Source organism: Cherax quadricarinatus, chromosome 87 (assembly GCF_038502225.1).
Source record: "Cherax quadricarinatus isolate ZL_2023a chromosome 87, ASM3850222v1, whole genome shotgun sequence".
Lineage (NCBI taxonomy): Eukaryota > Metazoa > Arthropoda > Malacostraca > Decapoda > Parastacidae > Cherax > Cherax quadricarinatus.
In genome coordinates, this window is record NC_091378.1 from 13,934,275 (window position 1) to 14,078,453 (window position 144,179).

Genomic DNA, 144,179 nt, shown 5'->3' on the forward strand with positions numbered 1-144,179 from the left:
GTTACTGCATTTTCCTTACAGTATTTGTCCAGCCAGCAATTGACACCAATTGCCCTGGACAACCATTTGTTTCCAACTCCTCTCTTTGGCAAAATACCACATATGACAGGGTTCCCACCCTTCTTCCTAATTATCTCTATTGCTGACCTATACCTGCTAATCAGGTCCTCACTCCTACGTCTGCCAACATCGTTGCCTCCCACACTGAGGCAGATAATAGGATTGCTCCTATTACCTTTCATGATGTTGTCCAGATGGCTAACAATATCCCCCATCCCATCCCCAGGAAGACATACCCTCTGCCTCCTCTTCCTGTCCCTAAGACAAAAGGCCCTATCCATAAACTTAACCTGACTGTCTCCAACTAAAACAATGTTCTTACCTTCACTTGTGGAATTCGTAGTGACGTTCTCTATCGTCTTCATTGGGGTTTCAAGGGATGTCTCATTCATGTCTGTCAATGCTTCCTTGGTGCACGTTGTGACATTCCCAGTAGACAACCCACATTCGTCAGGTAGCACCAAAAATGGGTTGGAAGTTTCCACAGTAGTCTTCTGGTTCTTCGTTGTTTCTGCCTCTCCAACAGTCTTCTTGAACCTCAGCTTGGTTCCATGTTGCCCGGCCACTGACCAGGTTCCCCTCTTAACCTGAGGACTCACAACAGGATTACTATGAATCCTCTTGTTCTCCTCCGTTAATCACCGTATTTCCAGCTTAGCAACCCTAAGCTCCTCTTTTAGCTGCTGGTAGAGTTGCTTAAGAGAGGACATCTTGGTTCAGATTCAAAGAGAGCACACAGACAAGTCTTCAAAGAGCTAAGTATAGGTCATAATCCATCCCACTAACATAATATTTTCCGTACTCAATTTTCAATGCTACCCAAGCAATAAGCTTTGATAATTCTATTTACTCACATGCAAGTCCCACTCAAATCCAACCCCTCTCGCTCATATATTTATCCAACCCAAATTTTAAACTACCCAAGGCTTTAGCACGTGAGTAAATTGAATTATCAAAGCTTATTGCTTGGATAGTATTTAAAATTAGGGTGGGCAAATATTCTGCTGGTGGGATGGATTATGAAGAACCTGCCTAGTATGGGCCAACAGGCCTAATGCAGTGTTCTTCCTTTCTTATGTTCATATGTTCTTATAACCATACTAGGCAGACTGGTCGTGTTGAGAGTAGAAGTGGAGAAGATTGTGTTGGTTGGTGGGTTATCGATAGACTTTGCAACGAAGTTCATGGTCAGCTTTGCAGAGAAGAACATCAAGGAAAGGAAGAGTGTTGTCAACTTCTTCTAGTGTGAACTGGATAGAGGGCTCGACCTGGTTGAGCTTGTGTTGGAGACCTTGAATGTTGAAGCATCTGGGAGTTATGATGAGAATGTTGTCAACATGTGACAACAGAAGACAGAATACAGAATAGTGGAAAACAGAAGACAGAATAGTGGAAAATCGCTTGGCCTCCAGATGTTCCATGTGTAGGTTCGCCAGGACGGCACTAAATGGCAAACCCATGGGTAGCTGAGCGATTTTGCACTATTATTCCCTCTTCTGTCACCTAGCTCCGATATGTTGATGACGTTCTCATCGTAACTCCCAGATGCTTCAACGTTCAAGCTCTCCAACACAAGCTCAACCAGGTCAAACCCTCTGTCCAGTTCACACTAGAAATAGTCGACAACACTCTTCCTTTCCTTATGTTCTTCTCTGCAAAGCCGACCATGAACTTTGTTTTAAAGTTTATCGAAAACCTACCAACCAACACGATCTTCTCCACTTCTACTCTCACCATGACGCCAAAACTAAACGTGGTGTAATTAGAGGCTTTTTCCTGCATGCACACAGAATCTGCAGCAGTTGGTTCTTCAAGGAAGAATGCTCTCTTACTGAACAAGTATTTTCTAAACTTCACTAACCCTGTCACTTCATTAGAGACTGCAGATGACAGGCATTAAACATCTTTAACACACCCAGAGAAAACACTGCCGAGAAGAGATAATAGTCCTCCCCACCAACTCCATTGCCAAACACATTTCCAACATCTTTTCCAACACCTCATTCCAAGTATCTACCTCCACATCCACCACCACCAAAGACATTACCAGTAATAGACAGGACAAGCTTCAATCCTCTGCAGGGGTATACACAATCCCTTGTAATGACTGCAGCAAATTATACGTCAGCGAAACATCCAGAGACCTCCAAACACGTATTTCAGAACATCAGTACGCAGGCAGATCTGACAATCCAAGGAATGCCTGTTGGTAGGTAAGACACACAGGGAACAGTTAGGCAGCTTTATTCCAAAACGTTTCGCCTACACAGTAGGCTTCTTCAGTTGAATACAGAAAGTTGGCAGGAACAGTAGAGATGTGAAGATGATGTAATCAGTCCTTCACCCTTGAAGTTGTAGACTTAAGGTTGTCAGTCCCTCAGCCTGGAGAAGTTCAGTTCCATAGTCTGGAACTATCTGATGATAGTGTTAGATAGTGATAGTGTTAGAACCCATTTTATGCTGACAAGGCATCTCAGGCCAGTCATGCCAAATTTGAGGGCAGGAAAAATAAAACGTATACAGTTTCGGCAGCATCGACTTTCATGAAATTTGACTTTCGGCAAATTTTTTCAGCAAAATTTGGCCTTGAGTTTCGTGATTAGACTCATGATTCGGCGACCGTCCGGTACCCGTCTGCCCATCACCATGCACACAAAGCCAGTCTCCCACACCATTCATGCTCAGTGTGCCATTATTTACCAACACGTGACCATCACCCTGCGGGTTCATACATAATAATCCATTGTCTTTTGTGATTGCAACTGCTAAATAAGTCACCATGGGCCCAAGGAAAGCTAGTGCAAGCCCTTTGGTAAAGAAAGCGAAGAACACGATCCAGAGGGATTTTGAAGGGTTTGAGACAGACCCTGACCCTGCCGACCCTCTGCCTGCTGTGGAAGGTGTTGTGGCATTGGGCAAGTCCATGGGGTTGGAGGTGAGTGACGGGGATGTGGAAGAGTTGGTGGAGGACCACAGGGAAGAGCTAACCACTGATGAACTGCAAGAGCTTCAACTGGAACAGCATCAGACCACAGCTGAGGAACTTGCTTCAGAGGAGGAGGAAAAGAGAGTGAAGGAGGTGCCTTCTTCGGTGATTAAGGACATGTGTTCAAAGTGGAATGAGTTGCAAAGTTTTGTTGAAAAGTATCACCCTGACCAAGCTGAAACAAGCCATATCTCCAACATGTTCAGTGACAAAACCTTCTCCCACTTCAGGTAAATCATAAAGAAATGCCAGAAACAGACCTCTCTGGATAGATATTTTGTGCGACAGGGGTCCAGTGACTCTCAAGTTGTTCCCAGTGGCATTAAAAGAAGAAGGGAAGTAACCCCAGAAAAGGACTTGCTACCTGAAGTCCTAATGGAAGGAGATTCTCCTTCCAAACAATAGTGTACACCTTGCTCCTATCCCCTCCTCCTGTCTTCCATCCACCCAGAAGTCTTCAGTAAAGGTAATTGTAATGTTATTATTTTTTATTTGCATGCACTTGATTTCTGATTGTTTTCAGTATGTAAATCTTTATTTAATGTGAAAAAAAAAATTATTTTAAGATTTTTGGGTGTCTGGAACGGATTAATTTTATTTCCATTATTTCTTATGGAGAAAATGTTTCGAGTTTCGTGAATTTTGACTTTCGGCAGGCTCTCTGGAATGGATTAATCACGAAACTCGGGGTCCACTGTATATACGTTTGGGGCACTAGTGGTAGAAACATATACAGTGGACCCCCGACATTCGATGGCATTGACATTCGATAAATCCGACATTCGATGCATTTTAACGCAAAAATTTCACCTAGACATTCGATGGAAAACCCGACATTCGATACGATTTGTACAAGACGTGTCCACGTGTGGCCTGAACTGTCCCGTGTGTGCCAGTGTTTACAAGACAGCCAGTGTGCGTGCATCTAAGGATACATTCGGTACATTCCATATTATCCATATTATCACTGTTTTTGGTGCTTGTTTCTGCAAAATAAGTAACCATGGGCCCCAAGAAAGCTTCTAGTGCCAACCCTTCAAGAAAAAAGGTGCTAATGACTACTGAAATGAAGAAAGAGATAATTGCAAAGTACGAAAGTGGAGTGCGTGGGTCGGAGTGCATGATGATTTGGTAAAGAAATTGCCTGCAACTAGGGTGATGTGAGTGAATTTAAGGCCAGCAAAGGTTGGTTTGAAAGATTTAAGAATCATAGTGGCATACATAGTGTGGTAAGGCTGCCAGTTCAAATCCTAATGGAAGGGGATTCCCCTTTTAAACACTAACACCATCCACACTCTTCCCTCCTCCCATCCCATCAATCATCACCAGATCTGTATTAAAGGTAAGTGTCAATTATTCTATTGTTATTAATCTATTGTTATTGTTGTTATTGTAATTATTCTATTGCATTAAACTTAATATTTCATGTGGTAAAATTTTTTTTTCATACTTTTGGATGTCTTGCACGGATTAATTTGATTTCCATTATTTCTTATGGGGAAAATTAATTCGACTTTCGATATTTTCGACATTTGATGGCTCTCAGGAACGGATTAATATTGAATGTCGGGGGTCCACTTTATATATGTTTGGACCGTTTACGGGTTAACCAAGTCTTTAAATGGGCCAAAGAAAATATGCAATTCAATGAAAAATTTCAATTACTCCGCTATGATAAATTTGAGGAAATAAAAACTGGATCACTGTATATCACTGAGTCATTTGTATGCTCGGAACTACTAAATGCCTCAAATGATGTAGTTGAAGTTTTGGCAGTAAAGATCAAGAACCAAAACCTGGTCATTGTGGTTGTTTACAAGCCTCTGGAAGCAACTTCCCAACAGTTCCAGGAGCAGCTTTTAAAAATTGATCACTGTCTGGAAAATTTTTCAGTTCCTGCCCCAAACGTCTTGGTCCTGGGCGATTTCAACCTAAGGCACCTAAAATGGAGGAATGTAGCAAATAATGTTGTAGAAGAGATAATACCAGGAGGCAGCTCAGATGAAAACTCGCAAACACACGTGCTTTTTAATCTCTGCACCAAATTCACCTTAATAGGGCGTACAAGAGTGGAGAATACACTGGACCTCATCTTCACTAACAATGATCATCTGATATGAAATATTACCATATCAAAATCAATATACTCAGATCATAACATAATAGAGATTCAGACATGTATGCACAGGGCCACAGACCGACAAAATGTGATCAGTGAGGAGGCAGCCTTCACCAAATTCAACCTCAATAAACTGGGAAGATAGCCTAAGCAACATGGATCCAAACCTGTCTAGACCAAATTAACTCTTTGGTACTGGAGATATGCTCAAGGCATATTCCTTTAACCCGTAAACAGTCCAAACGTATGTATAAGTTCACTATCCCAGTGCCCTGAATATTTTGAAAAATAAAATAATTGTTTTTTAATGAAAATAAAGAGCACATTTTTCTAAGTGTTATAGGATAAAAACAAAATTAGGGTCAGTACTTACAGAGATATGAGGCCGAGAAGTTGGCACTGGATGCTCACATGACAGCAACATCGAGTCCTGCCTCTTGCAGAAGTGTTGCCAATATACCTTTTTTTCTATTCTTCATATTTTATATTTATTTATTTATTTATTTTTATTTATTTATAATTTGAGCACACTTACAGAGGTACAAAAAAAATACAGATAAGAGCAGCATGCCAAAGCCACTTATACTATGCATAGCATTACGGGCTGGCTTAAAATTAACTTAAGATTAACTAAGCAATGATGAAATCAGTGAAAAACATTAATGTAAACTGATTACTATAAAGCACAAGTGAGTATTACAAAGACAGGTCATATGGTTGCATGCATTGTTGTAAATTCAGTAGAATGGAGTATTCTGTTAGGTAGTGAATTTAAAAAATAATAAAGTTAGATTGGGTTTTAGGTTTAACATTTATGTGATATAATTGTGAGAAACATTTAAGATATACAATTTATAAGGTTCAGTTATTCAGTATTTATTTGGTTTTGGGTGAGTAAGTGATCTTTGAGAAGAGACTTGAATTTATAAACAGGTAGTGTTTCTTTTATATTTACAGGTAATGAATTCCAGATTTTAGGGCCTTTTATGTGCATTATGTGCATTTATAGTAGTTCTTGTCATTTCATAACCAATCTTTGTTCTGACACTAGTACAGTGGACCCTCAACCAGCGATATTAATCCGTTCCTGAGAGCTCATCGTTAATCAAAATAATCGTTAGTCAAGTTAATTTTCCCCATAAGAAATAATGGAAATCAAATTAATCCGTGCAAGACACCCCAAAGTACTGGAAAAAAAAAAATTTTACCACATGAAATATTAATTTTAATACACACAAACTGAAGTAGACATGCACAGTAACATGACACTTACCTTTATTGAAGATCTGGTGATGATTGATGGGATGGGAGGAGGGGAGACCGTTGATCTTGTTAGTGTTTAGAAGGGGAATCCCTTTCCATTAGCACTTGAGGCAGCAAGTCTTTTTCTGGGGTTACTTCCCTTGTTCTTTTAATGCCACTAGGACCAGCTTCAGAGTCACTGGACTTCTGTCGCACAACATATCTGTCCATAGAGGCCTGTACCTCTCGTTCCTTTATCCTAAAGTGTTTCACAACATTGTCAGTGTAATAGTCACCAGCACGGCTTGCAATAGCTGTGTGAGGGTGATTTTCATCAAAAAAGGTTTGCACTTTAAGCCACTTTGCACACATTTCCTTAATCTTTGAAGTAGGCAACTTCTTCAATTTCTCTCTCCCCTCCTCTGAAGCAGTTTCCTCAGGTGTGGCCTCTTACTGTTGAAGATGATCTAGCAGCTCATCAGTGGTTTGTTCTTCATTGTCCTCCTCCACCAACTCTTCCACATCCTCCCCACTAACCTCACCAATATGAGCACTAGTTCCAGGCATTTTTTCCTGTTCACCTGGGTGTTAGTCAACTGTTGTGGGTCGCATCCTGGGGGACAAGATTAAGGACCACAATGGAAATAAGTTAGACAGTCCTCGATGATGCACTGACTTTCTTGGGTTATCCTGGGTGGCTAACCCTCTGGGGTTAATCGTTTCTCGGTAATTGTTTCACGTTAAGCCACACCAACAACACTCTCTCCACATCTTCGAGTAATACAGCTGATGGTGGTACAGCAACAACAACAGCTGACTGTGGTGCAGCAGCAGCTGCACCTTTGGCAAGAACAGCTTCCTTGATTCCCGTTTTCTTACCCACAATAGTAGCGATGGTTGATTGGGGTTTATTATACAACCTGACCAGCTCAGAGACATGCACTCCACTTTCATACTTAGCAATGATCTCTTTCTTCATCTCCATAGTAATTCTCACCCTTTTTGCTGTAGGATTGGCACTAGAAGCTTTCTTGGGGCCCATGGCGACTTATTTTGCAGGTGCAATCACTACAAAGGCTGTGATAATATGAAATGTTCCAGTTGTTGTATGTTTGGAAGCGACCGCGGTGGCTGGCTGGCTTGTAAACACTGACACCCAAGGGACAAGTGAGGCGCGCTCAGGCCAAAGTGGACGCGTATGGTACGGAACGAATAGCGCTGGTCGGGTTTTTAAGCGCTAGTTGAGGCAAAATTTTTGCGTTTAAATGTATCGCTAGTTAGATTTATCGTTAATCGATGCCATTGCTGGTTAAGGGTCCACTGTATTAGGTACTGAAATTGTACTCAAATTGTCACAAACACACTGACAGGTGGACATTTACACCTGCCTTGGTCATTTACTATTGTCTTGGAATATATACAAAGTACGTATTTATATGTCCCAGCAATGTTTTAGATATTAAGGAGGAAGAGGAGGGGGAGGAGGAGGACGAGGACGAGGAGGACGAGGACGAGGAGAAGCAGGAGGACGAGGAGGAGGACGAGGAGGAGGAGGAGGAGGATGAGGAGGAGGAGGAGGGCGAGGAGGAGGAGGATGCGGAGGAGGAGGATGAGGAGGAGGAGGAGGAGGAGGAGGAGGAGGAGGAGGAGGAGGAGGAGGAGGAGGAGGAGGAGGAGGAGGATGAGGAGGAGGAGGAGGATGAGGACGAGGAGGAGGAGGACGAGGAGGAGGAGGAGGAGGAGGAGGAGGAGGAGGAGGAGGAGGAGGAGGAGGAGGAGGAGGAGGAGGAGGAGGAGGAGGAGGAGGAGGAGGAGGAGGAGGAGGAGGAGGAGGAGGAGGAGGAGGAGGAGGAGGAGAAGGAGGAGGAGGAGAAGTAGGAGGAGGAGGAGGAGGAGGAGGAGGAGGAGGAGGAGGAGGAGGAGGAGGAGGAGGAGGAGGAGGAGGAGGAGGAGGAGTAGGAGGAGGAGGAGGAGGAGGAGTAGGAGTAGGAGAAGGAGGAGGAGGAGGAGGAGGAGGAGGAGGAGGAGGAGGAGGAGGAGGAGGAGGAGGAGGAGGAGGAGGAGGAAGAGGAGGAGGAAGAGGAGGAGGAGGAGGAGGAGGAGGAAGAAGAAGAAGAAGACTGCATCACGTCTACTCATATCTTCAAGCAGAGTATAGCACTTTGTCTGGATATTTTGGGTTATCCTAGGTAATTTACACTATGTATACTTGTATTTATGTGTACCTGTGAGACAGAGATAGGCAGAGACAGATAGAAAGAGATAGACAGAGACAGACAGAGATAGAAACAGAGAGACAGACAGACAGACACAGACAAACAAATGGAGCCAAGCTGCCAGCAGCTGGCCTGCCAGGTGGCCAGCCAACCAATCAGCCAGTCAGTCAGCCAGCCTGCTGAACAAGTATTACATTCCAGAATTGTTTCTCTTTACTTAGGGCATAGGTTATAAAACATTCTGAAAGGGTGTTGCACAAATGTTGCACATGGGTTATTATTGAGGTTTTTTGATATTTCCTCGACCACTTATGGCCACATCCACCTCAAAGCCACTAAACTTGGAGTCAACATCACTTTCCTCTTAAAATGAGAGAGTTAATACTACATGAAATCAGTGAATCCCAAGTGATTGCTGCGCTGTTTGCTCTAGCTGGTGCTCATTAGAACTGGTGCCCCCACAAGGTACTAAAGTGGTTCCAGATTTTTTTAATACAGTGCACATTGAGTGGTATGACCCATTCTATGGTGACAAGGCATCTCAGGCCAATTGTGCCATATTGAAGGCAGGAAAAATAAAACGTTTATATACGTTTGGGGCACTAGCGGTAGGAACACATATGTATCTACATTTGGACCGTTTATGGGTTATGGAAAAAGAGAAGATGCAAACTAGAAAGAGAAAAGTGCTCCCTATACAGGCGAAGGCTAAGAATAACAGAGCGGCTAAAAGAGGCCAATATATCTGTAATACGTAGGGAGACACTGGTCAGAGAAATAGCAAACATCAAACTCAAGCTAAAGGAATCTTACAGGAGTCAAGAAACGTGAGAAGAACTAAAAGCCATAAATGAAATTGAAAGAAACCCAAAATATTTCTTTTCTGACGCCAAATCAAAATCGAGAACATCCAGTATTGGGCCCCTACTTAAGCAAGATGGGTCCTACACAGATGACAGCAAAAAAATGAGTGAGCTACTCAAGTCCTAATATGACTTGGATTTTAGCAAACCATTAACCAGACTGAGAGTCGAAGACCTAAATGAATTTTTTATGAGAGACAGAATTTGGTAGAATCGAATCAATCTGATATTATCCTGATGCCAAATGACTTCGAAAAGGCAATACATGACATACCCATGCACTCTACCCCAAGCCCAGGCTCGTGGAATTTCGTGTTCATCAAAAACTGCAAGAAGTCCCTATCATGTACTTTTAACATCCTATAGAGAGGGAGCATGGACACAGGGGGTTGTTCCTTAACTGACCAAAACAACAGACATAGCTCCACTCCACAAAGGTGGCAGTAAAGCAATAGCAAAGAACTACAGACCAACAGTGCTAATGTCCCATATCACAAAAATTTTTGAAAGGGTTCTAAGAAGCAAGATCGCCACCCATTTAGATACCCATCAGTTACACAACCCAGGGCAAAATGGGTTTAGAGCAGGTTGCTCCTGTCTATGCCAACTACTGGACCACTATAGCAAAGTCCTGGATGCTCTAGAAGACAAATAAAATTCAGATGTAATATACACAGACTTTGCAAAAGCCTTTGAGAAGTGTGACCATGGTGTAATAGAACAAAATGCGTGATAAAGGAATAACAGGAAAAGTTGGTAGATGGATCTATAATTTCCTAACAAACAGAACACAAAGAGTTGTAGTAAACAGAGTAAAGTCTGAGGCGGCTACGGTGAAAAGCTCTGTTCCATGAGGCACAGTACTCGCTCCTATCCTGTTCCTCATCCTCATATCTGACACAGTCAGGGATGTAAGCCACAACACCATCTTTCTTTGCAGATGACACCCGAATTTGCATGACAGTGTCCTCCATTGAGGACACCAAAAGACTCCAGGTGGAGATCAACCAAATCTTCATATTGGCCGCAGAAAACAATGTGAAGTTCAGTGATGAGAAATTTCAATTACTCTAATATGGAAAATATAAGGAAATTAAAACTACATTGGAGTATAAAACAAATTCCTATCACACAATAGAGTGGAAAAACTAATGTAAAAGACCTGGGAGTGATCATGTCAGAGGCTCTCACCTTCAAAGACCATAACATTGACAGGATGAAAAATGAGAACTTGTGCATGCAAGGTATAAAATACCGAAAACATGAAAGTTAAGACACATGTGTCTTAACTTTCATATTTTTTTTATTTTTTTATTAACACACTGGCCAATTCCCACCAAGGCAGGGTGGCCTGAAAAAGAAAAACTTTCACCATCATTCACTCCATCACTGTCTTGCCAGAAGGGTGCTTTACACTACAGTTTAAACTGCAACATTAACACCCCTCCTTCAGAGTGCAGGCACTGTACTTCATGTTGTCAGTATTTTATACCTCTCTTGCACAACTTGTCAGACACTGCAACTTCATGGAATCTTGGTTCAGAGGACATCTACAAGACCTTCTTTACGGCTACTACAACTAGCCCATCCCTTTGGGTAGGATCTACTTCCACTGGGGAATCCTGCCTACCAGTGACTATGCCCTCGTCTGCTACACGTCCCTATCCTCTGACGCCTATATAACCGCCAGTCTCCTTGCCTTTGCTCCAGATTCTCCACCACCTCAGTGCTCTCAACACCAACTCCAAGGCTGAGGGACTGATTACCTTATCTTTTGTATATAGTTCTACTGTCTTCTAAGTATGTCCTAGAATCTGTATTGATAAAGCCACTGGATGGCGAAACGTCTATAATAAAGATATCCAGATGTTGCACATGTGTCTTAACTTTCAAAAATGAGAAATTCAAAATTAGGGATGCCAAACCCATGATGACACTCTTCAGGTTGCTTGTTCTATCTAGGCTGGAATATTGCTGCACACTATCAGCACCTTTCAAGGCAGGTAAAATTGCTGACCTAGAAAGTGTACAGAGAACCTTCACGGCACGTATAACTGCGATAAAACACCTCAATTACTGGGAACGCTTGAAGTTCCTCAACCTGTACTCCCTAGAACACAGGCGGGAGAGATACATGATTATATACACTTGAAAAATCCAAGAGGGATTAGTACCAAAGTTGCACATGAAAATCACTCCCTATGAGAGCAAAAGACTCGGCAGACGATGCAACATCCCCCCAATGAAAAAGCAGAGGTGCCACCAACACAATAAGTGTCAGGGGCCCAAAATGTGATCCCCCTTATGTTTGCTGGAAGGCAATTACCAATAGCCCCCTGGCTGTCTTCAAGAAGGCACTGGACAGGCATCTATAGTCAGTACCTGACCAGCCGGGCTGTGGTTCGTATGTCAGGTTGCGTGCGGCCAACAGTAACAGCCTGGTTGACCAGGCCCTGATCCACCATGAGGCCTGGTCACAGACTGGGCCATGGGGGCTTTGATTCCTAAAACCCTCTCCAGGTATAAAACAAATTCCAACCACACAGTAGTGAAAAACCAATGTGAAGGACCTGGGAGTAATAATGTCAGAGAATCTCACTTTCAAAGATCATCTAAGATCACAACAAGTACTTGGAAAATGAGAGGATGGTTAATGGGAATCTTCAGAACTAGGGATGCCAAGCCAATTATTCTTTCTAAACTGCTTATTCTCTCTAGTCTGGAGTGCTGCTGTGCACTAATGGCCCCTTTCAAGGCAGGAAAAATTGCAGACCTGCAGAAAATAGAGAACTTTTACTGCACAAAAAAGTACAATAAAGTGTCTAAATTACTAGGAATGGTTGAAGTTCCTTAACCCATACTTCTTGGAATACAGATGATAATATACACTTGGAAAATCTTAAGAGGGATTAGTCCCAAATCTGAACATGGATATCACTCCCTACGAAAGCAAAGACTCGGCAGGTGGTGTAACATTCCCTCGATGAAAAGCAGGGGTGCCATGAGTACACTATGAGGCAACACAATAAGTGTCAGGGGCCCAAGACTGTTCAGCTGCCTCCCAGCATACATAAGATTACCAATAGACCCCTGGCTGTCTTCCAGAGGGAGCTGGACAGGCATCTAAAGTCAGTGCCTGACCAGTTGGGCTGTGGTTCATATGTCACTTTGCATGCAGCCAGCAGTAACAATTTGGTTGATCAGGTCCTGATACATTGCGAAGCCTGGTCATGGACTTGGCTGATGGGGGTGTTGACTTCTGAAACACCCTTTAGGTATATGCCTGGTAAGGGAAGAAATTGTCTAGTCAGTCATTTTTGAGAAGAGTGAGAGGGAACCGGGTTAGTGTCATCTGTCACAGGTCGGTTGTTTGGATGGAGGACCAGAGGCGGGTCATCCTGAGATGTGTGGACAATCCAAAAATTGATGCACTGTAGAGGAGGAAGACAGAATCATAGTCAATAATGTGCAGAGGTCAGAAATATCAAAAGAGTTAGTCAGAACCTTGGTACCAGAGGTGGGCAACAAAGTGTTATTTGAGAGAGGTACCGGGTTCTTGGAGAGGTCCGAAGAAGGGTCCAAAGATGTGCCAATTTCTTGGGATTATGCTGCTGGGGAAGGAAGGGCTATGGGAGGAGGGATTTCATGGGTATGTGTCTCCATGCTTTTTCATAAAAAACAAGGAGTGTGTGGTGGGATAGGTCTTAAGAGAAATGAAAGGGATTGCATATCCCCCCCTCCACACCTAAGAGAACTCTTGGCATAATAGGTACTACAGATGCTGCATGGAACCTGTGCCCTACCCTACCCTTCATGCCAGTAAATTGGCAATCCAGGATAACCTTACACCTATTGAGCCATCTCAGCAAACAAAAGAGAAGGTGGTCAGAAGTCCACTGCATGGCATACCCCCTTCAGCTGCCATCTCCTGGAACTGACAGACAGCCTCCAGAGATACACCCATCACAAGAACACTAAGAACTCCAAATCTGTCCTCTGAAACTCCAGAGAGTGGATCAGCATATTCCCAGGTGATCCAGATTTCAAAGCAAACACCACGACCACTGAGGGCCTCAACAGAATGGGACAGAATGGGACAGATAGCGACACTCTTCCTTCGACAAAGGATCTATAATTTCCGAGGCAAGATCCCCAAAGGCCGATCATAGTAAAGGAATGAGAAGGGTGGGATGGGAAGAATGGGATGGGGAATTCAGGATTATCATTATAACCATAACTAAGCACTAAACACATAAGGGACATACAGCACTACCTAAAGGCGCTAAAAGTTTTTAATATACTTGATCAGAGACAAGCAAGGGTGAAGAGTATAATAGAGGTAAAGTTAGTAAGGGCGGTGAGGAGTTTGTGTAATAAATCTGAGGGAGTCTGTGTCAAAAGTAGGGCTGTCAGTGAGGAGGGAAGATAAAGTAAGGGCGCTAGAGTGGTGATGACAGCAACGGTAAATTCTGCTTGCCTGCAGGTAGACAGGACAGTCTAATAGAACATGGCAAACTGAAATTGAAACTTGACAATTCTCACAATGGCATTGAGTGTTTGGAAATGTCTTATCTGGCCCTTTGTGAGATGCACACACCGGCCGATATTGACACAAGCACCCCAAGACTCCAAGCAGTTCAGTCTCACAAGTGGCTCTAAGGGAGCATTTCCATGTGTAAATTAAATAGCTTGCAGGAAAATCTCATCTGCATGCACAAACAAGGACTGACTTACTTGGATGTGGAGAATATGCTACTAGAAATCCCCTAACTCTACCCAAGCAGTCTAGATTCCTCTGATCTCTCTCTCTTTAAGATACAACATGCAGTGAAGGACTTATTCTTGCAAGTATTCAGATGGTATTAGTATCCCCAGCCTGTACCTTAAGGGTCCCTGAATTCAGTGGGTATTCCCTAATCGATATTTATGCAGTGAGGCACTAATACATACTTAAGGGGAGTTATATTGTAATCTAACTCACTTTGTGGTTCGGTAATTCCTGCCTAACCCTTAGTTCAGATTCGAAATTTCCCTGAATATCATTGGCTAACTAACAGGGCCCGAGTAGTGACTAATATACACAGTATTTCGGAAAGCCTCTATGATCCTTTGGTCACCAGGCAGTATTCTGAATACATGTGGAGGCTCAGAGCTGTAGCCTCTAATACCATGTTACCACCACCAGTGTCTTGTTCAAGAAGGACCTCCTACTATCATAATAGGTTTGCCGGTCTTGTCCTGGCAACACCTAGCAGCTGTGAGGTGCTAGGTGTTGCAATTTATCTAGTATCTTTACTTAATACAACCTAATATTAACCTATATTAAGGTCTTAGGCTACATTATTAATTCTAAAATTGGTTACTACCACTTTACCTACCTAAGACCTCCTTAACCCTTTCAGGGTCCAGAGGCCAAATTTCAAAGGGTGCATCAGTGTCCAAGAATTTTCAAAAAATAATTATGTTATTTTTTCTTATGAAATGGTAGAGAATCTTTTTCTGAAGGTAATAAAACAAAAAGTATGAAATTTGATGGAAAATTGATGAAATTATGCTCTCGTGAATTTTCATGTGTCAGTGATTTTTAAGCATCGGCGATTTGGGCCATTTTAGGCCAAATTCTTAGCTATTTCACTAATATTACTTCTATTCTATCGATTGAGCACAAGAATTCGCCAAGTCAACTGTTTCAACTACAAAATAAAGTGATTGGAAATTGGTAATTTGGCCAATTTAATGCAAAGTTCAAAATGCTCCAATTTCAAAGTAGGGTCCAGAATAAACAATGCAGGCATTCCTGGCACTAAACTAACATTTTCTCTATTCATTAGTTATGTTTTCAGGCTTTACTAATGAATTCCATTTTGATATTTTATTCACATAATGAATTTTTATTCAAACCAAAAAATAAAAGATTTACTGTTATGCAATATTGTAATAATTGTATAAATAATATCAGCACATTTGTGAACATATATTAGACCCACTAGCAGGCGTGTATTAGACATGTGATGTCATTTGTTTACTCTTGAACATCGGCAAAAATTTAACATTTCCGCTACTTTGAGCTCAGTTTCAAGCCATTTCCAGTACTAAAACCAATCAAAATCATCTCTATTTTTGTAATATGTCTTCCATTCTATAAAATGAGACCAAGAAATTGCAAATACAACTATAAAAAAAAATATGAAAAAACACTGCAAAGTCGCTGTTTTAATCGAAAATTACGGTCTCAGTTTTTTTTTCTCTCATTACGCACTATGTGCTGCAGGATTTGTTTTATGTGGTGCACACATACAACATAGATGTATTCTCTCATATCAAGGCCAAAATTTACCGCTCACAGCTTATCAGAGTGAGCTGAGCTCATGATGTAGATCTACGGTTTGGACCCTCAACGTAAAGCCGTAGATCTACAGCACGGACCCTCAAGGGGTTAAGGTGTGAATCTACCAATTTAATGTATGTAAACTTACTGTCTCTGCTACTTGTGTTTTGTTTGGGAGGGTGATGAGAGCTCCTGTGGCTTATTTACAAATGAACCCGGTCTGTGGAATATCTTGGACTCAATAAATTTTCACAGGTTGCCTCTCCATGAGATACCCATGAGTGAGATGTGTATGCTGATGCAAAGATGGGAAAGTGTAGTCTCCCAACCATGACATCAATAAGAAGACCAGAATCCTAAGCATGGCTTAATAACATATAATTTGTTACGAATAAACTCAGACCAACATTTTTGCTTACGGTTGTGAAGGTGGCTAGCGATTACAGCAAAATAGTCTTAGAATGGAATACCCGTATGTGAAATGTGGATGTCATGCACCACTGACTACACAGTGGTGCATGACCTCCACATTTCACATAGTTGATAGAGAAGCAGCCCTTATGAAAGCTAAATTGATGAGTGTTAAGACTACTGTGTGTGTCTAAATACCACACTAAACATCTATTTACTAGACGTTCCAGCAACTCGTAAACTGAACTAGCAAGAGCAATGGGTCAATGGTGGGAGGGATCATGGCATGAAGTACCTGGTTTAAGAAAAGGCAAAACAACGGCAGTTTTCCATGGATGGCGAAAAACCCCTTGGGACCAAACATGATTAAAAAGTCATAAGAGGACTATGAGGGTTGACGGATGTAAATGCTGAAGCATACTAATATGAATGTCATCAGGTCCAGCTGCCGATGATCAGCAAGTGGAAAGTTGACTCAAGTTCTGGAAAAGTAAAAGGCACATTATGAGACTCTTCTCTGCTAGAAGAAAAATCTAAAGGCAGTAACTCTCTTATACACTTGGAAGAAAGAAATGAGTGGAACAGATGGAGCTGGAGAGTACCTGCTACTCAATTTCTGTACTTTTTCCAAATTGCACTCTATAGAGGAAGAGGAAGTAACAATAGAATCCTAATTCCGCCAAAAACTGCATTTTGCTTCATGGATTGTATGTCGGGCAGCTGCTCTCACCTGCTTAAAATCAAGGAGCCACTCTGTGATTCTACTGTAATGAAAATGGTCCCATGCAACATTATTTCAAACACTGCATGAGCACAAGTAGAAGACTACCAAGGCATGCATTTCTGGGAGTGCCTATTCAAAGTTTGAGGGACTGTGTTTGAAGCTGCGGTTAAAACAGAGAAGAAAAATAGTTGTAATAGCTCATCAGAGGAGGAGAAATAAGGTTCCTCACTAAAAACAGTTTGATGCAAGTAAAGGGGCCCCATTTTCACTTTCAAACTGCCAACACGGGCTATGAGGAATGTGAGAATATGAATGGGAAGTAAGGAAGATAGAAAAATGATTGATGTCATGTAACTCTGGGAGCAGAGATCAGGTAAAGCTGAGCGCAGTTGAAGAGGAGTACATTGACAAATCTATGCAAGATAGAGTGCGAGGGTGAAAATGAGTGAGTGTACCTGTATTTATAACTTGGAGGGTAAGAGAAGTGAGAAAAGTCTCTAACTGATCTTCTTGAGAGTCACAGTGAGACCTAAGAAGAGGAGAGGTGGAGGTAAAGAAGAAACCAGATATTCAGTATCAGGAATAGACAAAGGTTGAGGAGAAAGATACAAAGAGCAGATTGTATACCATTTGTTCAAGTAGATGCGGGCTGGAGTAATGCAGAGAAGTGTGAACAAAGATCTGAGAATGTGGTATACCATCATGCACAAAAAGTGCACTTTCATTAAAAGTCCCATTGAAAAAAGGCTCCGATGAATGCAATAAGATACAGGAAGGCCCCGCTTTACGGCGTTTCACTTTACGGCGTTCCGCTAATACGGACATTTCAAATTATGACCAAAACTCACTATACGGCTCCCCCCACCTGACTTTCTAATACGGTCACCGTGCCCCACCCTGTTTGTTTACATTCTCCATGAGCTCAGTAAGCACTAAGTCTCTCCATTTTGTCTGGAAACTCCAAAATTTCAAATGTTTTTAAAAGTTATTTCATATTTTATATATACTCTGATAATTATACTTATGTATACCTGTACCTAAATAAACTTACATACATCGAGTCATTTAAATGTCGTATATTACGTTAATATACACATTTTCATTAATCCATCCATGATATTTTTTTCAAAATTATATAATAAACAAGATGCATAACATATAAATAAGATAAATACACCCCACAGTAGAATAAATAAACAAATGTGAGATGTGAGCAGACGACTTGCACAAGTGGTGATAATAACAATACTGAGTCTCATTAAATGTCGTATATTACGGTAATATACACATTTTCATTAATCCATCCATGATATTTTTTTCAAAATTATATAATAAACACGATGCATAACATATAAATAAGATAAATACACCCCACAGTAGAATAAATAAACAAATGTGAGATGTGAGCAGACGACTTGCACAAGTGGTGATAATAACAATACTGAGTCTCATTAAATGTTGTATATTACGGTAATATACACATTTTCATTAATCCAGCCATGATATTTTTTTCAAAATTATATAATAAACACGATGCATAACATATAAATAAGATAAATACACCCCACAGTAGAATAAATAAACATAAATGTGAGCTGTGGAAGCAGACGACTTCCACAAGTGACGCCATAATAACAATAGTCACGGAGTCTCATTAAATGTCGTATATTACGGTAATATACACATTTTCATTAATCCAGCCATGATATTTTTTTCAAAATTATATAATAAACACGATACATAACATAAAAAGATGATAAATACACCCCACAATAGAATAAATAAACATAAATATAAGATGTGGGAGCCTGGTTTGTTTACATAACTCTGCTTCTGTTACCTCATGTACTCATTCTTTCTCTCTCTCATTTATTCGTTTTATCTCATTTACTTACTCCTGACCCTACATTAAGACTACAAATATTTTAAGGTAAGTAATGAGTGAACTGTATATACATTTTATCGCTCTGGGATGCTTAAATATCATAGAACAGTATGTGTGGGTGGGGTGGCCTGGTAAGATAGCCTGGCTACAATACATACCACACTTGATTTCTTACAATAAATACTACTTGTCTCACCCTAGATTAAGACTATAAATATTTTAAGGTAAGTAATGAGTGCACTATGTGTGTATTGTACCTTTTTATTGTTTTTTGATGCCTGGTTCTATTGCTAACTTAATATATGTTAGTGTAAACTTGTTATCTAGTGTTTGTATGCATTTATAAGTGGAAAAAAAGGGTGTTCCACTTTACGGCGATTTCCGCTTTACGGCGGTAGCCTGGAACCTAACCCGCCGTATAAGTGGGGCCTTCCTGTATAGCCCAAGACAGGATGGATAACAGTGGAGTGCAGTTCTATTTTTTTTTGTAAACAGACAAACAGGGAAAAAACTGGGAGAGCAACACCTGAAGCTCACCCCAATTACCCCTGAGGCTTCAAATGTTCCACTGTAAGAAAGACAGTTATCAAATAGAAGTATACTGGTAACATTAAAGAGTACAGTGGGGCCTCGGTTATTGGCCGTAATTCGTTCCAGAAGGTCGGCTGATAACCGAAATGGCCGAAAACTGAATATTTCCCATAAGAATTAATGGAAATACGTACAATTAATCCGTTCCAGACAAAAATATTCACACAAAAAAAAAATTTTTTTTTAACAATTATGTAAGTTTTACATACCTTTATTGAATGCTAATGCTGGCTTCTGGAAGATAGGGAAGAGGTAAGAGGGAGAAGTTAGTGTTTGGAAGGGGAATCCCCCTCCATAAAGACTTTAGGTAGCAAAGCCTTCTCTGGGGTTACTTCCCTTCTTTGTCTTTTAATGCTACTAGGACCAGCTTGAGAGTCACTGGACCCCAGTCTCACAACAAATCTGTCCATAGAGGTCTGTTTCTGGCATCTCTTTAAGATTTTCCTGAAGTGGGACAGGGTTTTGTCACTGAAAATGTTGCAGATATGGCTTGTTTCAGCTTGGTCAGGGTGGTGTTTCTCTACAAAAGCTTGCACCCTAGTCCACATTGCACACCTCTTTAATATGTCATTTACTGCTACAGTACATTCATTACTAACCTTAAAATATTTGTAGTCTTAATGTAGGGCAAGAGGTGAGTAGTATTTATTTGTAGGAAGTCAGTGTTGGTAGCAGTAGATGTAGGTACAGTACATGTATGTAGCCCCCCCCCCCCCCCAGGCTACACTACACAGCTATATTACAATACACAGCCATATTATTACACTACGCAACCATATTATTACCATGTTCACTGAGTTTAATCGTTTCTAACAACTACCTATAGATGCCATCATAAACAAAGAGAGAAGTGATGAATAATTCATTCCAAGAATTGTAAACAAATGCATATGAAAGGCGGTTACTGCACCAGTCGCCAGATTCACAGTTTTCTTTAACGCTGCATCAGAGAAAACATAATGTTTACTCTCCATCCCACTCTCCACTCGATAACATATAAACATTGCATGTTCATATGCTACATGATATGTAACGTGTTTCTTATATAATTTTGAAGACAATATCATAAATGGATTAATGAAAATGTCTATATTAACGTAAAATAAGACATTTAATGTGGCAAAGAGTGATTATTAAATATATATCACATATAATAAACATTGCATGTTTATATGCTATGTAACATGTTTCTTACATAATTTTAAGGAAAATATCATAGCTGGATTAATGAAAATGTCTATATTAACGTAAAATAAAACGTTTAATGTGGCAAAGAGTGATTATTAAATACGTATACATTGCATATAATAAACATTGCAGGTTTATATGCTATGTAACGTGTTTCTTACATAATTTTGAAGAAGATATAATAGATGGATTAATGAAAATGTCTATATTAACATAAAATAAAACATTTAATGTACCAGTGATTATTATTAAATATACATCGCATATAAATATTGTACGTTTTCATATACACCTACCATCTGACTTACGACCGAGTTCAGTTCTGAGAAACCGGTCGTAAGTCGAAATGGTCGTAAGTCGAACTTTACTACTGAATATCAACAAAACATTTTTGTAATGACTATTTTATTGTTTATTTTGGTATTTCATGTTTTACTATACTTTTTAGTATTTGTTAGTACTGTATTTTATACTGTAAGGTTTAGGATAAACACTGTGTACAACACAAATAGTTGTTTATTTCCCAGAAATTTGGCATAAAAAACACGGTCGTAAGTCGAGTGGTCGTAAGTCGAGCAGGTCGTAAGTCGGATGGTAGGTGTACTATGTAATGTGTTTCTTTCGGCCCATGGTTGCTTATTTTGCAGTTGTACTCAATCAATAACCCCACAAAAAACAATGGATTATAGCAAAATGTTTGGATGAACGAGCAGAAGCTTCCTCACTCACTCAGAGACAAAGCCAAACTGACTCGCAAGCGGCCCCAGCCAGCGGATGGATGCCTCCCAAATGGCCGATAACTGGGCGCCGAAAAACTGGCCATATTATTACACTACACAGCCATATAATTCCCATGTTCACCGAGTTTAATTGTTTCTAACAACTACCTTTAGATGCCATCATAAATAAAAGGAGAAGTAATGAATAATTCACGCCAAGAATTGTAAACAAATGTATATGAAGGGCAGTTACTGCACCAGTCACAAGATTCACAGTTTTCTCTAATGCTGCATCAGAGAAAACAAAATGTTTACTTTCCATCCCACTCTCCACTTGTGAGGAATGAAGGATTGGAATGGTGAGAAGAAAGGCAGTGTGAAGAAGGCTGCATAATGTGAGAATGTTAAGTGGAGGGAACGAATCGCTGTCCATTACTGGCTTTGTCTCAATAAATGCAGAGATAATCACAGATAACTCCAATGACCATTATCCTACCTTTCTCACATGATATGTAACGTGTTTCTTATATAATTTTGAAGACAATATCATAAATGGATTAATGAAAATGTCTATATTAATATAAAATAAGACATTTAATGTGGCAAAGAGTGATTATTAAATATACATCACATATAATAAACATTGCATGTTTATATGCTATGTAAAGTGTTTCTTACATAATTTTGAAGAAGATATAATAGATGGATTAATGAAAATGTCTATATTAATGTAAAATAAGACATTTAATGTACCAGTGATTATTATTAAATATACATCGCATATAAACATTGTGTTTTCATATACAGTGGACCCCCGGTTTGTGATATTAATCCGTTCCTGAGAGCTCATCGTAAACCAAAATTATTGAAAAGCGAATCAATTTTCCCCATAAGAAATAATGGAAATCAAATGAATCCGTGAAAGACACCCAAAAGTATGAACAAAAAAATTTTACCACATGAAATATTAAGTTTATGCACACAAACTGAAGAAGACATGCACAGTTTGTAGTACTCTACTAACAATAGAATACATGACACTTACCTTTAATGAAGATCTGGTGATGATTGATGGGATGGGAGGAGGGGAGAATGTCGAACTTATTGTTTAGAAGGGGAATCCCCTTCCATTAGGACTTGAGATAGCAAGTCTTTTTCCGGGGTTACTTCCCTTCTTCTTTTAATGTCACTAGGACCAGCTTGAGAGTCACTGGACCTCTGTCGCACAACAAATCTGTCCATAGAGCTCTGTACCTCCCGTTCCTTTATGATTTGTCTAAAATGGGCCACAACATTGTCATTGTAATAGTCACCAGCACGGCTTGCAATAGCTGTGTTAAGGTGATTTTCATCCATAAAGGTTTGCAGTTCAACCCACTGTGCACACATTTCCTTAATTTTTGAAGTAGGCACAATGGATTCCACAACTGGCATAGGCTTCTCAGGGTTAGCCCCAAACCCTTTAAAATCTTTCTTAATTTCCATACTAATTCTCACCCTTTTTACTACAGGGTTGGCACTAGATGCTTTCTTGGGGCCCATGGTGACTTATTTTGCAGAAACAAGCACCAAAAACACTGTGATAATATGGAATGTACCGAATGTATCCTTAGAAGCGAGCACATTGGCTGGCTTGTAAACACTGGCACACACGGGGCAGTTCAGGCCACACGTGGACACATCTTGACGAATCGCGTATGGCGGGTTTTTTAATGGGAACCGAGGCAAAATTTTTGCGTTAAAATGTATCAAATACCGGATTTATCGGATACCGATGCCATCACAAACCAGGGGTCCACTGTACTATGTAACGTGTTTCTTTGGGCCCATGGTTGCTTATTTTGCAGTTGTACCCGATCAATAACCACAAAAAACAATGGATTATAGCAAAATGTTTGGATGAATAAGCAGAAGCTTCCTCACTTGCCCAGAGACAAAGCCAAACTGACTCACAAGTGGCCCCAGCCGACGGATGGATGCCTCCCAAATGGCCGATAAGCAAATTAATGGCCGATAACCAGGCGCCGAAAAAGCAGCCGATAACCAAGTTGGCCGATAACCGAACCGGCCGATAACCGCTGGTCCACTGTACATAACGAGTCATCTGTTAATAACTTCATTACAGCAATAAGTAACATCGACTGGCAAAATGAGCTAGCAACCAATCCTGATATTAATGAATGTGTTAATATATTTAAAAAAATAAATCCAATATACCTCTATGACATGCATTGCCTATAAAAACAAAGCAGATCACAGCAAAGAGTCTTAACAGCCCCTGGCTTACAAACAGCATCCTCAAATCTACTGAAAAAAAAAAAAAAACATTATATGAAAAGCTGTACAGAATGGGACTAATAACTAGGGACCAGACCAAACATTACTCGTCAGTACTAACCAACCTAATAAGAAGGTCAAAAAAAACTTATGAAAACCAGATTACATAATATAAAAGGTGATATGAAAAAAACCTGGAAAACCTTATCTAAAATTCTAGGATCTAAAAAGATATTCCAAAACAGAATGATCAACCTAATGAAACCAGATGAGCCTCTCCTCCAACCAACTGATGCTGCCAACAAACTTAATGTCTTCTTCTTGACTGTAGGAAAAAAACCTAGCAAGCAGAATCCCAAACTCAAACATTCAACCAAAAGACTACAGTGGAACCTCAAATTTCAAACTTAATCCATTCCAGGAGCTAGTTCTAAATTTGAAAAGTTTGAAAAGTGAAGCAATATTTCCCATAAGAAATAATGGAAATACAATTAGTAATCCATTCCAGACACCCAAAAATATTCACAAAAAAATACATTTTATAGAGATTAATTATAGTTTTACATAAACACAACAAATATAGTGTACAATTATGTATTAACCCTTTCAGGTTTTGACGTACGTAGTACTTGTACGGCTCACGCACCAGGGTTATTGTCGTACTAGTATGCCTAAATTCTAGCGCCGTCAAATCTAGCAAGAGAAAGCTGGTAGGCCTACATATGAAAGAATGGGTCTATGTGGTCATTGTGCACAGTATAAAAAAATCCTGCAGCACACAGTGTGTAATGAGAAAAAAAAACTTTGACCGTGTTTTTGGTTTAAAACAGCAACTTTGCACTGTATTTTCGTATAGTATTTATGGTTGCATTCTCGTTTTCCAGGTATCATTTTATAGAATGGAAGACATAATACAGACATTGAGATGATTTTGATTGGTTTCACAATGAAAAGTACCTTGAAATTGAGCTCAAAGTAGCAGAAATGTTCGATTTCTGCCAAAGTTCAAAAGGAAACAAATCATGCCACGCGTCCAATACACATCAACTGGTGAGTCTAATATTCTTTCACAGATGCGCTGATATTATTTATACCATTTCAACACTAATGCAGTAGTCTGCAAAACAGTAAATCTTATATTTTTTGTGAAAATAAAAATTCAAAGTGGAAAGCAAAAGAAATGTAAGAGAGGCCTGGGGACGTGACTAATGAACAGAAGAAATGTTATTTTAGTGCCAGGAATGTCTGTCTTGTTTATTCTGGACCCTATTTGGAAATTGGCATCTTTTGGAATTTGTGTGAAACTGGCAAAATTGCCAATTTCTGACCACTTTATTGGATAGTTGAAATTGATAAATTCAATTGAAAAAAATGGAGTTCTAGGAAAATAGTTATGATTTTTGTCAACTAGTACACTGGAATTGGCCGAAAATAGGGCTCAAAGTGGATGAAATCGCCGATGCGTAAACATCGTGAGAGCATAATTCCGTAAGTTTTCCATCAAATTTCATACTTTTGGTGTCATTATGATTGGGAAAAGATTCTCTATCTTTTCATAAGAAAAAATAATTTTTTCCGAAAAATTTTCGACCCTGAGAACAAGTTTAGGAGAGGGCCTCTCAACCCTGAAAGGGTTAATAAATTTAAATAAACATATAAAATAACATTTTTACTTACCTTTATTGAAGATTGGTGATGGCATCTGGAAGATAGGGAGGAGGAGAGAGGGAGTTGGGGTTAGTGTTTGGAAGGGGAATACCCCTCCATAAGGACTTTAGGTATCAAAGCCCTCTCTGGGGTTACTTCCCTTCTTTGTCTTTTAATGCCACTAGGACCAGCTTCAAAGTCACTGGACCCCTGTCTCACAAAATAACTGTCCACAGTCCTCTGTTTCTGGCGCCTCTTTAAGATTTCCCTAAAATGGGACATGGTTTTGTCACTGAACTTTTCACAAATAATCATCTCTGAAGCACTATCACCTGCCATCTCTTTATCCTCGATCCACACCAGCAACAACTTCTCAACCTGATCAATTGTCTGTGGTCTTTTTTTGGTTAGCATATTAGCACCTTTTGCAACATCAGCTTCCTTGATTTATTCTTTCTTTGTCAGGATAGAAGCAATGGGCGACTTGTTTTTCCCATACATCCTGGCAAGCTCAACAAGTTTCACACCACTCTCATACTTCTGTATTATTTCCTTCTTCACATCTATGGTGTTTCTCACTTTCTTTACCACAGGGGTACCACTAGCAAGTTTCTTTGGGCCCATGGTAGCTTATTTCACAGTCCCACAAGCACTAAACACAATGAATTAATCGTAAAATGTTAGAATGAGAGAGCAGGTTAGTGTTCACTCAAGCATCAACAAAGCTAGACTGGCTCAAGGCGCCTGCGTGGGAACGCGGACAGAGTGGGCTGGCGGACAGATCCGGTACCCGGCGGTTCAAAAATAGGGGCGAGTTCGATAATAGAGACAAAGTTGGTTCGAAAAAAGCGGTCGATTTTCGAAGAGTTCGATAAGTGATAGGTTCGAAATTTGAGGTACCACTGTACCTCATTGGCAACTACCCAAATACTCTATTTTTAACACAAATGAACTCTACTGAAATCTCCCTCATCTTTAAAACACTAAAGAACAAGGCAGGAGACCTAAAGAACAAGGCAGGAGACCTAAATAACTTACCATCACTTATGTACAGTGGACCCTTGAATATCGTAAGCTTCGCTCTTCGTAATTTTCACCAATCGTAAAGTTTTTTTGGTCAAAATATTGCCTCGCAGATCATCATTTGCCTCACCAATCGTCGGTTGTCCGGAACACGTACGAGCATCAACACGCTCATAAAGACTACTCAGTGTCAGTGTGGCATTGTTTATCAGCAAGTGACCATTGCCCCACGTGTTCATACTCTACATTTCATAATATTCCACTATTTTTTGTGCTTGCAACTACTAAATAAGCCACCATGAGCCCAAAGATAGCTCCTAGTGCCAGCCCTTTGGTAAAGAATGTGAGAAACATGATAGAATTCAAGAAAAAGATTGTAGAAAAATATGAAAGTGGTGTGGTGGAGGGTGATAGTGATGGTGGTAGTGGTTGTGATGGTGGTAGAGGGTGGTTGTGATGGTGATAGAAGGTAGTAGTGGTTGTGATGGTGATAGAGGGTGGTAGTGGTTGTGATGGTGGTAGAGGGTGGTAGTGGTTGTGATGGTGGTAGAGGGTGGTAGTGATGGTGGTAGTGGTTGTGATGGTGGAAGAGTGGTAGTGGTTGTGATGGTGGTAGAGGGTGGTAGTGATGGTGGTAGTGGTAGTGATGGTGGTAGTGGTTGTGATGGTGGTAGTGGTTGTGATGGTGGTAGAGGGTGGTAGTGATGGTGGTAGAGGGTGGTTGTGGTTGTGATGTTGGTAGTGGTGGTGGTAGAGGGTGGAAAGGGATTCCCCCTTTTTTTTTTTTATTTGGACATGATACATAGTTGTATAAAGAAATATAGTAATTGGGTGTACATGCCAAGCACCCCTTGTATGCAGAGCATTATGGGCAGCTTAAAATTAACTTAAGATTAACTAAGCAATGATATATTCAGTGGTAAAAATTACAGTAAACAAATTACAACATGAAGTACAAATGAGTATTTAAAATAAGAAGCATTAAAGTTGTACAAATTTGTAGCATAACAATGTACAGTGGTCCCTCGTTTTTCATCAGTAATCCATTCCTGGAAGTGTGACGATTATCGAAATGGACGATCTTCGAATCAATTTTCCCCATAAGAAATAATGTAAATCCAATTAATTTGTTCCAGACACCCAGAAATATCAACAACAATTTTTTTTTTACCTAAAAGATAGATTTACATGCGCAAAAGAATGAATATTCAACATGACAGTTACCTTTATTGAAGGCTGTTGTTGATGAATGGAAGACAGGGAGGAGGAGAGAGGGAAGAGAGGTTATTGTTTGGAAGGGGAATCCCCCTCCATAAGGACTCTAGGTCACTTCAGGGGTCACTTCCCTAGCATAAATATAGATTTACATGCAGAAAAAAATGCCAAATAAATGTAAAGCACTAATAAAATGTATAAATGAACATTGGTAATAGCGGTAGTTGATGAGTGGAACGGTCTGCCTAGTAGGGTGATCAAAGCTAAAACATTGGGTAGTTTCAAATTTAGGTTGGATAAATACATGAGTGAGAGGGGTTGGATTTGAGTCAGACTTGCACCTGAGCTTATTACTTGGGTAGCATTTGTTCTGTTACTGGGTTGGATTTGTGAAGGACTGGCCTAGTATGGGCCAACAGGCTTATTGCAATGTTCCTCCTTTCTTGTGTTCTAAAAGCTATAGATTGGGTAGTTTCAAATTTAGGTTGGATAAATACATGAGTGAGAGGGGTTGGATTTGAGTCAGACTTGCACCTGAGCTTATTACTTGGGTAGCATTTGTTCTTAAATTAGACACATGTGCAACTCTTGGGTATCTTTATTGAGGAAACGTTTCGCCACACAGTGGCTTCATCAGTCCATACAAAGGAGAATCTTGTTAGGTAAGACACATATGCAACAGTTAGGTATCTTTATTTCGAAACGTTTCGCCTACACAGTAGGCTTCTTCAGTCGAGTACAGAAAAGTTGATAGAAGCAGAAGATACTTGAAGACGATGTAATCAGTCCATCACCCTTAAAGTTTTGAGGTGGTCAGTCCCTCAGTCTGGAGAAGAGCATTGTTCCATTGTATGAAACAATATGGCGATGAAGTGACAGGATGGAGCCTTACATAGCGCCAGGAGGTGAGACGTAGGTCACTAGGAGAGGTAAGAACTCAGATGTTGGGAGGACAGGTCCCTCTCAAATCCAGCCGTTCTCACTAGTAGAGGTTGTCGAAGTTGATTGTAGGTCTGTACCAAGATACCCTTGTGTTGCAGTGTCAGACAGATTGAACATTAAAATGGTATAAAATACCGACAGGTTGTTAGGTAAGACACATATGCAACAGTTAAGTATCTTTATTTCGAAACGTTTCGCCTACACAGTAGGCTTCTTCAGTTGAGTACAGAAAAGTTGATAGAAGCAGAAGATACTTGAAGATGATGTAATCAGTCCATCACCCTTAAAGTTTTGAGGTGGTCAGTCTGACACTGCAACACAAGGGTATCTTGGTACAGACCTACAATCAACTTCGACAACCTCTACTAGTGAGAACGGCTGGATTTGAGAGGGACCTGTCCTCCCAACATCTGAGTTCTTACCTCTCCTAGTGACCTACGTCTCACCTCCTGGCGCTATATAAGGCTCCATCCTGTCACTTCATCTCCATATTGTTTTATACCATGGAACAATGCTCTTCTCCAGACTGAGGGACTGACCACCTCAAAACTTTAAGGGTGATGGACTGATTACATCGTCTTCAAGTATCTTCTGCTTCTATCAACTTTTCTGTACTCGACTGAAGAAGCCTACTGTGTAGGCGAAACGTTTCGAAATAAAGATACCTAACTGTTGCATATGTGTCTTACCTAACAACCTGTCGGTATTTTATACCATTTTAATGTTCAATCTGTCTGACACTGCAACACAAGGGTATCTTGGTACAGACCTACAATCAACTTCGACAACCTCTACTAGTGAGAACGGCTGGATTTGAGAGGGACCTGTCCTCCCAACATCTGAGTTCTTACCTCTCCTAGTGACCTACGTCTCACCTCCTGGCGCTATATAAGGCTCCATCCTGTCACTTCATCGCCATATTGTTTCATACCATGGAACAATGCTCTTCTCCAGACTGAGGGACTGACCACTTCAAAACTTTAAGGGTGATGGACTGATTACATCGTCTTCAAGTATCTTCTGCTTCTATCAACTTTTCTGTACTCGACTGAAGAAGCCTACTGTGTAGGCGAAACGTTTCGAAATAAAGATACCTAACTGTTGCATATGTGTCTTACCTAACAACCTGTCGGTATTTTATACCATTTTAATGTTCAATTTGTCTGACACTGCAACACAAGGGTATCTTGGTACAGACCTACAATCAACTTCGACAACCTCTACTAGTGAGAACGGCTGGATTTGAGAGGGACCTGTCCTCCCAACATCTGAGTTCTTACCTCTCCTAGTGACCTAAGTCTCACCTCCTGGCGCTATATAAGGCTCCATCCTGTCACTTCATCTCCATATTGTTTCATACCACGGAACAATGCTCTTCTCCAGACTGAGGGACTGACCACCACAAAACTTTAAGGGTGATGGACTGATTACATCGTCTTCAAGTATCTTCTGCTTCTATCAACTTTTCTGTACTCGACTGAAGAAGCCTACTGTGTAGGCGAAACGTTTCGAAATAAAGATACCTAACTGTTGCATATGTGTCTTACCTAACAACCTGTCGGTATTTTATACCATTTTAATGTTCAAAGGAGAATCTTGAAGAACAGGAGGAGAATGAGGTAATCAGTCCCTCAACCTTGAGTCGATGTGGTCAGTCCATCAATCTATTCAAGATTGATGGACTGAACACATCGACTCAAGGTTGAGGGACTGATTACCTCATTCTCCTCCTATTCTTCAAGATTCTCCTTTGTATGGACTGATGAAGCCACTGTGTGGCGAAACGTTTCCTCAATAAAGATACCCAAGAGTTGCACATGTGTCTAATTTATCAACATGTCGGTTCTCTGAACCATTCATCTACAAAGCATTTGTTCTGTTAGTGGGTTGGATTTGTGAAGGACCGGCCTAGTATGGGCCAACAGGCTTATTGCAATGTTCCTCCTTTCTTGTGTTCTAAAAGCTATAGATTTGTTGGTTTCAAATTTAGGTTGGATAAATACATTAGTGAGAGGGGTTGGATTTAAGTTCGACTTGCACCTGAGCTTATTGTTTGGGTAGAATCTGTTCTGTTAGTGGGTTGGATTTGTGAAGGACCGACCTAGTATGGGCCAACAGGCTTATTGCAGTGTTCCTCCTTTCTTATGTTCTAAAAGCTATGGCTTGGGTAGTTTCAAATTTAGGTTGGATAATACACGAGTGAGAGGGGTTGGATTTGAGTCGGACTTGCACCTGAGCTTATTGCTTGGGTAGCATTTGTTCTGTTAGTGGGTTGGATTTGTGAAGGACCGGCCTAGTAGGGGCCAGCAGGCCTACTGCAGTGTTCCTCCTTTCTTATGTTCTTATTGGAGACTTGTTTGTGTGAGGGAGGGATGGCAAGTTTATTGTTAGAGAATATTACTAATATCAACTCTATGGCTTATTTATCTATCACAATTCAACTAATATGACATAATAAACAATATTAATAACATAGAAACATGGAATATACTCCTGAATGAATAAAATAAGTCATTACGTATGTCATGAGAGGTGTTGTGTTGTTGTTGGGTATATAAGGGCCATTGAGAGTAAGCCGTCTATAATGGTGGTGAAGCAGCAGCTGAGGCAGTGGTGTTTTCTGTAGCCCTATATAACTCCAACAACATTGGAGGAGTTGGTAGAATCGCTGAATCACTAAAGAAGGAACCCTCTACCACCATCACTATGACCTTCTACCACTATTACAACTGTTACCACTATCACTACTACCTTCTTCCACCATCAACCACTATCACAACTGCTTTCACTCTACCACCACCACCTTTGTATTTTTCTACAAACTTTTTCATAAATTATATGTGTTTCTCACATTCTTTACCAAAGGGCTGGCACTAGAAGCTTTCTTTAGAGCCATGGTAGCTTATTTAACACTTGCAAGCACTAAAATCAGTGGAATATTATGAAATATTTTGTAGGAGCATGTGAGGGGACTGTCGCTCACTGGTAAACAATGGCACACTGGCTGGGAAGGCAGGCTCAGGCAGCTCAGAGCATGAGTATGCATCCCAGACGAAGGACGATCAGCGAGTTAATGGACCATTTGCGAGCCAATGTTAAGACGAAATAACGGGACTACAGTGGACCCCCGGTTAACGATATTTTTTCACTCCAGAAGTATGTTCAGGTGCCAGTACTGACCGAATTTGTTCCCATAAGGAATATTGTGAAGTAGATTAGTCCATTTCAGACCCCCAAACATACACGTACAAACGCACTTACATAATTGGTCACATTCGGAGGTGATCGTTATGCGGGGGTCCACTGTATTTCCGAAATGGACGACTTTCAGACCAGACGATTATTGAGGGACCACTGTATAACCATAACAACCATACAAAAATATACCGCTAAGCGGCCGTTAATGGCTGAGAAGTGAACTCCGCTATTTATGGTCTGATTTCTTTCATTCTTGGTGTACGTGAAGAAGTATCTTTTCGTCATACATTGCCCAAGTTTGAGTAAGATAACCCAACAAACAACTGAGAAAATAATAATAATATAATAATAATATCTTTATTTACTACACGTACATGTACAAGGTATACAGGCCTAGCTGACATCAGTGACATACTACTGTATAGAAAGCTGCTTGTTATGCTGAGTATTTCAAGAAAATAACTTTTTTGTTTCAGGTTTTTGGTGCAGTACGAGTGTATATCACAGTTAGCCCTGTGGCACACTCCGTTTTCTCTAATATAAGCCCCCAAGACAGGGATAGGAGAATCAAATCAAAGTTTATTCACTATAAGGATTATAATGCAGGGTTTACAGATTTTGGTTATTGTGTGGTTTACATGTAAAATAATAATTACAGAGGGGGCCACTAGAACACCTAGCATGGCTAGGCATTTCGGGCAAACTTAGATTATTTCTTAACCCTAAATTACAGCAAATTGTGGAGTAAGTTGACTAAATACTAAGTGACTAAATACTAGTTTGTGAGTTTAGCAATGTGAATGCTTTTGTTTTGGCACAATACATAGTTTCTATATTGGAGTATCACAGGCAAACTTATGACTAGTTTGGAATCATTATTTTAAGATTAGGATATGTATTTCTGGGAAGTACAGTGCCTGCACTCTGAAGGAGGGGTGTTAATGTTGCAGTTTAAAAACTGTAGTGTAAATCACCCTTCTGGCAAGACAGTGATGGAGTGAATGATGGTGAAAGTTTTTCTTTTTCGGGCCACCCTGCCTTGGTGGGAATCGGCCAGTGTGTTAATAATAAAATAAAAATAAAAAATCAAAGTGAAAAGCAAAAGAAATGTAAGAGGGGCCTGGGGACGTGACTAATGAACAGAGGAAATGTTATTTTAGTGCCAGGAATGTCTTTCTTGTTTATTCTGGACCCTATTTGGAAATTGGCATCTTTTGAAATTTGTGTGAAATTGGCAAAATTGCTAAATTCTGACCACTTTATTGGATAGTTGAAATTGGTAAATGGGTGGTTTCTTGTACTCATTTGATAGAAAAAAAACGGAGTTCTAGCGAAATAGTTATGATTTTTGTCGACTAGTACACTGGAATTGGCCGAAAATAGGGCTCAAGACCGCTAACTTTGTGAGAGCATAATTCCGTAAGTGTTCCATCAAATTTCATACTTTTGGTGTCATTATGATCGAGTAAAGATTCTCTATCTTTTCATAAGAAAAAATAATTTTTTTTTTTTTTTGAAATTTTGGCGACCCTGAGAACAAGTCTCAGACAGCCTGGTGACCCTCAAAGGGTTAAGTGTGCCTGCAATGCTCTGCATACAAAGGGGCTTTTGGCATGTACACCCAACTATTATATTCCTCTGTAAGCCATGCATGTTGTAAGAGGCAACTAAAATGCCAGGAGCAAGGGGCTAGTAACCCCTTTCTTCTATATAACTTACAAAATTTAATAAGAGAAATGTTCATTTTTCTTTTTGGGCCACCTGTCTCAGTGGGATGTGGCCAGTTTGTAGTTGAAAAAAAAATACATCATTCTGATATCAAACTGTTAGTGATATGTAGCTTCGAAACTGGTACTGAATTAGATAAAACTGTACAGTAGGGCCCCGCTTTACGGCGTTTCGCTTTACGGCATTCCGCTAATACAGTCATTTCAAATTATGACCAAAACTCGCTATATGGCTCCCCCCACCTGACTTTCTAATATGGTCACCGCACCCCACCCGGTTTGTTTACATTCTCTGTGAGATCCGTAAGCACTAAGTCTCTCCATTATGTCTGGAAACTCCAAAATTTTAAGTGTTTTTAAAAGTTATTTCATATTTTATATATACAGTGGACCCCCAGTTTATATTATTATTTCATTCCAGAAGTATGTTCAGGTGCCATTACTGAACGAATTTGTTCCCATAAGGAATATTTTGAATTAGATTAGTCCATTTCAGACCCCCAAACATACACGTACAAACGCACTTACATAAATACACTTACATAATTGGTTGCATTGGGAGCTGATCGTAAAGCGGGGGTCCACTGTACTCTGATAATTATACTTATGCATACCTGTACTTAAATAAACTTATATAAGTGTACTGTGCTGGCAAGCAGGCACACATTAAAATCAGTAAGAGTGTTCTTTGTCTTCAGACGTCATATTAGTAATGATAATAATAATCACCGAGCCTCATTTAAATGTCGTACATTACGTTAATATACACAGTTTCATTAATCCATCTATGATATTTTTTCAAAATTACATAATAAACACGATGCATAACATATAAATATGATACATACACCCCACAGTAGAATAAATAAACATATATATGAGATGTGGTAGCAGATGACTTGCACAAGTGACGCCATATTAGAAATAATAATAATAATAATAATAATAATAATAATAATAATAATCACCAAGTCTCATTAAATGTCGTATATTACGTTAATATACACATTTTCATTAATCCATCCATGATATTTTTTCAAAATTATATAATAAACATGATACATAATATATAAATATGATAAATACACTCCACAATAGAATAAATAAACATAAATATGAGATGTGGTAGCCAGATAACTTGTACAAGTGATGCCAAGAATAACATTTTCTCTAATCTAACACAAGAGAAAATGTGTTACTGGGGGTAACTGTAGAAAATTATTCCTTTTGTATGTATGTATGTAAGTTTATTAAGGTATACACAAATACAGTTACATAGATTATCATACATAACAGCATATATGTAGCGAACCTAGGATAACCCAAAAAAGTCAGACGGAGTGACTTATTTCCATTGCCTTCACTCAGAGCGTCATTTCTTCTCAAAATGATGTCACATGAGAATGGGAGTGTTCTTTATTTATTCTACCATATCAATGTAGAGACAACCTGTACACAATGTAACTTGTACACAAACCAGACGTGTACACTTTGTTTACAAAACTTACCTTCGCCTGGTTTGTTTACATAACTCTGCGCCTGTCCTCTCTCATGCACTCATTCTTTCTCTCTCTCATTTATTCGTTTTATCTCATTTACTTACTCCTGACCCTACATTAAGACAACAAATATTTTAAGGTAAGTAATGAGTGAACTGTATATACATTTTATTGCTCTGGGATGCTTAAATATCATAGAATATATGTGTGGGTGGGTTGGCCTGGTATGGTAGTCTGGCTGACTACCATACATACCACACTTGATTTTTTAAAATAAATACTACTCATCTCACCCTAGATTAAGACTACAAATATTTTAAGGTAAGTAATGAGTAAACTGTATATGCATTTTATTGCTCTGGGATGCTTAAATGTAATAGAATATTATGTGTAGGTGGGGTGGCCTGGTATGTTAGCCCAGCTGACTACCATACATACCACACTTGATTTCTTACAATAAATACTACTTGTCTCACCCTAGATTAAGACTATAAATATTTTAAGGTAAGTAATGAGTGCACTACGTGTGTATTGTACTTTTTTATTGTTTTTTGATGCCTAGTTCTATTGCTAACTTAATATATGTTAGTGTAAACTTGTTATCTAGTATTTGTATGCATTTATAAGTGGAAAGAAAGGGTGTTCCACTTTACGGCGGTAGCCTGGAACCTAACCTGCCATATAACTGGGGCCCTACTGTACACACAAGTAAAGAAACTCTAGAAAATAACAGAGACCTGTTGGGAATATCTGCTGCTGTCATGAAAATATCATACCATGTGAAGGAACATTTTATTCAAATATAACTGGTACACAAACATTTTACACTGCAATTATATAGAAAAGATATGCCATATTTAAGCAAAAAAAAAAAAAAAAAACTCATAATTAAGTGCAGGCATTTCATATGAGACATAATGACATCTTTCTGCTTATTCATTTTAGTATGTCCAAGATTTGTTTTTTCCAAAAATCTTTAGGAGACACTAAACATTAGCATGGATTCTAACCTGTATGACCATTAAGGATTCTTATCTGACTTGATTTTACAGAAGGTTTCTCGTCTCAAATGTAGTTTGTTTGTCTCCAGTATGAGCTCTCATGTGATTTATTAGACTTGATTTGTGTGAAAAAGCCATTATGCACTCTGAACATGATATGGTTTGTCTCCTGTATGAATTCTTAGGTGTTTATTCAGACTTGATTTTTCTGAAAAGGCCTTTAACCCTTTGAGGGTCGACAGGCCCTCTCCGAAACTCGTTCTCAGGGTCGGCCAAATTTAAAAAAAAAAAAAATTATTTTTTCTTATGAAAAGATAGAGAATCTTTTCCCGATCATAAAGACACCAAAAGTTTGAAATTTGATAGAAAACTTACGGAATTATGCTCTCGCAAAGTTAGCGGTCTCGGCGATATTTACGCACCGGCGATTTTGCCCACTTTGAGCCCCATTTTCGGCCAATTTCACTGTACTAGTCGACAAAAAACATGAATATTTCGCTAGAACTCCATTTTTTCTATCGAATGGGTGTAAGAAACCACTCATTTATGAAATTCAACTATCCAGTACAGTGGTCAGAATTTAGCAATTTTGCCAATTTCACACAAATTTCAAAAGATGCCAATTTCGGAATAGGGTCCAGAATAAACAAGAAAGACATTCCTGGCACTAAAATGACATTTCCTCTAGTCATTATTCACGTCTCAAGGCCCCTCTTATATTCTTTTGCTTTCCACTTTGAATTTTTATTTTCACAAAAAATGTAAGATTTACTGTTATGCAGACTACTGCATTAGTGTAAAAAATGGTATAAATATTATAGGTGCACTTGTGAAAGAATATTAGACTCACCAGTTGACGTGTATTGCACGCTTGGCACGATTTGTTTACTTTTGAAGTTTGGTAAAAATCGAACATTTCTGCTACTTTGAGCTCAATTTCAAGGCACCTTTCTTTGTAAAACCAGTCAAAATCATCTCTATTTCTGTAATATGTCTTCCATTCTATAAAATGAGACCAAGAAAACTAGAATACAACAATAAATACCATACGAAAATACACTGCAAAGTCGCTGATTTATTAAAAAAAAATGGTCAAAGTTTTTTTTTTCTCATTATGCACTGTGTGCTGCAGGATTTTTTTTAGACTGTGCACACTGACCACATAGACCCATTCTTTCATATGAAGGCCTACCAGCTTTCTCCCACTAGATTTGAGGCCGCTAGAATTTATGAGTACTAGTACGTCAAAAACCCCTACGCGTAAGACGTACTAGTACGACGAAAACCCTCAAAGGGTTAAACACTTGGAACATTGGTATGGTCTTTCTCCAGTATGAATTCTCAGGTGATTTATTAGACTTGATTTATGTCAAAAGGCCTTTGAACACTCTGAACACTGATATGGTTTATCTCCTGTATGAACATTTAAATGAATATCAAGGTTTGATTTCACTGAAAAGGTTTTTAAACACTCTGAACACTGATATGGTTTCTCTCCTGTATGAACTCTCAAGTGTAAATTTAAATGTGATTTTCTTGAAAAGCCTTTCTGACACTCTGAACACTGATATGGTTTCTCTCGTGCATGAACTTTCAGGTGATCAGTTAGGCTTAATTTTTGTGTAAAGGCCTTTAGACACTCAGAACACTGATATGGCTTCTCTCCTATATGAATTTTCAGGTGTTTATTTAAATTTGATTTTTTTTGAAAAGGCCTTTAGACACTCTGAACACTGATGTGGTTTCTCTCCTTTATGAACTCTCAGATGCTCATTTAAATTTGATTTTTGTGAAAAACTCTTCAGACACTCTGAACACTAATATGGTTTTTCTCCTGTATGAATCCTCAGATGCTTATTTAATCCAGATTTTTGTGAAAAAGCCTTCAGACACTCTGAACACTGATATGGTTTCTCTCGTGTGTGAATTTTAATATGGCTTATTAGATGTAATTTCTTATTAAATTTTCCTTGACACACTGAACACTGATATGGTTTATTATCTCTATGACCTCTCATGATTGTTTTAAATATTTTTATTAAAAAACTGCTTATCCCAAAAAACTCATTCAGTACTGCCAGTAGGCCTACTGCAGTGTTCCTCTATTCTTATGTTCTTACATAAAATTTTAAGTGTGTTTACAGAAGAGGGCACTTTGTATCTGAAACTAAATACTCGAAGAAAATTTACACTGCACCAAAAGTTTTAACCGAGGTGAAACAAGTTTCTGTTCTGTGAAGAGCTTGAAGGTCAATCTGTGAATAGGATGTTGACAAGTTTACCAGACAAAATCAGAGGTCTTAACATGTGGACAGAAACCAAGTTATCCTATCTGGAAAAACCTTGGAATTCTGCTGAGTAAATAAAGGGAACATAGAGGACCCCCTAAAGTACAGGTGTGTTTTGCTGATAAGCATTACTGGAAAAAGGAATTAACAGAGAGTGCATAATACATAAATGTTGTTACAAGGGAAATGTCATCATAGGGTAATATTACTAATGAGATGTTCCAAGAATCTGTTTTATCAGTTAATATTTTATCATAAAATTTCTAACCTATATAACAAATTGCTAGAAGAAATTAAAAAATTAAATGAACATTTTCAGGGATGATGCAAAAATTCTATGCAAGATAAACTGTAAAGAATGAATAAATGTCACAGACTGAAGACCTGGAAGACTGAGAAAGTGAAGTAGAAGTATGGTGATAATAATATATGTCATGAAACTGAAATGTAATTAATTTGTAAAAATACAATGACAACAGACTTAGAGGAACATCACTGAGTAAAATCTCACTGGATCATGTAAATGAAATAAGAAAGAAAGCATATCTGACACTGATCAACCTCATAAAAGCCTATACAGTAGGGCCCCACTTATATGGCAGGTTAGGTTTCAGCCTAACGCCGGAAAGCGGACATCGCTGGAAAGCAGAATGCCATTTTTTCCACTTATAAATGCATATAAATGCCAGACAACAAGTTTACATTAACTTATATTAAATTAGTAATAGAACTAGGCATTAAAAAACACAATAAAAAGTAAAATACATACACAATACATTCATTACATACCTTAAAATATTTGTAGTCTTAATGTAGGATGAGAGGTGAGTAGTACTTATTTGTAGAAAGTCAGGTGTAGGTAGCCCTGGCTCCCTGTCCCAAACTTAATATACGATATTTAATGCAGCCCAAAGAGATAAAATACACATACAGTGGTACCTTGACTCACGAGTGTCCCAACTTACGGACTTTCCGAGTTATGGGCCATCACTTGGTTGATTTTTTGCTTTGAGTTGCAAGCCAAAATCCAAGTTACAAGCGAGCTTCAGATACGCCGCCACTAATTGGTGAAGTATCTGAAGTCAAATCCAACTCTGTACCCAGGTACTTCCTCCCATCCTACGTGCTCTTCCAAGAGCATGTGAGAAGGATAATACTCCCACACTAATCCCAGAGTGTAGTGAGGCACCTCATCCCTTGTTTGCTTCTCGTATAAATCCGGGGAAGAGGTAACCTCCATTTCAACACTCAGAGTTTTTCCAGAAACATTAATTAAGGTGGGTGGAGTAATGATAGTGGTGGGTGGAGTAGTGATGGTGGTGGGTGGAGTAGTGAAGGTGGTGGGTGGAGTAGTGAAGGTGGTGGGTGGAGTAGTGAAGGTGGTGGGTGGAGTAGTGATGGTGGTCGGTGGAGTAACGATAGTGGTGAGTGGAGTAGTTATGGTGGTCGGTGGAGTACTGATAGTGGTGGGTGGAGTACTGATAGTGGTGGGTGGAGTACTGATAGTGGTGAGTGGAGTACTGATAGTGGTGGGTGGAGTAGTGATGGTGGTCAGTGGAGTACTGATAGTGGTAGATGGAATACTGATAGCGGTGGGTGGAGTAGTCATGGTGGTGGGTGTACTGACGGTGGTGGGTGTAGTAGTGAAGGTGGTGGGTGGAGTAGTGAAGGTGGTGGGTGGAGTAGTGAAGGTGGTGGGTGGAGTAGTGAAGTTCGTGGGTGGAGTATACAATACTTCTTATTTATAAATACAGTTCTCTTATTTAAAAACCCGTAACAAAAAAAAGGGAGGTGGTTTTTGGGGGGGGTGGAACGGATTAATGGCATTTCAATTACAGTGGACCCCCACCTTACGATGGCATCGCGTTACGTTAAATCTGCCACATACATTTTAACGCAAAAAATTTGCCTCGCCTCACGGGATTCGTCCGGGACGCGTCCCACGCGTGGCCTCAGCTGCCACGTGCGTGCCAGTGTTTACAAGCTAGCCAGTGCGATCGCATCCACACATACATTCGGTACATTTCATATTATCACAGTGTTTTTAATGATTGTAGCTGCAAAATAAGTCACTATGGGCCCCAAGAAAGCTTCTAGTGCCAACCCTGCGGGAAAAAGGGTGAAAATTACTATGGAAATGAAGAAAGAGATAATTGCTAAGTACAAAAGTGGAGTGCGTGTCTCAGAGCTGGCCAGGTTGTATACCAAACCCCAATCAACCATTGCTACTATCGTGGCCAACAAAACGGCAATCAAGGAAGCTGTTCTTGCAAAACGTGCAAATTTGTTTTCGAAACAGAGATCGCAAGTGATAGAAGATGTTGAGAGACTGTTATTGGTGTGGATAAATGGAAAACAAATAGCAGGAGATAGCATCTCTCAAGCGATCATATGTGAAAAGGCTAGGAAGTTGCATGAGGATTTAATTAGAAAAATGCCTACAACTAGTGGTGATGTGAGTGAATTTAAGGCCAGCAAAGGCTGGTTTGAAGAGGGAAGAGGAGCGATTGGTGGAATGATGATGTGAAGAGAGTAGTAAGGGAGAAAAAGTTAGCATATGAGAAGTTTTTACAAAGTAGAAGTGATGTAAGGAGGGAAGAGTATATGGAGAAAAAGAGAGGTTAAGAAAGTGGTGAAGCAATGTAAAAAGAGAGCAAATGAGAGAGTGGGTGAGATGTTATCAACAAATTTTGTTGAAAATAAGAAAAAGTTTTGGAGTGAGATTAACAAGTTAAGAAAGCCTAGAGAACAAATGGATTTGTCAGTTAAAAATAGGAGAGGAGAGTTATTAAATGGAGAGTTAGAGGTATTGGGAAGATGGAGGGAATATTTTGAGGAATTGTTAAATGTTGATGAAGATAGGGAAGCTGTGATTTCGTGTATAGGGCAAGGAGGAACAACATCTTGTAGGAGTGAGGAAGAGCCAGTTGTGAGTGTGGGGGAAGTTCGTGAGGCAGTAGGTAAAATGAAAGGGGGTAAGGCAGCCGGGATTGATGGGATAAAGATAGAAATGTTAAAAGCAGGTGGGGATATAGTTTTGGAGTGGTTGGTGCAATTATTTAATAAATGTATGGAAGAGGGTAAGGTACCTAGGGATTGGCAGAGAGCATGCATAGTTCCTTTGTATAAAGGCAAAGAGGACAAAAGAGAGTGCAAAAATTATAGGGGGATAAGTCTGTTGAGTATACCTGGCAAAGTGTATGGTAGAGTTATTATTGAAAGAATTAAGAGTAAGACGGAGAATAGGATAGCAGATGAACAAGGAGGCTTTAGGAAAGGTAGGGGGTGTGTGGACCAGGTGTTTACAGTGAAACATATAAGTGAACAGTATTTAGATAAGGCTAAAGAGGTCTTTGTGGCATTTATGGATTTGGAAAAGGCATATGACAGGGTGGATAGGGGGGCAATGTGGCAGGTGTATGGTGTAGGAGGTAGGTTACTGAAAGCAGTGAAGAGTTTTTACGAGGATAGTGAGGCTCAAGTTAGAGTATGTAGGAAAGAGGGAAATTATTTCCCAGTAAAAGTAGGCCTTAGACAAGGATGTGTGATGTCACCGTGGTTGTTTAATATATTTATAGATGGGGTTGTAAGAGAAGTAAATGCGAGGGTCTTGGCAAGAGGCGTGGAGTTAAAAGATAAAGAATCACACATAAAGTGGGAGTTGTCACAGTTGCTCTTTGCTGATGACACTGTGCTCTTGGGAGATTCTGAAGAGAAGTTGCAGAGATTGGTGGATGAATTTGGTAGGGTGTGCAAAAGAAGAAAATTGAAAGTGAATACAGGAAAGAGTAAGGTTATGAGGATAACAAGAAGATTAGGTGATGAAAGATTGGATATCAGATTGGAGGGAGAGAGTATGGAGGAGGTGAATGTATTCAGATACAGGAGGGGGCCCCACTTATATGGCAGGTTAGGTTCCAGGCTACCGCCGTAAAGCGGAAATCGCCGTAAAGTGGAACACCCTTTTTTTCCACTTATAAATGCATACAAACACTAGATAACAAGTTTACACTAACATATATTAAGTTAGCAATAGAACCAGGCATCAAAAAACAATAAAAAGGTACAATACACACATAGTGCACTCATTACTTACCTTAAAATATTTATAGTCTTAATCTAGGGTGAGACAAGTAGTATTTATTGTAAGAAATCAAGTGTGGTATGTATTGTAATAGCCAGGCTACCTCACCAGGCCACCCCACCCACACATACTATTCTATGATATTTAAGCATCCCAGAGCGATAAAATGTATATACAGTTCACTCATTACTTACCTTAAAATATTTGTAGTCTTAATGTAGGGTCAGGAGTAAGTAAATGAGATAAAACGAATAAATGAGAGAGAGAAAGAATGAGTACATGAGAGGTGACAGGCTAGGCACAGAGTAAACAAACCAGGCTCCCACATCTTATATTTATGTTTATTTATTCTATTGTGGGGTGTATTTATCATCTTTTTATGTTATGTATCGTGTTTATTATATAATTTTGAAAAAAATATCATGGCTGGATTAATGAAAATGTGTATATTACCGTAATATATGACATTTAATGAGACTCGGTGACTATTGTTATTATCACCACTTGTGGAAGTCGTCTGCTACCACAGCTCACATTTATGTTTATTTATTCTACTGTGGGGTGTATTTATCTTATTTATATGTTATGCATCGTGTTTATTATATAATTTTGAAAAAATATCATGGATGGATTAATGAAAATGTGTATATTAACATAATATACGACATTTAAATGACTTGATGTATGTAAGTTTATTTAGGTACAGGTATACATAAGTATAATTATCAGAGTATATATAAAATATGAAATAACTTTTAAAAACATTTGAAATTTTGGAGTTTCCAGACAAAATGGAGAGACTTAGTGCTTACTGAGCTCATGGAGAATGTAAACAAACAGGGTGGGGCACGGTGACCGTATTAGAAAGTCAGGTGGGGGGAGCCGTATAGTGAGTTTTGGTCATAATTTGAAATGTCCGTATTAGCGGAACGCCGTAAAGCGGAACGCCGTAAAGCGGGGCCCTCCTGTATTTGGGAGTGGACATGTCAGCGGATGGGTCTATGAAAGATGAGGTGAATCATAGAACTGATGAGGGGAAAAGGGTGAGTGGTGCACTTAGGAGTCTGTGGAGACAAAGAACTTTGTCCTTGGAGGCAAAGAGGGGAATGTATGAGAGTATAGTTTTACCAACGCTCTTATATGGGTGTGAAGCATGGGTGATGAATGTTGCAGCGAGGAGAAGGCTGGAGGCAGTGGAGATGTCATGTCTGAGAGCAATGTTTGGTGTGAATATAATGCAGAGAATTCGTAGTTTGGAAGTTAGGAGGAGGTGCGGGATTACCAAAACTGTTGTCCAGAGGGCTGAGGAAGGGTTGTTGAGGTGGTTCGGACATGTGGAGAGAATGGAGCGAAACAGAATAACTTCAAGAGTGTATCAGTCTGTAGTGGAAGGAAGGCGGGGTAGGGGTCGGCCTAGGAAAGGTTGGAGGGAGGGGGTAAAGGAGGTTTTGTGTGCGAGGGGCTTGGACTTCCAACAGGCATGCATGAGCGTGTGTGATAGGAGTGAATGGAGACAAATGGTTTTTAATACTTGACGTGCTGTTGGAGTGTGAGCAAAGTAACATTTATGAAGGGGTTCAGGGAAACCGGCAGGCCGGACTTGAGTCCTGGAGATGGGAAGTACAGTGCCTGCACTCTGAAGGAGGGGTGTTAATGTTGCAGTTTAAAAACTGTAGTGTAAAGCACCCTTCTGGCAAGACAGTGATGGAGTGAACGATGGTGAAAGTTTTTCTTTTTCGGGCCACCCTGCCTTGGTGGGAATCGGCCAGTGTGATAATAAAAAAAAAATAAAAAAAAAAAAGGCTGGTTTGAGAGATTTAAGAATCGTAGTTGCATATATAGTGTGATAAGGCATGGTGAGGCTGCTAGTTTGGACCAAAAAGCGACTGAAAAATATGTGAAGGAATTCAAGGATTACATAGACAGTGAAGAATTGCAACCTGAACAAGTGTTTAACTGCGACGAAACAGGCCTGTTTTGGAAAGAAATGCCAAGAAAGACCTACATTACTCAGGAGGAAAAGGCACTCTCAGGACATAAGCCTATGAAAGACAGGCTTACTCTTCTGATGTGTGCTAATGCTAGTGGTGATTGCAAAGTGAAGCCTTTATTGGTGTATCACTCTGAAACTCCCAGAGCGTTCAGGCAAAACAATGTCATCAAGGCTAATTTGTGTGTGATGTGGAGGGCAAACAGTAAGGCATGGGTCACTAGGGACTTTTTCTATGACTGGTTACACCATGCATTTGCCCCCACTGTGAAAAATTACCTAATGGAAAATAAATTGGACCTTAAGTGCCTCCTGGTATTAGACAATGCTCCTGGTCATCCTTCAGACTTGGCAGAGCGACTTTCTAGGGACATGAGCTTCATTAAGGTCAAGTTTTTGCCTCCTAATATCACTCCTCTCCTTCAGCCCATGGACCACCAGGTCATTTCAAACTTCAAATAACTCTACACAAAAGCTGTTTCAAAAGTGCTTTGAAGTGACCTCAGACACTCGATTGACTCTAAGAGAGTTTTGGAAAGATCACCTTAGCATCCTCAGTTGTGTAAACCTTATAGGTAAGGCTTGGGAGGGAGTGACTAAGAAGACCTTGAACTCTGCTTGGAAGAAACTGTGGCCACAATGTGTAGAAGAAAGGGATTTTGAAGGGTTTGGGGCTAACCCTCAGGAGCCTATGCCAGTTGTGGAATCTATTGAGGCATTGGGAAAGTCCATGGGGTTGGATGTTAGTGGGGAGGATGTGGAAGAGTTGGTGGAGGAGGACAATGAAGAACTAACCACTGAAGAACTGAAAGATCATCTTCAACAGCAAGAGGCCAGACTTGAGGAAACTGCTTCAGAGGAGGGGAGAGAGAAATTGAGGAAGCTGCCTACTTCAAAGATTAAGGAAATGTGTGCAAAGTGGGTTGAACTGCAAACATTTGTGGATGAAAATCACCCTGACACAGCTACTGCAAGCCGTGCTGGTGACTATTACAATGACACTGTTATGGCCCATTTTAGGAAAGTCTTAAAGGAACGGGAGGTACAGACAAATTTGTTGTGCGACAGAGGTCCAGTGGCTCTCAAGGTGGTCCTAGTGGCATTAAAAGAAGAAGGGAAGTAACCCTGGAAAAGGACTTGATACCTCAAGTCTTAATGGAAGGGGATTCCCTTCTAAACAATAACAACTTTCACACTCTCCCCTCCTCACATCCCATCAATCATCACCAGATCTTCAATAAAGGTAAGTGTCATGTATTCTATTCTTAGTAGAGTAGTAATTGTGCATGTCTTCTTCAGTTTGTATGTATTAAAATTAATATTTCATGTAGTAAAAAATATTTTTTTTCATACTTTAGGGTGTCAGAGCAGATTAATTTGATTTCCATTATTTCTTATGGGGAAAATTAATTTGCCTTACGATAATTTCGGCTTATGAGCTCTCAGGAACGGATTAATATTGTAAGGTGGGGGTCCACTGTAATTTCAATGTGGAAAACTGATTTGATATACGAGCAAATTGAGTTATGAGCTCAGCCACAGAACGAATTACTCGTAAGTCAAGGTACCACTGTACAGTACACTCATTATTTACCTTAAAATATGTGTAGTCTTAATACTGAATGTGAGGTGGGCAGTATTTGTTTGTAGGAAGTCAGTCTAGGTAGCCAGTAGGTATAGCCTGCCTGGGCTACACCTAACGGCTACCTACACTGCGGCCCAAAGCCATATTATTATCATCAACATACCTTGTTCACTGAATTTAACTGTTTCTAACAACTACCTTCAGATGCCATCATAAACAAAGGGAGAAGTAATGAACAATTCATGCTGAGAATTGTAAACAAAAGCAGAGTTTTAAGGGGTGACTAGGCCAAACGCAGATTCATATACGTTTTCTCTGTTACTGGACCATAGAAAACTAGGTTTTCCCTCCACCCAGCTACCACACCTCCATAGCATATAAACACAGCATGTTTATTTGCGATGTAACATTAATGGATTAATGAAAATGTCTATATTAACGTATAATAAGCCATTTAATGTGCCCAAGAGTGATTATTATTACGTACTATTAGTAGAGTGGACCCTCGTTTTTTGTAAGCATCAGATGTCATAATTTTCAAAAATCGTAACTTTTTTTCGTCAAAATATTGACTCGCAAATCATTTGATTCGCAAATAGTCATTCATCCCAGACGTGTACAAGCAGCCCTGACGTGGCCACAGTCAGTATCCCATTGTTTATCAGCGAGTGAGCACAATCCCGCACATTCATACAATACATTTTGTAATATTCCATTCATTTTAGTGCTTGCAACTGCTAAATAAGCCACCATGGGCCCAAAGAAAGCTAGTGCCAGCCCTTTGGTAAAGAAGGTGACAAACATGATAGAATTAAAGAAAAAGATTGTAGAAAAATACGAAAGTGGTGGTAGTGATAGTGGTAGAGGGTGGTAGTGATGGTGGTAGAGGGTAGTAGTGATGGTGGTAGAGGGTGGTAGTAATGGTGAAAGAGGGTGGTAGTAATGGTGAAAGAGGGTGGTAGTGGTTGTGATGGTGGTAGGGGGTGTTAGTGATTGTGATGGTGGTAGTGATGGTGGTAGAGGGTGATAGTAATGGTGGTAGAGGGTGGTAGTAATGGTGGTAGAGGGTGGTAGTAATGGTGGTAGTGATGGTGGTAGAGGGTGGTAGTGATGGAGGTAGAGGGTGGTTGTGGTTGTGATGGTGGTAGGGGGGTGGTAGTGGTTGTGATGGTGGTAGAGGGCAGTAGTGATGGTGGTAGAGGGTAGTAGTGGTCGCAATGGTGGTAGGGGGTGGTAGTGGTTGTGATGGTGGTAGAGAGCAGTAGTGATGGTAGTAGAGTGTGGTAGTGGTTGTGATGGTGGTAGAGGGTGGCAGTGATGGTGGTAGAGGGTGGTAGTGATGGTGGTAGAGGGTGGTAGTGATGGTAGTAGAGGGTGGTAGTGATGGTAGTAGAGGGTGGTAGTGATGGTGGTAGAGGGTGGTAGTGATGGTGGTAGAGGGTGGTAGTGATGGTGGTAGAGGGTGGGAGTGATGGTGGTAGAGGGTGGAAGTGATGGTGGTAGTGATGGAGATTCGTGCAATGTGGAGTAGGATGGAAAGATTTGCGGCATTAAAAAACAAAGAAGGGAAGTGACCCCGGATAAGGACTTGGTACCTAGAGTCCTTATGGAAGGGGATTCCCCTTCCAAACAATAACCTCTCTTCCCTCTCCCCTCCTCCCTGTCTTCCCTCTCCCCTCCTCCCTGTCTTCCCTCTCTCCTCCTCCCTGTCTTCCCTCTCTCCTCCTCCCTGTCTTCCCTCTCCCCTCCTCCCTGTCTTCCCTCTCCCCTCCTCCCTGTCTTCCCTCTCCCATCCTCCCTGTCTTCCCTATCTCCTCCTCCCTGTCTGCCATCCACCAACAACAGCCTTCAATAAAGGTAAGTGTCATGTTGAATGTTCATTCTTTTGTGCATGTAAATCTATCTTTAAGGTAAAAATTTTTTTTTTTTGTTAATACTTCTGGGTGTCTGGAATGGATTAATTGGATTTATATTATTTCTTAGGGGAAAAATAATGGCAAATCGTCAATTTTGCCATTAGTCACACTCTCTGGAATGGATTAATTATGGAAAATGAGGGTCCGCTGTACTACTTTGGTGTTAAGATTAGAGGGACACTCTTAGTGATTTTAATGTGTACCTGCACACCAGCACAGTAAGTATATTTAGGTATAGGTACACAAGTATTATTATCAGAGTACATGTAAAAATGTAATAACTTTAACCCTTTCAGGGTTTCGGCCGTACTAGCACGGCTTACGCACCAGGGTTTTTGATATACTAGTACGCATAAATTCTAGTGCCCTCAAATCTAGCAAGAGGAAGCTGGTAGGCCTACATATGAAAGAATGGGTCTATGTGGCCAGCGTGCACAGTATAAAAAAAAATCCTGCAGCACACTGTGCGCAATGAGAAAAAAAAACTTTGACCGTGTTTTTGGATTAAAACAGCGACTTCGCACTGTATTTTCGTATGGTATTCATTGTTGTATTCTAGTTTTCCTGGTCTCATTTTATAGAATGGAAGACATATTACAGAAATTGAGATGATTTTGACTGGTTTTACAAAGAAAAGTACCTTGAAATTGAGCTCAAAGTAGCAGAAATGTTCGATTTTTACTAAAGTTCAAAAGTAAATAAATCATGCCAAGCATCCAATACACATCAACTGGTGAGTCTAATATTCTTTCACAAGTGCGCCGATATTATTTATACCATTTCTACACTAATGCAGTAGTCTGCATAACAGTAAATCTTCTATTTTTTAGTGAGAATAAAAATTCAAAATGGAAAGCAAAAGAATGTAAGAGGGGCATGGGGACGTGACTAATGAACAGAGGAAATGTTATTTTAGTGCCAGGAATGTCTTTTTTGTTTATTCTGGACCCTATTCGGAAATTGGCATCTTTTGAAATTTGTGTGAAATTGGAAAAATTGCTAAATTCTGACCACTTTATTAGATAGTTGAAATCGGTAAATGGGTGGTTTCTTGTACTCATTCGATAGAAAAAATGGAGTTCTAGCGAAATAGTTATGATTTTTGTCGACAAGTACACTGGAATTGGCCGAAAATTGGGATCAAAGTGGGCGAAATCGCCAATGCGTAAACATCGTCGAGACCGCTAACTTCGCGAGAGCATAATTCCGTAAGTTTTCCATCAAATTTCATACTTTTGGTGTCATTATGATTGGGAAAAGATTCTCTATCTTTTCATAAGAAAAAATAATTTTTTTTTTTAAATTTGGCTCACCCTGAGAACAAGTCTCTGAGAGAGCCTGTCGACCTGAACGGGTTAAACCAATTGAACTTTTGGAAGGTTTCCAGACATAATAGAGAGATGTGCTCATGGAGAATGTAAACAAACCGGGTGGGGTGCGCCATATTAGAAAGACGGGTTGCCGTATAGCGAGTTGTCATCATAATTTTAAATTGCCATATTAGCAGAATGCCATAAGGCAAAACGCCGTAAAGTGGGGCCTACTGTATATAATTAATCAAATGCCTGTAAAGTATTTCAGTACATTAAACCACAATGGTAATAGCAGCAGTGGTATGCCCTCTGTACATAAAAAAATGCAAACTAGAAAAAGTCTAAAAGGCAAGCAATTTGAAGGAAAAGCAAAGGAAGATGAAAATGTGACATGCTAAAAAAAAAGTTACATAAAATCACAAAGTACTTATTACAGGAGGCCCTCCACATTCACAAGGGTTAGGGGATCAAGAACTGCGCGAATCTTGAAAATTCATGAATGTTTGGTGTGCAAATATGATGTAAGGAAATATAATAATACAGTGGAGCCCCGGTTTACGATCAGCTCCCAATACGACCAATTATGTAAGTGTATTTATGTAAGTGCGTTTGTATGTGTATGTTTGGGGGTCTGAAATGGACTAATCTAATTCACAATATTCCTTATGGGAACAAATTCGGTCAGTACTGGCACCTGAACATACTTCTGGAATGAAATAATATCGTAAACTGGGGGTCCACTATACTGTACTGTAGTATTCATAAATGTTTTGATGCACAAATATATTGTAGGGAAATATAATAATAGCATTTACTTAGCCTAACATTACTCCTTCCTTAACCTACTGAACCACAATCATAAAACACATGAAAACATCATAAAGTATTGTACATACATGTTATGGTTTAATAACAAATAATGAACAAAACACTCACCACTCGTAAGGTTAGGCAGACGAACTCTGACAACTTGTGATGATGACAATGATGATGGTGATGATAGTTAGCCATGCAGTTACTGATGACAGTTGAATGGAGGTGATTAAATGGAGTGTAACTGCATGGCATGATGAGTCTAGTGTGTGGATTCTAACTCTTCACTGCCAGCGTCACTGCCAACATTGCTAGAGTCAGAGTTAGCAACGGAATCAGATTCTGCCACGAGTTGAGGTTCAGGTGAGGCAGTAGGGGTAGTGGCAGGAGTAGCAACAGGCTTCCTTGTGAAGAACATTGTGATGGGCAACTGAGACTGTTTCCTCTTCATATCTACAAACAGAGTTTTGTAGGGAATTATGCTCCTATCAATGTCACTCATCACCTTCAAAGCCCTCAACATTGATGGATCTATGTCGTAAAAAAATTGTTTGAGCTGTGCTGTCATTCTCATCACTTGCCCTAGTTTTTCAAGGGTGAGGGCTTGAGGTTGACTGGCCTCAGCAACACTCTCCTCTTCTTCATCCTCACTCTCTGCCTGCACAATCTCCAACAATTCTTCATCATTTAGGCCCAGTGTATGTTCTTCAACCAGTTCTCTCACCTCACCCTCCTGCCTGTATCTCTTCTCATCGATGATATTTTTTGAAGTGCCAGGGAATGCAGCTGTCGAAATGTGATCTGCCAAACCTGATTCTCCACTCATTTTCAGTTTGTGCAGGGAAAACCGTCTCTTAAATTTATCAAACCATCCTTTACTTGCTAGGAAGTCAGGATGGGTGATGGTAGGACGTCCTGGTTCTGCACTGGTGCTAGCCTCATCACTAGCCAACATATCATACAAAGTCTTTCCCTTTGAACGAATCACTTTGCTGTTAATGGGATTTCCTTTTCTATTTTGGTCTGAAATCCAAACAAATAATGCTGATTCCATCTTACACATCGCACTGTTTCTTACTTGTGACACTTGCTTGGCTGAGGGAGGAGCAGTAGATGCTAGGGCCGCTCTTATCTTCACCTCATTTTTCTTGATAGAGCGCACTGTGCTTTCGTTTACATCAAATAATTTTCCAATGGCAGAATTGCTCAAATAACCTGCCTTACACTTGTCTAGCAATTTCACTTTATCCTCCAGATTCATGACTTTCTTTGAGCGCTTAGGGGTTGGCTCATCAATAGCAGTTGCTGCTCGTTTGGGGGCCATACTTGCACCACCACACAAACACAAGTGTATGGTAGGACACGAACAGTAATTGGTCACAACCAACGTGAACAGTAACTGGACAATGACTCAGTGAGTGGCGGACTGGTTGGGGGGGTTGAGGGAGTAAGAGGGAGGGTAGTAGGGTCGTGGCGGGAAGCGTTTTCCCGTACTTTTTTTCTGCACTTGTTTGGTAAATATGATTGGGTGGCTGAGCATTCACGAATGTTTGAAGCTCATGAAAGTGGAGGGCTAGCTGTATAATTTAAATATAACGTACATTCTATAATTCTGTGTTTGTCTGTTTTTATATGTATAATCTATATTTTTTCGACACTAATGATATGATCTCTTCTATGAGCTCTTAAGGTATTATTTATCTATTCTAGCACCAATGTGGTTATCTTGGATAGCAAATCACATATTTTACATAGATTTGCTCTAACAAAAGTTTGCTTTAATTTATTTAACAAATGTGTGACTCAATTTAGATAATTTTTAACATTACACTTTCTCGCTTGGGAGAAACTGGACTGAAGCTGTTATCTATTCTGACCAGTCTGTGTAGATTAACTTATGATGTATAACCACTGGTAGTACATGTGAGAAGTTATTGGTACAATGTTGGTATACTGTGTCCAGATGTAACAGCTGGTAGTATGTACATGTGAGAGGTTACTGATGCATCACTGGTGGTCTTTGACCTGATAAAAATTTAGATTACATTTCACCAATTCCAAAATAACATTGAATGATTAAACATTTAAAGTCGGCATTAAAGTTTTAAAAGAAGTCAATAACAAAAATTTAATGAGTACATTTTCTTACAAATCAGGTGAACAATAATTTGACAAATGTGAAATAAGCATTGTTTCAGATGAAACAATGATGCTCAAAAATTTTTCAGATGCAGCAGAGGTACATGATGTTGAGGGTGTACAGGTGGCAGGTAAGCTTCATAATACTACTAGGTATTAACACTCGGTATGTAGTAATTCTGATAATGTAGTGTGCATCATCCCTACACACTGCTGAAACTATATATCTGCACTACTTCTGCCACTTAAATCAGCTTTTATTTCACTGATTGCTGATATAATTCTTTCAGAATAATGATGAGCTGCAAAACAAAAGAACCAAAGATTACCATAAGATTTACTTATTTTCATTATTACACACTCGAGTCCTGAGATCACAGCTCATGTTTTCAATATTATGTGATTTAAATTTAATTTTCAGTTCTAATAATAGTATAATATTACCATGGTACACTACAGAGGACACTCTCGATTACCTAAAATCTTATCTTAGCAAAAGAACCCAGTATGTATACACAAATGGAGCCAGCTCCACTACACAACCTATTCTTGTTGGAGTCCCACAGGGAAGTGTCCTTGGCCAATTTCTCTTTTTCATTTACATTAATGACCTACCAAATGCATCTAATCTCCTTAAACCCATGTTAGTTGATGATGTATGTGCATCACCCATTTTTTTAGTTCACTACACTTTCCCCTACACTTCATACATGACTGCAGGAAACGTGTGACACCTATCCTCAACAAGATCAACACCAATGAAGTTGAAGAAAGGCCTCCAAGTTACATCGTTTTACAAGTCAGCAACGTAGCTACTAACGTTTCAAAAATGTTTGACAGAAAACTGGCTAAAATATCTACCAGCTCATCAACTACTATTAGGTACCTGATACAAAAACCCAAGCATGATTCTGGCACAATTTACACTATACCATGTGGGGGTGTGAGACAAAGTATATGTGGGGGAAACAGCCAGATCTCTTGACATTAGGATCACCGAACACAAAAATGCCTGCAGAAATGATGACTGTAAAAATGCGTGTGTTCAACATAGGGACAATGTTGGACACCTCATGAAATTCAGTGAGGCTAAACTAATGATTAAAGACGACAACTTAAGATGGAGAAAATGCATAGAAACTGTCCTAACTGCTGTTAGTAACACTATAAAGCAAGAGTCCGGTAGTTACAGTATCTCAAAATTGCTAATCAACACGATATTACCCATTCTGGAAACTGCTGTAACATGATATCAACAGATCCCTCTGTAGCCATCTGTCTCACCACCTTAGTTCCACTACTACTACTACCACCACTACCTCTACCCATATGACACTTCGCCTGCCTCCTTCCACTATATATATATATATATATATATATATATATATATATATATATATATATATATATATATATATATATATATATATATATATATATATATATATATACATATACAGGAGGGCCCCGCTTTACGGGGTTTCACTTTACGGCATTCCGCTAATACGGTCATTTCAAATTATGACCAAAACTCGCTATACGGCTCCCCCCACCTGACTTTCTAATACGGTCACCGCGCCCCACCCTGTTTGTTTACATTCTTCATGAGCTCAGTAAGCACTAAGTCTCTCCATTTTGTCTAGAAACTCCAAAATTTCAAATGTTTTTAAAAGTTATTTCATATTTTATATATACTCTGATAATTATACTTATGTATACCTGTACTTAAATAAACTTACATACTGTGCTGGCATGCAGGTACACATTAAAATCAGTAAGTGTGTCTTATGTCTCCAGACATCATATTAGTAATGATAATAATAATCATCGAGTCTCATTTAAATGTCGTATATTACGTTAAATACACATTTTCATTAATCCATCTATGATATTTTTTCAAAATTATATAATAAACACGATACATAACATAAAAAGATGATAAATACACTGTGGAAAATATTTTAATTTTCCGAAACTATAGTGCCTAATAGGTGTTTAATGTGTCTATATGGGTCAAAAATGTATTTGAAAATAGAGTAGAACCAAGAGTTCCCTTTGCGCATGCGCGGATGTGCGGGGGGTTTGGGGCGACTCGGGCCATGAGGAGGCGGATTGTTTTGAATGTGGTGAGGAGGCTGGGAAAGCATGGAACCACGAAATTGGCATTCACGGCGGCCTAAGGATTAATATAGGCCTCATTTCGTAGTAGGAAGTGTTGTAACTGTTCCTGGTGGAGAGTGAGGGAACGTGATTTATGGGACCACCATAATAAAGTGGTAAAATGAGTGAATAAGGGTAGGACTGGGTGACTGGCGCGTCACTATGGACTGTGTCCTGGGGAAAATTACCCTTGGTTTAATCATCACTCATCGGTCTCAGATCTTAATGGAGTGATCTCTAATGTGTATAATAATTATGAGAGGTTAAATCGTCTTGTGAATGGTAATGTAATCAGTGATAATAACATTGAGTTAAGAGAATGCGGGATGTGAAATAGATCGCCCTGCTCCGAGTGAATGTGTGATTCGTACCAAGGATAATGAAGTTTTACGGAATCACAACTTCTAAACCGGGACAAACCGACGGATACCTCGTCCTGCTGGAATGAGAACCATGTCGGTGTAGCAGGACATCAAAATGAGTTGGTGAATGGAGGAAATAAGGAGTATCAATCACCCACAGTTAAGTAACCCTTCTAGTTATAACAGACTCATGCTGGCCAGTTAGGTTATGTTGTAATTGGATAGGTTATGAGTGATCCAGCTACATCAAGTGACCACCAGAGAACATCTGGTAAGTGGTGGGATTATGTACAAATGTTTTTCCTTGATGGATGTATCCATGTGTATCCTACCCCCCCCCCCCCCTTCATTCAGCTAAACTAATATAATCTATACAGTCCACAATTAATTAGTAGCACCGTACTTGTGGGTGCTATCCAATCCATACTGGTCTCGGATAGATATGGATAAGATTGTGAGGTCGAAGGAACCACTTGCCGCGACCAGGGGTGGTTAAGTTTTCTCACATGTCTACACGGGGTGACTACGGTAAACAATATGGTTGTCTCCCAATGAGATTACTGGTATGTATATAATGTTGAGGTACATACAGGTAAGCACCCTAGAAAATTTTCCACATACACCCCAGAATAGAATAAATAAACATAAATATAAGATGTGGTAGCAGACGACTTGCACAAGTGACGCCATATTAGAAATAATAATAATAATCACCGAGTCTCATTAAATGTTGTATATTACGTTAATATACACATTTTCATTAATCCATCCATGATATTTTTTTCAAACTTATATAATAAACACGATACATAACATAAAAAGATGATAAATACACCCTACAATAGAATAAATAAACATAAATATGAGATGTGGTAGTCAGATAACTTGCACAAGTGATGCCAAGAATAACATTTTCTCTAATCTAACATAAGAGAAAATGTGTTACTGGGGGTAACTGTAGAAAATTATTCCTTTCGTATGTATGTAAGTTTATTCAGGTATACACAAATACAGTTACATAGATTATCATACATAACCCAAAAAAGTCAGAGTGACTTATTTCCATTGCCTTCACTCAGAGCATCATTTCTTCTCAAAATGATGTTACATGAGAATGGGAGTGTTCTTTATTTATTCTACCGTATCAATGTAGAGACAACCTGTACACAATGTAACTTGTACACAAACCAGACATGTACACTTCGTTTACAAAACTTACCTTCGCCTGGTTTGTTTACATAACTCTGCACCTGTCCTCTCTCATGCACTCATTCTTTCTCTCTCTCATTTATTCGTTTTATCTCATTTACTTACTCCTGACCCTACATTAAGACTACAAATATTTTAAGGTAAGTAATGAGTGAACTGTATATACATTTTATTGCTCTGGGATGCTTAAATGTAATAGAATATTATGTGTAGGTGGGTTGGCCTGGTATGGTAGCCCGGCTGACTACCATACATACCACACTTGATTTTTTACAATAAATACTACTCATCTCACCCTATATTTTAAGGTAAGTAATGAGTGAACTGTATATACATTTTATCGCTCTGGGATGCTTAAATATCATAGAATTGTATGTGTGGGTGGGGTGGCCTGGTATGGTAGCCTGGCTGGCTACCATACATACCACACTTGATTTCTTACAACAAATACTACTTGTCTCACCCTAGATTAAGACTATAAATATTTTAAGGTAAGTAATGAGTGCACTATGTGTGTATTGTACTTTTTTATTGTTTTTTGATGCCTGGTTCTATTGCTAACTTAATATATGTTAGTGTAAACTTGTTATCTAGTGTTTGTATGCATTTTTAAGTGGAAAAAAAGGGTGTTCCACTTTACGGCGGTTTCCGCTTTACGGCGGTAGCCTGGAACCTAACCAGCCATATAAGTGGGGCCTTCCTGTATATATAAATATACTTCTACTTACACTTAGGTCACACTACACATACATGTACACGTTTATTTATACACACTCATCGGAGTTTTCTTTGATTTTATCTTAATAGTTCTTGGTCTTATTACTTTTCCTTTTATATCCATGGGGAAGTGGAATAAGAATCTTTCCTCCGTAAGCCATGCGTGTTGTAAAAGTCAACTAAAATGCCGGGAACAATGGGCTAGTAACCCCTTTTCCTGTAAAGATTACTAAAAAGAATAAGAAGAAGAAAATTGTCAAAGTGGGAAGTCTGAATGTGCGTGGATGTTGTGCAAATGATAAGAAAGATGATTGTGGATGTTATGAATGAGAAGAAACTGGATGTCCTGGCTTTAAGTGAAACAAAGCTGAAGGGGGTGGGAGAGTTTCAATGGAGAGGAATAAATGGGATTAGGTCAGGGGTTTCAAATAGAGTTAGAGCTAAAGAAGGAGTTGCAATAATGTTGAAGGATAAGCTATGGCAGTAAAAGAGGGACTACAAATGTATAAATTCAAGGATTATGTGGAGTAAAATAAAGATTGGATGTGAAAAGTGGGTTATAATAAGCATGTATGCACCTGGAGAAGAGAGAAGTGTAGAGGAGAGGGAGAGATTCTGGGAAATGTTGAGTGAATGCGTGGGGAGTTTTGAATCAAGTGTGAGAGTAATGGTGGTTGGGGATTTCAATGCTAAAGTGGATAAAAATGTTACAGAGGGAGTAGTAGGTAAATTTGGGATGCCAGGGGTAAATGTAAATGGGGAGCCTTGAATTGAGCTATGTTTTTTTTTTTTTTATTATCACACTGGCCGATTCCCACCAAGGCAGGGTGGCCCGAAAAAGAAAAACTTTCACCATCATTCACTCCATTCATTGAGCTATGTGTAGAAAGAAATTTGGTAATAAGTAATACATATTTTATGAAAAAGGGGATAAATAAATATACAAGGTATGATGTAGCACGTAATGAAAGTAGCTTGTTAGATTATGTATTAGTGGATAAAAGGTTGATGGGTAGGCTCCAGGATGTACATGTTTATAGAGGGGCAACTGATATATCGGATCATTATTTAGTTGTAGCTACAGTTAGAGTAAGAGGTAGATGGGAAAAAGAGGAAGGTGGCAACAACAAGTAAGAGGGAGGTGAAAGTGTATAAACTAAGGGAGGAGGAAGTTCGGGCGAGCTATAAGCGACTATTGGCAGAAAGGTGGGCTAGTGCAAAGATGAGTAGTGAAGGGGGGGTTGAAGAGGGTTGGAATAGTTTTAAAAATGCAGTATTAGAATGTGGGGCAGAAGTTTGTGGTTATAGGAGGGTGGGGGCAGGAGGAAAGAGGAGTGATTGGTGGAATGATGAAGTAAAGGGTGTGATAAGAGAGAAAAAGGTAGCTTACGAGAGGTTTTTACAAAGCAGAAGTGTTATAAGAAGAGCAGAGTATATGGAGAGTAAAAGAAAGGTGAAGAGAGTGGTGAGAGAGTGCAAAAGGAGAACAGATGAAAGAGTGGGAGAGGCACTGTCAAGAGATTTTAATGAAAATAAGAAAAAATTTTGGAGTGAGTTAAACAAGTTAAGAAAGCCTAGGGAAAGTATGGATTTGTCAGTTAAAAACAGAGTAGGGGAGTTAGTAGATGGGGAGAGGGAGGTATTAGGTAGATGGCAAGAATATTTTGAGGAACTTTTAAATGTTGAGGAAGAAAGGGAGGTGGTAATTTCATGCACTGGCCAGGGAGGTATACCATCTTTTAGGAGTGAAGAAGAGCAGAATGTAAGTGTGGTGGAGGTACGTGAGGCATTACGTAGAATGAAAGGGGGTAAAGCAGCTGGAACTGATGGGATCATGACAGAAATGTTAAAAGCAGGGGGGGATATAGTGTTGGAGTGGTTGGTACTTTTGTTTAATAAATGTATGAAAGAGGGGAAGGTACCTAGGGATTGGCAGAGAGCATGTATAGTCCCTTTATATAAAGGGAAAGGGGACAAAAGAAATTGTAAAAATTATAGAGGAATAAGTTTACTGAGTATACCAGGAAAAGTATACGGTAGGGTTATAATTGAAAGAATTAGAGGTAAGACAGAATGTAGGATTGCGGATGAGCAGGGAGGCTTCAGAGTGGGTAGGGGATGTGTAGATCAAGTGTTTACATTGAAGCATATATGTGAACAGTATTTAGATAAAGGTAGGGAAGTTTTTATTGCATTTATGGATTTAGAAAAGGCATATGATAGAGTGGATAGAGGAGCAATGTGGCAGATGTTGCAAGTACAGTGGACCCCCACATAGCGACTTTAATCCGTGCAAGTGGGCTGATTGTTATGCGAAATGTTCGGTATGCGAATGAATTTTCCCCCTAAGAAATAATGGAAATCAAATTAATCCGTGCAAGACACCCAAAAGTATGAAAAAAAATTTTTTAACACATGAAATATACATTTTCCTACACACAAAGAGAAGGATACATGCACAATAGTAGAGTAGTACATGCACAATATATATTGTGCATGTACTACTCTACTAAATGAAGAATAAATGACACTTACCTTTATTGAAGATGCAGCAATGACTGATGAGACACTGTGTCCTGAGAGTGCCTTTTCCTCCTGAGTACTGTAGGTCCTGTTTGGTATTTTCTTCCAGAACAGGCCTTATCACACTGTGTATGCCACTACGATTCTTAAATCTCTCAAACCAACCTTTGCTGGCTTTAAATTCACCAATATGAGCACTAGTTCCAGACATTTTTCCCTGTTCACCTGGGTGTTAGTCGACTGGTGTGGGTTGCATCCTGGGAGACAAGATTAAGGACCCCAATGGAAATAAGTTAGACAGTCTTCGATGAGACTGACTTTTTTGGGTTATCCTGGGTGGCAAATCCTCTGGGGTTAATTGTTTCTTGGTATTCTCAATAAGCCACACCAACAACGGTGCTACAGCAGCAGCAGCAGCTGACGGTGGTACAGCAGCAACAGACGATGCTACAGCAGCAACAGACGATGCTACAGCAGCAGCAGACGATGCTACAGCAGCAACAGACGATGCTACAGCAGCAGCAGACGATGCTACAGCAGCAGCAGACGATGCTACAGCAGCAGCAGACGATGCTACAGCAGCAGCAGACGATGCTACAGCAGCAGCAGACGATGCTACAGCAGCAGCAGACGATGCTACAGCAGCAGCAGACGATGCTACAGCAGCAGCAGACGATGCTACAGCAGCAGCAGACGATGCTACAGCAGCAGCAGACGGTACTACAGCAGCAGCAGCAGCAGACGGTACTACAGCAGCAGCAGCAGCTGACGGTGGTACAACAGCAGCAGCAGCTGACAGTGCAGCAGCAGCTGACGGTGGTACAGCAGCAGCAGCAGCTGTACCACCAATAGTAGCGATGGTTGATTGGGGTTTATTATACAACCTGGCCAGCTCGGAGACACGCACTCCACTTTCATACTTATCAATGATCTTTTTCTTCATCTCTATAGTAATTCTCACCCTTATTGCTGTAGGGTTGGCACTAGAAGCTTTCTTGGGGCCCATGGTCACTTATTTTCCAGAAAAAATCACCAAAAACACTGTAATAATACAAAATGTTCCGATTGTATGCTTGGATGTTACCGCGGAGGCTGGCTGGTAAACAATGCCACCGGCGGAACATGTGAGCGTGGCTCAGGCCGCACATTGGACGCGTCTCGGACGAAGAGCGGTGAGCGGGTTTTTGGGCGGTATGCAAGGCAAAATTTTTGCGAAAAAAGCGAGCGGTATGCGGATTGTACGGTATGCTATGCGTGCGGTATGCGGGGGTCCACTGTATATGGAATAGGTGGTAAGTTACTAAATGCTGTCAAGAGCTTTTATGAGGACAGTGAGGCTCAGGTTAGGGTGTGTAGAAGAGAGGGAGAATACTTCCCGGTAAAAGTAGGTCTTAGACAGGGATGTGTAATGTCACCATGGTTGTTTAATATATTTATAGATGGGGTTGTAAAAGAAGTAAATGCTAGGGTGTTTGGGAGAGGGGTGGGATTAAATTATGGGGAATCAAATTCAAAATGGGAATTGACACAGTTACTTTTTGCTGATGATACTGTGCTTATGGGAGATTCTAAAGAAAAATTGCAAAGGTTAGTGGATGAGTTTGAGAATGTGTGTAAAGGTAGAAAGTTGAAAGTGAACATAGAAAAGAGTAAGGTGATGAGGGTATCAAATGATTTAGATAAAGAAAAATTGGATATCAAATTGGGGAGGAGGAGTATGGAAGAAGTGAATGTTTTCAGATACTTGGGAGTTGACGTGTCGGTGGATGGATTTATGAAGGATGAGGTTAATCATAGAATTGATGAGGGAAAAAAGGTGAGTGGTGCGTTGAGGTATATGTGGAGTCAAAAAACGTTATCTATGGAGGCAAAGAAGGGAATGTATGAGAGTATAGTAGTACCAACACTCTTACATGGATGTGAAGCTTGGGTGGTAAATGCAGCAGCGAGGAGACGGTTGGAGGCAGTGGAGATGTCCTGTCTAAGGGCAATGTGTGGTGTAAATATTATGCAGAAAATTCGGAGTGTGGAAATTAGGAGAAGGTGTGGAGTTAATAAAAGCATTAGTCAGAGGGCAGAAGAGGGGTTGTTGAGGTGGTTTGGTCATTTAGAGAGAATGGATCAAAGTAGAATGACATGGAAAACATATAAATCTATAGGGGAAGGAAGGAGGGGTAGGGGTCGTCCTCGAAAGGGTTGGAAAGAGGAGGTAAAGGAGGTTTTGTGGGCTAGGGGCTTGGACTTCCAGCAAGCGTGCATGAGCACGTTAGATAGGAGTGAATGGAGGCGAATGATACTTGGGACCTGACGATCTGTTGGAGTGTGAGCAGGGTAATATTTAGTGAAGGGATTCAGGGAAACCGGTTATGTTCATATAGTCGGACTTGAGTCCTGGAAATGGGAAGTACAATGCCTGCACTTTAAAGGAGGGGTTTGGGATATTGGCAGTTTGGAGGGATATGTTGTGTATCTTTATATGTATATGCTTCTAAGCTGTTGTATTCTGAGCACCTCTGCAAAAGCAGTGATAATGTGTGAGTGTGGTGAAAGTGTTGAATGATGATGAAAGTATTTTCTTTTTGGGGATTTTCTTTCTTTTTTGGGTCAACCTGCCTTGGTGGGAGACGGCCGACTTGTTGAAAAAAAAAAAAAATATATATATATACACTGGACCCCCGCATAACGATCACCTCCGAATGCGACCAATCATGTAAGTGTATTTATGTAAGTGCGTTTGTACGTGTATGTTTGGGGGTCTGAAATGGACTAATCTACTTCACAATATTCCTTATGGGAACAAATTCAGTCAGTACTGGCACCTGAACATACTTCTGGAATGAAAAAATATCGTTAACCGGGGGTCCACTGTATATATATATATATATATATATATATATATATATATATATATATATTATATACACATATATATATATATATATATATACAGTAGGGCCCCACCTATACTTATATATATATTTTATATATATATATATATATACATTATATATATATATATATATATATATATATATATATATATATATATATATATATATATATATATATATATATACAGTGGACCCCCGCATAGCGACCTTAATCCGTGCAAGAGGGCTGGCTGTTATGCGAAATGTTTGGTATGCGAATGAATTTTCCCCATAAGAAATAATGGAAATCAAATTAATCCGTGCAAGACACCCAAAAGTATGAAAAAATAAATTTTTTACCACATGAAATGTTAATTTTAATACACACAAACTGAAAAAGGCATGCACAATTACATGACACTTACTTTTATTGAAGATCTGGTGATGATTGATGGGATCGGAGGAGGGGAGAGAGAGTGTTAGTGTTTAGAAGGGGAATCCCCTTCCATTAAGACTTGAGGTGTCGAGTCCTTTTCTGGGGTTACTTCCCTTCTTCTTTTAATGCCACTAGGACCAGCTTCAGAGTCACTGGACTTCTTTCGCACAACATATCTGTCCATAGTGGCCTGTACCTCTCGTTCCTTTATGATTTGTCTAAAGTGGTTCACAACATTGTCATTTTAACAGTCACCAGCACGGCTTGCAATAGCTGTGTGAGGGTGATTTTCATCAAAAAAGGTTTGCACTTCAAGCCATTTTGCACACATTTCCTTAATCTTTGAAGTAGGCAATTCCTTCAATTTCTCTCTCCCCTCCTTTGAACCAGTTTCCCCAGGTCTGGCCTCTTGCTCTTGAAGTTGATCTATCAGCTCATCAGTGGTTAGTTCTTCATTGTCCTCCTCCACCAACTCTTCCACATCCTCCCCACTAACCTCCAACCCCAAGGACTTCCCCAATGCCACAATTGATTCCTCAACTGGTATACTCCTCTCAGGGTTAGCCTCAAACCCTTCAAAATCCCTTTTGTCTACACATTCTGGCCACAGTTTCTTCCAAGCAGAGTTCAAGGTCTTCTTAGTCACTCCCTCCCAAGCCTTACCTATAAGGTTTATACAATTGAGGATATTAAAGTGCTCTCTCCAAAACTCTCTTAGTCAGTTGAGTTTCTGAGGTCACTACAAAGCACCTTTCAAACAGAGCTTTTGTGTACAGTTTTTTGAAGTTTGCAATAACCTGCTGGTCCATGGGCTGCAGGAGAGGAGTGGTATTAGGAGGCAAAAACTTCACCTTAATGAAGCTCATGTCCCCATAAAGTCGCTCTGCCACGTCTGTAGGATGACCAGGGGCATTGTCTAACACCAGGAGGCACTTAAGTTCTAATTTCTTTTCAGTTAGGTAATCTTTGACATTGGGGGCAAATGCATGGTGTAACCAGTTATAGAAAAAGTCCCTAGTGACCCATGCCTTACTGTTTGATCTCCACAGCACACACAAATTATCCTTGAGGACATTCTTTTGCCTGAACGCTCTGGGAGTTTCAGAGTGATACACTAATAAAGGCTTAACTTTGCAATCACCACTAGCATTGGAACACATCAACAAAGTAAGCCTGTCTTTCATAGGCTTATGTCCTGGGAGTGCCTTTTCTTCCTGAGTAATGTAGGTCCTGCTTGGCATTTTCTTCCAAAACAGGCCTGTTTCATCACAATTAAACACTTGTTCAGGTTTCAGTCCTTCAGTTTCTATGTACTCCTTGAATTCCTGCACATACTTTTCAGCCGCTTTGTGGTCCGAACTGGCAGCCTCACCATGCCGTATCACACTATGTATGCCACTACGCTTCTTAAATCTCTCAAACCAACCTTTGCTGGCCTTAAATTCACTCACATCATCACTAGTTGCAGGCCTTTTTTTAATTAAATCCTCATGCAACTTCCTAGCCTTTTCGCTTATGATAGCTTGAGAAACGCTATCTCCTGCTAGCTGTTTTTCATTTATCCACACCAATAAGAGTCTCTCAACAGCTTCCATCACTTGCGATCTCTGTTTCGAAAACACAGTTAAACCTTTGGCAAGAACAGCTTCCTTGATTGCCTTTCTGTTGCCCACAATAGTAGAAATGGTTGATTTGGGTTTCTTGTACAACCTGACCAGGTCGGTGATACGCACTCCACTTTCATACTTATCAATGATCTCTTTCTTCATCTCTATTGGAATTCTAACCCTTATTGCTGTAGGGTTGGAACTAGAAGCTTTCTTGGGGCCCATGGTCACTTATTTTCCAGAAACAGCACCGAAAACACTGTAATAATACGAAATATTCCGATTGTATGCTTGAATGTTACCGCGGAGGCTGGCTGGTAAACAATGCCACCGGCGGAACATATGAGGCTGGCTCAGGCCGCACATTGGACGCCTCTCGGACGAAGGGCGCTGAGCGGGTTTTTGGGCGGTATGCGAGGCAAAATTTTAGCGATCAAAGCGTCCGGTATGCGGATTGTCCGTTATGCAAGGCATCCGGTATGCGGGGGTCCACTGTATATATATATATATATATGTCGTGCTGAATATGTAAAACTGGTCAATTAGCAAGAACTCATTTAAAATTAAGTCATTTCTAAAATTTTCTCTTATAAGTTTAAAGATATATTTTTTTGATTAATGTTAATGTAAAATTTTTTAATTTTGCACCAAAAGGAACTTTGAAAACTTACCTAACCTTATTATAACAAGAACAATTTATTTTAGCCTAACCCAGCTAAATATATTTTATATTTGTTTACAATAATTTAATACTAAACAAACACCGTGAAATATATTTTTTTCGTTAGCTTCAGAATGATTTTGGCGAAATTATTGCATACACAAATTTTCACTTGTCCTATATGGCAAGATGAGCGTTGCTATTTAAGCCAAGATCGCAAGTTCTGCCTATTCGGCACGACATATATATATATATACAGACATATATATATATATATACAGATATAATATATATATATATATATACATATATATACATACATATATATATATATATACACATATATACATGTATATACAGTGGACCCCCGCATAATGATTACCTCCAAATGCGACCAATTATGTAAGTGTATTTATGTAAGTGCGTTTGTATGTGTATGTTTGGGGGTCTGAAAGGAATAATCTACTTCACAATATTCCTTATGGGAATAAATTCGGTCAGTACTGGCATCTGAACATACTTATGGAGTGAAAAAATATCGTTAACCGGGGGTCCACTGTATATATATATACAGTGGACCCCTGGTTAACGATATTTTTTCACTCCAGAAGTATGTTCAGGTGCCAGTACTGACCGAATTTGTTCCCATAAGGAATATTGTGAAGTAGATTAGTCCATTTCAGAACCCCAAACATACACGTACAAACGCACTTACTTAAGTACACTTACATAATTGGTCGCATTCGGAGGTGATCATTATGCAGGGGTCCACTGTACATATATATACAGTGGACCCCCGCATAACGATCACCTCCCAATGCGACCAATTATGTAAGTGTATTTATGTAAGTGCGTTTGTACGTGTATGTTTGGGGGTCTGAAATGGACTAATCTACTTCACAGTATTCCTTATGGGAACAAATTCGGTCAGTACTGGCACCTGAACATATTTCTGGAATGAAAAAATGTCGTTAACTGGGGGTCCACTGTATATATATATATATATATATATATATATATATATATATATATATATATATATATATATATATATATATATATATATATATATATATATATATATATACAGCAAGGGCCCCACTTATATGGCGGGTTAGGTTCCAGGCTGTCGCCGGAAAGCAGACATCGCCGGAAGGCAGAACGCCATTTTTTTCCATTTATAAATTCATATAAATGCCAGACAACAAGTTTACACTAAATTATATTAAGTTAGTAATAGAAATAGGCATTAAAAACACACAAAGTAAAGTACATTCACAGTAAATTCATGATTTATCTTAAAGTACTTGTAATCTTAATGTAGGGAGAGAGGTGAGTAGTACTTATTTGTAGGAAGTCAGGTGCAGGTACCCAAGTGTAGGTAGCACTGAATGATCAGTTATGGAAGGAGAAAAGAGAATATGAATGTATAAATTCAAGAATTATGTGGATTAAAGTAAAGGTTGGATGCGAGAAGTGGGTCATAATAAGCGTGTATGCACCTGGAGAAGAGAGGAATGCAGAGGAGAGAGAGAGAGATTTTGGGAGATGTTAAGTGAATGTATAGGAACCTTTGAACCAAGTGAGAGAGTAATTGTGGTAGGGGACCTGAATGCTAAAGTAGGAGAAACTTTTAGAGAGGGTGTGGTAGGTAAGTTTGGGTGCCAGGTGTAAATGATAATGGGAGCCCTTTGATTGAACTTTGTATAGAAAGGGGTTTAGTTATAGGTAATACATATTTTAAGAAAAAGAGGATAAATAAGTATACAAGCTTATGATGTAGAGCGAAATGACAGTAGTTTGTTGGATTATGTATTGGTAGATAAAAGACTGTTGAGTAGACTTCAGGATGTACATGTTTATAGAGGGGCCACAGATATATCAGATCACATTCTAGTTGTAGCTACACTGAGAGTAAAAGGTAGATGGGATACAAGGAGAATAGAAACATCAGGGAAGAGAGAGGTGAAGGTTTATAAACTAAAAGAGGAGGCAGTTAGGGTAAGATATAAACAGCTATTGGAGGATAGATGGGCTAATGAGAGCACAGGCAATGGGGTCGAAGAGGTATGGGGTAGGTTTAAAAATGTAGTGTTAGAGTGTTCAGCAGAAGTTTGTGGTTACAGGAAAGTGGGTGCGGGAGGGAAGAGGAGCGATTGGTGGAATGATGATGTGAAGAGAGTAGTAAGGGAGAAAAAGTTAGCATATGAGAAGTTTTTACAAAGTAGAAGTGATGCAAGGAGGGAAGAGTACATGGAGAAAAAGAGAGAGGTTAAGAGAGTGGTGAAGCAATGTAAAAAGAGAGCAAATGAGAGAGTGGGTGAGATGTTATCAACAAATTTTGTTGAAAATAAGAAAAAGTTTTGGAGTGAGATTAACAAGTTAAGAAAGCCTAGAGAACAAATGGATTTGTCAGTTAAAAATAGGAGAGGAGAGTTATTAAATGGAGAGTTAGAGGTATTGGGAAGATGGAGGGAATATTTTGAGGAATTGTTAAATGTTGATGAAGATAGGGAAGCTGTGATTTTGTGTATAGGGCAGGGAGGAACAACATCTTGTAGGAGTGAGGAAGAGCCAGTTGTGAGTGTGGGGGAAGTTCGTGAGGCAGTAGGTAAAATGAAAGGGGGTAAGGCAGACGGGATTGATGGGATAAAGACAGAAATGTTAAAAGCAGGTGGGGATATAGTTTTGGAGTGGTTGGTGCAATTATTTAGTAAATGTATGGAAGAGGGTAAGGTACCTAGGGATTGGCAGAGAGCATGCATAGTTCCTTTGTATAAAGGCAAAGGGGATAAAAGAGAGTGCAAAAATTATAGGGGGATAAGTCTGTTGAGTATACCTGGCAAAGTGTATGGTAGAGTTATTATTGAAAGAATTAAGAGTAAGATGGAGAATAGGATAGCAGATGAACAAGGAGGCTTTAGGAAAGGTAGGGGGTGTGTGGACCAGGTGTTTACAGTGAAACATATAAGTGAACAGTATTTAGATAAGGCTAAAGAGGTCTTTGTGGCATTTATGGATTTGTAAAAGGCGTATGACAGGGTGGATAGGGGGGCAATGTGGCAGATGTTGCAGGTGTATGGTGTAGGAGGTAGGTTACTGAAAGCAGTGAAGAGTTTTTACGAGGATAGTGAGGCTCAAGTTAGAGTATGTAGGAAAGAGGGAAATTATTTCCCAGTAAAAGTAGGCCTTAGACAAGGATGTGTGATGTCACCGTGGTTGTTTAATATATTTATAGATGGGGTTGTAAGAGAAGTAAATGCGAGGGTCTTGGCAAGAGGCATGGAGTTAAAAGATAAAGAATCACACATAAAGTGGGAGTTGTCACAGTTGCTCTTTGCTGATGACACTGTGCTCTTGGGAGATTCTGAAGAGAAGTTGCAGAGATTGGTGGATGAATTTGGTAGGGTGTGCAAAAGAAGAATATTGAAAGTGAATACAGGAAAGAGTAAGGTTATGAGGATAACAAAAAGATTAGGTGATGAAAGATTGGATATCAGATTGGAGGGAGAGAGTATGGAGGAGGTGAATGTATTCAGATATTTGGGAGTGGACGTGTCAGCGGATGGGTCTATGAAAAATGAGGTGAATCATAGAATTGATGAGGGGAAAAGGGTGAGTGGTGCACTTAGGAGTCTGTGGAGACAAAGAACTTTGTCCTTGGAGGCAAAGAGAGGAATGTATGAGAGTATAGTTTTACCAACGCTCTTATATGGGTGTGAAGCATGGGTGATGAATGTTGCAGCGAGGAGAAGGCTGGAAGCAGTGGAGATGTCATGTCTGAGAGCAATGTGTGGTGTGAATATAATGCAGAGAATTCATAGTTTGGAAGTTAGGAGGAGGTGCGGGATTACCAAAACTGTTGTCCAGAGGGCTGAGGAAGGGTTGTTGAGGTGGTTCGGACATGTGGAGAGAATGGAGCGAAACAGAATAACTTCAAGAGTGTATCAGTCTGTAGTGGAAGGAAGGCAGGGTAGGGGTCGGCCTAGGAAAGGTTGGAGGGAGGGGGTAAAGGAGGTTTTGTGTGCGAGGGGCTTGGACTTCCAGCAGGCATGCGTGAGCGTGTTTGATAGGAGTGAATGGAGACAAATGGTTTTTAATACTTGACGTGCTGTTGGAGTGTGAGCAAAGTAACATTGATGAAGGGGTTCAGGGAAACCGGCAGGCCAGACTTGAGTCCTGGAGATGGGAAGTACAGTGCCTGCACTCTGAAGGAGGGGTGTTAATGTTGCAGTTTAAAAACTGTAGTGTAAAGCACCCTTCTGGCAAGACAGTGATGGAGTGAATGATGGTGAAAGTTTTTCTTTTTCGGGCCACCCTGCCTTGGTGGGAATCGGCCAGTGTGATAATATATAAAAATAATTATTTGAACATGATACAGAGAAGTACAAGGAATACAATTTTTAAAGTGCAGCATGCCAAAGCCCCTTGTATGCAGAGCATTATGGGCAGGCTTAAATTTAACTTAAGATTAACTAAGCAATGATATATTCAGTGGCACAAAAATTATTGTAAAACAGATATCAATTTAGTACAAATGAGTATTACAAAGACAGGTCATGTCTTTGTAGATATAATGCATAAGAATACCTGTTGGTTCACAGAGGCTCTCTCTGAGACAGAGAGAGATACAAGCAGACAGACAGAAAGAGAGACAAGCAGACAGAGAGACAAGACAGACGACAGATAAGCAGAGACAGAGATGCGGATGCTCATCAAATGTCATCCCTTATCTCATCTTATCTCTGCACCCTTGCAGGTGCCCATCAAATGTCATCCCTTATCTCATCTTATCTCTGTACCCTCACAGGCACCCATCAAATGTCATCCCATATCTCACCTTATCACTGCCCTCCCGGATGCTTGTCACTGACATCATGCTTCAAGGGAACTTCTTCTTCTTCCTTCTTCCTTCTTCTACCTTCTTCTTCCTTCTTCTTCTTCTATATTCCCGTGTATCCAGAACATTGCTGGGACCTATAAATATTTTGTACGTATTTCAAGACAATAGTAAATGACCAAGGAAGGTGTAAATGTCCAACTGTCAGTGTGTTTGTGACAATGTGAGTACAATTTCAGTACCTAATATTTGTGTCAGAACAAAGATTGGTTATGAAATGACAAGAACTACCATCCATTTCGCGGAGGCGGCGGCAGCGGCAGCAACGGTATCCTACCAGCTCTTCTTTCTCAAAAAAACATCGCCCATCAAAACTTGTGATGGCCTAAGTGAAAGTTCAACTACATGAACCCACGTAGACCACAACATGACCCAAGAATACTAAGAATGTAACCCAAATCTTGACAAAATTAGAAGATCTAAGGAAGACAGCCCTGCTAACCCAAACACTGCCTCCGCTGCCAGACAACCACTTAACCCAAGCTCCGAGAAAACAAGCCTTCTCCTCCATTGCTACACAGTATCTACTTCAGTGATACTATGAAAGGATATCGCAGAAGAAACAACACCAGTAATAAAAGAATAACAGCAAGGACCCTAGAACTCAACTTGTCTACCCAGCAGGACGCCGGTGTATCATCACCCCCCCTCACCGCCGCCACCCAGGGAACAACAACAACAACAACAAACATGGCTGACTCCCCCTCCAACTCCACTCCCTTCAAAGGATTCACCCATGATTACTCAGGTATGATTATTCCTGACAATATCAAGGACTACATCGTTGCTCTAGAAAATGAAATCAAAGATATCAAAGCAACACTCGAGCGACGAGAATCCAAGATAACCAACCTCGAGAATAAGATCCAAAACCTTGAAGAGAAGATTACATCGGGAAGTGTTGACACAGAAAATACTCTAAAAGCAGCTATAGCCAGTCACACTGAGCAAATAACAACAATAAATATGAAGGTTGAAGAAGCAATCAAGGACTGGAATCAGAACATGCACACTCGACTAAATGAATACCTTGATTTCCAAGACGACAAAACTGAACAAGATAAGTTGTCTGATGCAGTTATAATAAACAGTGCACACATTCCTAGTGACATAACACAAGCACAGTGCAAAGAAACTGCTGTCAGGATAATACAGAACCACGTACAAGTCATCGTGCAAAACAATGAAATCAAAGAAACACGTTTGCTAGGAAAACCAGGAAGTAAACACAGTATAATGATCAGACTTCATTCATACGATAAAAGAAAGGACCTAATTAAATCAGCAATTACAATGAAAAATGGAGTGTACATAAATGAGTGTCTAACAAAAAAACGTCAAAACCTTCTGTTCAGGCTGAGAAAACTTAAACAGGAAAACAAAATACATCAGTGTTTCACGCGAGATGGGAAAATACTAGTAAGGAAAACATCAACAGGACAACAATATACCATCTCAAACGAACACGATTTCTCTACCTTCCTTAGAAAAGCTGACATTTCTGTAACAGATTAGATAAGTGCCCTTAATACATGTATACGTGTGGTGCATATAGTGTACGTTACTATTATATTGTACATTATTATTTTTATTATTTTTCATCACTAGCTAATGCCAACTACCTCCAATACTCTATACTTCTTTCTTACTGCTATTAATTGCTCATAATTTTAAATTACAAGTCAAATCTTACTCCAAATTAATAATATTCATTATTCTTACCTGTCCATTTAATTTTGTTTATCACTACTTGTTTTTTAGTCACTTTTCATTGTGTATGCAATTAGTGTATATTCCAATTACTTTTTTGCAAGTACCAAAACTATCTTTTGCTAGCTAGTACCAACTACCTCATTTTTTTACTTTTATTGTGCAATAAACTGCTCAATTTATTTAATATTACAAATCAGATCTTACTCCTAAACCAATATTATTTCATAGTGACCATCTGTCCATTTAACTTTGTTTACCATTACTTAATTTTAGTCCCTTATATATTTTCTCCTTTATTTTAGCTTTATATAACTACCCTAGTTTATATATTCACAATTGTTAAAATAATCAAGGTGCTATTCTCAGGTGCTAAAGTAGAATAAGTTCACAATTTTGCCATTATATTCCAAAGCTCATTTATTTGATTACCACTTTATTGTTCACCACAACTTATATTAGTCCCTTTTATATTATAATTTTATACTATAATTCTAACTTTAACCCTTTCAGGGTCCGTCCCGTAGATCTACGGCTTTACGTTCAGGGTCCAAACCGTAGATCTACGCCATGAGCTCAGCTCACTCTGATAAACTGTGAGTGGTACATTTGGGCCTAGATATGAGAGAATACATCTATGTGGTATGTGTGCACCACATAAAACACATCCTGCAGCACACTGTGTATAATGAGAGAAAAAAAATGAAATCATGATTTTTCGATTAAAACAGCAACTTTGCAGTGTTTTTTCGTATGTTTTTTATAGTTGTATTTGCGATTTCTTGGTCTCATTTGATAGAATGGAAGACATATTACAGAAATAGAGATGATTTTGATTGGTTTTAGCATTGGAAATGGCTTGAAACTGAGCTCAAAGTAGCGGAAATGTTAAATTTTTGCCGATATTCAAGAGTAAACAAATGACCTCACACGTCTAATACACGTCAACTGGTGGGTCTAATATACATTCACAAATATGGTGATGATATTTATACAATTATTACAGTATTGCATAACAGTAAATCTTCTATTTTTTGGTGTGAATAAAAATTCATTATGTGAATAAAAAATCAAAATGGAATTTATTTGTAAAGCCTCAAAACATAACTAATGAACAGAGGAAATGTTAGTTTAGTGCCAGGAATGCCTACATTGTTCATTCTGGACCCTATTTTGAAATTGGAATATTTTGAACTTTGTGTTAAATTGGCCAAATTAACAATTTCCGATCACTTTATTTTGTAGTTGAAACAGTTGACTTGGCGATTTCTTGTGCTCAATCGATAGAATAGAAGTAATACTAGTGAAATAGCTAAGAATTTGGTTGATTGGAATAATGTAATTGGCCTAAAATGGGAGTCAAAGTCGGCAAAATCGCCGATTCGTAAATATCGCTGACACATCAAAATTCGCGAGAGCATAATTTCGTCAATTTTCCACCAATTTTCGTACTTTTTGTTTTATTACCTTCACAAAAAGATTCTCTACGATTTCATAAGAAAAAATAACAAATTATTTTTTTGAAAATTCTTGGACACTGGTGCGTGACTCCAGATTTGGGCCTTGGACCCTGAAAGGGTTAAAGAATTACCTTTATAGTACTACCTACTATCATATTCCCAAGCTCCATTATTTGATCATCACTTTATTTGTATTAGTCCCTTTTATATTGTCCCCTTTATTTTAGCTTAAAAAAAAAAAAAAAAAAAAAAAACTACCTTAGCTCATTATTTTACATTTGTTAAATAATTCAGGTGCTATTTTTTAGCTTAAGACTATTTACTTTGTTTTATACTTAATTCTAACTATAGATTCACTACAAATCTTATGATTACAAGCATTGATCCTGATACCAACCTCTTATTTAATGACTTAAATGAATCAAACAGTTACTGTAATTACTACACTGCAGAACAATCAAAGGCACTTCTCAGTGCCAACAACAACATAACTATCTTTAACTACAATATCAGATCTTTAAGCAAGCATTACGATGACCTCATAGCATTACTAAATTCCTTACATGCCAATATGTCCATCATTACACTAACTGAAACCTGGCTAAAGCCTGATAGTACAGATGTCTATGCCATTCCTGGTTACACAGCCATACACAACTGTAGACCAGACCAACAAGGGGGTGGCACAGCCATATACTACTCAGACCAACTAGAATGTATCACTAATACTTGCACAAGGGATGAACATGGGGAATATATAATAGCCAAATTCAAATCCAAATACCTACAAAAACCTCTCACATTGATAAACATCTACAGAGTTCCACAGTCAAACATTAGCCAATTTAGTCAAAACCTAGGAAGTATGATAACTGATGCACGCATGAACAAAGATCACTTACTACTCTCAGGTGACTTCAATATAAATCTCCTGCAAGACCAGGACCCACACGTTACTGAATTCACAAACACAATGAGTAACTGTATGCTGTTACCAACAGTAACAAAACCTACAAGAGTTACAGAGACTAGTGTTTCCCTACTTGACCACATCTGGACCAACACCATATCCCCTTTAACCCTTTGAGGGTTTTCGTCGTACTAGTACGTCTTACGCGTAGGGGTTTTTGTCGTACTAGTACGCATAAATTCTAGCGGCCTCAAATCTCACAGGAAAAGGCTGATAAGCCTAGATGTGAGAGAATGGGTCTGTGTGGTGGGTGTGCGCAGTAGGAAAAAAATCTGGGACCCAGTGGTGCATTGTGGGAATGCCATCATAGTACACAATTTCCACCTTGCCCTGTGGTAAGAAGTTCCTCACTCCTCGGCGAATTGGGACACTTTTGTTCCCCAGTGACAGTTCTAATACAGATGGAAGTGACAGTGAAGATGAGTTTCAAGGTTCTGGTGAGGTTTTGACCGAAACTAATGACCATAATATGGGTAATAGTGAGGAAAACCCAGACAACCCACAGCCTTCCACCTCTGGTGCTGGGCCGTCGTTCAGTTGTACCAGAATCAAAGAGGAAACTCCTATTTCCCAAAATCCCAGACTCAGATGTGAGCATTGGTGATGATAATGATAGTGATTATGAACTACAAGATCTTCAAACTTGTTCCAAGAATGGAGGAGGAGGAGGAGGAGGAGGCAGAGGAGGAGGAGGCAAGAGGAGGAGGAGGCAAGAGGAGGAGGAGGCAAGAGGAGGAGGAGGCAAGAGGAGGAGGAGGCAGAGGAGGAGGAGGAGGAGGAGGAAGAAGAAGAGGAGGAGGAGGAGGAAGAAGAGGAGGAGGAGGAAGAGGAGGAGGAGGAAGAAGAAGAGGAGGAGGAGGAAGAAGAGGAGGAGGAGGAAGAGGAGGAGGAGGAAGAAGAAGAATACGTAATGAAAACAATAATACATAATAATAATACATAATAATAATAATACATAATAATAATAATAATAATAATAATAATAATAATAATAATAATAATACATAATAATAATAATAGGTAATAATAATAATATGTAATAATAAATGTTCACCCATGACAGTAACAAGATAAGGGGAGATAACATCTGATAAGTGCTGACGTTTGATGAGGGTAAATGAGGGTAGAGCTGATGCCAAAAGATGAGATGAACATCGCCCTCCCTTTGTTTTTGCTGGTATACTAACATTTCTGTCTGTCTATTTGCCTGTCTGTCAAACTCCCTGTTTATCCATCTAGCTCTCTGTCTCAGAGAGCCACAAGACTGCGTCATCACTTTTACTCACATCTTCAAGCAGAGTATAGCACTTTGTCTGGGTTTCTTGGGTTATCCTAGGTAATTTATACCATGTATTCTTGTATTTATGTGTACCTGTGAGACAGAGATAGACAGATAGGATAGAATGAGGGAGAAAGATAATTAGATAGAATGGAGGAGGGGAAGCAGCATCCGACCCCATTGTTTTGACAGGCCGAGGGGGAAAGAGTAATGAGCTAATATGTCACTTTGACAGCTGCGGACTCCTTGTAATTTACACTATGGACAAGGAGGAGAAGGAATAGGGGGAAGAGGAAGAAGAGGAGGAGGAGGAAGAGGAGGAGGAGGAAGAGGAGGAGAAGGAAGAGGAATAAGAGGAAGAGGAGGAGGAAGAGGAATAGTACGAGGAAGATTAGGGGGAAGAGGAGGAAGAGGAAGAAGAGGAGGAGGAGGAAGAGTAGGAGGAAGAGGAAGAAGAGGAGGAGGAGGAAGAGGAGGAGGAGGAAGAGGAAGAGTAGGAGGAAGAGGAAGAGGAGGAAGAGGAAGAGTATGAGGAAGAGTAGGGGGAAGAGGAGGAAGAGGAAGAAGAGGAGGAGGAGGGTGGAACACTAGTACACTGGTACTGGTACACTAACATTTCTGTCTGTCTATTTGTCTGTCTGTCAAGCTCCCTGTCTATCTGTCTATCCGTCTAGCTCTCTGTCTCAGAGAGCCACAAGACTGTGTCATCATTTTTACTCACATCTTCAAGCAGAGTATAGCACTTTGTCTGGATTTCTTGGGTTATCCTAGGTAATTTATACTATGTATACTTGTATTTATGTGTACCTGTGAGACAGAGATAGATAGACAGATAGAAAGAGAGAGACAGATTGAAAGAGATAGAATGAGGGAGAAAGATAAAACACCATTGTGTATGACACCATGTTTCAGAGTTCCACAAGCTGCAGAACTAATAGGAATATGTTCAGTGACTGTATATTGGTATATATATTATAGAACAATAATAATAAACAATGTTTTGTATTGTTTGTTTTTGTAAACAAGTTTTGTAAACAATATATTGATAATTATGTTTGTGTGCTTATTGTGTTGTATACAACGAGTGTATATATGTACATTGCACCTTACTTTGGTCTCACAGGCCACATAAGTTATGTGAAAAAATAAAATAGTGAAAAAAACAACAAACCTTCAAATACAAGTAAACTAAAGTTTACCGGGTGAGCGGCAGTCGCCGCTGTTGCCATACGCGGCTCATTTTCTGCAAACTTCATGCATCCATATCTCCGTAAGTATTGATGGTAAATTTTTTTTGTTTATCCTATAATGTTTAGAAAAAAAAACTCTATTTTTTCATAAGAAAAAATAATTTTTTTTTTTTTTTGAAATTTGGCCGACCCTGAGAACGAGTTTCGGAGAGGGCCTGTCGACCCTCAAAGGGTTAAAATCAGGCATAATTACAGATAATACCACAGACCACTACCCTACTTTCCTCATAACAACTCTTGGTAAATTACCCCAAGACACTACTAAAGTCACCTTCAGACTTCACAATGAGGCAGCCATTAATAACTTCACAACAGCAGTAGCAAACATTGACTGGCACACTGAGCTAGAAATCTATACAGATATTGACGAATGTATTAATAATTTTCTAAAAAAGACCCAATACCTCTATAACAAGCACTGCCCTAAAAAAACTAAACAGATGACAGCTAAGAGACTGAACAGTCCCTGGCTAACACCCAGCATTCTCAAATCCATAAATACAAAACACCAATATGAAAAACAGTACAGAATGGGTCACATAACCAGAGACCAAACAAAACGTTACTCGTCAATCCTAACCAGCCTGATAAGAAGGGCAAAAAAATTGTATTATGAGAACAGATTATCCAACTTACGAGGTGATATAAAAAAGACCTGGAAAACCCTATCAGAAATTCTGGGAACAAAAAAGATATCACGAAATAGCGAAATAAAATTAGCAAAATCAGATGAACCCCAACTCCCACCAACAGAAACAGCAAACAGACTCAATGATTTCTTCTCCACTATAGGACAAAACCTTGCCAATAAAATCCCAAGCTCAGATACCCCACCAAATGACTACCTCACCGGCAACTACCCGAACACACTGTTCCTAGCTCCGACTAACCCATACGAAGTCTCCCTTATTATCAACACACTAAAAAACAAGGCAGGAGATTTAAATACCTTACCACCCTTTATATACAAAAAAGTGTCACAAGTGCTATCACCAATCATTGCAACACTCTTTAACAAATCCATTGAATCCTCCACCTTCCCTACAGTACTCAAAATAGCAAGGGTCACCCCGATCCACAAAGGAGGAGACCAAACAGAGTTGAATAACTATAGGCCAATATCCAACTTACACCCTCTCTCAAAAATCTTCGAAAAATTAATTCATAAAAGAATCTACTCCTACCTTATCTCCCAAAACATACTCAACCCCTGCCAATTTGGATTCAGGCCTAATAAAAATACTAATGATGCTATTATACACATGCTAGAACATATATACACTGCAATAGAGAAAAAAGAAGTCCCACTGGGGATCTTCATTGACTTACGTAAAGCTTTTGATACAGTTGACCATGACTTGCTCCACGTAAAATTGTCACACTATGGTATAAGAGGGCACTCCCTCAACTACCTCAAGTCATACCTCAGCAACAGAAGCCAATATGTGTACGCAAATGGGGCAAACTCTTCTGCACAACCAATTACAGTTGGTGTCCCACAGGGAAGTGTCCTTGGCCCTCTTCTCTTTCTCCTATACATAAATGACCTACCAAATGCTTCGCAATTACTCAAACCCACACTATTTGCAGATGACACTACATACGTCTTCTCCCACCCGAGCCCAGTCACGCTAGCCAATACTGTAAATACCGAATTACAGAAAATATCTACCTGGATGAGGACTAACAAACTTACACTAAACATTGACAAAACCTACTTCATTCAGTTTGGTAACAGAGCTACAGATGTCCCTCTTAACATAATGATAAACGGATCACCTATCACAAAGCTAACAGAGGGAAAATTCTTAGGAATCCACCTTGATAATAGACTCAAATTTCATACACATATACAACAAATTTCTTAGAAAATTTCCAAGACTGTAGGCATACTATCGAAGATACGGTACTATGCTCCACAGTCAGCCCTCCTGGCCCTATATCACTCTCTTATTTACCCCTATCTCACCTATGGAATTTGTGCATGGGGCTCAACAACAAGTAACCATCTCAGACCACTAATTACCCAACAAAAGGCTGCAGTTAGAATGATAAATTCTCACTACAGGCAGCACACTCCACCAATATTCAATACACTCAACCTACTCACCATACAAAACATCCATACTTATTACTGCACCTATTACATACATAGAACACTTAACTCTGATATTAACCCTCCCCTCAAACATCTCCTTGCCAACCTCAACAGAACACATGACCATAACACAAGGCACAGATCACTCTTTGATGTTCCTCGTGTCCATCTCACGCTATGCAAAAACTCAATGCACATAAAAGGCCCTAAAATCTGGAATTCATTACCTGTAAATATAAAAGAAACACTACCTGTTTATAAATTCAAGTCTCTTCTCAAAGATCACTTACTCACCCAAAACCAAATAAATACTGAATAACTGAACCTTATAAATTGTATATCTTAAATGTTTCTCACAATTATATCACATAAATGTTAAACCTAAAACCCAATCTAACTTTATTATTTTTTAAATACACTACCTAACAGAATACTCCATTCTACTGAATGTACAGCAATGCATGCAACCATATGACCTGTCTTTGTAATACTCACTTGTGCTTTATAGTAATCTGTTTACATTAATGTTTTATCACTGATTTCATCATTGCTTAGTTAATCTTAAGTTAATTTTAAGCCAGCCCGTAATGCTATGCATAGTATAAGTGGCTTTGGCATGCTGCTCTTATCTGTATTTTTTTGTACCTCTGTATGTGTGCTCAAATTGTAAATAAATAAATATATAAATAAATAAATAAATAAATAAAATGTAATTATCAGAACATAAAAATCATATAAAATAATATGAAAAATAGAAAAAAAGGTATATCGGCAACACTTCTGCAAGCGGCAGGACTCCATGTTGCCATCAGGTAATCGCCAAGTGCCAACTTTGCGCCCTCATATCTGGGTAAGTACTGACCCTAAAAATTTTTTATTCTATAACACTAAGAAAAATGTGCTCTTTATTTCTATAAAAGAAATGATTTTTTTTATTTTTCAAAATATTTGGGGCAGTAGTGGTAAGAATGTATACAGTGGACCCCTGCTTAACGATCACCTCCCAATGCGACCAATTATGTAAGTGTATTTATGTAAGTGTGTTTGTACGTGTATGTTTGGGGGTCTGAAATGGACTAATCTACTTCACAATATTCCTTAGGGGAACAAATTCGGTCAGTACTGGCACCTGAACATACTTTTGGAATGAAAAAATATCATTAACCGGGGGTCCACTGTATATACATTTGGGCCATAGGGTGGCCTGGCTGGCTACCATGTCTACCACACCTAACTTCATACATTAAACACTACTCACTTCTCACTATACATTAAGACTACAAATATTTTGAGGTAAGTAATGAGTGTACTGTGTATTTTACTTTTTATTGTTTTTAATGCCTAGTTCTATTGCTAACTTAATATATGTTAGTGTAAACTTATTAGCTGACGTTTGTAAGTGGAAACAAATGGCGTTCTGTTTTCTGGCGACGTCCGCTTGCAGCAGTAGCCAGGAACCTAACCTGCCGAATAAGTGGGGCCCTACTGTATATCCGAGTATACCTGGTAAAGCGTATGGTAGAGTTATTATTGAAAGAATTAAGAGTAAGGTGGAGAGCAGGATAGCAGATGAACAAGGAGGCTTTAGGAAAGGTAGGGGTGTGTAGACGAAATGAAACACGTAGGTGAACAGTATTTAGATAAGGGTAAAGAGGTTTTTGTGGCGTTAACGGATTTAGAAAACGCGTATGACAGGGTGGATAGGGGAACCAATGTGGCAGATGTTGCAAATATATGGAACAGAAAGTGGGTTACTGAAAAGCAGCAAAGAGTTAAAGTCAGATTAGAGTATGTAGGCGAGAGGGAGATTATTTTCCAGTAAAAGTAGGCCTTAGACAGGGTTGTTCAATACATTTATAGATAGGGTTGTAAGAGAAATGAGTACTCGGGTGTTGGCAAGAGGTGTGGGGTTAAAGAATCTAACACAGAGTGAGAGTTGTCACAGTTGCTCTTTGCTAATGACACTGTGATTTTGGGAGATTCTGAAGAGAAGTTGCAGAGGTTGGTTGATGAGTTTAGTAGGGTATGTAAAAGAAGGAAATTAAAGGTGAATATAGGAAAGAGTAAGGTGATGAGGATAACAAAAAAATTAGGTAACAGAAGACTGGATAACAGATTGGAGGGAGAGAATATGGAGAAGGTGAATGTATACAGATATCTGGAAGTGGACGTGTCAGCAGATGGGTTTATGAAAGATGAGGTGAATCATAAAATTAACAAGGAGAAAACGTGAATGGTGCACTGAGGAGTCTGTGGAGACAAAGAACATTATCCATGAAAGCAAAGAGGGGAATGTGTGAGAGTATAGTTATACCAATGCTCAGTGAGGATGTGTCGAGTGTGCTCTCTAAGGACCGAACCAAGATGCCCTCCATCGAGCAACTTTACCAACAGCTTAAGGAAGAATTGAGGATGGCGAAGATGGAGATTCGGTGATTGACCGAGGAAAACGAGAGGATTCATAGTAGTCCTCCTGTTTTGAGTCCTCAGGTGAAGAAGGGAAACTGGACAGTGGCTGGACAGCATGGAATGAAGCTGACGATCAAGAAGATGAATGGAAAGGTAGAAACGATGAAGAAGAAAGAGACTGCTGTGGAAACTGTTGTGGAAACATCTAATGCATTCTCCGTGCTACCCGACGAATGTGAGTCAACTACTGGGAACGTTACGATGAACGACACCAAGGACGGTAAGAATATTGTTGTTGGGGATAGCCAAGTTAGGTACATGGATAGGGCCTTCTGCCTGAAGGACAGAAGTAGGAGACAGAGGGTTTGCTTTCCTGGGGCTGGGATGGAGGATATTGTTAGCTGTCTGGATGACATCATGAGAGGTAATGGGAGCAATCCTATTATCTGTCTCAGTGCTGGAGGCAATGATGTTGGCAGACGTAGGAGTGAGGACCTGATTAGCAGGTATAGGTCAGCAATAGAAATAATTAGGAGGAAGGGTGGGAACCCTGTCATATGTGGTATTTTGCCAAGGAGAGGAGTTGGAAATGAATGGTTGTCCAGGGCAATTGGTGTCAATTGCTGGCTGGACAAATACTGTAAGTAAAATGCAGAAACATTCATTGACAACTGGGACATCTTCTATGGCAGAAATGACATGTACTCACCTAGTTGAGGTTGCAGGGGTCAAGTCCAAGCTCCTGGCCCTGCCTCTTCACTGGTCGCTACTGGGTCACTCTCCCTGAACCCTGAGCTTTATCGTACCTCTGCTTAAAGCTATGTATGGATCCTGCCTCCACTACATCGCTTCCTAAACTATTCCACTTCCTGACTACTCTGTGGATGAAGAAATACTTCCTAACATCCCTGTGATTCATCTGTGTCTTCAGCTTCCAACTGTGTCCCCGTGTTGCTGTGTTCAGTCTCTGGAACATCCTGTCTTTGTTCACCTTGTCAATTCCTCTCAGTATTTTGTATGTAGTTATCATGTCCCCCTATCTCTCCTGTCCTCCAGTGTCATCAGGTTGATTTCCCTTAACCTCTCCTCGTAAGACATACCTCTTAGCTCTGGGACTAGTCTTGTTGCAAACCTTTGCACTTTCTCTAGTTTCTTTACATGCTTGGTTAGGTGTGGGTTCCAAACTGGTGCCGCATACTCCAATATGGGCCTAACGTACACGGTGTTCAGGGTCCTGAACGATTCCTTATTAAGATGTCGGAATGCTGCTCTGAGGTTTGCCAGGCACCCATATGCTGCAGCAGTTATCTGGTTGATGTGTGCTTCAGGAGATGTGCCTGGTGTTATACTCACCCCAAGATCTTTTTCCTTGAGTGAGGTTTGTAGTTTCTGGCCCCCTAGACTGTACTCCATCTGTGGTCTTCTTTGCCCTTCCCCAATCTTCATGATTTTGCACTTGGTGGGATTGAACTCCAGGAGCCAATTGCTGGACCAGGTCTGCAGCCTGTCCAGATCCCTTTGTAGTTCTGCCTGGTCTTCGATCGAATGAATTCTTCTCATCAACTTCACATCATCTGCAAACAGGGACACCTCGGAGTTTATTCCTTCCGTCATGTCGTTCACAAATACCAGAAACAGCACTAGTCCTAGGACTGACCCCTGTGGGACCCCGCTGGTCACAGGTGCCCACTCTGACACCTTGCCACATACCATTACTCGCTGCTGTCTTCCTGACATGTATTCCTTGATCCATTGTAGTGCCTTCCCTGTTATCCCTGCTTGGTCCCCCAGTTTTTGTACTAATCTTTTGTGTGGTACTGTGTTGAATGCCTTCTTGCAGTCCAAAAAGATGCAATCCACCCACCCCTCTCTCTCTTGTCTTACTGCTGTCACCTTGTCATAGAACTCCAGTAGGTTTGTGACACGGGATTTCCCATCCCTGAAACCATGTTGGCTGCTGTTGATGAGATCATTCCTTTCTAGATGTTCCACCACTCTTCTCCTGACAATCTTCTCCATGACTTTGCATACTATACACGTCAGTGACACTGGTCAGTAGTTTAGTGCTTCATGTCTGTCTCCTTTTTTAAAGATTGGAACTACATTTGCTGCCTTCCATGCCTCAGGCAATCTCCCTGTTTCGATAGATGTACAGTGGAACCTCAAATGTCGAACTTTCTTCGGTCCAGAAGGCTGTTCGAGTGCCGTTACCGAATGAATTTATTCCCATCAGGAATAATGTAAATTAGATTAGTCCATTTCAGACCCTCAAAAATACACTTATAAAAGCACTTACAAAAATACACTTACATAATTGGTCGTGTTGGGAGCAGTTCGATTTTTGAGGTTCCACTGTATTGAATATTGTTGTTAGGGGTACACATAGCGCCTCTGCTCCCTCTCTCAGGACCCATGGAGAGATGTTATCTGGCCCCATTGCCGTTGAGGTATCTAGCTCACTCAGAAGCCTCTTCACTTCTTCCTCGGTTGTGTGTACTGTGTCCAGCACCTGGTGGTGTGCCCCACCTCTCCGTCTTTCTGGAGCCCCTTCTGTCTCCTCTGTGAACACTTCTTTGAATCTCTTGAGTTCCTCACATACTTCATGGTCATTTCTTGTTGTCTCTCCTACTTCCTTCCTTAGCCTGATTACCTGGTCCTTGACTGTTGTTTTCGTCCTGATGTGGCTGTATAACAGCTTCGGGTCAGATTTGGCTTTAGCTGCTATGTCGTTTTCATATTGTCGTTGGGCCTCCCTTCTTATCTGTGCATATTCGTTTCTGGCTCTACGACTGCTCTCCTTATTCTCCTGGGTCCTTTGCCTTCTATATTCCTTCCATTCCCTAGCACACTTGGTTTTTGCCTCCTTGCACCTTTGGGTGAACCATGGGCTCATCCTGGCTTTTTCATTGTTCCTGTTTCCCTTGGGTACAAACCACTCCTCAGCCTCCTTGCACATTGTTGCTACATATTCCATCATCTCATTAACTGGTTTCCCTGCCAGTTCTCTGTCCCACTGAACCTCATTCAGGAAGTTCCTCATTCCCGTGTAGTCCCCTTTCTTGTAGTTTGGTTTCATTTGTCCTGGCCTTCCTGCTTCCCTCTCCACTTGTAGCTCTACTGTGTATTCGAACATGTATGCCAGTGATGGGGTTCACTTATCTAGGTCTGGGGTGGGGGCACTGGCAACTGCAGTGGAGGGAGCTGTTAGGACTTTAAACTAGGAATAGTTAGAGGTATGGGTTTTGGCGGGAAAACAGTGAAGTCCCAGTGTAGAAATATTATGAGTTCTAGGGGAACTAGTAATAAGCAGAATGAGGTAGATATTGAAAAGCCAGTGACACTAGGTGATAAGGATAGTAATGGGTTTAGTAGAAAAACAGAAATGAGCAGGAAGGGTAAAGAGAAAGGAGGGTCTTTCAATGTATATTATGCTAATAGCCATAGTGCTAGGAATAAGATGGACGAGTTGAGATTAGTTGCTAGTGCAGGTAACATTGATGTATCTGCCATAATTGAGACGTGGTTTAATTCAAAAAGTCAGGACATGCCTGCAGAATGTCGCATTCAGGGTTTTAAATTGTTCCAAGTAGATAGAAGTATCGGGAAGGGGGTGGGGTGGCATTGTATGTCCGAGATCGCTTGAACTGTTGCATAAAAACGGGAATTAAGTCTGAAGTAACACATACAGAGTCTGGATAGAATTTTCAGAGGGGCATGAAAAATTGATTTTAGGTGTGATATACCATCCCCCAAACTTAGATAGGGACAAAGGGAGACTACTATGGGAGGAAATTGTTAAGGCCACAAAACATGATAACGTAGTAATTTTAGGAGACTTTAACTTTAGTCATATTGATTGGAATTTCTTGACGGGGAATTTAGAATCAAACGACTTCTTAGAAGTAGTTCAGGATTGTTTTTTGAAGCAGTTTGTGACAGAGCCTACAAGGGGAAATAACCTGCTTGACTTGGTTTTGGCAAACAAGGAAACCCTTGTAAATAATTTAGAAATTACAGAGGAACTCTGCACAAGCAATCACAAATCAATTACCTTTAGCATTGAATGGAAGTATGATAGTAGGGATAATTCAGTAATGGTCCCAGATTTTTGTTTAGCATATTACAATGGGCTTAGAGAACACTTATCATCTGCAGAATGGAGTAACAAAGAGAGCTATCAGTATGACAGCTTTCTTAACACAATACATGCTGCCCAAAGGACATTTATCCCATATGAGGAAATTAGATCGAATAGAAATGACCCCAAATGGATGAATAATAGGCTCAAATATCTTTTAGGACAGAAGAAAGGAATTTATAGGCATATCAAAAGAAATGAGGGTCATCTTATGAATCAGTATATTGACATTAAGAGGGATGTTAAAAAGGGGATAAGAAAAGCTAAACGGGACTATGAAATTAAAGTTGCTAGGGATTCGAAAACTAACCCAAAAAGTTTTTTCCAGGTTTACAGAACAAAAGTTAGAGATAAGGTAGGTCCCCTTAAAAATAACTCTCGGCATCTCACTGACAAGGAGAATGAAATGTGCTCTATTCTTAATAATTATTTTCTCAGTTTTCACTCAGGAAGACACTGACAATATCCCAGTAACTAATTTTTATAGTGGGCTTGAAGATGATAAATTATGCAATATCATAGTCACTAGCGAAATGGTTATCAAACAGATAGACCGGTTAAAGCAAAATAAATCCCCGGGCCCTGATGAACTGTTTTCAAGGGTTCTTAACCCTTTGAGGGTCGACAGGCCCTCTCTGAAACTCGTTCTCAGGGTCGGCCAAATTTCAAAAAAAAAAAAAAATTATTTTTTCTTATGAAAAAATAGAGTTTTTTTTTCTAAACATTATAGGATAAACAAAAAAAATTTACCATCAATACTTACGGAGATATGGATGCATGAAGTTTGCAGAAAATGAGCCGCGTATGGCAACAGCGGCGACTGCCGCTCACCCGGTAAACTTTAGTTTACTTGTATTTGAAGGTTTGTTATTTTTTTCACTATTTTATTTTTTCACAAAACTTATGTGGCCTATGAGACCAAAGTATGGTGCAATGTACATATATACACTCGTTGTATACAACACAATAAGCACACAAACTTAATTATCAATATATTGTTTACAAAACTTGTTTACAAAAACAAACAATACAAAACATTGTTTATTATTATTGTTCTATAATATATATACCAATATACAGTCACTGAACATATTCCTATTAGTTCTGCAGCTTGTGGAACTCTGAAACATGGTGTCATACACAATGGTGTTTTATCTTTCTCCCTCATTCTATCTCTTTCAATCTGTCTCTCTCTTTCTATCTGTCTGTCTATCTCTGTCTCACAGGTACACATAAATACAAGTATACATAGTATAAATTACCTAGGATAACCCAAGAAATCCAGACAAAGTGCTATACTCTGCTTGAAGATGTGAGTAAAAGTGATGACACAGTCTTGTGGCTCTCTGAGACAGAGAGCTAGATGGATAGACAGATAGACAGGGAGCTTGACAGACAGACAAATAGACAGACAGAAATGTTAGTGTACCAGTACCAGTGTACTAGTGTTCCACCCTCCTCCTCCTCTTCTTCCTCTTCCTCCTCTTCCCCCTACTCTTCCTCATACTCTTCCTCTTCCTCTTCCTCCTACTCTTCCTCTTCCTCCTCCTCCTCTTCCTCCTCCTCCTCTTCTTCCTCTTCCTCCTACTCTTCCTCTTCCTCCTACTCTTCCTCCTCCTCCTCCTCCTCCTCTTCTTCCTCTTCCTCCTCTTCCCCCTAATCTTCCTCCTACTATTCCTCTTCCTCCTCCTCTTCCTCTTATTCCTCTTCCTCCTACTCTTCCTCTTCCTCCTACTCTTCCTCTTCCTCCTCCTCCTCTTCCTCCTCCTCCTCTTCCTCTTCCCCCTACTCTTCCTCCTTCTCCTCCTCCTCCATAGTGTAAATTACCAGGAGTCGGCAGCTGTCAAAATGACATATTGTCTCATTACTCACTCCCCCCTCCCGCCTGTCAAAACAATGGGGTCGGATGCTGCTTCCCTTCCTCCATTCTATCTAATTATCTTTCTCCCTCATTCTATCTGTCTGTCTATCTCTGTCTCACAGGTACACATAAATACAAGTATACATAGTATAAATTACCTAGGATAACCCAAGAAACCCAGACAAAGTGCTATACTCTGCTTGAAGATGTGAGTAAAAGTGATGACGCAGTCTTGTGGCTCTCTGAGACAGAGAGCTAGACGGATAGACAGGGAGCTTGACAGACAGAAATGTTAGTATACCAGCAAAAACAAAGGGAGGGAGATGTTTATCTCATCTTTTGGCATCAGCTCTACCCTCATTTACCCTCATCAAACGTCAGCACTTATCAGATGTTATCTCCCCTTATCTTGTTACTGTCATGGGTGAACATTTATTATTACATATTATTATTATTATTATTATTATTATTATTAGCTATTATTATTATTTTTTTTTTTTTATCACACTGGCCGATTCCCACCAAGGCAGGGTGGCCCGAAAAAGAAAAACTTTCACCATCATTCACTCCATCACTGTCTTGCCAGAAGGGTGCTTTACACTACAGTTTTTAAACTGCAACATTAACACCCCTCCTTCAGAGTGCAGGCACTGTACTTCCCATTTCCAGGACTCAAGTCCGGCCTGCCGGTTTCCCTGAATCCCTTCATAAATGTTACTTTGCTCACACTCCAACAGCACGTCAAGTATTAAAAACCATTTGTCTCCATTCACTCCTATCAAACACGCTCACGCATGCCTGCTGGAAGTCCAAGCCCCTCGCACACAAAACCTCCTTTACCCCCTCCCTCCAACCCTTCCTAGGCCGACCCCTACCCCGCCTTCCTTCCACTACAGACTGATACACTCTTGAAGTTATTCTGTTTCGCTCCATTCTCTCTACATGTCCGAACCACCTCAACAACCCTTCCTCAGCCCTCTGGACAACAGTTTTGGTAATCCCGCACCTCCTCCTAACTTCCAAACTACGAATTCTCTGCATTATATTCACACCACACATTGCCCTCAGACATGACATCTCCACTGCCTCCAGCCTTCTCCTCGCTGCAACATTCATCACCCATGCTTCACACCCATATAAGAGCGTTGGTAAAACTATACTCTCATACATTCCCCTCTTTGCCTCCAAGGACAAAGTTCTCTGTCTCCACAGACTCCTAAGTGCACCACTCACTCTTTTTCCCTCATCAATTCTATGATTCACCTCATCTTTCATAGACCCATCCGCTGACACGTCCACTCCCAAATATCTGAATACGTTCACCTCCTCCATACTCTCTCCCTCCAATCTGATATTCAATCTTTCATCACCTAATCTTTTTGTTATCCTCATAACCTTACTCTTTCCTGTATTCACCTTTAATTTTCTTCTTTTGCACACCCTACCAAATTCATCCACCAATCTCTGCAGCTTCTCTTCAGAATCTCCCAAGAGCACAGTGTCATCAGCAAAGAGCAACTGTGACAACTCCCACCCTGTGTGTGATTCTTTATCTTTTAACTCCATGCCTCTTGCCAAGACCCTCGCATTTACTTCTCTTACAACCCCATCTATAAATATATTAAACAACCACGGTGACATCACACATCCTTGTCTAAGGCCTACTTTTACTGGGAAAAAATTTCCCTCTTTTCTACATACTCTAACTTGAGCCTCACTATCCTCGTAAAAACTCTTCACTGCTTTCAGTAACCTACCTCCTACACCATACACTTGCAACATCTGCCACATTGCCCCCCTATCCACCCTGTCATACGCCTTTTCCAAATCCATAAATGCCACAAAGACCTCTTTAGCCTTATCTAAATACTGTTCACTTATATGTTTCACTGTAAACACCTGGTCCACACACCCCCTACCTTTCCTAAAGCCTCCTTGTTCATCTGCTATCCTATTCTCCGTCTTACTCTTAATTCTTTCAATTATAACTCTACCATACATTTTACCAGGTACACTCAACAGACTTATCCCCCTATAATTTTTGCACTCTCTTTTATCCCCTTTGCCTTTATACAAAGGAACTATGCATGCTCTCTGCCAATCCCTAGGTACCTTACCCTCTTCCATACATTTATTAAATAATTGCACCAACCACTCCAAAACTATATCCCCACCTGCTTTTAACATTTCTATCTTTATCCCATCAATCCCGGCTGCCTTACCCCCTTTCATTTTACCTACTGCCTCACGAACTTCCCCCACACTCACAACTGGCTCTTCCTCACTCCTACAAGATGTTATTCCTCCTTGCCCTATACACGAAATCACAGCTTCCCTATCTTCATCAACATTTAACAATTCCTCAAAATATTCCCTCCATCTTCCCAATACCTCTAACTCTCCATTTAATAACTCTCCTCTCCTATTTTTAACTGACAAATCCATTTGTTCTCTAGGCTTCCTTAACTTGTTAATCTCACTCCAAAACTTTTTCTTATTTTCAACAAAATTTGTTGATAACAGCTCACCCACTCTCTCATTTGCTCTCTTTTTACATTGCTTCACCACTCTCTTAACCTCTCTCTTTTTCTCCATATACTCTTCCCTCCTTGCATCACTTCTACTTTGTAAAAACTTCTCATATGCTAACTTTTTCTCCCTTACTACTCTCTTTACATCATCATTCCACCAATCGCTCCTCTTCCCTCCTGCACCCACTTTCCTGTAACCACAAACTTCTGCTGAACACTCTAACACTACATTTTTAAACCTACCCCATTCCTCTTCGACCCCATTGCCTATGCTCTCATTAGCCCATCTATCCTCCAATAGCTGTTTATATCTTACCCTAACTGCCTCCTCTTTTAGTTTATAAACCTTCACCTCTCTCTTCCCTGATGCTTCTATTCTCCTTGTATCCCATCTACCTTTTACTCTCAGTGTAGCTACAACTAGAAAGTGATCTGATATATCTGTGGCCCCTCGATAAACATGTACATCCTGAAGTCTACTCAACAGTCTTTTATCTACCAATACATAATCCAACAAACTACTGTCATTTCGCCCTACATCATATCGTGTATACTTATTTATCCTCTTTTTCTTAAAATATGTATTACCTATAACTAAACCCCTTTCTATACAAAGTTCAATCAAAGGGCTCCCATTATCATTTACACCTGGCACCCCAAACTTACCTACCACACCCTCTCTAAAAGTTTCTCCTACTTTAGCATTCAGGTCCCCTACCACAATTACTCTCTCACTTGGTTCAAAGGCTCCTATACATTCACTTAACATCTCCCAAAATCTCTCTCTCTCCTCTGCATTCCTCTCTTCTCCAGGTGCATACACGCTTATTATGACCCACTTCTCGCATCCAACCTTTACTTTAATCCACATAATTCTCGAATTTACACATTCATATTCTCTTTTCTCCTTCCATAACTGATCATTTAACATTACTGCTACCCCTTCCTTTGCTCTAACTCTCTCAGATACTCCAGATTTAATCCCATTTATTTCCCCCCACTGAAACTCTCCTACCCCCTTCAGCTTTGTTTCGCTTAGAGCCAGGACATCCAACTTCTTTTCATTCATAACATCAGCAATCATCTGTTTCTTGTCATCCGCACTACATCCACGCACATTTAAACAACCCAGTTTTATAAAGTTTTTCTTCTTCTCTTTTTTAGTAAATGTATACAGGAGAAGGGGTTACTAGCCCATTGCTCCCGGCATTTTAGTCGCCTCATACGACACGCATGGCTTACGGAGGAAAGATTCTTTTCCACTTCCCCATGGACAATAGAAGAAATAAAAAAGAACAAGAGCTATTTAGAATAAGGAGAAAAACCTAGATGTATGTATATATATATATGCATGTGCGTGTCTGTGAAGTGTGACCAAAGTGTAAGTAGGAGTAGCAAGATATCCCTGTTATCTAGCGTGTTTATGAGACAGAAAAAGAAAACCAGCAATCCTACCATCATGCAAAACAGTTACAGGTTTTTGTTTCACAGTCATCTGGCAGGACGGTAGTACTTCCCTGGGTGGTTGCTGTCTACCAACCTACTACACATTATTATTATGTATTATTATTATTATGTATTATTATTATGTATTATTATTATTATGTATTATTATCATTACGTATTCTTCTTCTTCCTCCTCCTCCTCTTCTTCTTCTTCCTCCTCCTCCTCTTCTTCCTCCTCCTCCTCCTCCTCTTCTTCCTCCTCCTCCTCCTCCTCTGCCTCCTCCTCCTCTTGCCTCCTCCTCCTCTTGCCTCCTCCTCCTCTTGCCTCCTCCTCCTCTGCCTCCTCCTCCTCTGCCTCCTCCATTCTTGGAACAAGTTTGAAGAGCTTGTAGTTCATAATCACTATCACTATCATCACCAATGCTCACATCTGAGTCTGGGATTTTGGAAAATAGGAGTTTCCTCTTTGATTCTGGTACAACTGAACGTGAACAAGATGGCCCAGCACCAGAGGTGGAAGGCTGTGGGTTGTCTGGGTTTTCCTCACTATTACCCATATTATGGTCATTAGTTTCGGTCAAAACCTCACCAGAACCTTGAAACTCATCTTCACTGTCACTTCCATCTGTATTAGAACTGTCACTGGGGAACAAAAGTGTCCCAATTCGCCGAGGAGTGAGGAACTTCTTACCACAGGGCACGGTGGAAATTGTGTACTATGATGGCATTCCCACAATGCACCACTGGGTCCCAGATTTTTTTCCTACTGCGCACACCCACCACACAGACCCATTCTCTCACATCTAGGCTTATCAGCCTTTTCCTGTGAGATTTGAGGCCGCTAGAATTTATGCGTACTAGTACGACAAAAACCCCTACGAGTAAGACGTACTAGTACGACCAAAACCCTCAAAGGGTTAAAGAGTGTAAAGTGGAACTCTGTGAACCTTTAACTAATATTTTTAATTTATGTGGAAGATGGCTAATGTAATTCCTATTTTTAAAACAGGGGACAAGTCGTTACCGTCAAATTACCATCCAATAAGCCTAACCTCAATTGTAGGCAAATTACTAGAGTCAATTATAGCTGATAATATAAGAAGCCATCTTGATAAGTATAATTTGATTAATGATACTCAACATGGTTTCACCAGGGGCCGTTGCTACCTAACTAATTTATTAACCTTCTTCAGCAAAGCTTTAGAGGAGGTTGATCAGGATAATGAATTTGATATTGTTTATTTAGATTTTAGAAAGGCTTTTGATAGAGTACCACATCAGAGACTTTTCAAGAAAGTGGCTGCTCATGGCATTGGGGAGCAACTTTACCAACAGCTTAAGGAAGAATTGAGGATGGCGAAGATCGAGATTCGGCGACTGACCGAGGAAAACAAGAAGATTCGTAGTAGTCCTCCTGTTTTGAGTCCTCAGGTCAAGAAGGGAAACTGGTCAGTGGCTGGACAGCAGGGAACGAAGTTGACGATCAAGAAGACGAATGGAAAGGTAGAAACGATGAAGAAGAAAGAGATTGCCGTGGAAACTGCTGTGGAAACATCTAATACATTCTCAGTGCTACCCGACGAATGTGAGTCGACTACTGGGAACGTCATGATGAACGACACCAAGGAAGGTAAGAATATTGTTGTTGTTGGGGATAGCCAAGTTAGGTATATGGACAGGGCATTCTGCTTGAAGGACAGGAGTAGGAGACAGAGGGTTTACTTTCCTGGGGCTGGGATGGAGGATATTGTTAGCCATCTGGATGACATCATGAGAGGTAATGGGAGCAAACCTAATATCTGTCTCAGTGCTGGAGGCAATGATGTCAGCAGACGTAGGAGTGAGGACCTGATTAGCGGGTATAGGTCAGCAATATAAATAATTAGGAGGAAGAGTGGGAACCCTGTCATATGTGGTATTTTGCCAAGGAGAGGAGTTGGAAATGAATGGTTGTCCAGGGCAATTGGTGTCAATTGCTGGCTGGACAAATACTGTAAGGAAAATGTGGTAACATTCATTGACAACTGGGACCTCTTCTATGGCAGAAATGACATGTATGCCAGGGAAGGGGTTCACTTATCTAGGTCTGGGGTGGGAGCACTGGCAACTGCAGTGGAGGGAGCTGTTAGGACTATAAACTAGGAATAGTTAGTGGTATGGGTTTTGGCAGGAAAACAGTGAAGTCCCAGTGTAGTAATATTATGAGTTCTAGGGGAACTAGTAATAAGCAGAACAAGGTAGATATTGAAAAGCCAGTGACACTGGGTGATAAGGACAGTAATAGGTTCAGTAGAAAAACAGAAACGAGCAGGAAGGGTAAAGAGAAAGGAGAGTCTTTCAATGTTTATTATGCTAATAGCCTTAGTGCTAGGGATAAGATGGACGAGTTGAGATTAGTTGCTAGTGCAGGTAACATTGATGTATTTGCCTTAACTGAGACGTGGTTTAATTAAAAAATTCGGGACATGCCTGCGGAATGTCACATTCAGGGTTTTAAATTGTTCCAAGTAGATAGAAGTATCAGGAAGGGGGGTGCGGTGGCATTGTATGTCCGAGATCGTTTGAACTGTTGCATAAAAACGGGTATTAAGTCTGAAGTAACACATACAGAGTCTGTTTGGATAGAATTTTCAGAGGGGCATGAAAAACTGATTTTAGGAGTGATATACAGTCCCCCAAACTTAGATAGGGACCAAGGGAGACTACTATGGGAGGAAATTGTTAAGGCCACAAGGCACGATAATGTAGTAATTCTAGGAGACTTTAACTTTAGTCATATTGATTGGAATTTCTTGAATGGGAATTTAGAATTATACGACTTCTTAGAAGTATAGTTCAGGATTGTTTATTGAAGCAGTTTGTGACAGAACCAACAAGGGGAAATAACCTGCTTGACTTAGTTCTGGTAAACAATGAATCTCTTGTTAATAATTTAGAAATTTCAGAGGAACTGGGTGCTAGCAACCACAAATCAATTACATTTAGCATTGAATGGAAGTACGTTAGTAGCGATAACTCAGTAACAGTCCCAGATTTTCACTTAGCAGATTACGATGGGCTTAGAGAACACTTATCATCTGTTGACTGGGGTAACGAAGAGAACTATCAATATGACAGTTTTCTGAACACTATACATGCTGCTCAAAGAACATTTATCCCGTATAAAGAAATTAGATAAAATAGAAATGACCCAAAATGGATGAATAATAGGCTGAAATATCTACTAGGGCATAAGAAAGGAATTTATAGGCGTATCAAAAGAGGTGAGGGTCATCTTATGAATCAGTATATTGACATTAAGAGGGACATTAAAAAGGGGATAAGAAAAGCTAAAAGGGACTATGAAATTAAAGTTGCTAGGGATTCTAAAACTAACCCGAAAAGTTTTTTCCAGGTCTATAGAACAAAAGTTAGAGATAAGATAGGTGTCCTTAAAAATAACTATGGGCATCTTACTGACAAAGAGAATGAAATGTGCTCTATTTTAAATAATTATTTTCTCTCGGTTTTTACACAGGAAGACACTAACAATATTCCAGTAATTAATTTTTATAGTGGGCTAGAAGAAGATAAATTATGTAACATCACAGTCACTAGTGAAATGTAACTTAAGAGTCTTCAATCTTTCTTCATAAGGAAGATTTATAAAGCTATGTATTAATTTACTCATCCTACACTGAATGTTTTCTAACGAATTTATGTCCATTCTGTAATATGGAGACCAGAATTGAGCTGCATAATCTAGGTGAGGCCTTACTAATGATGTATAAAGCTGCAGTATGACCTCTGGACTTCTGTTGCTTACACTTCTTGATATAAATCCCAGTAATCTATTTGCCTTATTACGTACGCTTAGGCATTGCTGTCTTGGTTTAAGGCTGCTGCTCACCATAACCCCCAAGTCCTTTTCGCAATCTGTATGGCTAAGTTCTACATCATTTAACTTATAAGTACTAGGGTTGTGGACACTCCCGAGCTTCAGAACCTTGCATTTATCTACATAGAACTGCATCTGCCACTTTTCTGACCAAGAATAGAGTTTGTTTAAATTCTCCTGAAGTTCCATAACATCTACGTTTGAATCAATTATCCTACCTATCTTTGTGTCATTGGCGAATTTGCTCATATCACTAGTAATTCCCTCATCAAGATCATTGATATATATTATAAACAACAACGGGCCCAAGACTGATCCCTGTGGAATGCCACTTGTTACAGATCCCCACTCGGATATAACCCCATTTATGGACACACTCTACTTCCTGTCTGTGAGCCATGACTCGATCCACGAGAGCACTTTTCCCCAATGCCATAAGCTGCCACTTTCTTTAACAGTCTATGGTGTGGAATGCTATCAAAAGCCTTACTAAAATCTAAGTAAATAATATCAAACTCTTTATCGTGATCAACAGCCTCAAAAGCTTTACTGAAGAAAGTTAATAAATTAGTTAGACAAGACCGGCCTCTTGTGAATCCACGCTGAGTATCATCAATCAAGCTATGCTTATCGAGATGGCTTCTTATAATCTCAGCTATAATTGACTAGTAATTTGCCTACAATTGAGGTCAGGCTTATTGGGCGGTAATTTGACAGTAACGACTTGTCCCGTTTTAAAAATATGAATTACATTAGCCATCTTCCACATATCAGACACTACACCTGTTTGAAGAGATAAATTAAAAATATTAGTTAATGGTTCACAGAGTTCCATTTTGCATTCCTTAAGAACCCTTGAAAAAACCTCATCAGGACCCGGCGACTTATTTTGCTTCAGTCTGTCTATCTGCTTCACAACCATTTCATTAGTGACTGTGATGTTACATAATTTATCTTCTTCTAGCCCACTATAAAAATTAATTACTGGAATATTGTTAGTGTCTTCCTGTGTAAAAACCAAGAGAAAATAATTATTTAAAATCGAGCACATTTCATTCTCTTCGTCAGTAAGATGCCCATAGTTATTTTTAAAGGGACCTATCTTATCTCTAACTTTTTTTCTATAGACCTGGAAAAAACTTTTTGGGTTAGTTTTAGAATCCCTAGCAACTTTAATTTCATAGTCACTTTTAGCTTTTCTTATCCCCTTCTTAATGTCCCTCTTAATGTCAATATACTGATTCATAAGATGAAACTCACCTCTTTTGATACGCCTATAAATTTCTTTCTTATGCTCTAGTAGATATTTCAGCCTATTATTCATCCATTTTGGGTCATTTCTATTTGATCCAATTTCTTTATACGGGATAAACGTTCTTTGAGCAGCATGTATAGTGTGTAAAGTAAAAGGACACAAGTGCAACTAATGTGACATTTATTGTGGCAACGTTTCGCTCTCCAGGAGCTTTATCAAGCCATTACAAACAATACATGGACACAGAGGGTATATATAGGCTCAGAGTGAGGTGAATACTAGTGAGGTACCATTTTGATGTTCACTAGTGGTAGTAGTAGTAGTAGTGGTAGTGACAAAAGTAATACAATATGGTAGAGCAATTAATTCGTACATGAGTAAAAGGATATAAAAGGTATTACTCGGGTAACATAAAAATAGGTTGGACAAATATAAACTGGAATGAGGCAGCTTGTTTCAGTGTTCACTCTCTGTGCTTTGTGTAGTATAACAGGAGAGACTATGTGATGGCAGGGTTTACTGTCATCACATAGTCTCTCCTGTTATACTACACAAAGCACAGAGAGTGAACACTGAAACAAGCTGCCTCATTCCAGTTTACATTTGTCCAACCTATTTTTATGTTACCCAAGTAATAGCTTTTATATCCTTTTACTCATGTACGAATTAATTGCTCTACCATATTGTATTACTTTTGTCACTACCACTACTACTACTACTACTACTACCACTAGTGAACATCGAAATGGTACCTCACTAGTATTCACCTCACTCTGAGCCTTTATATACCCTCTGTGTTCATGTATTGTTTGTAATGGCTTGATAAAGCTCCTGGAGAGCGAAACGTTGCCACAATAAATGTCACATTAGTTGCACTTGTGTCCTTTTACTTTACATATTGTCGGTAATTCTACCAACTTTATTACAGCATGTATAGTGTTCAGAAAACTGGCATATTGATAGCTCTCTTCGTTACCCCAGTCAACAGATGATAAGTATTCTCTAAGCCCATCGTAATCAGCTAAGCGAAAATCTGGGACTGTTACTGAGTTATCGCTACTATCGTACTTCCATTCAATGCTAAATGTAATTGATTTGTGGTCGCTAGCACCCAGTTCCTCTGAAATTTCTAAATTATTAACAAGGGATTCATTGTTTGCCAGAACTAAGTCAAGCAGGTTATTTCCCCTTGTAGGTTCTGTCACAAACTGCTTCAAAAAACAATCCTGAACTACTTCTAAGAAGTCGTTTGATTCTAAATTCCTAGTCAAGAAATTCCAATCAATATGACTAAAGTTAAAGTCTCCTCGAATTACTACATTATCGTGCCTTGTGGCCTTAACAATTTCCTCCCATAGTAGTCGCCCTTGGTCCCTATTTAAGTTTGGGGGACGGTATATCACACCTAAAATCAGTTTTTCATGCCCCTCTGAAAATTCTATCCAAACAGACTCTGTATGTGTTACTTCAGACTTAATACCCGTTTTTATGCAACAGTTCAAGCGATCTCGGACATACAATGCCACCCCACCCCCCTTCCCGATACTTCTATCTACTTGGAACAATTTAAAACCCTGAATGTGACATTCCGCAGGCATGTCTCGACTTTTTGAATTAAACCACGTCTCAGTTAAGGTAAATACATCAATGTTACCTGCACTAGCAACTAATCTCAACTCGTCCATCTTATTCCTAGCACTACGGGTTCCTGACCAGCCGGGCTGTGGCTCGTACATTGGTTTGCGTGCAGCCAGCAGTAACAGCCTGGTTGATCAGGCTCTGATCCACCAGGAGGCCTGGTCACAGACCGGGCCGCGGGGGCGTTGACCCCCGGAACTCTCTCCAGGTAAACTCCAGGTAAATGGCTATTAGCATAATAAACATTGAAAGACTCTCCTTTCTCTTTACCCTTCCTGCTCATTTCTGTTTTTCTACTAAACCTATTACTGTCCTTATCACCCAGTGTCACTGGCTTTTCAATATCTACCTCGTTCTGCTTATTACTAGTTCTCCTAGAACTCATATTTCTACACTGGGACTTCACTGTTTTCCTGCCAAAACCCATACCACTAACTATTCCTAGTTTTAAGTCCTAACAGCTCCTTCCACTGCAGTTGCCAGTGCCCCCACCCCAGACCTAGATAAGTGAACTCCATCCCTGGCATACATGTCATTTCTGCCATAGAAGAGGTCCCAGTTGTCAATGAATGTTACCGCATATTCCTTACAGTATTTGTCCAGCCAGCAATTGACACCAATTTCCCTGGACAACCATTCATTTCCAATTCCTCTCCTTGGCAAAATACCACATATGACAGGGTTCCCACCCTTCCTCCTAATTATTTCTATTGCTGACCTATACCTGCTAATCAGGTCTTCACTCCTACGTCTGCCAACATCGTTGCCTCCAGCACTGAGACAGATAATAGGATTGCTCCTATTACCTCTCATGATGTCATCCAGACGGCTAACAATATCCTCCATCCCAGCCCCAGGAAAGCAAACCCTCTGTCTCCTACTCCTGTCCTTCAAGCAGAACATCCTATCCATATACCTAACTTGGCTATCCCCAACAACAACAATATTCTTACCTTCCTTGGTGTCGTTCGTCGTGACGTTCCCAGTAGTCGACTCGCATTCATTGGGCAGCACTGAGAATGTATTAGATGTTTCCACAACAGTTTCCACAGCAGTCTCTTTCTTCTTCATCGTTTCAACCTTTCCATTCGTCTTCTTGATCGTCAACTTCGTTCCCTGCTGTCCAGCCACTGACCAGTTTCCCTTCTTGACCTGAGGACTCAAAACAGGAGGACTACTACGAATCTTCTCGTTTTCCTCGATCAGTCGCCGAATCTCCATCTTCGCCATCCTCAATTCTTCCTTAAGCTGTTGGTAAAGTTGCTCGATGGAGGGCATCTTGCTTCAATCCATAGATAGCGCACAAACAGGTCTTCACAGAGCTAAGTACACGTCACCACTGACTAAGTTGGTTCAGACATGTAGAGAGGATGAAAGAAAATATAATGGCTTTGAGAGTGTACAAATCTGTAGGTGGAGGGTAGGGCTGGCCTTAAGCCTATTGGACTGATTGCTCCCACACCTAAGGGGGCCCCACACTAGAGTGTAATTTATTCTTGGCTTGTCAAGTACACACAACAACATGAAGTAAAAAAAAAAAAGATGCTTTGCACGTAATATGTTGGGGATTTTTAGAAGTCTAAAAAAAGATAATTTGTTTCCAAGAGGGCATTTAAATTCTGGGCTAGTAACCCCTTCTCCTGTAGACATTTACTAAAAAAGAGAAGGAAAAAAACTTTATAAAACTGGGATGCTTGAATGTGCATGGATGTAGTGCGGATGACAAGAAACAGATGATTGCTGATGTTATGAATGAAAAGAAGTTGGATGTCCTGGCCCTAAGCGAAACAAAGCTGAAGGGGGTAGGGGAGTTTCGGTGGGGGGAAATAAATGGGATAAAATCTGGAGTACCTGAGAGAGTTAGAGCTAAGGAATGGGTAGCAGTAATGTTGGAGGATCAGTTATGGAAGGAGAAAAGAGGATATGAATGTGTAAATTCAAGGATTATGTGGATTAAAGTAAAGGTTGGATGCGAAAAGTGGGTCATAATAAGCGTGTATGCACCTGGAGAAGAGAGGAATGTAGAGGAGAGAGAGAGATTTTGGGAGATGTTAAGTGAATGTATAGGAACCTTTGAACCAAGTGAGAGAGTAATTGTGGTAGGGGACCTGAATGCTAAAGTAGGAGAAACTTTTAGAGAGGGTGTGGTAGGTAAGTTTGGGGTGCCAGGTGTAAATGATAATGGGAGCCCTTTGACTGAAATTTGTATAGAAAGGGGTTTAGTTATAGGTAATACATATTTTAAGAAAAAGAGGATAAATAAGTATACAAGATATGATGTAGGGCAAAATGACAGTAGTTTGTTGGATTATGTATTGGTAGATAAAAGACTGTTGAGTAGACTTCAGGATGTACATGTTTATAGAGGGGCCACAGATATATCAGATCACTTTTTAGTTGTAGCTACACTGAGAGTAAAAGGTAGATGGGATACAAGGAGAATAGAAGCATCAGGGAAGAGAGAGGTGAAGGTTTATAAACTAAAAGAGGAGGCAGTTAGGGTAAGATATAAACAGCTATTGGAGGGTAGATGGGCTAATGAGAGCATAGACAATGGGGTCGAAGAGGTATGGGATAGGTTTAAAAATATAGTGTTAGAGTGTTCAGCAGAAGTTTCTGTTTACAGGAAAGTGGGTGTGGGAGGGAAGAGGAGCGATTGGTGGAATGATGATGTAAAGAGAGTAGTAAGGGAGAAAAAGTTAGCATATGAGAAGTTTTTACAAAGTAGAAGTGATGCAAGGAGGGAAGAGTATATGGAGAAAAAGAGAGAGGTTAAGAGAGTGGTGAAGCAATGTAAAAAGAGAGCAAATGAGAGTGGGTGAGATGTTATCAACAAATTTTGTTGAAAATAAGAAAAAGTTTTGGAGTGAGATTAACAAGTTAAGGAAGCCTAGAGAACAAATGGATTTGTCAGTAAAAATAGGAGAGGAGAGTTATTAAATGGAGAGTTAGAGGTAGGCAGCCGAGACTGATGGGATGAAGATAGAAATGTTAAAAGCAGGTGGGGATATAGTTTTGGAGTGGCTGGTGCAATTATTTAATAAATGTATGGAAGAGGGTAAGGTACCTAGGGATTGGCAGAGAGCATGCATTGTTCCTTTGTATAAAGGCAAAGGGGACAAAAGAGAGTGCAAAAATTATAGGTGGATAAGTCTGTTGAGTATACCTGGTAAATTGTATGGGAGTTATTATTGAAAGAATTAAGAGTAAGACGGAGAATAGGATAGCAGATGAACAAGGAGGCTTTAGGAAAGGTAGGGGGTGTGTGGACCAGGTGTTTACAGTGAAACATATAAGTGAACAGTATTTAGATAAGGCTAAAGAGGTTTTTGTGGCATTTGTGGATTTGGAAAAGGCGTATGACAGGGTAGATAGGGGGGCAATGTGGCAGATGTTGCAGGTGTATGGTGTAGGAGGTAGGTTACTGAAAGCAGTGAAGAGTTTTTACGAGGATAGTGAGGCTCAAGTTAGAGTATGTAGGAAAGAGGGAGATTATTTTCCAGTAAAAGTAGGCCTTAGACAAGGATGTGTTATGTCACTGTGGTTGTTTAATATATTTATAGATGGGGTTGTAAGTGAAGTAAATGCGAGGGTCTTGGCAAGAGGCATGGAGTTAAAAGATAAAGAATCACACATAAAGTGGGAGTTGTCATAGTTGCTCTTTGCTGATGACACTGTGCTCTTGGGAGATTCTGAAGAGAAGTTGCAGATATTGGTGGATGAATTTGGTAGGGTATGCAAAAGAAGAAAATTAAAAGTGAATACAGGAAAGAGTAAGGTTATGAGGATAACAAAAAGATTAGGTGATGAAAGATTGGATATCAGATTGGAGGGAGAGAGTATGGAGGTGAATGTATTCAGATATTTGGGAGTTGACGTGTCAGCAGATGGGTCTATGAAAGATGAGGTGAATCATAGAATTGATGAGGGGAAAAGGGTGAGTGGTGCACTTAGGGGTCTGTGGAGACGAAGAACTTTGTCCTTGGAGGCAAAGAGGGGAATGTATGAGAGTATAGTTTTACCAACGCTCTTATATGGGTGTGAAGCATGGGTGATGAATGTTGCAGCGAGGAGAAGGCTGGAGGCAGTGGAGATGTCATGCCTGAGGGCAATGTGTGGTGTTAATATAATGCAGAGAATTCGTAGTTAGGAGGAGGTGCGGGATTACCAAAACTGTTGTCCAGAGGGCTGAGGAAGGGTTGTTGAGGTGGTTCAGACATGTAGAGAGAATGGAGCGAAACAGAATGACTTCAAGAGTGTATCAGTCTGTAGTGGAAGGAAGGCAGGGTAGGGGGTCGGCCTAGGAAAGGTTGGAGGGAGGGGGTAAAGGAGGATTTGTGTGGTAGGGGCTTGGACTTCCAGCAGGCATGCGTGAGCGTGTTTGATAGGAGTGAATGGAGACAAATGGTTTTTAATACTTGACATGCTGTTGGAGTGTGAGCAAAGTAACATTTATGAAGGGATTCAGGGAAACCGGCAGGCCGGACTTGAGTCCTGGAGATGGGAAGTACAATGCCTGCACTCTGAAGGAGGGGTGTTAATGTTGCAGTTTAAAAACTGTAGTGTATAGCACCCTTCTGGCAAGGCAGTGATGGAGTGAATGATGGTGAAATTTTTATTTTTTGGGCCACCCTGCCTTGGTGGGAATCGGCCAGTGTGTTAATAATTAATAAAATAATAAATTAATATTTTTAATAAATCATTTCACAGTCACTGAAGCAAGTGGTATTGTGACTATATACTTTTCAGAGATGATATACAAATTTTGTTTGTTAATTGCAGGCTTACATGCATGCTGTTTTATATTAAAATGTAGCTTACATCTGTTTGGTGTATTAATTTGCATGCATTTTTCAAGTGCAGTTTGATTGCTTTCCATACATGCGGCCCACCAAAATTGTTCTCAATTGGGCCCCACACCTCCTAAGGCCGGCTCTGGTGGAGGGAAGGCGGGGTAGAGGTCAGCCTAGGAAAGGCTGGAGGGAGGAGGTAAAGGAGATTTTGTATGAGAGGGGCTTGGACTTCCAGCAAGCATGCGTGAGCATGTTAGATAGAAGCAAATGGAGACAAATGGTTTTTAAGACTTGACGTGGTGTTGGAGTGTGAGCAATGTAATGTTTATGAAGGGATTCAAGGAAACCAGCAGGCCAGACTTGAGTCCTGGAGATGGAAAGTACAATGTCTGCACTCTGAAGGAGGGGTATTAATGTTGCAGTTTTACAACTGAAGTGTAAGTGCACCTCTGGCAAGACAGTAATGGAGGAAATGATGGTGAAAGTTTTTCTTTTTTTTGGGCCACCCTTCCTTGGTGGGAAATGGCTGATGTGTTAATAAAATATATATATATATATGATATGTCGAATAAGTAAAACTTGCAATTTTGGCCTAAATAGCAACACACTTCTTGCTGAACAAGGCAAGTGAAAATTTGTGTATGCAATAATTTTGCAAAATCATTCTGAAAATGAGAAAAAATATATTTCACTGTGTTTGTTTATTATTAAATTATTGTAAACTTATCTAAAATATATTTAGTTGCATTAGGCTACATTAAATTGCACTTGTTATCATAAGGATAACTAAGTTTTCTAAGGTTCTTTTGGTACAAAATTATTAATTTTTACATTAACAGAATGAAATAATATATATATTTAAACGAATATGAGAAAATTTTAGGAAAGACTTAATTTTAAAAGGGTTCTTGTCAACTGATCAATTCTACCTATTTGGCACATTTATATATATATTATATACCGTGGCCTGGTAGGCAATGCTCTCTCCTCACACACTGAGTGTCCGTGGTTCAGTCTCTGGTAAGGGTGGAAACACTGGGTTTGTTTTCTTACACCTGCTGTCCTGTTCACCTAGCAAGCAAGTAGATACCTGAGTGTTGGTTAATTAAGAACATAAGAAAGAAGCAACACTGCGACAGGCCTACTGGCCCATGCGAGGCAGATCCAATTCTCCCACCAGCTTAAGCCAATGGTTTAACCTAGTCAGGTCAGGTCACATTCACTTAAGGAAGGAGCACGGCATCTGACCTAGTAGCACAAGCTCGTCAGGTCCAACTCACACCCACATCCTAGGAAACAAGATTGAGGACCCCAGTGGAAATAAGATGACACACTGCCTTTCCTGGGTTATCCTGGGTTGTTAACTTTCTGGGGTTAAAAATAGTGTACAAACAAAATCTTATCTTAAATGCGATAACCTGGAACAAGTGTTTCATGGACCGCAATGGAAATACGTCACCTTGTCTGATTTTTTGGTTATCCTAGATAATTTCCACATGTATGATAATTGTACTTATGTGTACCCGTGCTTAAATAAAGATACTTAACTCGTGGTTATAATTAAATTCATTGACGTCGCCTGACACACAAAGCATCCATTATTTTTATGTTGGTGTCCAGGAAATTTCCACACATTTAATGATATGATAATGTATTAGGTAACCTAGAGAATTACTAGTGTCATTTTCCGGTGGCCTGGTGGCTAAAGCTCCCGCTTCACACATGGAGGGCCCGGGTTCGATTCCCGGCGGGTGGAAACATTTCGACACGTTTCCTTACACCTGTTGTCCTGTTCACCTAGCAGCAAATAGGTACCTGGGTGTTAGTCGACTGGTGTGGGTCGCATCCTGGGGGACAAGATTAAGGACCCCAATGGAAATGTTAGACTGTCCTCGATGACGCCCTGACTTTCTTGGGTTATCCTGGGTGGCTAACCCTCCGGGGTTAAAAATCCGAACGAAATCTTATCTTATCTTAAAATCCAGGAGAATATGTCAAGTAATGACTGTATAATAAAGTCGGAGAAACTATTACTTTCCTTGTTTCCGTCGCATATATCACATTCTCACAACATTTAATAATATGCCAACATTACAACTTACCTCACAAAACAATCTTGAAGTAGTTACTGCATCACAATTTTATAAAACGTCAAATAATGTACATCAAAACATAACTTCAGTGTCCTTTTTCTTTCTTTGTTGGGTTTATCAGGGCCACTGACAGCATGAGCCGTATCGAACCCGACTTCCCAATGGTACCAGGAAAATTTGTTGCCCAAGGCTGGGTGATGAGACAAGAGGAACAAAAATTCCTTTGTAAACAGACACAAACTTAAAGTTTCCAATTAGAGCACTCCAGAATGATTTGAATAGACTGATGCAGTGGTCGCAGAAGTGGCAGATGCAAATGCAAAGTTCTATATGTTGGAAAGGATAATAACCATGCCACATATAAACTAAATAGTGTAGATCTTAATATTACTGATTGCGAAAAGGATTTAGGAGTTCTGGTTAGCAGTAATCTGAAACCAAGATAACAGTGCATTAGTGTTCGCAATAAAGCTAACAGAATTCTTAGTTTCATAGCAAGAAGTATAAATAATAGAAGTCCTCAGGTTGTTCTTCAACTTTATATACCTTTGGTTAGGCCTCATTTAGATTATGCCGCGCAGTTTTGGTCACCGTAATACAGAATGGATATAAATGCTCTGGAAAGCGTACAAAGGAGGGTGACAAAGTTGATCCCATGTATCAGAAATCTTTCCTATGAGGATAGACTGAGGGCCCTGAATCTGCACTCTAGAAAGGCGTAGAATTAGGGGAAATGATTGAGGTGTATAAATGAAAAACAGGAATGAATAAAGGGGATGTAAATAGCGTGCTAAAAGTATCTAGTCTAGACAGAACTGGATGGAAGTAAATGGTATAAAATACCGACACAATGGAAATATAAACACATATGCAGTATAATGTGATCCTTTATTGACAACGTTACGCCCACACACTGGGCTTTTTCAAGTCACAAACAGATCTGTTTGTGACTTGAAAAAGCCCACTGTGTGGGCGAAACGTTGTCAATAAAGGATCACATTATACTGCATATGTGTTTATATTTCTAGACAGAACTCGCAACAATGGTTTTAAGCTGGAAAAATTCAGATTCAGGAAGGATATAGGAAAGCACTGGTTCGGTAATAGAGTTGTGGCTGAGTGGAACAAACTCCAGAGTACCGTCATAGAAGCTAAGACGTTGTGTAGTTTTAAAAATAGGTTAGATAAATACGTGAGTGAGTGTGGGTGGGTATGAGTTGGACCTGACTAGCTGGTGCTACTGGGTGGGCTAACCAACCTCCCTCCTTCCCCAACCCCTTCCCTGCATCCACCACCCAAACATTCCTCCCCTACCCCCAATGCCTGGGTTACTCCACGCACTTGGTCTACCTCTCAATTCAAGTTTATTCTCTATAATGGTTACAATGCGGGGTTTACAGGTTTTGGGTATTTTGTGGTTTGCATGTTATAAAATACTAATTACAGCGGGGGCCACTAGGACACCTAGCATGGCTAGGCATTTCGAGCAGACTTAGATTAATTCTTAACATTCAAATTCAAATTCAAAGTTTATTCTCTATAAGGATTACAATGCTGAGTTTACAGAAATTTGGTTATTGTTTGGTTTACATGTAGTAAAATTGTGATTACAGAGTGTACCACTAGAACGCTTAGCATGGCTAGGCATTTCGGGCATACTTAGTTTTATTCTTAATTGTAAAATATTACAAATTATGAGGTAAGTTGGTATTATGGCTAAGTGACTAAATACTAGTTTGTGAGTTTAGCAATGTGAATGCTTTTGTTTTGGCACAGTATATAGTTTCAGTATTGGAGTATCACAGGATTCATTATTTTAAGACTGAGATTAATATTTCTGTTTATGGTCAAATGAGTGAGCGAGTGTAAGTGTGAACCACCAGGTGGTATTCGTGTAGTTAGTTGACGGGGTTTATCAGGGAGATAAGATGTTTTCTAATGGTAGGTTTGAAGGTGATGAATGTGTCTGCAGTTCTAGAGTTCTCAGGTAGGGTATTCCTGATTTTAGGGCCTTTGACATACATTGAATTTTTGTAAAGGTTTAGTCGGACACGGGGAATGTCGTAGAGATGTTTGTTTCTGGTGTTATGCCTGTGGGTTCTGTCACAACTATCAAGAAAGCGTTTTAGGTCAAGGTTGATATTAGAGTTTAAGGCCCTGTAGATATAGATTGCACAGTAGTAAGTGTGGATGTACTGAACTGGGAGTAAGTTTAGATCTTTGAAGAGTGGGGGGGGTGTGCTGCCAGGGATGGGATTTAGTGATTATTCTTACTGCAGCTTTTTGTTGGGTTATTATTGGCTTTAGGTGTGTTGCTGCCTGGAGTTTACCTGGAGAGAGTTTCGGGGGTCAACGCCCCCGCGGCCCGGTCTGTGACCAGGCCTCCTGGTGGATCAGCGCCTGATCAACCAGGCTGTTGCTGCTGGCTGCACGCAAACCAACGTACGAGCCACAGCCCGGCTGATCAGGAACTGACTTTAGGTGCTTGTCCAGTGCCAGCTTGAAGACTGCCAGGGGTCTGTTGGTAATCCCCCTTATGTGTGCTGGGAGGCAGTTGAACAGTCTCGGGCCCCTGACACTTATTGTATGGTCTCTTAACGTGCTGATTGATCCCCAAGCACAAATAGCATAGGTGAGGTATGGATCAATAAGCGAGTGGTATAGTGTGAGAAGGGCATTTTGCGGCACGTAGTATCATATCTTGGAGAGGATCCCAACCGTTTTGGATACTTTTTTGGCTATATGCTGGATATGGGTGCTGAAATTCAGGTTGTTGTCAAGGTATAAGCCTAGGAATTTTCCCCCATTATTTCTGGTAATTAGAGTGTTGTCAATCTTAATGTTAATTTGTGCATCTCCTGCTCTGCTACCAAACATAATATAGTAAGTTTTGTCAGTGTTAAGCGTAAGTTTATTGGCTGTCATCCAAGTCGATATTTTAATCAGCTCCTCATTCACAATGGTGTTGAGGGTGGCAAGATTAGGGTGAGAGATGACATAAGTCGTGTCATCAGCAAAGATTATAGTATTATAGTATTAAGGCTAATAGTATTATAGTATTATAGTATTATAGTATTAAGGCTAAGTGACTACATAATTTGTGAGTTTAGCAATGTGAATGCTTTTGTTTTGGCACAGTACAAGGTGTTTATATTTGAGTATCATAGGCAAACTAATGACTAGTTAGGATTCATTATTTTAAGATTAAGATTAGTATTTCTGGGTTTATAGTCAGTGGGTGAGTGTAATTTTGAACCACCAGGTGGTTATCATGTAGTTAGTTGTCGGGGTGGATCAGGGAGATAAGATATTTTCTAACTGTAGTTTTGAAAGTGATGAATGTGTCTGCAGTTCTAGAGTTTTCATGTAGGGTGTTCAAGATTTTAGGACCTTTGAAATACATTGAATTTTTGTAAAGGTTTAGTAGAACACGGGGAATGTCATAGAGATGTTTGTGTCTGGTGTTATGCCTGTGGATCCTGTTACAACTATCAAGAAAGCATTTTAGGTCAAGGTTAATATTGGAATTTAAGGTCCTGTAGATATTGATTGCACAGTAGTAAGTGTAGATGTTTTGAACAGGGAGTAAGTTTAGATCTATGAAGAGTTGGGGGGGGGTGTTGCCAGGGATTGGATTTAGTGATTATTCTTACTGCGGCTTTTTGTTGGGTTATTATTGGCTTTAGGTGTGTTGCTGCAGTTGAAGCCCAAGCACAGATAGCATAGGTGAGGTATGGATATATAAGTGAATGGTATAGTGTGAGAAGGGCAGTTTGCGGTATGTAGTATCGTATCTTGGAGAGGATCCCCACCGTTTTGGATACATTTTTTGTTATGTGTTGGATATGGGTGCTGAAATTTAGGTTGTTATCAAGGTATAGGCCAAGGAATTTGCCCTCATGTCTGGCAATTAGAGTGTTGTCGATCTTAATGTTAAGTTGCGCAACACCTGCTCTGCTACCAAACATAATATAGTAGGTTTTGCCAGTCGATATTTTGAGCAGCTCCTCGTTAACAATGGTGTTGAGGGTGGCAAGATTAGGGTGGGAGATGACATAAGTCGTGTCGTCAGCAAAGAGAATGGGTTTCAGGTGTTGGGATATGTTCGGAAGATCATTGTTGTAAATGAGGAAGAGCAAGGGTCCAAGGACACTTCCCTGCGGAACTCCAGTATCAAGTGGCCGTATTGATGAGGCTGTGTCTTTAATGGTGACATACTGATACCTACTCTACACTCTTCAAACACCAACACACAGACTACAATCACTCCTCCTTCTACACCTACACCCACACTAGACTACAAAACTAACTGTCAACTCGCCACTGCTGCCCACTCTGCGATGGTATTCTCTCAAGCTTACCAGTTAGTTTAATATGTTTATTATGCACCCCATACCCATCCTGTGGGCGGTAGTCAAAAGATTACAGAGGTACATAATTGGTCCAGGGACTGGACTCCAAAGTTTTGATAGCTGAGCAAGTTACAGAGGTAATGAATTCACAATTTACAAAGGTAATGAACTCACAATTTACAAAGGTAATGAACTCCAGGTAGGTCTAGTCACAATCATGACAAGTTACAAAGGTATTTACAGATTGCAGAGGTGCGTAATGGGTCCAGGGACTGGGCCCCAAAGTTTTGATGGCCAATCAGACTACTCACATGTCCTTAGCCTAATCTTGTCTGCTAACAATCTTCCCTCTTTAATTATCCCTCCTTCCTGCTTCTCTTCTAAGCTCCCTACAACCTCTACCTCCTCCCTCTCTCCCACCCACCCCCACTTCCTACACCCACCAGTTCTCCTCCTCCCATACCCCTCTTCACTACTTCTACCCCTCCCACCAACACCCCTATTGCTGCTGCTACAACCACCCCTCCCCCCACCTCCTTACCCACTTCCTCATCCCCAAACAAAGCTTCCACTTCCTCATCCCTTACCATAGCTTCCACTTCCTCATCCCCTACCAAAGCTTCCACTTTCTCTGCATCTACATTCGCCCACTCCTCCAGCACAACCAAAACTTCATCCAGGTCCAACTCCACCTCCTCCAGACAAAATCCACTCAAACCTAAACCTGCCCCAACTTCTGACAGACAGACAAAAGAACACAAGAACAGATCCATCTCTTCCTTCCCCTCCAGGAAACAGGTCCGTAGCACCTACAAACACACATCCACTGATGGCACCACTATCACGGGCTTTAATCCAAACTCCTCCCCCAACATTAACTTTGCTATGGCGAAACCATTAAAACATGTTTAAAGTGATTCAGTTCAACATACGTTCTTACTTTACAGTTAGACACCTACTGGCCGAGCTCCTTGAAGCAGAGAGGCCAGATATTGTTTTGCTAAACAGTACCTGCCTCAAAGCCACTCAACGTATCCGCCATTATGGTTATACTGCACTACGGTCCCCCTATGATCCCCATGATGGGGTTACCATCCTTGCCAAATCCAACATAAATCACGAATTTCTCCCAATCCCTTTTATTCACCAACACTGTCTTGCAGTCAGAATGCACACCCACCTTGGCCCCTTTATCTTTTTCACCGCCTATGCCCGCCCAAGCACTATTCTCAACATACACGACCTTTCCTTAGTCTTCAACTACACCAACACTCCAACATACCTACTAGCTGACATGAATGCCAAACACACCGCCTTTCATCACACCAGTAACAACCAACTTGGTCACCAATTACTCAACTTCACAAACCATAAACACCTAATTCATCTCGGCCCAGACTTCAACACCTTCTACAACCACACGGGCCAAGGCAAACCAGACATCATTCTGGCAAACCGAGCCAGCTCTCTATTTCAACACTACATCTCACCTGCCCCTATTACAGGCTCTGATCACATCCTAGTCATCTTACACATCTCCTCCAACCCTATCCTCCTCCCGACCACACCTTCCTTCTCCTACAAGAACGCTGACTGGGATGCTTTCAAACAACACATAGACAATACTAACTTCACCTATGACTACAACAACAAACCTATCTCTGACATCGATACTCAACTCGATCTCATCCAGGACACCATTACACAAGCAGCCAAACACCACAATACCAAAGAAAACTCACACCACTCGTTATTCCTTCAAACCTTCAATCAGAACAAGAAGACTAATTATCTGCTACCACAACCGCTTCCTCTACAACACACATATATTTAATCAAGTCCGATTAGATCTCACTTACCTTAGAAACATTTTACACAGCCTAGACCAAGACCACAACAATCACTGGTCACAACTCATACAACAAGCAGACAAACAGCGTATTAAAAACACTAAAGCCTTCTGGAACTTTATCAAAAAAATAAGAGGCACAACTCCCACCAACAAATTCAAACACATCACCCACAACAACACACACATCTCAGACCTGCAGGCTGTAACTAACATCTTCAAACACATCTGGGAGAACATCTTCCACCCTCACCCACCTCACCCTAACGTTATTCAACACATTCAGAACATAGAACACTGGAACACTGCACACACACACAAGAAACAACAACAGATAGCCATATCCATCTGGACTCTCTTACTTCCTCCTAAGAACTCGACACTCCTTTCACCAACACAGACATTAAAACTCTCCCCAGACACCTTCCTCCCAAGGCTCCTGGTGCCTCTGGCCTAAACCATATTATCCTAAAACACCTTCCTGACTCTATCATTACTGCCTACACAAACCTCCTCAATGCCTCCCTTGCCTCTGGATACTTCCCTTCCCTCTTCAAAGCTGCTACTGCTATCCTCCTTTCTAAGCCCAAAAAAGACCACTCTGATCCTAGAAACTATCGCCCTATCAGCCTCCTCGAAACTTTAGGAAAACTCTTTGAAAAACTCATCAATCATCGCCTTCGCAGATACCTGGAACAAAACTCTCTACTTTCTGATGGCCAGTTTGGCTTCAGAACACAGATCCACACAGGATGCCATTAACATCATTCTCAACTACATCCACATAAACACAAAACAGAGAAACAGGACAACCCTGGTTGCAAAAGACGTTGAAAAAGCTTTTGACACTGTCTGGCACGAAGGGCTCAAGTACAAACTCTGCACTAACTTTAACCTGCCTCTCATTACTCGTAAACTCCTCTGCAACTTCCTAGACGGCCGTACTATGAGAATCAAATTCCGAGGCTGTTACTCTGACTACTTCACACTAAATGCTGGAGTACCCCAGGGATCTGTCCTCTCCTCTACCCTCTACATTTTATACACTAACGACATTCTAACACCTGTATACCACAACTCCATCACACTAGCTTATGCAGACGACATTACACAACTTATCACTCATGCCAATATAGATACACTCACACACAAAACACAAAACGAGGTCGACAGGATAGCCATCTGGGAACAAAAATGGAGGATCATAACTAATGCAGCTAAGTCCAGCATTACGTATTTTAACTATAGGAAACGTGATCCTCCATTACCTGTCGAGCTCAAAACTGCTGACACCCGCACTTACATCCCCATCACACAATCTGTCACTGTCCTTGGCGTTAATCTTGACTACCTTCTTCGCTTACACGGACACATTCACTTAAGGCATGCAATAGCTAGTAAGGCCCTTGCAGGCCTCAACAAGCTGCAACATGCCTCCCAACGCACCAAACTACACCTCTACAAATCCCTAATACGTCCTCTGATAACTTACTCTCCTCTAGCCCTCTCTTGCAGCTAGGACTGTCTCGGCTGAGTGGTTGAGGGGAGTAGACGTGTGCTGGGGATCTGGACTTACTAATTCGCAGGCCTACCCATTTCTCCCGACTGATAAGTCATCATTAAAATTCCTACTGTTGGAAGACAGCTTCAGTGTTGGGAGAACTGTTATGTGCGAGCTGTGGCTAAGGATATACCTAGTGAAACACTGGAAATAGTTTTCCTTTTTGCAAAGGCCCTCACAGGCCTCTGCTTCCCCTCTGCCTTTCATTTGACCTCAGCCTTTCGCCTCTATCAACACACAGTGTAGAGGCGAATTTTGCTAGTCCACTGCTACTCATGCCTCTCAAAATGCTCACAACTCATCGCTTTACCAACCTGAGGAATAACGACGAGTGTGCAGTCCTACGGGAGAGGACGTGTGTGTGTTGAGGGAAGTCCTAGGCCTTCTATATCAGAACTGCTTATCTCACCCGACTGATAACTCATCATGCAACAAATATCGTTGGAGTGCAGCTGAATTTCTGCTGGAACTCTTATGTGTGAACTGTGACTAGTGATATACCTAGTGAAACACAAATATCTTGATTTGACTTCACTCCACCTCGCCTCTCTCCCCTCCTTCCTCGATTTGGAACTCAGCCATTCGCCTCTATTTACTTATGGTCTAGAGGCGGTTTTTGCCAGACCACATAAATGCTTGAGTGCCCGTGTCAGTCCTCTGTGCCGCACTCCACTCACCTTACGAATAAGTCCCCTGTGTGCCTACCTGCCTGCTACAAGCAAATATCCTGGTGGTTGTGTTAAGTGCTGCAGATTTGTTGTAACTATTTGCACGAGTGGATTTCACTGACTTAGGACATTGTACTACCATCAGTACCTACGTAGGCTTAAAATGAGTGAGGAATGTCTGGCCTGCTGGGTGACCTTGAAAATGGCACTATAAGACTCGCATGCCACTTACACCCATACTGCGTGTGTCTAGTGAGGTGAATGTCCCTTCCTCGACATTCCTATTCACCGGTATCCCTTAACTCGTCGCCATTATCTACATATGGGATAAGGGCGAGTTTAGCTGATCCAGGCTAAACAGCGCTCCAAGCCAGCCAGTGAAGGCCAAGTTACAGAATGCCTTTGTGAACGTTCTACAGTGTTCCGGCCGTACCTTCGGTGTTGTGAGAACTAGTTCTTAAGTAGTGAAAATTTGTCTGTCATTCCAAGACACGTGTGCTAGATGTGTTAAGTGCTGCGGGTCTGGAGTAATTAACAAGTAGTACAGTGTTGGTAACTCTCGAGACGACTGTGGGCCCAGTGAATGACCTTGAAAATCGCACTGCGACCCGCAGGCCACTACACCCATATTGCCTGTGTCTAGCAAGGTGAATATCCCTTCCTTGTCCCTTCTCTCTTATGGAATAAAGGCGGTTTCACTGACCCAAAAGTAACAGACTAACTCTTCCATCTCAAGCAGCTGAATTAAAAGTGACCTATGGATGTGAACGAAGTAAATGATGGTGAAGGCGAATTCGTACGTTTTAGAAGTAAGGGAGCTTTGAAAAAAGAAAGAGGATTTCAAAGGAGACTTGCTGCAAGAAACAACGAGAGCAACAACAACCATCGCAGAACGGTTAGGCTTGATTTCCCTGCTAACACTGAGTTTGAGGTCAAGTTTAGATGGTTTTACGAAGCTTCATTAGACAACCCAGAAAAAAACCTTCGGATTCGCTTTCGTCATGACGAGGATAATTACGTTTTTGTTACTAACGACCCAACATTCATAGAAAAACTTCTTACTCATAAATATGCTAACATCCAACTCCAAGCTGCCCCACCAAGATCACCTAAAGTACTTATTGTTATCCACAATGTCAATAAGTACATGGATCCTAAATTCCTGTTGTCAGATCAAGTTGCAAACCCTCGTCGACTTCCAAATGATCTGATATTGGCTGAGTGGATTGGTCAAGGGGCTCCACCATCATATATCTACTCTCGTGCAGCGCTTAACAGGAGTTACAAAATAGCTTTGTACAAAGCACCTCACCGTAGATGCTACAAGTGTCAGCGCTGGGGTCACATTGCTTGGAAATGCTCATCTAAGTCACACTGGTGTGCAGTGTGTGCCAAGGCCCATCCTTCTCACCAGTGCTATGATATGATCAAGAAACACCAGACCGTTGCATTAGAATGTATCAATTGTAAGACTCCAGGAGTCACAGCTGCTCATGCTGACTGCAGAGCGAAAGCTGCCCACATCGCCAGCCGCAGAGCTCCCGCCTCACCCATCACCCCCCATGATGAGGCAATAGGCCTACCAGATACTTCATGTCTGACTACTGACCCATGCCTGAACTCAGACAATATATTTGAGCGAGTCACTCTGGGAGTACATCAACAGAGCACGATCACGTCTGCTATCAACACTAGTAATGCTGCTGGTGTTGACACCATCTGTCTGGCTGAGTCAGCTGTCAGTCAGCCACCTGACTCAGCTGATCGGGACTTCATACTTCCTGATGACGCTAGTCTTGCTGGGGTGGTACACAACATGCAGCTGCGCATAACAGTACTGGAGAAGCAACAATGGTGTTTGAAACAACAACTTGAGCACCACGAGGAAAAACTTACAGAGGTTGCAAATGAGTACATCAACCCACAGATAGTCAGCCATTATGAAAATGAGTGTGGTGATGATGAACAAACTGATGATTGCAGTGGTGTTAATAATCACAAAAACGATGAATCTGATAGTGGTGTTTACAATCACAGTGAAGATGATAAGGGCAGTGAAGGCCATCATGATAGTCAACCTGATGAGTGTAATGTATTGATAGATACCGAGTGTGGAGATGGCCCGGTTGTTGATAATGGTGTATGTATCACTGGTCATAATGATGAGGGAAGTGATACATGTGATGATAGTGATGAGTGTAATAAAAGCGGAGAGTTGAGTGCGAGGGATAGTGTCACCTTCCATACATTCACAGACAAAGAGCGCAGTGACCTCTGTGTACAAAGACTCCCAAGAGGTCTCACTAATGGAAGTGCACTTAGGAGACTCATGGATAAGGATAATACTGATGATATTGATATTGATTATGTCTGTTTGTTATTTAGTAAGTTTTTTCATTTTGCTGAGAAATTGAAAACTATCCCTGGACTTTTATAATGGAACCAAACTCGTATAAACTATCCATTTTAAGTTGGAATATTGCGTCACTTAGAAAAAGATTTTCTGACCTGCATCATAAAGTAACCACTGAATCCATTGATATTGTGTGTCTACAAGAGTGCAGAGTCCCTGAAAAATCCCAACCCCCTAAATTGCCATCGTTTGTTGCATATAACCTCAAATCTACTAATTCTTGTGTTCTATATATTAAAAAATCACTTCCCCATCAACTTCTTGCACATAAGAAAACAGAGGGGCTACAGTATCACGGTGTTAGGATTTATATTGGGAACTCTGCTCTCAACATATTTAACTTGTACGCTCCTGCTGATAAGTTTAATTACTTGGAGCTCCCAACTTGTGCTCAGTCTGAACCTACTCTCATTATTGGTGATTATAATGCAAGACACAAAAGCATTGGAAACTCTCAGTTTGGTAATCGTAATGGCAATCAACTGTTGTCACTCTTAAACAGTCATGATAATGTGCAAATTGTAGGTGACCTTGAACCCACACATATCTATGGAGGTGTCCTTGATCTGTGTCTTGGCTTCAACATTACTTCTGCCTGCTGTGAGTCTTCCATTGTAACAGATATAGCGTCTGATCATTTCCCAAGGCTAACCTCTCTATATATTGGTAATACTATTCTCCCTGGTGGTATATTCAAACGGAAACGTCTTAATGTTTCCCCTGATCAACATGATGACTTTGTTGCACATGTGACTGACTGGTATAATTCCTATGAGTGTACCTCTGTCGAGACTTTTAACAATGACCTTGTGAGCAGTATTCAGAACTTCTTAGAGACGCCTCTGAAACCTCCTACTACTCTAAATCCAAATGACTTCCATAATAATCATAAGTCTTATAAAAATCATACCTATTACAATGATTCTAAACTTCGAACATTGAAACGTACTGCTCGCAGACTAGGCCTAGCCTATAGAAACCATCGTACCCCTGAAATGCTGAGCCTCTTCCAAACTGCCCTTGCTGCTGCCAGAGAGCGTATGACAGAGCTGCGGCAAACAGACTGGGAACAATTTGTCAATGGTCTCAATGCTCACACCCCACTTAGCCGGGCATGGAGGGACGTAAATAGAATTAAGGGTAACAGAACTGGGCAGATCGCGCACCCTCATCCCTTGCATAGGGCGAATGAGTTAGTCAGTGCTTGGGCTGCTACATTTAGCTATGACAGTCTTCCCAGTACCACACAGGCGAAATTAATGGACAAATATGATGCAAGGGAGAGACTTGTTTGCTTTATGCTCAGCAAGGCAGATGACTGCAACATTCCTTTCACTAATTATGAACTTGATGCAGCACTAACTAAGGGCAACTCCACGTCGCCTGGTGAGGATGGTATTACTTACAACATACTCAGATTGCTGTGTCGAGTACCAGGTAATCCTTTACTTGAATTATATAACATGAGTTATGTCACTGGGGAGCTCCCTAAATCATGGACCAATAGCCTCATTATTCCCATTCCAAAGCCCAATCAACAAAACTCATTTCGCCCAATATCCCTTACTAGCTGCTTGTGTAAAACATTTGAAAGGATGATTCTTAATCGTCTTATGCACAGAATTAAGGAATTCTTGTCACCCCGGTTGCATGGCTTCATGCATGGAAGGAGTGTGCATCATTGCATTACCACCTTTCTCACTCTGCACACTGACAGCTCATACACTACGTTCCTTGACCTTAAATCTGCTTTTGATGTAGCCAACAGACATGTAATCATTAGTGAACTTGCCAGAATGGATGTTGGAGGATGGCTTCTCCGCTGGATTAAAGGTTACCTGTCCAACAGAAAGTCGTCTGTGTTGTTCCAGGGACATAGAAGTGTAACTAAAGATTTTGAATTAGGAACCCCACAGGGAGGTGTGCTTAGTCCCACCCTTTTCAACATTTTGATTAATGCCTTACTTAATGCCATGCCTAGCCAGCCCCATCATTATATGGTTAGTTTTGCTGATGACATAATGATTCACACTACCGGATTCTCCAACACCCAAAACATTCTTAATCATGTTTTAGCCTCGTGTCAGGACCTGGGGTTAATAATCTCAGGGGATAAAACAAAGATACTCAACAGGCGTCCTCCTCGGCAGAGAGGCACAGTTCGTCAGATCCAGTTGCATGATGGGTCTCTTCTAGAATATGTAAGCAGATACAGGTATCTAGGCTTTGAGGTTCCACTACTTGGACCTGTTGTAACGAGACTTTGTCGCCAATACAAAGAAAGGCTGAGAGCACTTAGAGTTGTGGCAGGTTTTCATCCCAGGTATGGTGCTAATGTTAAAATTGTGAAAATGATGTATCTTGCTTATATTAGATCATTGGTTGATTATGCAGCGCCACTACTTGCACTCGTGTCTGACTGGAAGCTTGGAGGGCTGGAAAAACTGCAAAACGAAGCAATGAGGATCATCCTAGGATGCCCTCGTACTGCCAAAATTTTAAATATGCGGAAAGAACTTAATATTCCAAGCATTAGAGATCGTGTTACTGAAAGAAATATCCTTATTGGGGTCAATATGCTTAGGCTAGCCCATTCAAACCCCTGCACAGAAGCCCTCCAAACTTTCCTCAGCACTGGTGAACATCCTTCCAGATGGATCGAAAAAACTGGAACCGACCTCCGCATGAACCAGCTACATGATCTATATCAAGTTGGACAACAGAGACATTTCCCTGCTCCATGGGATATCACCCCATTCCAAACTACCATTCCTCCATTTCCCCCGAAAACTCTTCTTAAATCACAACCAAACATGATGCCTTAAGCTGTATTGATAACTTAGTCACACAGAACAATCTTTCACAAATTATTTACGTCGATGGTTCTGTTCACCAGTCCACTGGTGCAGCTGGTAGTGCTGCTGTTGTCATACAGAGTGATGGCTCTCATAAAGAAATTGGAGCACGCATCAATAACTGGGCCTCTACCCTTCAAACAGAACTGTTTGCCATACTCCTTGCACTCAAATGTGTCCATGTATCTAAGGTTGACACTTTAATTGTAACTGATTCTCTGTCATCCATAAATGCTCTCAACTCATTAAGTATAAATTGTGGCATGCTTTTGTCAGAAGCCAGACATAGATATGGTAAGATTGTGGACAGTGGAGTCAGAGTGCACATGCTGTGGATTCCATCTCACATTGGTCTTCAGATGCATGATAGAACTGATAAATTGGCTAAGCTGTATGCTTTCAAAGAGGGGGTAGATTACAATCTTGGGTTGTCACTTAGCAGTTTGAGAACAATAATACGAAAAGAACTTCAAATGAACTTTATTGACTTAAGACTTAGGGAGATTGACAAGTCAGTCCATCTATCATCATTCCATCATGCAGGAGGAGCCACATGTCTATGGTGCATCCAACAAGATAAGTAGACTCTTGGATGTCACTACTGCCCGGCTCCGGCTGGGTTACAAGTATCTTTGGCAGGTTAAATCACCACCACCAGATGTAGACCAAACGAAATGTAAACTTTGCCAGATGGACTATTGTCACACATTGCGTCATTATGTACTGGAGTGTGATCAAATTAATGAATTTAGAAACAACTCACTCAGAAGTGTTCAAGAAATGGCTAAGTATTTTATCCACAGTGGTATATTGCAGACCATTCTGGAGAAATACCCTGACTTTGCTAGCTGTAAATAAAGCATTACCAAATGTGTGCATGTGTGTGTGTGTGTGGGGGGGGGGGGTGAGTGTGTGTGTGTGTGTGTGTGTGTGTGTGTGTGTGTGTGTGTGTGCGTGCGTGTGTGTGGGTGTGTGTGAGGGTGTGTGTGCGGGTGTGTGTGAGGGTGTGTGTGTGTGGGTGTGTGTGAGGGTGTGTGTGTGTGTGTGCGTGTGTGTGTGTGTGTGTGTGAGTGTGTGTGTGTGTGTGTGCGTGTGTGGGTGTGTGTGCTTGTGTGGGTGTGTGTGTGTGTGTGTGGGTGTGTGTGTGTGTGTGTGGGTGTGTGTGTGTGGGTGTGTGTGAGGGTGTGTGTGTGGGTGTGTGTGAGGGTGTGTGTGTGTGGGTGTTGGTGTGTGTGTGTGTGGGTGTGTGTGTGTGGGTGTGCGTCCTTGTGTGTATGCATATATTTGTACGCTCGTGTGCACATGTCCATGCGTGCGCCCTCGTGTGTGTATGTGCGCGCGCGCACTAGTGTGGGTGTATGATCCACTTAATATTTGTATTTATAACTCATTACAATTGTGACCAGGTGTGGACGTATCAGTGGTTCATTACTTTGTAATTTGTTCATGACTGTAACCATGTATAGGAGTGAAGCTGATTCATTACCTCTGTAACTTGCCATGATTAGTGACCAGATCTACCTGGAGTTCATTACCTTTGTAACTGGTTCAGCTATCATAACTTTGGGGTCCAGTCACTGGACCCATTATGTACCTTTGTAATCTTTTGACTACCGCCCACAGGATGGGTATGGGGTGCATAAAGATATTAAACTAAAGTGTGTGTGTGTGTGTGTGTGTGTGTGTGTGTGTGTGTGTGTGTGTGTGTGTGTGTGTGTGTGTGTGTGTGTGTGTGTGTGTGTGTGTGTGTGTGTGACTCAACAATCAATATTTGCACCAATAACTCATTACAATTGTGACCGGGTGTGGAAGTGTGAATTGCTCATTACTCTATAATTTGTTCATGATTGTAGCCAAAGTATAAACGTAAGTAACCATTCTACAGAATTCATTACCTTTGTAACTTGTGAGCTCATTACCTTTGTACCTAGTTCAGCTATCAAAACTTTGGGGGCCCAGTCCCTGGACCCATTACGTACCTCTGTAATCTGTAAATACCTTTGTAACTTGTCATGATTGTGACCAGACTTACCTGGAGTTCATTACCTTTGTAAATTGTGAGTTCATTACCTTTGTAAATTGTGAGTTCATTACCTTTGTAAATTGTGAGTTCATTACCTCTGTAACTTGCTCAGCTATCAAAACTTTGGAGTCCAGTCCCTGGACCAATTATGTACCTCTGTAATCTTTTGACTACCGCCCACAGGATGGGTATGGGGTGCATAATAAACATATTAAACAACAACTACGTGAGTTGGTAACCCAGGTGTCCACACACTGAAAATTCGTCTTTCACTCCAAGACATGTGTGCTAGAAGTTCTGCAAGTTTAGAGTAACTATTTGTATGAGTATTGCAGTGTTTGGTAACTCTTGATTATTATTATTATTATAATCTGGAGTTTACCTGGGGAAGCGCTAAACCCGTAGGATTATACAGCGCCTGGGAGGGATGTGGAAGGCATTCAGGCTTAATTCGGGGAACTGGAGCACAGATCCAATTCCCTAAATCAAGAGCCCCTCACCAACATCAAGGAACCTTCCCTGAGGGGGTTAACCCTTGAGAAGTCTGCCTCAGTCAGTGACCTTGAGCGAGGCACTGCATCACCTGCCTGAGACTTTTGCCCACATTGACTATGTGAAGAAAGGCGAATGTGCGTGCTCAGTTACCCCTGCTGTTCTCCTGTATCCCCAACTCTCCGCCTTTAAACTCAGCCATTTGCCTCTATCAAGGTGCAGTGTAGAGGTGTATTTTGCTGCTCCACTGGTACTCGAATATGTGAGTTCCGCAAGTGCTTCAGATTTGTAACTATTTGCATGAGTGGATTACGCTGACTTAGGACATTGTGCTACCATCAGTACCTACGTAGGCTTAAAATGAGTGAGGAATGTCTGGCCTGCTGGGTGACCTTGAAAATGGCACTATAAGACCCGCATGCCACTTACACCCATACTGCGTGTGTCTAGTGAGGTGAATGTCCCTTCCTCGACTTTCCTATTCACCGCTATCCCTTAACTCATCACCATTATCTACATATGGGATAAGGGCGAGTTTAGCTGATCCAGGCCAAACACAGTTAGGCCTGAGTGGTTGAGGGGAGAGGACGTGTGTGTTGAGTGAAGTCCTAGGCCTTCTATATCAGAACTGCTTATCTCACCTGACTGATAACTCATCATGCAACAAATATCGTTGGAGTGCAGCTGAATTGCTGCTGGAACTCTTATGTGTGAACTGTGACTAGTGATATACCTAGTGAAACACAAACATGTTGATTTGAAGTGGCTGTAGGAGTCTACACCTTCACTCCACCTCGCCTGTCTCCCCTCCTTCCTCGATTTGGAACTCAGCCATTCGCCTCTATTTACTTATGGTCTAGAGGCGGTTTTTGCCAGACCACATAAATGCTTGAGTGCCCGTGTCAGTCCTCTGTGCCGCACTCCACTCATCTTACGAATATGTCTCCTGTGTGCCTACCTGCCTGCTACAAGCAAATATCCAAGTGGTTGACACGGGCTTAGCAAGCACATTCAAGCAAGCTTGAAAGCAGCATTCCAAGCTAGCCAGGACAAGCTAAGGCAGCCTGCAGTTACAGCTCCTGATCCCCAGCATGTCTATGTATACGTTCTACAGTGCTGCTGGCATACCAGTGTTTCCTGTAGTGGCTTAGTTAAGAACAACTTAACGAGCATTGCAGTACTGACTTTTTAAGTGGGACATGCCAGAGGTTCACCTATAAACATAGTAAGTTTGTGTTAGAAGTGTTAAGTGCTGCAGATTTGTTGTAACTATTTGCACGAGTGGATTTCACTGACTTAGGACATTGTGCTACCATCAGTACCTACGTAGGCTTAAAATGAGTGAGGAATGTCTGGCCTGCTGTGTAACCTTGAAAATGGCACTATAAGACCCGCATGCCACTTACACCCATACTGCGTGTGTCTAGTGAGGTGAATGTCCCTTCCTCGACTTTCCTATTCACCGGTATCCCTTAACTCGTCGCCATTATCTACATATGGGATAAGGGCGAGTTTAGCTGATCCAGGCTAAACAGCACTCCAAGCCAGCCTTTGTGAACGTTCTACAGTGTTCCGGCCGTACCTTCGGTGTTGTGAGAACTAGTTCTTATGTAGTGATAATTTGTCTGTCATTCCAAGACACGTGTGCTAGATGTGTTAAGTGCTGCGGGTTTGGAGTAATTAACAAGTAGTACAGGGTTGGTAACTCTCGAGACGACTGTGGGCCCAGTGAATGACCTTGAAAATTGCACTGCGACCTGCAGGCCACTACACCCACATTGCCTGTGTCTAGCGAGGTGAATATCCCTTCCTTGTCCCTTCTCTTTCCTCGATTTGGAACTCAGCTGTTCGCCTCTATTTGCTTGTGGTCTAGAGGCGGTTTTTGCCAGACCACATGGGTGCTTGAGTGCCCGTGTCCTCTGTGCCGCACTCCGCTCATCTAGCGAGTGTCTCCTGTGTGCCTGCCTGCCTGCCTGCTGCAAGCAGGTGTCCGGGTGGTTGGCGCGGGCTTGGCGAGCACAGTCAAGCAAGCTTGAGGGCAGCACTAAAAGCTAGCCAGAACAAGCTAAGGCAGCCTGCAGTTATAGCTGTCCTAGGGCCCAGCATGTCTGTGTATACGTTCTGCAGTGCTGCTGGCATACCAGTGTTTCCTGTAGTGGCTTGAGAACAATTTGATGAGCATTGCAGTGCTGACATTTTGAGTGGGACATGCCAGAGGTTCACTTACAAACATAGTAAGTTTGTGGTGATTGGCTTGTACACAGTGAACATTCATCTGTCATACTTGTGATAGAAGTGTTAAGTGCTGCTTTCCCCAACAGTTAATTGTCATTTGTAAGCCTGTATTAAGACTTTAAAAGGCTCAGAGTGTGCTTCAGTGTAGCGACTCCTTACATTTGATAAATCAGTGTAATACATGCTCTGCTCAGTGTAACTGAACTATTAAATATGGTTACATAATTAAGTTGCTTGTCCTAGTGTCATTGCTGTGTTTTCTAATACATTTTCTCGTTCAGACTGAAACTTTACTGCTAAATTCCCAGTAATATTTCAAATTGCAGTGTTCATCTGTGGTGTGAGTGTGTAACTTATGCTTTGTATTTTTACTGTGAACAATCTTACTCCTGCATAATGTTCAGTTTCATGAATACTTTCTCTCTTGAGTAATTCGGTTACCTTTCAACCATGTTAAGCAAGAGTCAGCCTGTTAACATCTATGTTCCTTGCCATCTCATCTAGTGGGTCTAGCGCCTAGTTAAAATTGTAATAGTAACAATTTGCAATCATTATACTTCTAGTTATACATTGTGTAAATTGTTTTAGACTATTTTATCAACTGGATTGTAGTGTTTAACTTCTGATACACCAATTTAATGACTGCAGACACGCACTGACACTTAATAAACACATTAAAACGCTGGTAACTCCAGAAGCTGGGCCTAGTGTGTGACTTTGAGAAGTTGAGTGTGTTTATTACGACCAGCGGTGTACCACTCTCACTTATATTTACATCAACAAAAGTGTATTCTAAGTGATAAAGTGTACACTTGGTGTACTTGGTAGCACTTGTCATACATAGTAATGCGTGTGTAAGTGAGATTGTTTAGGTACTGGTTCACCTATCTACAGCTGAATGTGTTTTTGGTGGGGTGTGTGTCGTATTGAGTGGTGGTGGTCTGGGTTGAGTATGTTTGGAGGTGTTCATTGAACTTGAGCACTTGTGTCTTGTGATCTATTTTGGACTTCTGACTTTGTAGTGAATTTGCTCTTGCATAATTTATAAGGGAAAGATAAGCGAGGAATTCTTGTGTTGTGAGTCTTACACCAGATATCATCACTGGCAAACATGGCAACTGTCACAGAGGAACCTATTTCTGCAGGTGATGGAAATGATGATAGCTTCCAGACCTTTAAAAGTAAACAAAAGAAAACAAAAGAGAAAAAGTGAGAAAGGGCTAGAGCGTCGACGTAGTCAGACTCACTTGACTCGTACACAATGTGATACTAAACGTCCTTGGTGCACAGAGGCTGCAAGAAGTCTTTCTTCAAAGGAAGAATGTGTTAAGCTGAACTTCCCTGACAACACCCCGCTGCCTGCTAAGTGTGCATGGCTAATGGCAGCTGTAAACAAGCATCCTAACTCAAGGATCCAATTTAGGAAAAACACACACAACTTTGTGTTTGTGGAACAGAATAAAGAACTGATCAATGATCTACTTAGTACACCTTATGGGGATATTAAGCTGCTCCGACCTCCATCAGACACTCACCACTTTAAAAAATGGGTCAGTATCATAATCTTTGGATACCCTCTCTGCGTGGACCCATCCCATTTGACTCTCAGTGAGTATATCATCAAGCCTAAAAGACTTAAAGGAAAATCCCAAATTATTGCCAGTTGGGTGGGTCCTGTGCCCCTCCCCCGGAATCTCTGGGTGCATGGTTTACGTTTCCTAAACATCGAAGTGTACCTACCCCCTAAACGTAGGTGTTACAAATGCCAGCACTATGGCCATGTTGCAGTAGACTGTGGAATACTACATTCTTGATGTGGTAAGTGTGCTGGGAAACATTCCACTAGAGAATGCACAGTAGGCCCTGACAGCCAAAAATTTAAGTGTATTAACTGTAAAGAAGTTGGGGTTACAGTTTCCCACAAGGACTGCAGTCAGAACCCAAACAACCTTCGATGTAAACCTGATAACAGTACTTTAATGGTAACTGAGGATGAGGCCATCCAGTCTACCACAGCCAGATCTGAGACTGAACCTCTGCAAAGTGTGCAAGAACCCCACCTCACTGCAAATGATTCTGGTGATACCAGAATGCCATCACACACACCAGCTGTGGAGGAGCTAGCTATCCCTGCTAGCACATTTGGAACTACTGGTCTGCCACTACAGATACCTATGGCTACACCTGAATATGGGGATGAGTTTGTCATTTCTTCCATTACACACAACTACAAGTCAGACGGACACCACACAGGTAACCCCCCTGGAAATTGGAGATGAGTCAGATGCACAGGACCTACCTGCAATGAATGATGAAACAGAGAACACTAATGTAACCATGGTACCTGTTAAGGTGATAGGTGTTAAAGAAAGCACTAACCCAGAAGTGCCATTCTCAGGAGAGGCATTGGATTCGCCTGACCTTCTTCATATTATAACAAATTTCCAGAAAAAAATTGAGCATCTTGAACAGATCCTGACAAGTTTAATAAATATATGTAATCAGGATGATGGTGGCCCGGTGGCCTGGTGGCTAAAGCTCCCGCTTCACACACGGAGGGCCCGGGTTCGATTCCCGGCGGGTGGAAACATTTCGACACGTTTCCTTACACCTGTTGTCCTGTTCACCTAGCAGCAAATAGGTACCTGGGTGTTAGTCGACTGGTGTGGGTCGCATCCTGGGGGACAAGATTAAGGACCCCGATGGAAATAAGTTAGACAGTCCTCGATGATGCACTGACTTTCTTGGGTTATCCTGGGTGGCTAACCCTCCGGGGTTAAAAATCCGAACGAAATCTTATCTTATCTTATCTTATCTTGAGCATGGTGATGATGTCAAAAGTGCAGCAATCTCCGTTCAGCTTCCAGCAATTTGTGAGAAAGAAGCCCATGACTTTTGCCTTCAAGACTTGCCTTTTAACTGGCTGCCAAGATGCTGAAAAATGCTTAAAAATAAGGGTCCTGAAGATAAAGACGTACAAACTATGATATTTGCTTTTAAGTGTCTGCACACTGCACAACAAAATACCTTTCATCCGTGGACTGCTTGCAGAGGCAAAGGCAATGTTCGCGGCTTTCACTGAGACCCACATAAAGGATCACTTGGACAACGAAATATGGATCCCAGGTTACAACCTATACAGATGTGACAGAGTGAACAGGCAAAAGGGGGGAGGGGTTGGCCTGTACATTGCAGAATCACTTGTTTGCACAGAACTGCTTAATGCCTCAAATGATGTAGTGGAAGTTTTAGCAGTAAAGGTCGAGAACCAAAACCTAGTCATTGTGGTAGTCTACAAGCCTCCGGATGCAACATCCCAGCAATTCCAGGAACAGCTGTTAAAAATTGACCACTGTCTGGAAAATCTTCCAGCTCCTGCAACCAACATCTTACTCCTGGGGGATTTCAACTTAAGGCACCTAAAATGGAGGAATATAGCAAATAATATTGTTGCAGTAATAACACCAGGAGGCAGCTCTGATGAAAACTCACACTCACACGAGCTTTTAAATCTCTGCACAAAATTCAATTTAAACCAGCAAATAATAGAGCCTACTAGACTGGAGAATACACTAGACCTCATCTTCACTAACAATGATGATCTGATAAGAAATGTCACCATATCAAAAACAATATACTCAGATCACAACATAATTGAGGTTCAGACATGTATGCGTGGAGCCCCAGACCGACAAAATGAGACTAGTCACGAGGGAGCATTCACCAAATTCAACTTCAATAACAAAAACATAAAGTGGGACCAAGTAAACCAAGTCCTAACCGATATAAGCTGGGAAGATACACTAAGCAACACAGACCCCAACTTATGCCTAGAACAGATTAACTCGGTGGCACTCGATGTATGCACAAGGCTTATTCCTCTAAGAAAAAGTAGTAGTAGATGTAAAATAGAAAGAGACAGGCGCTCCCTTTACAGGCGACGGAAAAGAATAACAGAGCGGCTAAAAGAGGTTAATATATCTGAAATGCGTAGGGAGACACTGGTCAGAGAAATAGCAAGCATCGAACTTAAGCTAAAAGAATCCTTTAGGAGTCAGGAATCGCGGGAAGAACTAAAAGCCATAAATGAAATCGAAAGAAACCCAAAGTATTTCTTCTCCTATGCCAAATCAAAATCGAGAACAACGTCCAGTATTGGGCCCCTACTTAAACAAGATGGGTCCTACACAGATGACAGCAAGGAAATGAGTGAGCTACTCAAGTCCCAATATGACTCAGATTTTAGCAAGCCGCTAACCAGACTGAGAGTCGAAGATCAAAATGAATTTTTTATGAGAGAGCCACAAAATTTGATTAACACAAGCCTCTCCGATGTTATCCTGACGCCAAATGACTTCGAACAGGCGATAAATGACATGCCCATGCACTCTGCCCCAGGGCCAGACTCATGGAACTCTGTGTTCATCAAGAACTGCAAGAAGCCCCTATCACGAGCCTTTTCCATCCTATGGAGAGGGAGCATGGACACGGGGGTCGTCCCTCAGTTACTAAAAACAACAGACATAGCCCCACTCCACAAAGGGGGCAGTAAAGCAACAGCAAAGAACTACAGACCAATAGCACTAACATCCCATATCATAAAAATCTTTGAAAGGGTCCTAAGAAGCAAGATCACCACCCATCTAGAAACCCATCAGTTACACAACCCAGGGCAACATGGGTTTAGAACAGGTCGCTCCTGTCTGTCTCAACTACTGGATCACTACGACAAGGTCCTAAATGCACTAGAAGACAAAAAGAATGCAGATGTAATATATACAGACTTTGCAAAAGCCTTCGACAAGTGTGACCATGGCGTAATAGCGCACAAAATGCGCGCTAAAGGAATAACAGGAAAAGTCGGTCGATGGATCTATAATTTCCTCACTAACAGAACACAGAGAGTAGTCGTCAACAGAGTAAAGTCCGAGGCAGCTACGGTGAAAAGCTCTGTTCCACAAGGCACAGTACTAGCTCCCATCTTGTTCCTCATCCTTATATCCGACATAGACAAGGATGTCAGCCACAGCACCGTGTCTTCCTTTGCAGATGACACCCGAATCTGCATGACAGTGTCTTCCATTGCAGACACTGCAAGGCTCCAGGCGGACATCAACCAAATCTTTCAGTGGGCTGCAGAAAACAATATGAAGTTCAACGATGAGAAATTTCAATTACTCAGATATGGTAAACATGAGGAAATTAAATCTTCATCAGAGTACAAAACAAATTCTGGCCACAAAATAGAGCGAAACACCAACGTCAAAGACCTGGGAGTGATTATGTCGGAGGATCTCACCTTCAAGGACCATAACATTGTATCAATCACATCTGCTAGAAAAATGACAGGATGGATAATGAGAACCTTCAAAACTAGGGAGGCCAAGCCCATGATGACACTCTTCAGGTCACTTGTTCTATCTAGGCTGGAATATTGCTGCACTCTAACAGCACCTTTCAAGGCAGGTGAAATTGCCGACCTAGAAAATGTACAGAGAACTTTCACGGCGCGCATAATGGAGATAAAACACCTCAATTACTGGGAGTGCTTGAGGTTTCTAAACCTGTATTCCCTGGAACGCAGGAGGGAGAGATACATGATTATATACACCTGGAAAATCCTAGAGGGACTAGTACCGAACTTGCACACGAAAATCACTCACTACGAAAGCAAAAGACTTGGCAGACGATGCACCATCCCCCCAATGAAAAGCAGGGGTGTCACTAGCACGTTAAGAGACCATACAATAAGTGTCAGGGGCCCGAGACTGTTCAACTGCCTCCCAGCACACATAAGGGGGATTACCAACAGACCCCTGGCAGTCTTCAAGCTGGCACTGGACAACCACCTAAAGTCAGTTCCTGATCAGCCGGGCTGTGGCTCGTACGTTGGTTTGCGTGCAGCCAGCAGCAACAGCCTGGTTGATCAGGCGCTGATCCACCAGGAGGCCTGGTCACAGACCGGGCCACGGGGGCGTTGACCTCCGAAACTCTCTCCAGGTAAACTCCAGGTATAGGCCAATATCTAACTTACCATTGCTATCCAAAATCTTTGAGAAACTCGTGCACAGGAGACTGTATTCATTTATAACGGCTCAAAACATACTCAACCCCTGCCAGTTTGGATTCAGGAAAAATAAAAGCACTAATGATGCAATCATAAAAATGCTAGATCTGCTTTACACAGCATTGGAAAATAAGGAATATCCACTAGGAATTTTTATTGACCTAAGAAAAGCTTTTGACACAGTAAACCACGAAATCCTCCTCCACAAACTTGACCACTACGGTATAAGAGGCCATGCGCTTGCTTATTTCAAATCTTACATTACTAATAGGTATCAGTACGTCACCATTAAAGACACAGCATCAGCAACACGGCCACTTGATACTGGAGTTCCGCAGGGAAGTGTCCTTGGTCCCCTGCTCTTCCTCATATACATCAATGACCTTCCAAACGTATCCCAACACCTGAAACCCATTCTCTTTGCTGATGACACGACTTATGTCATCTCTCACCCTAATCTTGCCACCCTCAACACCATTGTGAATGAGGAGCTGATTAAAATATCGACTTGGATGACAGCCAATAAACTTTCGCTTAACACTGACAAAACTTACTATATTATGTTTGGTAGCAGAGCAGGAGATGCACAAATTAACATTAAGATTGACAACACTCTAATTACCAGAAATAATGGGGGAAAATTCCTAGGCTTATACCTTGACAACAGCCTGAATTTCAGCACCCATATCCAGCATATAGCCTAAAAAGTATCCAAAACGGTTGGGATCCTCACCAAGATACGATACTACGTGCCACAAAATGCCCTTCTCACACTATACCACTCACTTATTTATCCATACCTCACCTATGCTATTTGTGCTTGGGGATCAACTGCAGCAACACACCTAAAGCCAATAATAACCCAACAAAAAGCTGCAGTAAGAATAATCACTAAATCCCATCCCTGGCAGCACACCCCCCCCCCCCACTCTTCAAAGATCTAAACTTACTCCCAGTTCAGTACATCCACACTTACTACTGTGCAATCTATATCTACAGGGCCTTAAACTCTAATATCAACCTTGACCTAAAACGCTTTCTTGATAGTTGTGACAGAACCCACAGGCATAACACCAGAAACAAACATCTCTACGACATTCCCCGTGTCCGACTAAACCTTTACAAAAATTCAATGTATGTCAAAGGCCCTAAAATCTGGAATACCCTACCTGAGAACTCTAGAACTGCAGACACATTCATCACCTTCAAAACTACCATTAGAAAACATCTTATCTCCCTGATACACCCCGTCAACTAACTACACGAATACCACCTGGTGGTTCACACTTACACTCGCTCACTCATTTGACCATAAACAGAAATATTAATCTCAGTCTTAAAATAATGAATCCTGTGATACTCCAATACTGAAACTATATACTGTGCCAAAACAAAAGCATTCACATTGCTAAACTCACAAACTAATATTTAGTCACTTAGCCATAATACCAACTTACCTCATAATTTGTAATATTTAACAATTAAGAATAAAACTAAGTATGCCCGAAATGCCTAGCCATGCTAAGCGTTCTAGTGGTACACTCTGTAATCACAATTTTACTACATGTAAACCAAACAATAACCAAATTTCTGTAAACTCAGCATTGTAATCCTTATAGAGAATAAACTTTGAATTTAATTGAATTTGAATTGAATATGGCATTGTATAAGGGCTAGACATAGGGTCCTGCGAGCCTCAGTAGGTAGACACTGTGCTTGTCTATACAGGAACTTCAGTCTGGCATTCGCTTTTCTTTACTCTAAACTCCCCATTGCCTCGTTTACAAGATAAGCAGACTCTTGGATGTCACTACTGCCCGGCTCCGGCTGGGTTACAAGTATCTTTGGCAGGTTAAATCACCACCACCAGATGTAGACCAAACGAAATGTAAACTTTGCCAGATGGACTATTGTCACACATTGCGTCATTATGTACTGGAGTGCGATAAAATTAATGAATTTAGAAACAACTCACTCAGAAGTGTTCAAGAAATGGCTAAGTATTTTATCCACAGTGGTATATTACAGACCATTCTGGAGAAATACCCTGACTTTGCTAGCTGTAAATAAAGCATTACCACATGTGTGCATGTGTGTGTGTGTGTGTGTGTGTGTGTGTGTGTGTGTGTGTGTGTGTGTGTGTGTGTGTGTGTGGGTGTCTGTGAGGGTGTTAGTTACCATTTTGTCCTAGGCACATGTCGATTAGACACTAGGCCTGTTGTGTGTGTGTAGGTGTGTAGGTGTGTGTAGGTGTGTGTAGGTGTGTGTGTGTGTGTGTGTGTGTGTGTGTGTATGTGTGTGTATATATATATGTGTTAGTTACCATTTTGTCCTAGGCACATGTCGATTAGACACTAGGCCTGTTGTAGGTGTGTAGGTGTGTGTGTGTGTGTTAGTTAGTTACCATTTTGTCCTAGGCACATGTCGATTAGACACTAGGCCTGTTGTAGGTGTGTAGGTGTTACCATTTTGTCCTAGGCACAAGTCGATTAGACACTAGGCCTGTTGTTGTTGTTGTTGTGTGTGTGTGTGTGTGTGTGTGTGTGTGTGTGTGTGTGTGTGTGTGTGTGTGTGTGTGTGTTAGTTACCATTTTGTCCTAGGCACATGTCGATTAGTGTGTGCTTGTGTGTGAGGGAGGGAGGGTTAGGGGGGGGGGGTAGGTGGTGTGGTTGAAAGATCCGTCGTGTAGGCACAAATTTAGTCTCATTTATCTTTCCCAATTATGCTACTCTCTCCACTTATTGCCCTTTCTGGATTTACGTATTAATTGTTGCTGGTTATTATCATTTTCCTTGTTCACATTGAGAGAGGACTTCCTAGCTGAACCATGAGCTTTATCATACCTCTGCTTAAAGCTATGTATGGATCCTGCCTCCACTACATCGCTTCCCAAACTATTCCACTTCATGACTACTCTGTGGCTGAAGAAATACTTCTTAACATCCTTGTGACTCATCTGTGTCTTAAACTTCCAACTGTGTCCCCTAGTTACTGTGTCCAATCTCTGGAACATCCTGTCTTTGTCCACCTTGTCAATTCCTCTCAGTATTTTGTATATGTCATTATCATGTCCCCCAATCTCTCCTGTCCTCCAGTGTTGTCAGGTTGATTTCCCTTAACTTCTCTTCGTAGGACATACCTCTTAGCTCTGGGACTAGTCTTGTTGCAAACCTTTGCACTTTCTCTAGTTTCTTTTTTGCTTGGCTAGGTGTGGGTTTCAAACTGCTGCCGCATACTCCAATATGGGCCTAACGTACACGGTGTACAGGGTCCTGAACAATTCCTTATTAAGATGTTGGAATGCTGTTCTGAGGTTTGCTAGGTGCCCATATGCTGCAGCAGTTATTTGGTTGATGTGCACTTCAGATGTGCCTGGTGTTATGCTCACCCCAAGATCTTTTTCCTTGAGTGAGGTTTGTAGTCTCTAGCCCCTAGACTGTACTCTGTCTGCGGTCATCTTTGCCCTTCCCCAATCTTCATGACTTTGCACTTGGTGGGATTGAACTCCAGGAGCCAATTGCTGGACTAAGTCTGCAGCCTGTCCAGATCCCTTTGTACTTCTGCCTGGTCTTTGATCGAATGAATTCTTTTCATCAACTTCACGTCATCTGCAAACAGGGACACCTCAGAGTCTATTCCTTCTGTCATGTCGTTCACAAATACCAGAAACAGCACTCGTCCTAGGACTGACCCCTGTGGGACCCTGCTGGTCACAGGCACCCACTCTGACACCTCTCCACGTACCATGACTGTGTGTGTGTGTATGTGTGTGTATGTGTGTGTGTGTGTGTGTGTGTGTGTGTGTGTGTGTGTGTGTGTGTGTGTGTGTGTGTGTGTGTGTGTGTGTGTGCGCGCGTGGACTTCTAAATGTGCTGAGTCAGGGTCCGGCAGCTGTCAAAATGATGTATTATATAATTACTCACCCCCTACCACCTGTCAACACAATGGGGTCTGATGCTTGCTTCCCCACCATCCTTCCTGGCTAATTACCTTTCTTTCTTTCTCTTTTTCTCTTTCTTTCTTCTTCTTTCTCCTTCTTTCTCTTTCTTTTTCTTTCTTCTGGTGTCCTGGGTATTGCTTTCAGTCACAAACTCCCCAAAACCATGAAATTCATCTTCACAGACACTTCCACCTGTGTTAGAGCGATCACTTGGGAAGAGAAGAGTCCCAGATTCACTGGGGAGTCAAATATTTCTTGCTGCTAGGCATGCTGAACAAGGACTACTGAAATAGCATTCCCATAATCCATCACTAGCTCCCCGATTTTTTTAAGTGCGCACACTGACCATTGAGACCCATTCTCTCACATACAGGCCTACCAGCTTTCTCCCGCTTGATTTGAAGTGCTAGAATTTATGTGTATTAATACGTCGGAAACATTGGCTCGTAAGACATATATGGCCGAAACACTCAAAGGGTTAATATGCCATAATGAATATTAAAATGTACTGCTCCATAACCTGTGTCATTATAGAGTAGTCAGTAAGAATTAGGATTAGCTTGCCCAAAATGCCTAGGCATGCTAGGAGCTTTCTTTGTAATTAATAATCTTATATGTAACCCATACATTGTAAACTGCAGGGAAATTAAAATTTTAAATTTCAATTACAGGAGGGGTACTTATCATTGGCTCCAGTTTTTCACTACATATATTTCTTGAACTGTTTTTGTGGGAAGCTGGTTTGTGAACTCAGGTGTTGGTGTCCCACTCTGCTGGTTTGTGAACTCAGGTGTTGGTGTCCCACTCTACTGGGACTTGGCATGGCATATCCACCTGGCCTTTGTAGTTAATGTCCAGTTTTTACTTCTATTTTCCAAATAGACTACTATTCCAAAGAAAGGATGGGGTTACATCTCTTGGAGAATCATACAGACTACAATTCCTTTTTTTTATGTGGTTCATCTTTGAGTAGTTTTAGACTGCCTGAGCAGCTCATTTATGGCGTACCACATGTTCATCATGCGAGTATTGTGCACCAAGTGGAGTTCAGAAAGAGGGGGGCTGAAAGGGCAGTGGCACTGGGCATCCAATTAGAGGGGGAAATACGAGCCACAGCCCGGCTGATCAGGAACTGACTTTAGGTGCTTGTCCAGTGCCAGCTTGAAGACTGCCAGGGGTCTGTTGGTAATCCCCCTTATGTGTGCTGGGAGGCAGTTGAACAGTCTCGGGCCCCTGACACTTATTGTATGGTCTCTTAACGTGCTAGTGACACCCCTGCTTTTCATTGGGGGGATGGTGCATCGTCTGCCAAGTCTTTTGCTTTCGTAGTGAGTGATTTTCGTGTGCAAGTTTGGTACTAGTCCCTCTAGGATTTTCCAGGTGTATATAATCATGTATCTCTCCCTCCTGCGTTCCAGGGAATACAGGTTTAGAAACCTCAAGCGCTCCCAGTAATTGAGGTGTTTTATCTCCGTTATGCGCGCCGTGAAAGTTCTCTGTACATTTTCTAGGTCGGCAATTTCACCTGCCTTGAAAGGTGCTGTTAGAGTGCAGCAATATTCCAGCCTAGATAGAACAAGTGACCTGAAGAGTGTCATCATGGGCTTGGCCTCCCTAGTTTTGAAGGTTCTCATTATCCATCCTGTCATTTTTCTAGCAGATGCGATTGATACAATGTTATGGTCCTTGAAGGTGAGATCCTCCGACATAATCACTCCCAGGTCTTTGACGTTGGTGTTTCGCTCTATTTTGTGGCCAGAATTTGTTTTGTACTCTGATGAAGATTTAATTTCCTCATGTTTACCATATCTGAGTAATTGAAATTTCTCATCGTTGAACTTCATATTGTTTTCCGCAGCCCACTGAAAGATTTGGTTGATGTCCGCCTGGAGCCTTGCAGTGTCTGCAATGGAAGACACTGTCATGCAGATTCGGGTGTCATCTGCAAAGGAAGACACGGTGCTGTGGCTGACATCCTTGTCTATGTCGGATATGAGGATGAGGAACAAGATGGGAGCTAGTACTGTGCCTTGTGGAACAGAGCTTTTCACCGTAGCTGCCTCGGACTTTACTCTGTTGACGACTACTCTCTGTGTTCTGTTAGTGAGGAAATTATAGATCCATCGACCGACTTTTCCTGTTATTCCTTTAGCACGCATTTTGTGCGCTATTACGCCATGGTCACACTTGTCGAAGGCTTTTGCAAAGTCTGTATATATTACATCTGCATTCTTTTTGTCTTCTAGTGCATTTAGGACCTTGTCGTAGTGATCCAATAGTTGAGACAGACAGGAGCGACCTGTTCTAAACCCATGTTGCCCTGGGTTGTGTAACTGATGGGTTTCTAGATGGGTGGTGATCTTGCTTCTTAGGACCCTTTCAAAGATTTTTATGATATGGGATGTTAGTGCTATTGGTCTGTAGTTCTTTGCTATTGCTTTACTGCCCCCCTTTGTGGAGTGGGGCTATGTCTGTTGTTTTTAGTAACTGAGGGACGACCCCCGTGTCCATGCTCCCTCTCCATAGGATGGAAAAGGCTCGTGATAGGGGCTTCTTGCAGTTCTTGATGAACACAGAGTTCCATGAGTCTGGCCCTGGGGCAGAGTGCATGGGCATGTCATTTATCGCCTGTTCGAAGTCATTTGGCGTCAGGATAACATCGGATAGGCTTGTGTTAATCAAATTTTGTGGCTCTCTCATAAAAAAATCATTTTGATCTTCGACTCTCAGTCTGGTTAGCGGCTTGCTAAAAACTGAGTCATATTGGGACTTGAGTAGCTCACTCATTTCCTTGCTGTCATCTGTCTAGGACCCATCTTGTTTAAGTAGGGGCCCAATACTGGACGTTGTTCTCGATTTTGATTTGGCATAGGAGAAGAAATACTTTGGGTTTCTTTCGATTTCATTTATGGCTTTTAGTTCTTCCCGCGATTCCTGACTCCTAAAGGATTCTTTTAGCTTAAGTTCGATGCTTGCTATTTCTCTGACCAGTGTCTCCCTACGCATTTCAGATATATTGACCTCTTTTAGCCGCTCTGTTATTCTTTTCCGTCGCCTGTAAAGGGAGCGCCTGTCTCTTTCTATTTTACATCTACTCCTCCTTTTTCTTAGAGGAATAAGCCTTGTGCATACATCGAGTGCCACCGAGTTAATCTGTTCTAGGCATAAGTTGGGGTCTGTGTTGCTTAGTGTATCTTCCCAGCTTATATCGGTTAGGACTTGGTTTACTTGGTCCCACTTTATGTTTTTGTTATTGAAGTTGAATTTGGTGAATGCTCCCTCGTGACTAGTCTCATTTTGTCGGTCTGGGGCTCCACGCATACATGTCTGAACCTCAATTATGTTGTGATCTGAGTATATTGTTTTTGATATGGTGACATTTCTTATCAGATCATCATTGTTAGTGAAGATGAGGTCTAGTGTATTCTCTAGTCTAGTAGGCTCTATTATTTGCTGGTTTAAATTGAATTTTGTGCAGAGATTTAAAAGCTCGTGTGAGTGTGAGTTTTCATCAGAGCTGCCTCCTGGTGTTATTACTGCAACAATATTATTTGCTATATTCCTCCATTTTAGGTGCCTTAAGTTGAAATCCCCCAGGAGCAAGATGTTGGGTGCAGGAGCTGGAAGATTTTCTAGACAGTGGTCAATTTTTAACAGCTGTTCCTGGAATTGCTGGGATGTTGCATCCGGAGGCTTGTAGACTACCACAATGACTAGGTTTTGGTTCTCGACCTTTACTGCTAAAACTTCCACTACATCATTTGAGGCATTAAGCAGTTCTGTGCAAACAAGTGACTCTGCAATGTACAGGCCAACCCCCCCCCCCTTTTGCCTGTTCACTCTGTCACATCTGTATAGGTTGTAACCTGGGATCCATATTTCGTTGTCCAAGTGATCCTTTATGTGGGTCTCAGTGAAAGCCGCGAACATTGCCTTTGCCTCTGCAAGCAGTCCACGGATGAAAGGTATTTTGTTGTTTGTTGCTGGCTTTAGACCCTGTATATTTGCAAAGAAGAATGTTATCGGACTGGTGGTATTGTTGGTACTGTAGTGTAGTGAGCATCATAACGAAGGCTATGGTGTCAATGATGTTAGTAATAGTGATGACCGTAATATAAGTGGTGGTGAAGAGTGTGATGAGGGCAATGGTGTTTATAATGTTAGTAATAGTGATGAGCATAATTTAAGTGGTGGTGAAGAGTGTGATGAGAGCGGTGGTGTCTATAATGTTAGTAATAGTGATGAGCGTAATTTAAGTGGTGGTGAAGAGTGTGATGAGAGCGGTGGTGTCTATAATGTTAGTAATAGTGATGAGCATAATACAAGTGGTGGTGCAGTGTGATGAGGTTAGTCACATAGACATTAATGTTGAATACAATACTGTTGACAAATGTAATGAACACAATGTTGGTAGTGGCGCTGGTGATGACAGTTGTAGTGTTGCGTGTAATGTTAGTGGAGGAGGGAATGTGAGTGGTGGTGTCACCTATCATACATTCACACATAAACAGCGTCATGCTCTGGGTTTACGAAGACTCCCACGAGGCCTTACAACTGGAGGTGCACTTATCCAACTCATGGACAAGGGTAGCACTGTTGACATTGATAAGGTCTGCTATTTATATGAACAATTTTTTCATTATGCTGAGAAACTCAAGATGATCCCAGGACTACTATAATGGATCAAAACTCGTATAAACTTTCTATATTAAGCTGGAATATTGCATCACTTAGAAAAAGACTTCCTGACCTTCATCATAAAATAACCACCGAACCCATTGATGTTGTGTGTCTACAAGAGTGCAGAGTCCCTGAAAAATCCCAACCCCCTAAATTACCATCATTTGTTGCATATAACCTCAAATCTACTAACTCTTGTGTTCTATATATTAAAAAATCTCTTCCCTATCAACTTCTTGCACATAAGAAAACAGAGGGGCTACAATATCACGGTGTTAGGATTTATATTGGGAACTCTGCTCTCAACATATTTAACTTGTATGCTCCTGCTGATAAGTTTAATTACTTGGAGCTCCCAACTTGTGCTCATTCTGAGCCTACTCTTATTATTGGCGATTACAATGCGAGACACAAAAGCATTGGAAACTCACAGTTTGGTAATCGTAATGGCAATCAACTGTTGTCACTCTTAAACAGTCATGATAATGTCCAAATTGTAGGTGACCTTGAACCCACACATATCTATGGAGGCGTCCTTGATCTGTGCCTGGGCTTCAACATTACTTCTGCCAGCTGTGAGTCTTCCATTGTAACAGATATAGCGTCTGATCATTTCCCTAGGCTAACCTCTCTAGATATTGGTAATACTATCCTTCCTGGTGGGATATTCAAACGGAAACGTTTTAATGTTCCCACAGATCAGCATGATGACTTTGTTGCACATGTGACTGACTGGTATAATTCCTATGAGTGTTCCTCTGTAGAGACCTTCAACGATGACCTTGTGAGCAGTATTCAGAACTACTTAGAGCCGCCACTGCAACCTCTTGGTACTCTAAACCCAACAAACTTCCATAATAATCATACCTCCTTCAAAAACCATACTTATTACAATGATTCTAAACTTCGTACACTGAAACGTACTGCTCGCAGACTAGGCCTAGCCTATAGAAAACATCGTACCCCTGGAATGCTGAGGCTCTTCCAAACTGCCCTTGCTGCTGCCAGAGAGCGTATGACAGAGCTGCGGCAAACCGACTGGGAAAAATTTGTCAACGGTCTTAATGCTCACACCCCACTTAGCCGGGCATGGAGGGACATAAATAGAATTAAGGGTAACAGAACTGGGCAGATCGCGCACCCTCATCCCTTGCATAGGGCGAATGAGTTAGTCAGTGCTTGGGCTGCTACATCTAGCTATGACAATCTTCCCAGTACCACACAGGCAAAATTAAATGACAAATATGATGCAAGGGAGAGACTTGTTTGCTTTATGCTCAGCAAGGCAGATGATTGCAACATTCCTTTCACTAATTATGAACTTGATGCAGCGCTAACTAAGGGCAACTCCACGTCGCCTGGTGAGGATGGTATTACTTACAACATACTCAGATTGCTGTGTCGAGTACCAGGTAATCCATTACTTGAATTATATTTATTTATTTATTTATTTTTATTTATTTCCAATTTGAGCACACATACAGAGGTACAAAAAAATACAGATAAGAGCAGCATGCCAAAGCCACTTATACTATGCATAGCATTACGGGCTGGCTTAAAATTAACTTAAGATTAACTAAGCAATGATGAAATCAGTGATAAAACATTAATGTAAACAGATTACTATAAAGCACAAGTGAGTATTACAAAGACAGGTCATATGGTTGCATTCAGTCATATGAAGGATTCTGTTAGGTAGTGTATTTAAAAAATAATAAAGTTAGATTCGGTTTTAGGTTTAACATTTATGTGATATAATTGTGAGAAACATTTAAGATATACAATTTATAAGGTTCAGTTATTCAGTATTTATTTGGTTTTGGGTGAGTAAGTGATCTTTGAGAAGAGACTTGAATTTATAAACAGGTAGTGTTTCTTTTATATTTACAGGTAATGAATTCCATATTTTAGGGCCTTTTATGTGCATTGAGTTTTTGCATAGTGTGAGATGGACACGAGGAACATCAAAGAGTGATCTGTGCCTTGTGTTATGGTCATGTGTTCTGTTGAGGTTGGCAAGGAGATGTTTGAGGGGAGGGTTAATATCAGAGTTAAGTGTTCTATGTATGTAATAGGTGCAGTAATAAGTATGGATGTTTTGTATGGTGAGTAGGTTTAGTGTATTGAATATTGGTGGAGTGTGCTGCCTGTAGTGAGAATTTGTTATCATTCTAACTGCAGCCTTTTGTTGGGTAATTAGTGGTCTGAGATGGTTAATTGTTGTTGAGCCCCATGCACAAATTCCATAGGTGAGATAGGGGTAAATAAGAGAGTGATATAGGGCCAGGAGGGCTGACTGTGGAACATAGTACCGTATCTTCGATAGTATGCCTACAGTCTTTGAAATTTTCTTAGAAATTTGTTGTATATGTGTATGAAATTTGAGTCTATTATCAAGGTGGATTCCTAAGAATTTTCCCTCTGTTAGTTTTGTGATAGGTGATCCGTTTATCATTATGTTAAGAGGGACATCTGTAGCTCTGTTACCAAACTGAATGAAGTAGGTTTTGTCAATGTTTAGTGTAAGTTTGTTAGTCCTCATCCAGGTAGATATTTTCTGTAATTCGGTATTTACAGTATTGGCTAGCGTGACTGGGCTCGGGTGAGAGAAGACGTATGTAGTGTCATCTGCAAATAGTGTGGGTTTGAGTAATTGCGAAGCATTTGGAAGGTCATTTATGTATAGGAGAAAGAGAAGAGGGCCAAGGACACTTCCCTGTGGGACACCAACTGTAATTGGTTGCGCAGAACAGTTTGCCCCATTTGCGTACACATATTGGCTTCTGTTGCTGAGGTATGACTTGAGGTAGTTGAGGGAGTGCCCTCTTATACCATAGTGTGACAATTTTACGTGGAGCAAGTCATGGTCAACTGTATCAAAAGCTTTACATAAGTCAATGAAGATCCCCAGTGGGACTTCTTTTTTCTCTGTTGCAGTGTATATATGTTCTAGCATGTGTATAATAGCATCATTAGTATTTTTATTAGGCCTGAATCCAAATTGGCAGGGGTTGAGTATGTTTTGGGAGATAAGGTAGGAGTAGATTCGTTTATGAATTAATTTTTCGAAGATTTTTGAGAGAGGGTGTAAGTTGGATATTGGCCTATAGTTATTCAACTCTGTTTGGTCTCCTCCTTTGTGGATCGGGGTGACCCTTGCTATTTTGAGTACTGTAGGGAAGGTGGAGGATTCAATGGATTTGTTAAAGAGTGTTGCAATGATTTACCTGGAGACCTGGAGAGAGTTTCGGGGGTCAACGCCCCCGCGGCCCGGTCTGTGACCAGGCCTCCTGGTGGATCAGCGCCTGATCAACCAGGCTGTTGCTGCTGGCTGCACGCAAACCAACGTACGAGCCACAGCCCGGCTGATCAGGAACTGACTTTAGGTGCTTGTCCAGTGCCAGCTTGAAGACTGCTAGGGGTCTGTTGGTAATCCCCCTTATGTGTGCTGGGAGGCAGTTGAACAGTCTCGGGCCCCTGACACTTATTGTATGGTCTCTTAACGTGCTAGTGACACCCCTGCTTTTCATTGGGGGGATGGTGCATCGTCTGCCAAGTCTTTTGCTTTCGTAGTGAGTGATTTTCGTGTGCAAGTTCGGTACTAGTCCCTCTAGGATTTTCCAGGTGTATATAATCATGTATCTCTCCCTCCTGCGTTCCAGGGAATACAGGTTTAGAAACCTCAAGCGCTCCCAGTAATTGAGGTGTTTTATCTCCGTTATGCGTGCCGTGAAAGTTCTCTGTACATTTTCTAGGTCGGCAATTTCACCTGCCTTGAAAGGTGCTGTTAGAGTGCAGCAATATTCCAGCCTAGATAGAACAAGTGACCTGAAGAGTGTCATCATGGGCTTGGCCTCCCTAGTTTTGAAGGTTCTCATTATCCATCCTGTCATTTTTCTAGCAGATGCGATTGATACAATGTTATGGTCCTTGAAGGTGAAATCCTCCGACATAATCACTCCCAGGTCTTTGACGTTGGTGTTTCGCTCTATTTTGTGGCCAGAATTTGTTTTGTACTCTGATGAAGATTTAATTTCCTCATGTTTACCATATCTGAGTAATTGAAATTTCTCATCGTTGAACTTCATATTGTTTTCTGCAGCCCAGTGAAAGATTTGGTTGATGTCCGCCTGGAGCCTTGCAGTGTCTGCAATGGAAGACACTGTCATGCAGATTCGGGTGTCATCTGCAAAGGAAGACACGGTGCTGTTTACCTGGAGTTTACCTGGAGAGAGTTTCGGGGGTCTATGTCTATGTCGATTATGAGGATGAGGAACAAGATGGGAGCTAGTACTGTGCCTTGTGGAACAGAGCTTTTCACCGTAGCTGCCTCGGACTTTACTCTGTTGACGACTACTCTCTGTGTTCTGTTAGTGAGGAAATTATAGATCCATCGACCGACTTTTCCTGTTATTCCTTTAGCGCGCATTTTGTGCGCTATTACGCCATGGTCACACTTGTCGAAGGCTTTTGCAAAGTCTGTATATATTACATCTGCATTCTTTTTGTCTTCTAGTGCATTTAGGACCTTGTCGTAGTGATCCAGTAGTTGAGACAGACAGGAGCGACCTGTTCTAAACCCATGTTGCCCTGGGTTGTGTAACTGATGGGTTTCTAGATGGGTGGTGATCTTGCTTCTTAGGACCCTTTCAAAGATTTTTATGATATGGGATGTTAGTGCTATTGGTCTGTAGTTCTTTGCTGTTGCTTTACTGCCCCCTTTGTGGAGTGGGGCTATGTCTGTTGTTTTTAGTAACTGAGGGACGACCCCCGTGTCCATGCTCCCTCTCCATAGGATGTAAAAGGCTCGTGATAGGGGCTTCTTGCAGTTCTTGATGAACACAGAGTTCCATGAGTCTGGCCCTGGGGCAGAGTGCATGGGCATGTCATTTATCGCCTGTTCGAAGTCATTTGGCGTCAGGATAACATCGGATAGGCTTGTGTTAATCAAATTTTGTGGCTCTCTCATAAAAAATTCATTTTGATCTTCGACTCTCAGTCTGGTTAGCGGCTTGCTAAAAACTGAGTCATATTGGGACTTGAGTAGCTCACTCATTTCCTTGCTGTCATCTGTGTAGGACCCATCTTGTTTAAGTAGGGGCCCAATACTGGACGTTGTTCTCGATTTTGATTTGGCATAGGAGAAGAAATACTTTGGGTTTCTTTCGATTTCATTTATGGCTTTTAGTTCTTCCCGCGATTCCTGACTCCTAAAGGATTCTTTTAGCTTAAGTTCGATGCTTGCTATTTCTATGACCAGTGTCTCCCTGTGCATTTCAGATATATTGACCTCTTTTAGCCGCTCTGTTATTCTTTTCCGTCGCCTGTAAAGGGAGCGCCTGTCTCTTTCTATTTTACATCTACTCCTCCTTTTTCTTAGAGGAATAAGCCTTGTGCATACATCGAGTGCCACCGAGTTAATCTGTTCTAGGCATAAGTTTGGGTCTGTGTTGCTTAGTATATCTTCCCAGCTTATATCGGTTAGGACTTGGTTTACTTGGTCCCACTTTATGTTTTTGTTATTGAAGTTGAATTTGGTGAATGCTCCCTCGTGACTAGTCTCATTTTGTCGGTCTGGGGCTCCACGCATACATGTCTGAACCTCAGTTATGTTGTGATCTGAGTATATTGTTTTTGATATGGTGACATTTCTTATCAGATCATCATTGTTAGTGAAGATGAGGTCTAGTGTATTCTCCAGTCAAGTAGGCTCTATTATTTGCTGGTTTAAATTGAATTTTGTGCAGAGATTTAAAAGCTCGTGTGAGTGTGAGTTTTCATCAGAGCTGCCTCCTGGTGTTATTACTGCAACAATATTATTTGCTATATTCCTCCATTTTAGGTGCCTTAAGTTGAAATCCCCCAGGAGCAAGATGTTGGGTGCAGGAGCTGGAAGATTTTCCAGACAGTGGTCAATTTTTAACTGCTGTTCCTGGAATTGCTGGGATGTTGCATCCGGAGGCTTGTAGACTACCACAATGACTAGGTTTTGGTTCTCGACCTTTACTGCTAAAACTTCCACTACGTCATTTGAGGCATTAAGCAGTTCTGTGCAAACAAGTGACTCTGCAATGTACAGGCCAACCCCCCCCCTTTTGCCTGTTCACTCTGTCACATCTGTATAGGTTGTAACCTGGGATCCATATTTCGTTGTCCAAGTGATCCTTTATGTGGGTCTCAGTGAAAGCCGCGAACATTGCCTTTGCAATGGTGATTGGTGATAGCACTTGTGACACTTTTTTTGTATATAAAGGGTGGTAAGGTATTTAAATCTCCTGCCTTGTTTTTTAGTGCGTTGATAATAAGGGAGACTTCGTATGGGTTAGTCGGAGCTAGGAACAGTGTGTTCGGGTAGTTGCCGGTGAGGTAGTCATTTGGTGGGGTATCTGAGCTTGGGATTTTATTGGGAGCTCCCTCAATCTTGGACCAACAGCCTCATCATTCCAATTCCTAAGCCCAATCAACAAAATGCATTTCGCCCAATATCTCTTACTAGCTGCTTGTGTAAAACATTTGAGAGAATGATTCTTAATCGTCTCATGTACAGAATCAAACAATTTTTGTCTCTCCGGTTACATGGTTTCATGCATGGAAGGAGCGTGCATAATTGCATAGCCACCTTTCTCACCCTGCACACTGACAGCTCCTACACTACCTTCCTTGACCTTAAATCTGCTTTCGATGTAGCCAACCGACATGTAATAATTAGTGAACTTGCCAGAATGGATGTTGGAGGATGGCTTCTCCGCTGGATTAAAGGCTACCTGTCCAACAGAAAATCGTCTGTGTTGTTCCAGGGAC

General features: G+C 40.8%; 1 protein-coding gene across 2 annotated transcripts; it reads right to left on the reverse strand.

Moving 5' to 3' along the window:
• Positions 1-35,835: 35,835 nt before the first annotated feature.
• On the reverse strand, positions 35,836-104,680 carry LOC138855263 (uncharacterized). 2 transcript variants are annotated; one of them, XR_011394467.1, is made up of 3 exons: positions 104,252-104,680; positions 69,375-69,511; positions 35,836-38,116 (listed from the first exon to the last, which is right to left on the reverse strand). XR_011394467.1 is itself a non-coding variant. In XM_070103758.1 (3 exons), exon 3 carries the CDS (start codon positions 51,172-51,174, stop codon positions 50,113-50,115), a length of 1,062 nt encoding a protein of 353 aa, XP_069959859.1. In that variant the 5' UTR covers positions 51,175-52,291; positions 69,375-69,511; positions 104,252-104,680; the 3' UTR covers positions 47,614-50,112. The 2 variants fall into 2 exon arrangements, 1 of the variants encoding a protein (XP_069959859.1); XM_070103758.1 differs by lacking the exon at positions 35,836-38,116 and adding an exon at positions 47,614-52,291.
• Between the last annotated feature and the right edge of the window lie 39,499 nt (positions 104,681-144,179).

Excerpts from the sequence above, each read along its gene's own strand:
- LOC138855263 (XM_070103758.1), bottom strand. The coding sequence starts at position 51,174 with ATGGCCCCCAAACGAGCAGCAACTGCTATTGATGAGCCAACCCCTAAG.